This window comes from Pseudophryne corroboree, chromosome 6 (genome assembly GCF_028390025.1).
Source record: "Pseudophryne corroboree isolate aPseCor3 chromosome 6, aPseCor3.hap2, whole genome shotgun sequence".
Classification (NCBI taxonomy): domain Eukaryota; kingdom Metazoa; phylum Chordata; class Amphibia; order Anura; family Myobatrachidae; genus Pseudophryne; species Pseudophryne corroboree.
The window spans coordinates 53,529,555-53,673,733 of record NC_086449.1 but is presented as its reverse complement, the minus strand read 5'-3'; the positions used below and the strand labels follow the sequence as shown (position 1 = coordinate 53,673,733).

Genomic DNA, 144,179 nt, shown 5'->3' with positions numbered 1-144,179 from the left:
CATGTCCCCATTTACCCTCCTCACCAGGAGTACCTCAGATTTGTGGTACAGGACTGTCATTACCAATTCCAGACGTTGCCGTTTGGTCTGTCCACGGCACCAAGGGTATTTACCAAGGTAATGGCCAAAATGATGATACTCCTTCGGAAAAAGGGAGTTATAGTTATCCCGTACTTGGACGATCTCCTGATAAAGGCGAGGTCCAGGGAACAGTGGTTGATCGGAGTAGCACTAGCTCGGGAAGTGCTACAGCAGCACCGTTGGATCCTGAATATTCCAAAGTCGCAGCTGGTTCCTACAACGCGTCTACTGTTCCTGGGAATGGTTCTGGACACAGAACAGAAAAAGGTATTTCTCCCGGAGGAGAAGGCCAAGGAGTTGTCATCTCTAGTCAGAGACATCCTAAAACCAAAACAGGTGTCGGTGCACCACTGCACGTGAGTCCTGGGAAAGATGGTAGCTTCTTACGAAGCAATTCCATTTGGAAGGTTTCATGCAAGGATCTTTCAGTGGGATCTGTTGGACAAGTGGTCCGGATCGCATCTTCAGATGCATCGGCTGATAACCCTGTCTGCAAGGACCAGGGTGTCTCTACTGTGGTGGCTGCAGAGTGCTCATCTTCTGGAGGGTCGCAGATTCGGCATACAGGACTGGGTCCTGGTGACCACGGATGCCAGCCTTCGAGGCTGGGGGGCAGTCACACAGGGAAGAAACTTCCAAGGACTCTGGTCAAGCCAGGAGATTTCCCTACACATAAATTCTGGAACTAAGGGCCATTTACAATGACCTAAGTCAGGCAAGACCCCTGCTTTAAAACCAGCCGGTACTGATCCAGTCAGACAACATCACGGCGGTCGCCCATGTAAACCGACAGGGCGGCACAAGAAGCAGGATGGCGATGGCAGAAGCCACAAGGATTCTCCAATGGGCGGAAAATCACGTGTTAGCACTGTCAGTAGTGTTCATTCCGGGAGTGGACAACTGGGAAGCAGACTTACTCAGCAGGCACGACCTCCACCCTGGAGAGTGGGGACTTCATCCAGAAGTCTTCCAGCTGATTACAAACCGTTGGGAAAGGCCACAGGTGGACATGATGGCGTTCCACCTCAACAAAAAGCTAGAAAAATATTGTGCCAGGTCAAGGGACCCTCAGGCGATAGCTGTGGACGCTCTAGTGACACCGTGGGTGTACCAGTCGGTTTGTGTTCCCTCCTCTTCCTCTCATACCCAAGGTACTGAGGATAATAAGATGGAGAAAAGTAAGAACTATACACATTGTTCCGGATTGGCCAAGAAGAGCTTGGTACCCAGAACTTCAAGAAATGATCTCAGAGGACCCATGGCCTCTACCGCTCAGACAAGACCTGCTGCAGCAGGGGCCCTGTCTATTCCAAGACTTACCGCGGCTGCGTTTGACGGCATGGCGGTTGAACACCGGATCCTAAAGGAAAAGGGCATTCCGGAGGAAGTCATTCCTACGCTGATCAAAGCCAGGAAAGATGTGACCGCAAAACATTATCAACGCATATGGCGAAAATATGTTGCTTGTTGTGAGGCCAGGAAGGCCCCAACGGAGGAATTTCAGCTGGGTCAATTCTTGCACTTCCTACAGTCAGGGGTGACTATGGGCCTCAAATTGGGTTACATTAAGGTCCAGATTTCGGCTCTGTCGAATTTCTTCCAAAAAGAACTGGCTTCACTGCCTGAAGTTCAGACATTTGCATATTCAGCCCCCTTTTGTGCCTCCAGTGGCACCTTGGGATCTCAACGTGGTGTTGGATTTCCTAAAGTCACATTGGTTTGAGCCACTTAAAACCGTGGAGCTAAAGTATCTCACGTGGAAAGTGGTCATGCTGTTGGCCTTGGCTTCGGCCAGGCGTGTGTCAGAATCGGCGGCTTTGTCATGTAAAAGCCCTTATCTGATTTTCCATATGGATAGGGCGGAATTGAGGACTCGTTCCCAATTCCTTCCTAAGGTGGTGTCAGCTTTTCATTTGAACCAACCTATTGTGGTGCCTGCGGCTACTAAGGACTTGGAGGATTCCAAGTTGCTGGACGTAGTCAGGGCCCTAAAAATTTATGTTTCCAGGAAACAGTGTCAGAAAAACTGACTCACTATTTATCCTGTATGCACCCAACAAGCTGGGTGCTCCTGCTTCAAAGCAGACTATTGCTCGCTGGATCTGTAGCACGATTCAGCTTGCACATTCTGCGGCTGGACTGCCGCATACTAGATCAGTGAAAGCCCACTCCACGAGGAAGGTGGGCTCTTCTTGGGCGGCTGCCCGAGGGGTCTCGGCTTTACAACTTTGCAGAGCAGCTACTTGGTCGGGGTCAAACACATTTGCAAAATTCTACAAGTTTGATACCCTGGCTGAGGAGGACCTAGAGTTGGCTCATTTGGTGCTGCAGAGTCATCCTTACTCTCCTGCCCGTTTGGGAGCTTTGGTATAATCCCCATGGCCCTTACGGAGTCCCCAGCATCCACTTAGGATGTTAGAGAAAATAAGATTTTACTCACCGGTAAATCTATTTCTCGTAGTCCGTAGTGGATGCTGGGCGCCTATCCCAAGTACGGATTATCTGCAATACTTGTATATAGTTATTGTTTAACTAAAGTGTTATTGTTGAGAGCCATCTGTTGAGAGGCTCAGTTATTTTTCATACTGTTAACTGGGTATAGTATCACGAGATATACGGTGTGATTGGTGTGGCTGGTATGAGTCTTACCCGGGATTCCAAAATCCTTTCCTTATTGTGTCAGCTCTTCCGCGCACAGTATCCTATCTGAGGTCTGGAGGAGGGGCATAGAGGGAGGAGCCAGTGCACACCAGGTAGTCCTAAATCTTTCTTAGTTGTGCCCAGTCTCCTGCGGAGCTGCTATTCCCCATGGTCCTTACGGAGTCCCCAGCATCCACTACGGACTACGAGAAATAGATTTACCGGTGAGTAAAATCTTATTATTTTTTTTTGTAATTTGACCAGGCATGTCAATGGCCATATTCGTCCCACGGACAACAGGTGTCTCCTCGGGTGCCTGACTTAAACAAACCACCTCACCATCAGAATCCTCCTTGTCAATTTCCGTCTCAGCGCCAGCAACACCCATATCCTCATCCTGGTGTACTTCAACAGTGACATCTTCAATTTGACTATCAGGAACTGGACTGCGGGTGCTCCTTCCAGCAATTGCAGGGAACGTGCAGATGGTGGAAGGCGCAACCTCTTCCCGTCCAGTGTTGGGAAGGTCAGGCATCGCAACCGACACAATTGGACTCTCCTTGTGGATTTGTGATTTAGAAGAACGCACAGTTCTTTGCTGTGCTTTTGCCATATTACCTCTTTTAAGTTTTCTAGCAGAAGGATGAGTGCTTCCATCCTCAGGTGAAGCTGAACCACTAGCCTTGAACATAGGCCAGGGCCTCAGCCGTTCCTTGCCACTCTGTGTCGTAAATGGCACATTGGCAAGTTTAAGCTTCTCTTCAGACGATTTTAATTTAGATTTTTGGGTAATTTTACTGAGCTTTATTTTTTTGGATTTTACATGCTCTCTTCTATGACATTGGGCATCGGCCTTGACAGATGACGTTGATGGCATTTCATCGTCTCAGCCATTACTAGTGGCAGCAACTTCAGCACGAAGTGGAAGTGTATCTTGATCTTTCCCTATTTCACCCTCCACATTTTTGTTCTCCATTTTTTAATGTGTGGAATTATATGCCAGTAATATATCAATAGCAATGGCCTACTACTATATAAACTGCGCACAACTGAAATGCACCACAGGTATGGATGGATAGTATACTTGATGAAACAGAGGTAGGTAGAGCAGTGGCCTACTGTACCGTACTGCTATATAGTATATACTGGTGGTCCGCAAACTGTGCAAAACTGAAATGCACCACAGGTATGGATGGATAGTATACTTGACGACACAGAGGTAGGTAGAGCAGTGGCCTACTGTACCGTACTTCTATATATTATATACTGGTGGACAGCAAACTGTGCAAAAGTGAAATGCACCACAGGTATGGATGGATAGTATACTTGATGACACAGAAGTAGGTAGAGCAGTGGCCTACTGTACCGTACTGCTATATAGTATATACTGGTGGTCCGCAAACTGTGCAAAACTGAAATGCACCACAGGTATGGATGGATAGTATACTTGACGACACAGAGGTAGGTAGAGCAGTGGCCTACTGTACCGTACTTCTATATATTATATACTGGTGGACAGCAAACTGTGCAAAAGTGAAATGCACCACAGGTATGGATGGATAGTATACTTGATGACACAGAAGTAGGTAGAGCAGTGGCCTACTGTACCGTACTGCTATATAGTATATACTGGTGGTCAGCAAACGGTGCAAAACTGAAATGCACCACTGGTATCAATGGATAGTATACTTGACGACACAGAGGTAGGTAAAGCAGTGGCCTACTGTACCGTACTACTATATATTATATACTGGTGGACAGCAAACTGTGCAAAACTGAAATGCACCACAGGTATGGATGGATAGTATACTTGATGACACAGAGGTAGGTAGAGCAGTGGCCTACTGTACCATACTGCTATATATTATATACTGGTGGACAGCAAACTGTGCAAAACTGAAATGCACCACAGGAATGGATGGATAGTATACTTGACGACACATAGGTAGGTAGAGCAGTGGCCTACTGTACCGTACTACTATATATTATATACTGGTCGACAGCAAACTGTGCAAAACTGAAATGCACCACAGGTATGGATGGATAGTATATTTGACGACACAGAGGTAGGTAGAGCAGTGGCCTTCTGTACCGTACTGCTGTATATTATATACTGGTGGTCAGCAAACTGTGCAAAACTGAAATGCACCACAGGTATGGATGGATAGTATGCTTGATGACACAGAGGTAGGTAGAGTAGTGGACTACTGTACCGTACTGCTATATATATGGTTATACTGGTGGTTAGCAAAATTCTGCACTGTCCTCCTACTATACACTACAATACAGCACAGATATGGAGCGTTTTTCAGGCAGAGAACGTATAATACTGGTGGTCACTGGTCAGCAAAACTCTGCACTGTCCTCCTACTATATAATACTGCTTGTCCCTAGTCCCCACAATAAAGCAATTAGCACACTGAGCACAGATATTTGCAGCACACTGAGCACAGTCAGATATGGAGCGTTTTTCAGGCAGAGAACGTAGATACTTGCACTTGCAGCACACTTAGCACAGATATTTGCAGCACACTGAACACAGATATTTGAAACACAATTTGCAGCCCACTGAACATAGAAACTGAGAGGACGCCAGCCACGTCCTCTCACGATCATCTCCAATGCATGAGTGAAAAATGGCGGCGACGTTATATAGAATACGAATCTCGCGAGAATCCGACCGCGGGATGATGACGTTCGGGCGCTCTCGGGTTAACCGAGCAAGGCGGGAGGATCCGAGTCTGCCTCAGACCCGTGTAAAATGGGTGAAGTTCGGGGGGGTTCGGATCCCGAGGATCCGAACCCGCTCATCACTAGTTATAAACAGTTCAGCACACTTCTGTAATCCAATTCCACACGATAATTTCCACCACAATCTCCTGACAGAACAGTGCTTCTTAGTCTTGGAGCAGAGAATCTCACTCTCATCTCCTTGGGTAGCTCTACTTATACCCCAGAAGCTTCATATTGCAGGTGTGTGTGTGTGTGTGTGTGTGTGTGTGTGTGTGTGTGTGTGTGTGTGTGTGTGTGTGTGTGTGTGACTTCTTTGTCTTAGGATCTTACAGCATTGGAATACAATACATATTCTAATCAAGGTGATTACATCAGCCAGAGAGCCACCATGTCTGGCCAGCTCACTGTTGGACAAAAGGGAGTAAACAAAAAGGGACAATGGTACCTTATATGACTTATCCTTTGAGTGTCCACTGTGGTGTTTGAAAACAATAGGAAACTAGGTGTAACATAAATACATTATCTAAAGGGTAACAGATAACATAACACAATTGCATATAATAACAATATTAAGGTTGATTTAAACACAGTATTGGGTGAGCAGCAATGGATATGTTATGGAGAATGAACAAACAGACGAGTTGAATGTGTACTGATATTGGTATAAAAAGTACATATTTGACATGGGAAATGAGACATAGCTATATTAATTGTCACAGACCTCATTTCATCACACATTCCTCTCCCACTTTTTAGACCCAATGTCTAAGCAAGTTCTAGGTACAGTTCTCAATGTCCAAGAGAGTCTGTTGGGATAATCCAGTAAATTTTTGGGTTTGGTGAGAGGGTGATCAGTAGTTCCTCCCCCACTTTTAGTCTGTGTTCTCAGCAGAGAGGGGGACTGACTGGATAAATCTCTGGGTGCATCAAGGTTTGGGGTCTAGTTCTTGTTGGCAAGACAAATCATCTGCATTTCCGTGGTCTCTACACTTTTTGTGAGAAATAGAGAAGTTCTAAGTTTGCAATGCCACGCTCCACATTATCAACCGTCCATTGTGGGTCATTCCGACCCATTCGCACGCAGCGGTTCTTCGCTGCGGTGAGAATGGGTCGGAAACTGCACTTGCAAGGCGCCCGCAATTCACACGCACGTCATTGCCCAGTGGCAGCCGTCGCTGGGCAACGATTAGAATAGAGAAAAAAGTGATCGATAGCGCGATCTCAAGAAGATTGACAGTGGGAAGGCGTTCCAGGGCTGATACTATTTTCCGGGCATAGAGATCTGACTGCAGGCGTGTCCAGGCGTTTGGAGGGTGGATGTCTGATGTCAATCCCGGGACCTTCGTCGCTGGATCTGTCACACAGGCTAAGTAGGTCTGACCCTGGACTTGTTTTGCTTGAAACTTTTTTGGCATAACAGGGCTGCACAAGCGATCGCAGCCCTGCTATGCTAAAATACACTCTCCCATAGGCGGTATCAAGTTGATCACATGAGCAGCAAAAATGTGCTACGTGTAATAAACTCGGAATGACCCCCATTGTCTCCTGAAGTTCACTGCAACCAACTGAGGGGATTATGGTCTGTGATGACCGAGATCTCGCGCCCATACAAATATGGCTGGAGTTTCTTAAGTGCCCAAACTATGGCTAGGCACTCTTTCTCAATGGTGGCATAGGCTATCTTGTGGTCAACTAGTTTCTGAGAGAGATAGTTCACAGGGTGTTCAGCACCATCCTCCCCTACCTGGCTCAGCACAGCTCCGATTCCACAACCTGAGGCATCAGTTTGCACAATGAACCGCCATCAGAAGTCAGGGGCGGCTAACACTGGGGACTGGGAGAGAATGTTTTTTCAATTGAGCAAATGCTTGCTCACACTCTAGTGTCCAGTCAATCTGTCTAGTGTACTTCTTGGTCATCAGGTCGGTCAGTGGTTTAGCAATACTAGTGTACTGGGGCACAAACTTGTGATAGTACCCGACGGTCTCAAGGAAAGCTTGCACTTGTCGCTTATCGGTGGGTTGAGGCCAATGCTGGATGGCGTCAATTTTAGCTGGTTCTGGCTGAATGCTACCCCCACCAACTCGGTGCCCAAGGTATAGTACCTCTGCCATTCCCATCTGACACTTGTCCGGTCTAATGGTCAGTCCTGCTGAACAAATGAGTGCTAGCACCTGTGCAACATGTTGGAGATGTTCCTCCCATGTTTTGCCGAATATGGCTATATCATCCAGGTATGCCTGGGAAAACTCTTGACACCCTGTCAGAAGGCAATCCACATCAAAGGTGGCTGGGGTATTCTTCATTCCGAAGGGCATGGCAGTGAACTCAAACTGCCCAAATGGAATGCTGAATGTGGATCGTTCTTGTGTTTCCCTGGTAAGGGGTATCTGCCAATATCCTTTACTCAGATCCAGCGTGGACACCTAGCGAGCTGTCCCCAACCTTTCTAATAGCTGATCCACTCGGGGCATGGGATAATCATCTGTCACTGTCACCTCATTTAACTTACGGTAGTCCACGCAAAAGTGGGTACTCCCATCCTTCTTGGGCACTAGCACTATACTGGCTGCCCATGTACTGTTAGATGGCACCATGACCCCAAGCTCCAGTATCTCATCAACCTCTCTCTTGATCATGCCAAGTACCTCAGGACTCACCCAGTACGTGGGTTGCCTAATGGGCTGAGCCATGCCAGTATCGATTTGATGGGACACCAGAAGGTTGTGCCCAGGCATGTTGGTAAAGTTGTACTGATGTACCCCCAACATCTGTTTGGTCTGGGTGTCCATCAAGTGGGCTCCTATAGGTAATTTGCCTACCCCTAATTCCTTCTTGGACGAGTCTAGCATGTCGGAATGGGATCTGTCTTGGAGTCATCCATGGGTGGACAGCAGATGGCCACCGCCCCAATCTTTCGGTCTACATTGGCCTTCAGCCGATTAATGTGAAAGGTACTGGTCCTATTCCCAGATCGGTCCAAAGCTACTAAGTAGTCTACCTCCCCTCTCCATTCTACCACTGAGTAAGGTCCAGCCTATGTTGACTGCAACTTGTGCTTCCTGGCTGGTACCAGAACCATCACTCTCTGACCTACTGTCAGTTCACATTTACATTCCTGTTGATCATAGTACTGGTGCTGCCTCTCTTGTGCACCCTTAGTGTGGTCATGTGCAAGTCTCTATCCTTTAAAGACTCTCAGCGCTGTCTCTTTTAATGAAGCTGTCAGAAACTCAGTTTCTTCCAATCAATATATCACACTGTATCCCCAATTCATAAAAACAAAGTCTCTTTTATTCATAAAAAGTCTCTATAGGCATTAATAAGCATTTCGGTTCACAGCGTTCTTTTGGTTATGCACAGTTAACAGCGGTCACACAAAGGAGTTATGTCACCGGATTCCCTGGACGTTCTCTTATTAAGCAGTTCTGTTTCTCCACCTCAGGTCGTTTGTACTCGGTGCTGTCGGCTCGCACCTGACCTCTCAGCTATGACTGCAGACTGCTATCCAGAACCTCCCACTCCACCTGTGTTATCTGGTGTCCATGGTACGGTTTCTCCGCTAGACGCCTCTCTGTGTTTCTCTCTCCCCGCTGCCTTTACTGCTGTCCTGTGCCGCTCCTCCCGCTGTGCTACCAGAAGCACATTGTTACCACACTGTGACTATAGTGACCAAATTCACCATCAGCCGGCTGATGGTGGATTTGGTCAGATTGGAAGAAACAGAGTTTCTGACAGCTTCATTTAAAGAGACAGCGCTGAGAGTCTTTAAAGGATATTTGCTTGTGTTTGGTTATATTCCAGCTGATGGGCTGATCAGCTGTTTCCAATAAAAGACACAGCTGCAGTCTCAAATAAGAGTGCTTTTGGATGAGTTTCCATATATTCTTGCATTCCATGTGTAAGTCTCATTAACCGCTGCAGCCTATCTCGCATTTTGGCCACATAGTCGAGAACTGGAATCTCAGGTCCCTGGAATGTCCCTTCCCAGCTTTCCCGGAGTAAGTCAAGTGGTCCTCGTACCCAGGGCCGGTGCAAGGTTTCTTGGCACCCTAGGCAAAACTTCTGCCTACTGCCCCTTCCCCCTATCTGCCCTCCAGGTGAAAGACATGCTGCTGCTCTCCCCCACTGTTGCATGGCTGCTCTCTTCTCCCCATCTACCCAGTATGTGTGGGTGCCTGCTGCTCTCACCCCCCCACTCTGTTAAATGTCTGCTGTTCTATCTCCCTCACCATCTGTGTGTGTGCTGCTGCTCATCCCCGCCAGACAGTGTGCGTGCCTGCTGCTTATCTCCGCCCCCTCCCCCTCCTCCCCAGAGTGCTGCTCTTCCCCTCTTTCCTTATCAAATGCAGAGGGTGCACTGTGCAGCCATCTTACCTGCAGGCTGTGATGCAGAGTTGGGACTGAGTAATCTGCGAAAGAGTCTGGAATGAAGAGCAGCGCCGCATGTCACCCCCAGCCAGGACTCCAGGAGCTGTCCAAGTTACTGCCTGTGCCAGGTGGAGGCGGAGCTGGAGGCTGCAATATGGGAGCTTGCCAGTCGCGACTACTGTAAGATATAAGTGCCGGGGGGGGGGGATATTGCGACTACTGTGAGGTAGGACCATGCTACCTTTTTCAGGCAGCTGTAGCCAGCCGCCCACCCCCCCGCCCCCCAGGATCCGGCGCCCCTAGGCGGCTGCCTAAAGCTGCCTAATGGAAGCTCCGGCCCTGCTCGTACCCTTCGGGCGTACAGTAAATCAAATGGTGAAAACCCGGTGGAGTCCTGTGGCACTTTGAGTTATGCGAACAACCGCTGCTTCAAGGATTTCTCCCAGTCTCTCCCTTCCGATTCAGCATATGCATGCAGCAAATGCTTCACGGTTGCAGTGAATCTCTTACATAGCCCATTGGTCTGGGGATGGTAAGCAGTGGTTTTGAAAGGGTGTAACCCAAATTTGTCCCATAAGGTCTAGAGCACCTCTCCCTGAAATTGGGTTCCTTGGTCACTCACTACTTCTCGGGGAAAATCTACATGGCTAAAAATATCCATCAGGGCCTGGGCAACATGCTCGGCATCTATGAATGCAAGTGCCACTGCCTCTGGATATCTAGTCGCGTAGTCCACTGCCATTAAAATAAATCTTTTCCCAGTATGGTTAGGCTTTTTTGAATGGACCAACAATGTCCATGGATACTCTGTAGAAGGTGTCATTGATTATGGGCATGGGTTGGAGGGGTGCCTGGCGTGGGGTTCCCCCAAGGCATTGGCATACTGTACATGATGACCATTAATGCTTAACATCCTGATTTATACCTGACCAGAAGAAATTACGTGAAAGCCGCCTCGAGTCTTACGGACACCTAGATGTCCTGCAAGGGGGATATCATGAGCTAGGGACAATAATTTGGCCCGATACTCCTGGGGAACAAGTAGCTATTTCCTGACAACATTCGGCTCTACCTCATCTGCTTTTGCTGGTGCCCAGTCTTTCCTTTCTGCGGCACTGCGGAAACTAGCTAGTGAGGGGTCTGTACATTGGGCTTCCCTGAACTATGCCCTATCAACCTCCCCCAAGTTTACATCTCTGTCACTTAGGTCAGAGTCAGTAAACTTCACTAGTGGCAGTTCAGGGATTGCGGTGGTTGATCCATCTGTGGCACAGGTTGCTGTGATGGAAGCATTGGAGGGTCCTGCTTCTGTAGCCCGGGTTTGACTACGTGTGACCGCTCCCATGAAATAACTAGCCAGTCCTTGGCCCAAACCATTCCCCAGAATCACAGAGGTTGGCAATCCATCTAGTAAGCCCATATTCCCTTCCCCCTCCCCCTGACCCCAATCTTAATGAACCTGTGCCATGGGGATAACAGTAATATGGCCTTCCTGCCATCACAATTTTTATTTTTTGGTTCTTTAGCGACTGGTTAGGTGGAACTAAGTTAGGCCATATCCCGTGTCTTGGAGCCCCTGCAGCTCTTGACCATTAACTTTTACAGGAATACAATAGGATGTGTCTGTGCGCTTCAGTGACTCCAAATACAGCGATGAAAAGTGAGTATTTGCCTTTACTAAAAAACCAAGAGACTTGTTAAATTCTATTCTTTTACTAGAAACAAATCACATTACACTTAAATAAATACATTTGTTAAAACATACAATAAAATGTATCAGCTCAATTGCTAGTATATTTCAACCGGAATGCATTCCTTATTTAATAGAATATTATAATGTAAAGCCGCTTTAACTTAATTAATTAAACCCGTATTTCTTACAAAGGTAACCAATTAGTAAGAAACATTGATCATCTGTTTAGTTTGCCGTTAGTGCCACATTTTTCTCATCACTATATGCCAGTTTATAAATATATAGATGATAGTATAAAGGTCTCCACTTAACTTGTCACTGGCGTCCCAGTGCAGGATTAGTTCTTCCTGATGTGTTTTGCCCGTTTTGTCCATTAACTTTTACAGGTTGCATGTGTCCCTTCATATTTTCAGGGGTAGCCCAATCACGGGTGGCATTCTGTATGCCGGCGGTCGGGCTCCCGGCGCTCAGTATACCGGCGCCGGGAGCCCGACCGCCGGCATACCGACACTTATTTTCCCTCGTGGGGGTCCATGACCCCCATAGAGGGAGAATAAAATAGTGTGGCGCGCGTAGCGCGCCACCGTGCCCGTAGCGTGGCGAGCGCAGCGAGCCCGCAAGGGGCTCATTTGCGCTCGCCACACCGCCGGCCAGCCGTAGTGAACCCCCCAATCACCACTACCACCTCCACCTGGTAGACTACTTCTTCTGCCTCTGGCACATCAGGATAGTAGTATCCATCCCCACTCTCCATTGATGTCTCCTGACATACTGCTACTCAGGGCATGGCTGGTCTTGCTCCTGACAATGGCCCTCTTCCTCGTGGGCACTCGGGCGAACTGCTGGTGTTCGGAGCAGCATGGGGCGTGCTGCAGCCAGTGGTGTTTCTCGAACAGGTGGTGCCCTTTGGATCGGTGCCAATTCTTCTCTGCTAGTCCCCTTCCATCAGGGCCGGACTGGCCATCTGGCACTTCTGGCAGATGCCAGAAGGGCCGATGGCCACGTGGGCCGGTCCAGCGGTCACTGAGACGCGCTGCCGCTCAGTACGGCGGCAGCGCGTCTCAGCTGTCAGGCTTGGAGTTGGAGAGCTGTGAGGGACAGGGGTGAGAGCGTCGGGCGCCCGCCAGCACGGCTGTGTCTGGCGCGGCGCGTATAGCGGACTTCAAAGCAGCCGCCGGTTCGTGAGCCAATCAGAAGCCGCCGGTCCGCGAGCTCTGATTGGCTCACGAACCGGCGGCTGGTTTGAACGCTATACGCTGCCGCGCCAGACACAGCCGTGCTGGCGGGCGCCCGGCGTTCTCACCCCCGTCCCTCACAGCCTGGAGGAGGAGGAGCAGCAACAGCAGCAGTGCAGCAGCAGTAAGCAGCTGCAGCACTGGCTGCTGTGGGGGCAATTGGCTGGCACTGTGGGGCAATTGGCTGGCACTGTGGGGCAATTGTATACCTGGCACTGTGGGGGCAATTGGCTGGCACTGTGGGGCAATTGTATATCTGGCACTGTGGGGGCAATTGGCTGGCACTGTGGGGCATTTGTATACCTGGCAGGGTGGGGCATTTGTATACCTGGCACTGTGGGGCAATTGTTTACCTGGGAATGTTGGGGCATCTGTATACATGGCACTGTGGGGGCATCTGTATACATGGCACTGTGGGGGCATTTGTATACCTTGCACTGTGGGGGCATTTGTATACCTTGCACTGTGGGGGCATTTGTATACCTGGCACTGTGGGGGCATTTGTGGATCTGGCACTGTGGGGGCATTTGTATACCTGGCACTGTGGGGGCATTTGTGGATCTGGCACTGTGGGGGCAATTGTTTACCTGGCACTGTGGGGGCAATTGTTTACCTGGCACTGTGGGATCAATTGTTTACCTGGCACTGTGGGGGCATCTGTATACCTGGCACTGTGGGGGCAATTGTTTACCTGGCACTGTGGGGGCAATTGGCTGGCACTGTGGGGGCAATTGGCTGGCACTGTGGGGCAATTGTATACCTGGCACTGTGGGGGCAATTGGCTGGCACTGTGGGGCAATTGTATATCTGGCACTGTGGGGGCAATTGGCTGGCACTGTGGGGCATTTGTATACCTGGCAGGGTGGGGCATTTGTATACCTGGCACTGTGGGGCAATTGTTTACCTGGGAATGTTGGGGCATCTGTATACATGGCACTGTGGGGGCATCTGTATACATGGCACTGTGGGGGCATTTGTATACCTTGCACTGTGGGGGCATTTGTATACCTTGCACTGTGGGGGCATTTGTATACCTGGCACTGTGGGGGCATTTGTATACCTGGCACTGTGGGGGCATTTGTGGATCTGGCACTGTGGGGGCATTTGTATACCTGGCACTGTGGGGGCATTTGTGGATCTGGCACTGTGGGGGCAATTGTTTACCTGGCACTGTGGGGGCAATTGTTTACCTGGCACTGTGGGATCAATTGTTTACCTGGCACTGTGGGGGCATCTGTATACCTGGCACTGTGGGGGCAATTGTTTACCTGGCACTGTGGGGGCATCTGTATACCTGGCACTGTGGGGGCATTTGTATACCTGGCACTGTGGGGGCAATTGTTTACCTGGCACTGTGGGGGCATTTGTATACCTGGCACTGTGGGGGCATCTGTATACCTGGCACTGCACTATCGGGGGCATATAATGTAAATTTCGGCTCATACCGGGTGCTGTAATGTGAATTTTGGCTCATACTGTGTGGTATAATGTGAAAGGGGCAGCAGTACTAGATAGTATAAGGGGTCCTACTATTGTGGTGCATAATGCGTATAAGGGGTGTATGGTGTGGTAAATTACACTGAAGACCACACCCCCTTTTGAGTGACCACGCCCCCTTTGAGTAGCCACGCCCCCTTTTCCAGAGCGCGCGCGCCTTCGGCGTGCGCTTAATTACAAGCCTCACATTTTCATACCCCCACTTAAACATTTCCACTTCGACCACTGGTTGTGTATATTTTAATAGAGAACGATGTACACCTGTATGTTGTTAGATTATTAATTATATTTGTAAGAACATAGACTAATAAGTGGGAGGAGTCAGGAATAGTAAGGGGAGGAGTCACAGAGGTGGGCCTGTGTGCTTCAAAAATGCCAGGGCCTATTTTTAGTCCCAGTCCGGCCCTGCCTTCCATAGTGGATGGTTAGCCAGAAATTCATCCGCCAATGCTGCTGCTGCTTCTGGGTCAATGGGGTTTCTGTCCACTACCCACTCTCAGACTTCTGGAGCCATTTTATACATTAGTTACTCCAATATGAAGAGATTTTTGATGTCCTTTGCAGTTGTGGTTTGCTTCTCTTCTAGCCACCGATCACAGTTCCTTCGCAGTAAACTACTAAATTCCATGTACGAAGAATCTCCACTTTTTGCCATGGATCAGAACTTAGGGCCTAATTCAGATCTGATCACTTGCTAGGGTTTTTTTTGCACTGCTGTGAGCAAATAGTCGCCGCCCATAGGGGAGTGTATTTTGCTTTGCAAGTGTGCACGTGCATTCAGGCGGTGCAAAAAATATTTGTGCAGTTTCTGAGTTGCTTAGAACTTACTCAGCCCTTGTGATCACTTCAGCCTGTCCGGTCCCGGAATTGACGTCAGACACCCGCCCTGCAAATGATTGGACACAACTGCGGTTTTCCAACCACTCTCAAAAAATGGTCAGTTGCCACCCACAAATGCCTTCTTCCTGTCAATCTCCTTGCGATCAGCTGTACAAATGGATTCTTCATAAAACCCATTGCACAGCAACGATCCGCTTTGTACCAGTGCAATGTGCCTGCGCATTGCGGTGACCTGATTGCAGCGCTGTGAAAAAACCTAGTGTGCGATCAGGTCTGAATAACCCCCTTACTGTGGTAAGATTCGGGGGTAACTGCATACTGAGCCAACAACACTCTCCGAATCTCCTGGTAGTCTCTTCCTTGCTCTGGGCTCAGGGCATGGTATGCTTCTTGAGCTCAACCGATCAAACTAGGCACTAAATATTTTGACCACTCCCTCCTCTTTGAGGATTCAGTTATATCAGGTATAAGACTGGCGTATAGCGGAAGTAGTGCCTATATTCAAAAAGGGAAGTATAGCTGAACCAGGTAATTATAGACCAGTTAGTCTTACATCTATAGTGGGGAAAGTATTGGAAGGTATTCTAAGAGATAGTATTCAGAAGTTCCTTGAAACCAATAAGGTCATTAAAAGGAATCAACATGGGTTTATGAAGGACAGATCCTGTCAAACCAACTTACTTGGATTTTATGAAACAGTAAGCGCAAACCTAGATCAGGGTAAAGACGTGGATGTAATCTTTTTAGACTTTGCCAAAGCGTTCGATACTGTACCACACATGAGACTTATATACAAGCTACAAGAATCAGGGCTAGGAAGCACAATATGCACTTGGGTCAAAAACTGGTTAGATAATAGGAAGCAGCGCGTTGTGGTTAATGGATCTTTTTCAACTTGGACTGAAGTGCTAAGTGGTGTGCCGCAAGGCTCAGTATTAGGACCGCTATTGTTCAATATTTTCATTAACGACCTAACAGAAGGTCTAGAGAGCATGGTGTCAATTTTTGCAGATGATACCAAATTGTGTAAGGCTATAAATACAGAGGAGGATGCCGAGTCTCTTCAGAACGACTTAGTTAAATTAGAAGCATGGGCAGCCAAATGGAGAATGTGCTTCAACACAGACAAGTGTAAGGTAATGCACTGTGGTAACAAGAACAAAAATTACACCTACCTACTAAATGGGGTAAAATTAGGGGATTCTGTACTGGAAAAGGACTTAGGTGTCCTCATAGATAGCAAGCTAAGCAGTAGTACCCAAAGTAGGACTGCAGCAAAGAAGGCTAATAAGATATTAGCATGCATAAAATGGGGTATTGATGCTAGGGACGAGAGTATTATACTCCCGTTATATAAATCACTAGTGAGGCCACACCTTGAATACTGTGTACAGTTCTGGGCACCGTACTACAAAAAGGATATCCTGGAGCTTGAAAAGGTACAGAGGAGGGCGACCAAACTAATTAAGGGCATGGAGACGATGGAATACAAGGAAAGGCTTGAAAGACTAGGCATGTTTACATTGGAAAAGCGGAGACTAAGAGGGGATATGATCAACATCTACAAATATATAAGGGGACAATACACAGAGTTTGCGCGGGACCTGTTTTTGGTTAGATCAACACAGAGGACTCGTGGACACTCGCTCAGGTTAGAGGAGAGGAGATTCCGCACAATACGGCGTAAAGGCTTTTTCACGGTAAGGACAATACGTGTTTGGAATTCCCTGCCCGAGGGAGTTGTAATGGCGGAATCTGTCAACACCTTTAAAAATGGGTTAGATAAATTCCTATCTGATAAGGATATCCAGGGGTATGGTGCATAGTCATGCATTATAGTTACTATAAATAGGGATAAAATGTAACGGCTGACAGCAGCATCAGTCAGACATTTTAGTCAAATCATCATGCATAGGACACCACAAATAGGTTGAACTCGATGGACAATTGTCTTTTTTCAACCTCAGATACTATGTTACTATGTTACTATATCATGCATATTCATTGTGGACTCAAATACCTGAAGGTGCGTGTCAATATCCGTGGATGATTCCAAAAATCACGGTACACCTTTGTAGCCCAGTCGCGGCATTTGTCTTTTGTCCGATATTTGTGCTGATGCCATCAATGCAGAGGCGGAACTACCGGCAGTGCAAGCAGTGCGTTGCACTGGGGCCCGCCTCTGTTCAGGGGCCCAAGCATGTAATGAGTCAAACTGACTCATTACATGCCGCTGTGCGCTGCGGGCAACCGCTGCCCGCAGCGCACAGCCGCCCGAAGAGAGAGGAGAGGAGCGGCGCGCACTGCAGCGGTACGGGGTAAGGTGGAGGACGGAGGTGAAGGAGGGAGCTGCAGCAGCGCTTTGTTACTGGTGGAGGCGCTGCTGCTGCTGCTCCTCTGCTTCACTATAGGCTGTCTCTGAGAACAGCCTATAGTGAAGCAGAGGGGCAGCAGCAGCAGCGCTTCCACCAATAACACAGCGCTGCTGCGGCTCCCTCCTCCGGCTCCCTCCTCCTTCTTCTCTACTGCCCGGGAAGCTGCACAAGGAGCCAACAGAGAGAGTAAGTATAATTTTTCTTTCTGTCTGTCTGTCTGTCTCTTTCTTTTTTTATTTGTTGGGACTGCCTGCCGCAATGTGTAAAAAGGGGGGACTGCCTGCCGCTATGTATAAAAATGGGGAATCTGCCTGCCGCTATGTATAAAAATGGGGAATCTGCCTGCCGCAATGTGTGAAAAGGGGGAATCAGCCTGCCGCAATGTGTAAAAATGGGGAATCTGCCTGCCGCAATGTGTAAAAATGGGGAATCTGCCTGCCGCTATGTAAAAATGGGGAATCTGCCTGCCGCAATGTGTAAAAAGGGGGAATCAGCCTGCTGCAATGTGTAAAAATGGGGAATCTGCCTGCCGCTATGTGTAAAAAGGTAGAATCTGCCTGCCGTAATGTGTAAAAAGGGCACGCTGTCTGCCGTTATGTGTAAAAAGTGTATGCTGACTGACGTAATGTGTAAAATGGGGATGCTGTCTGCCGTTATGTGTAAAAAGTATATGCTGTCTGCCGTAATGTGTAAAATGGGGACGCTGTCTGCCGTAATGTGTAAAAAGTGCACGCTGTCTGCCGCTATGTGTAACGAGGGCACGCTGTCTGCCATTATGTGTAAAAAGTGTATGCTGTCTGCCGTAATGCGTAAAAAGGGTATGCTGTCTGCCGCTATGTGTAACGAGGGCACGCTGTCTGCCATTATGTGTAAAAAGTGTATGCTGTCTGCCGTTATGTGTAAAAAGGGGAATCTGTTCGCTGTAAGGTGTAAAAAGTGCATGCTGTCTGCCGCTATGTGTAACGAGGGCACGCTGTCTGCCGTTATGTGTAAAAAGTGCACGCTGTCTGCCGTTATGTGTAAAAAGGGGAATCTGTTCGCTGTAAGGTGTAAAAGGGTCTCTACCTGGTGTAGTGGTGCTACTGTGCGGCGTAATTTGAAGAATGAAGACTACTGTGCACCGTTTTATGAATCGGTATTATTTTGTGGACACACCCCTTCCCCACGAAGCCACGCCACTATGTATATTTACGGCGCGCACTGCCCATGGGGTGGACTTGGATGGGATGGGGGGGGGGCCCAAAGCATTTTGTCGCACCTGGGCCCACCGCTTGCTTGTTCCGCCACTGCATCGATGGTTCTATGACAGATCTCCCCAGTGCCTCTCCCAATACTGCTGCCCTCTCATGTACGGCAGCTCCTGGTTTCAGGATGTCAAACTAAATCTTCTGCAGCTGCAGGGGTGGCTATTGATCTGGTTCCATTAGTAGTCCCCTCCACCGGGTCCTGGACCACATCTTCCTCTTCCTCCTCTCCAGCAGGGCGTTCTAAGTCCCACTGCACCAATTTTTTGATTAGAGCCTCCTTGGTATCCACTGCGTTGATTACAATTTTTCTTGCATGACACTGTTCTTGCAGGGCTCCCTTCTTGTTGTGTTTGTAAGATTGTGCTGCTGCCTCCGTTCTGCTGTAATATCTTGCGTCTGTCCTTATAACCTGAGTGATCCCTCTGCTTGCCACCAAATGTGAAGATATTGGGTTCCAAATCACTCAGGCATGGTGGTGGATGGAAAACCAACAGTGGTTTATTGAACAGAGTGGGTTATAAACAGTTCAGCACACTTCTGTAATCCAATTCCACATGACAATTCCCACCACAAACTCCTGACAGAACATTACTTCTTATATGCCCTACACACATGCCAATTTGTTTGAAATCCCCCGATCTCATCAATATTTGCCTGCACTTCAATGGAGCCGCGTGATGGGGGGAGTGAAGAAACTTCACTTCCCCCGTCACTTCTCCCCCGCCGCCGGGTCGCCTGTCGGCCGTATCCGCCGTCGGGCAGCTCGGCAGCGGATCGGCATGTCTGTAGAGGCCTTTAGTCTTGGAGCAGTGAATCTCACTCTCAGCTCCCTTGTTAGCTCTACTTATATCCCCAGAAGCTTCATATTGCAGGGAGGGGTGGGGTGTGTGTGTGTGTGTGTCTGTGTGTGTGTGTGTGTGTGTGTGTGTGTGTGTGTGTGTGTGTGTGTGTGTGTGTGTGTCAGCCAGAGAGCCACCATGTCTGGCCAGCGCACTGTTGGTAAAAAGGGAGAAAAACAAAAAGGGACCTTATATGACTTAACCTTTGAGTGTCCACTGTGGTGTTTGAAAACAATAGGAAACTAGGTCTAACATAAATACATTATCTAAAGGGTAACAGATAACATAACACAATTGCATATAATAACAATATTAAGGTTGATTTAAACACAGTATTGGGTGAGCAGCAATGGACATGTTATGGAGAATGAACAAACAGATGAATTGAATGTGTACGGATATGGGCATAAAAAGTACATATTTGACATGGGAAATGAGGCGTAGCTACAATATATTAATTGTCATAGACCTCATTTCCTCACACATTCCCTCAGTGCTCTCTATGCCTGTGGCTATGTCTCTACATTGTTTTGGTCTAGCTTCTTTCTGTAGTGTATTGTCTGTGTGTGTACTATGGGGGTAATTCTGAGTTGATCGCAGCAGCAAGTTTGTTAGCAATTGGGCGAAACCATGTGCACTGCAGGGGGGGCAGATATAACATTTGCAGAAAGAGTTAAGGGCCCTACACATTGGCCGATCCGCCGCCGAGTTGCCCGATGGCGTATACGGCCGACGGGCGACCCGGCGGGGGGGGGTGCCCCCCGTCAGAAGGCTCCATAGAACTGCAGGCAAATATGGACGAGATCGTCCATATTGGCCTGCATGCACAGCCGACGGGGCACCCGCGATGAACGAGCACGGGGCAGCGCATCGTTCATCGCTGGTGCCTCCACACTGCACGATATGAACGTTATCTCATTCATCAATGAACAAGATCGTTCATATCGTGCAGAGAAGTCAGCCAGTGTGTAGGGCCTATTAGATTTGGGTGGATTATTTTGTTTCTGTGCAGGGTAAATATTGGCTGCTTTATTTTTACACTGCAATTTAGATTTCAGTTTGAATACACCCCACCCAAATCTAACTCTCTCTGCACATGTTATATCTGCCTCCCCTGCAGTGCACATGGTTTTGCCCAACTGCTAACAAAATTGCTGCTGCGATCAACTCAGAATTAGACCCTTTATGTTATATCCTTACCCAAAAACTGTCCAGAGTTTGGGCTAGAGTTCTGTGTTTAACCACTTGCATGGCATGGTCGCATCAGATGCGACCATGCCTGCAAGTGCTCTATCTGACCTGGTCGCACGGGATGTGACCAGTCAGATAGAGAGTGTTAGCAGCGGCAGGGAAGAGAAACTTCCCTCCACTGCTGCTGTCAGAAGGACCGGAAGGTCCCTCTGCACTCTCCCCCTGTGTCTGCCGTGCTGCTGATCACTGCTGATCGATCAGCACAGCAGGATCTGTCCCCTCCAGCGGCTGCAGACAACGGCAGCCGCTGGGGAGTGTAAATAAACCCTTCCTAGCTGCCTGCAGACCCCCCCTGAATACCTCGAGGCTGTCTCGGATTTCAAAATGAAAGCCACGATGTTCCCGATGTTCTGATGGTCGCGATGTTCGCGATCGATGTTTCAATGTTTGGGGAAACATTTTATTTTTTACAAAAAAATGTAAAAAAAAAAAAAATTTCCTTTTTTTTTTTTAGCTAAAATCATTTGGGATAGGGTTAAATTCATGTTCTTCACCTAATTCACTCATAAAAAAAACCCCGACAATTTTGGAGCGTTTTTTGGCTAAATAAATCTTTAGTTAAGTGGTTAAGTGATTCTTTTAGTAGTTCTCCAGTCTCTTGTCTTAGAGTAGCTCCTATCCTCTCAGACCATCATTCCATCAGCTTTGATTCAGGTCACTCAGGGATTGAGCTCATATTACTGCCAGTGGTGCAAGTCCTGGTGAGCACGCCAGTACCAGTAGACGCATTAAAGTCTTCCGGGAAAAGCGGCTCTTATGGGCAAAGAGACTTTCTAAGTGCGTTCTATAAAACTCAACCCTGGGTGTACAGTGGTCACTGCCAAAAGACCTGCAAGCAACACCGAATCTTTGAGGAAGAAGTCCATTCCATTGTAACAGTTGCCCGGGCCAGGCCACTGGTCTTGACCCGGTTTGGGTCCCCCATGGATAAGTGGCACTGTATTGGAGAAAAAAATCTGTTATTCACATTCCAATACTATACAATTACTATTGTACTGTAGGTACATTATTATTGTTGTTAATCAGTATTTAAAGTATAGTTCTGCATTAGCAGTCATGACATATAAATAAGCTTCAGTGTGGCAAAAACCAAGGGTTACTGTACTATAGGTGGTGTTGTAGGGAGTACTATAAATTAGAGATGAGCGGGTTCGGATCCCTAAGATCCGAACCCTACCGAACCTCCCTACCCGAGTCCGAATCTGAGTCGGGCTCGGATTTTCCCACCTGACTCGAATACCAGAACGAGGCAAAACGTCATCATCCCGCTGTCGGATTCTCACGGGATTTGGATTCCATATAAGTACCGGCACGTTGCTGCCATTTTCACTTCAGTCTCGGAGAGTGCAGTGAGAGGATGTGCCTCCGTCCTCAGTGTCTGTGTGGGTGGGAAAGTGGGGTGGCAATTCCAGTGCGGTCATGTGCTGCTCAGTCCAGTGTAGTGTCTTATGCTGTATCAGTCCAGCCAGTCACAGGGGTGGTGTCTCTGTGTTGTCATGCATTAGACCAGGGGTAGTGTTTCGTGCAGCACAAGTCCAGTGACCATTCACAGTGGTTGTGTCCTCTGCTGCCATATATCCAGTGTTACTGCCGTATAATTCCCGTGTGATTGGCGTATATTAACTGTGATACTGGCATATACTTCCTGTGATACTGCCGTATAATTCCCGTGATTCTGGCGAATAAGTCAGTGATACTGCTGTATAATTCCCGTGATACTGGTGTATAATTCCCGTGACTCTGGCGTATAATTCCAGTGATATTGCAGAATAATTCCTGTGATACAGCCATATAATTCCAGTGATATTGCTGTATAATTAGTGTGATACTGTCGTATAATGCCCGTAATACTGCCATATAACTCCAGTGATATTGCCGTATAATTTCTGTGATACTGGCATATAATTTCCGTGATACTGCGGGATAATTCCAGTGATACTGGCATATAATTCCAGTGATATTGCCATATAATTTCTTTGATACTTACGTATAATTCCTGTGATACTGCCATATAATTCCTGTGATACTGCCATATAATTCCTGTGATAATGGCATATAATTCCTGTGATACTGCCATATAATTCCTGTGATAATGGCATATAATTCACGTGCTATTGCCGTATAATTCCAGTGATACCGCCGTATAATTCCAGTGATACTGCCGTATAATTCCAGTGGTATTGCCGTATAATTCCTGTGATACTGGCGTATAATTCCCGTGATGCTGCTGTATAATTTTAGTGATATTGCCATATAATTCCCGTGATACTGGCGTATAATTTATTTATATTGCCATATAATTCCCAAGATACTGGTGTATAATTCCTGTGATATTATCGTATAATTTCTGTGATACTAGCGTATAATTCAGTGATACTGGCGTATAATTCAGTGATATTGCCTTATAATTCCTGTGATATTGCTGTATAATTCCCGTGATACTGCTGTATAATTCCTGTGATACTGCTGTATAATTCCTGTGATACTGCTGTATAATTCCAGTGATATTGCTGTATAATTCCTTTGATACCTACGTATAATTCCTGTGATACTGGCGTATAATTCCTGTGATACTGGTGTATAATTCCAGTGTTATTGCCGTATAATTCCTGTGATACTGGCGTAAAATTCCCGTAATACTGCTGTATAATTCCAGTGATACTGCCGTATAATTCCTGTGATACTAGCATATAATTCCCGTGATGCTGCCGTATAATTCCAGTGATATTGCCGTATAATTCCTGTGATACTGGCGTATAATTCAGTGATAGTGGTGTTTAATTCCAGTGATACTGGTGTATAATTCGTGAGATACTGGTGTATAATTCCCGTAATAATGCCGTATAATTCCAATGCTATTGCTGTATAATTCCTGTGATACTGATTTATAATTCCTGTGATATTGCCGTATAATTCCTGCGATACTGGCGTAACAAGGTGCCGTTTCCTTGGGGTAAATGGCAGCAAGCAGCAGCTGAGGAATCACACAAGTCCAGAGTGTGGTGCAACTGGCTATGACCAGTTTTATTAAGCAGAAAATAAAACAAACATCAAAAGAAAATATCTTGCCTGTCCGGCACTAACTAAACACAGGATGTTCCTAACTATCACTAAACAAAAACACAAAGTTTTCCAGTCAACACTGTATGGCTCACTTGTATAAGGAAGCATGTTTCTTTCTTCAGAGATCCTGCAGTCTCCTCAGGCAGTCTGCACACACTGATCAGGCCAGCAGCCCTATAAAACTCTTGCACAGCTGAAACCCCTGATTAGCCTTCTGTGAGGCCCAAGACCCGAACTGGGCCCAATGTCTGGAACTTGCCCTATCTCTCTTTCAGGGCCCTTAGCCTGCTTTTCCAATAAACTGAAAAGGTTCTGACAAAACAAAACATTTTCCTAGAAGTTTTCATTTTTCTAATACATGTAAGACAAGAACCTGGGACAAACATACCTGCCCTCAAACACTATATATATATACACTGCTCAAAAAAATAAAGGGACCACTAAAATAACACATCCTAGATCTGAGTTAATGAAATATTCTTATTAAATACTTTGTTCTTTACATAGTTGAATGTGCTGACAACAAAATTACACAAAAATTATCAATGGAAATAACATTTATTAAACCATGGAGATCTGGATTTGGAGTCACCCTCAAAATTAAAGTGGAAAAACACACTACTGTCAGGAATCGACTCACCAAGCCGACATCCGTCCGCCGCTGCGGACTCCGTCCTGGCTCCCTGCGGTCACCTGTCATCTGTGTCTCTGCCATGGGACGCCATCACGGGCCTGGGAACACTCCTGTGACAGCGGGCGTGTAGCGCGCCGCGTTCCCGCTAGGCCGCGGCATGGGCGCCGCCATGACAGTCTACAAACAGCCAGCATACAGCGGCCAATCCGGTGCTTGGCCGCACCCACTTTCTCTCACTCACCCAATCCCTGTGCACCAAGGGGTATATAAGAGACTGCAGGATCAGTCTGCAGGCATCCTGGACTTTGTGTCACTCCTGCGACCCATGTGTAAGGATCTGTTCCGTTACTCCTGTGTTCCTGGCCCTCTGGCTAAAGACCTGTACTCCTGGTTATCTGCACAAGCTCCGTGGAACTTCAAGGCCCAGCAATACCTGCAAACAGGCTTCACACTCATCACCACCTTGTGTGCTTCAGCCTGCAGTTGAGACTGACTCCAGGTGTGTCTCATTCCAAACACCTGTGATACAGCTTGCTGCTGCCAGTGCTTCAATACCTGCACTGTGAAGTCAGACTCCTGCCTCTGCTACCAGGTTTGCCATTTAACACCTTGCTGCCTAAAGTTTCCTGTTTTATATCTGCACTGGTTTCCAAACCAGAACCACTTTACAAGCACCCGTTCTTCTGTTTATTACATTTCCGGTTATTATTTCTACAGTCATCTGCCATCCAGTTGCCATAGACTTTTCAGCTATTACGCTGTGTGATTGACATTTTACATCTGTGATTATTATTTCTGCTGCCATTTCTGTTATTATCATCTGCAAATAAATATCATTGCGCTGATGCGCTGAAACAACATCCAGCCTCCTCGTTTCCTCCCTTATACCTCCACTGACCCACTAGCGCCCCCTCTGGGGACACAGACAAGTCCAGACCTGACAGTAAGTCCAGGATCGATGGACTCAGATGGTGGACGGAGTGTGGGGTCAGAGGCCTTGCAAAACCTGGTCTCCCGTCTGGATGGTCAAGAGGCTGCGCAGCAGCAGATGTATCAATTTCTGCAAGGGATGTCCTCCCAGATAGATACACTACAGCAATCCCTGCCTAGTGTACTCACTCCTATTGTTCCTGTTACTCCAGCACCTGCCAGTGCTGTGAGTTCCTCTATGCCGACTGCATCAGCTCCAGTGTCACGTCTGCACCTGCCCGTGCCGAGCAAGTATGATGGCAGTCCAGAGTTATGTCGCGGGTTTCTCAACCAATGTGAAATCCAGTTTGAGTTGTTGCCACATAATTTCCCCACGCCAAGGTCCAAGGTTGCCTACATCATCTCCTTACTTTCTGGATCTGCTCTGAACTGGGTGTCTCCTCTGTGGGAACGTGCTGACCCTCTGATTAACAACTACACAGACTTCGTGTCAACTTTCAGACGGATCTTTGACGAGCCTGGTCGTGCAACATCAGCTTCCGCTGACCTGATTCAACTCTGCCAAGGTACCCGTAGTATGGGACAATATGTTATTCAGTTCCAGACGTTGGCCGCAGAGGTTCAGTGGGATAATCAGGCCCTGGTAGCAGCCTTCTGGCATGGACTTTCTGACCGGATCAAGGATGAACTGGCGACCCGCGACCTTCCTGTTCTATTGTCTGACCTGATCTTCTTGTGCATTAAGTTGGACTCTCGCATCCGTGAACGCAATAATGAACGCGCTCGGAGTGAGCCACGCAGATCAAGGATAATACCTTCTGTACAGTTCCAGTCTCCCTCTTCTGACGAGCCTATGCAGATAAATAGGTCCCGCCTATCTCCTGAGGAGCGGGCAAGAAGAATGCGTGAGAGACTCTGTCTGTACTGTGCGGCTGCGGGCCACCAGATTAACTCCTGCACAGTGCGTTCGGGGAAACGCCAGATCCTGACCTATAAAGGAGGAGTCAAGTTGGGATCTTTTTGTCAAGCTCCTTCCAATCAAGACCTTATCCTTCCTGTGACGTTGGAGACTTCAGTTGGGCTCCAGTCCGCATCAGCATTGGTGGACTGTGGAGCTGCAGGAAATTTCATCACCCAAGCTGCGGTAAATAAATTTTGTTTATCTACATGTGAACTTTCCTGTCCAGTTTATATTACCGCTGTGGATGGAAGTCGAATTTCCAAGGGGAATATTTCCCATCAAACTGCCCCAGTGGTCCTGGGAGTTGGATTCTTACACTCTGAACTGATCAAGTTCTTAGTTATCCCTCAAGCCACCCAGGAGATCGTCTTGGGCATGCCCTGGCTCCAGCTACATAATCCACAGTTTGACTGGTCAACATTGCAGCTTACTTCATGGGGTTCACAGTGTCATCAATCCTGTCTAGCCCAAGTGTGTCCCATAAAGTCTACCGAAGTTAAGACACAGTCAAGTCTCCCAGCAGCCTATCAAGATTTCTCAGACGTCTTCTGTGAAAAGGCCGCTGATGTCCTGCCGCCCCATAGGGAATGGGATTGTCCCATCGATCTCCTTCCTGGCAAGAAGCCACCTAGGGGGCGCACCTACCCGTTGTCTGTTCCTGAAACTGAGGCGATGAGTGTTTACATCAGAGAGAATCTTCAGAAGGGATTCATCCGTCCGTCATCATCACCCGCTGGCGCAGGTTTCTTCTTTGTTAAAAAGAAGGATGGAGGACTGCGTCCATGCATTGACTACCGGGGTCTCAATGACATTACCATCAAAAACAGTTATCCATTACCACTCATTACCGAATTATTTGACAGAGTTAAAGGAGCCCGCATCTTCACCAAGTTAGATCTCCGCGGTGCCTACAATCTCATCAGAATCCGGAGTGGTGACGAGTGGAAAACAGCTTTTAACACTCGAGATGGCCATTACGAATACCTAGTAATGCCATTTGGATTGAGTAATGCTCCAGCAGTGTTCCAACACTTTGTGAACGAAATTTTTCGTGATGTCCTGTATAAGCACCTCGTTGTTTACTTGGATGATATCCTCATCTTCTCCCAAGACCTTCCATCTCATCGTCTACAAGTCCGAGAAGTTCTCCGACGTCTTCGTGAGAACCGTCTTTACGGAAAACTATCTAAATGCACCTTTGAAGTACCCTCTATACCCTTCCTGGGTTATATAATTTCCGGATCGGATTTTCAGATGGACCCGACAAAATTGGAAGCTATTGCCAATTGGTCCATTCCAAATTCTCTCAAGTCTATCCAGCGGTTCCTGGGTTTTGCCAACTACTATAGGAAATTTATTCGGGGATTCTCCACTCTCATCGCTCCTATTACCAACCTGACTCGGAAAGGGGCAAACCATTCCAACTGGTCAGAAGAAGCCTTAGCAGCCTTCCAGAAGATCAAGCTGGCCTTTATGTCTGCCCCAGTTCTGTCTCAGCCAGATGTTAACAAACCGTTCGAGTTGGAGGTGGATGCCTCTACAGTTGGGGTTGGAGCTGTTCTCTCCCAGAAGGGAACCGATGGGAAAGTCCACCCTTGTGGGTTTTATTCTCGCAAATTCCTTCCTGCAGAAGCTAACTACTCCGTTGGAGACCAAGAACTACTGGCGATCAAGCTGGCTCTCGAGGAATGGAGATACCTCCTAGAAGGGGCCAAACATCCGTTCAATATCTACACGGATCATAAAAACCTGCTATACTTAAAGGCAGCTCAGTGCCTTAATCCTCGCCAGTCCAGGTGGGCTATGTTTTTCTCACGTTTTAATTTTAAGCTTCATTTCCGCCCAGGTTCGCAGAATGTTAAAGCTGACGCTCTATCCCGATCCATGGAATCCGAAGAGGAAACACCTGACTCAGTGCCTCATTCCATCCTGAGTCCAGTGGTATTCGCTGCATCCCAAGTCTCCCCGGCTCCTCCTCCTGGTAAGACTTTTGTTTCCCCAGAGCTCCGTCCCAAGTTGCTATCTTGGGCTCATCAATCCAAGTTCACCGGTCATCCTGGTGTTCTGAAGACCTTCAAGTTTCTCTCTGAGACGTACTGGTGGCCAAAGATGAAGGCTGACATCAAGGATTTCGTGGCATCCTGTCCTAAGTGTGTGCAGCATAAGACTCCTCGTCAGTCTCCAGCAGGTCAGTTACAACCATTGTCTGTTCCTAGTCGTCCCTGGTCACACCTGTCCATGGATTTTATCACCGACCTTCCTCCTTCCCAAGGATATAATACCATCTGGGTTGTAGTGGACAGATTTACCAAGATGGCTCATTTTGTCCCTCTCCAGGGTCTCCCGTCTGCCCCGAAACTTGCCCAAATCTTCCTACGGGAGATTTTCCGCTTACATGGTCTACCCTCAGAAATAATATCTGATCGGGAGGTACAGTTTGTAGCGAGGTTTTGGAGGGCCCTCTGTGCTGCCATGCAGGTCAAACTGAAGTTTTCGTCATCATACCATCCTCAGACGAATGGGCAGACAGAGAGAGTTAATCAAGATCTAGAGACGTTTTTAAGATTATATGTTTCATCTTCCCAGGATGACTGGTTCGATCTGCTCCCATGGGCCGAGTTTGCCCACAACTTCCGATACCATACTGCTACTGAAACAACACCATTCTTTGCAGTATATGGGCAACATCCCCGTGTTCCTGACTTCCAAGAACTCCCTCATATGGATGTTCCTGCTGCCACTACTGCTCTGTCTCAGTTTTCATCAATTTGGAAAAAGATTCATGTATCTCTCAAAAAGGCCTCCAGCCGGTACAAATTCTTTGCTGACCGCAAGAGACGTGCGGTTCCTCACCTGAAACCTGGGGACAAGGTTTGGCTATCAACCCGTAACCTCCGTCTTAGGGTTCCGTCCATGAAGTTTGCACCCCGTTTCATTGGTCCTTTCCCTGTTGAAAGAGTCATCAACCCTGTGGCCTATAAACTGAAGTTACCACCTTCTCTGCGTATACCTAACGCTTTTCATGTTTCTCTCCTTAGACCTCTAGTCCTGAACCGTTTTCAGAGTTCTCTTCCAGTTGGCCCCAAAATTCGAACTCAGCGGGGCGTGGAATTCGAGATCGGCAAAATCCTGGACTCTCGTTGCCGGTATGGACGTCTCCAGTACCTGGTCGATTGGTCCGGTTATGGCCCAGAGGAGAGGAGTTGGGTAAACTCATCTGATGTCCATGCTCCAAGGTTGGTCCGTGTCTTCCACAGCACTCATCCATCCAAGCCACGTGGGTGTTCGGTGTCCACCCTTAAAGGGGGGGGTACTGTCAGGAATCGACTCACCAAGCCGACATCCGTCCGCCGCTGCGGACTCCGTCCTGGCTCCCTGCGGTCACCTGTCATCTGTGTCTCTGCCATGGGACGCCATCACGGGCCTGGGAACACTCCTGTGACAGCGGGCGTGTAGCGCGCCGCGTTCCCGCTAGGCCACGGCATGGGCGCCGCCATGACAGTCTACAAACAGCCAGCATACAGCGGCCAATCCGGTGCTTGGCCGCACCCACTTTCTCTCACTCACCCAATCCCTGTGCACCAAGGGGTATATAAGAGACTGCAGGATCAGTCTGCAGGCATCCTGGACTTTGTGTCACTCCTGCGACCCATGTGTAAGGATCTGTTCCGTTACTCCTGTGTTCCTGGCCCTCTGGCTAAAGACCTGTACTCCTGGTTATCTGCACAAGCTCCGTGGAACTTCAAGGCCCAGCAATACCTGCAAACAGGCTTCACACTCATCACCACCTTGTGTGCTTCAGCCTGCAGTTGAGACTGACTCCAGGTGTGTCTCATTCCAAACACCTGTGATACAGCTTGCTGCTGCCAGTGCTTCAATACCTGCACTATGAAGTCAGACTCCTGCCTCTGCTACCAGGTTTGCCATTTAACACCTTGCTGCCTAAAGTTTCCTGTTTTATATCTGCACTGGTTTCCAAACCAGAACCACTTTACAAGCACCCGTTCTTCTGTTTATTACATTTCCGGTTATTATTTCTACAGTCATCTGCCATCCAGTTGCCATAGACTTTTCAGCTATTACGCTGTGTGATTGACATTTTACATCTGTGATTATTATTTCTGCTGCCATTTCTGTTATTATCATCTGCAAATAAATATCATTGCGCTGATGCGCTGAAACAACATCCAGCCTCCTCGTTTCCTCCCTTATACCTCCACTGACCCACTAGCGCCCCCTCTGGGGACACAGACAAGTCCAGACCTGACAACTACAAGCTGATCCGACTTTGATGTAATGTCCTTAAAACAAATCAAAATGAGGCTCAGTAGTGTGTGTGGCCTCCACGTGCCTGTATGACCTCTCTACAACCCACACAAGTGGCTCAGGTAGTGCAGCTCATCCAGGATGGCACATCAATGTGAGCTGTGGCAAGAAGGTTTGCTGTGTCTGTCAGCGTAGTGTCCAGAGCATGGAGGCGCTACCAGGAGACAGGCCAGTACATCAGGAGATGTGGAGGAGGCTGTAGGAGGGCAACAACCCAGCAGCAGGACCGCTACCTCCACCTTTGTGCAAGGAGGAACAGGAGGAGCACAGCCAGAGCCCTGCAAAATGACCTCCAGCAAGCTACAAATGTGCATGTATCTACTCAAATGATCAGAAACAGACTCCATGGGGGTGGTATGAGGGCCCGACGTCCACAGGTGGGGATTGTGCTTACAGCCCAACACCATGCAGGACGTTTGGCATTTGCCAGAGAACACCAAGATTGGAAAATTTGCCACTGGCATCCTGTGCTTTTCATAGATGAAAGCAGGTTCTCACTGAGCACATGTGACAGACATGATAGAGTCTGGAGACGCCAAGGAGAACGTTCTGCTGCCTGCAACATCCTCCAGCATGACCGGTTTGGCAGTGGGTCAGTAATGGTGTGGGGTGACATTTCTTTGAGGGGCCGCACAGCCCTCCATGTGCTCACCAGAGGTAGCCTGACTGCCATTAGGTAACGAGATAAGATCCTCAGACCCCTTGTGAGACCATATGCTGGTGTGGTTGGCCCTGGGTTCCTCCTAATGCAAGACAATGCTAGACCTCATGTGGCTGGAGTGTGTCAGCAGTTCCTGCAAGACGAAGGCATTGATGCTATGGACTGGCCCGCCCGTTCCCCAGACTTGATCCAATTGAGCACATCTGGGACATCATGTCTCGCTCCATCCACCAACGTGTTCAAGGTTGCACGACAGACTGTCCAGGAGTTGGCGGATGCTTTAGTCCAGGTCTGAGAGGAGATCCCTCAGGAGACCATCCGCCACCTCATCAGGAGCATGCCCAGGCATTGTAGGGAGGTCATACAGGCACGTGGATGCCACACACAGTACTGAGCCTCATTTTGATTTGTTTTAAGGACATTACATCAAAGTTGGATCAGCCTGTAGTGTGTTTTTCCACTTTAATTTTGAGGGTGACTCCAAATGCAGACATCCATGGGTTAATAAATTTGATTTCCATTGATAATTTCTCTGGCTGGGTCCACAGGATTATCCACAGGATAAAATCGGGATATTGTCGAGCGATAGCGAAAATGGCACCAACACGGTCACGAGCTTTCTGGCCTCCCAGGATGCATTGGGGCCTCCACTATATAGTCTTGCCCACTGACTCGGTCAGACCAGTTTTTTGCTTGGTGCGGCAGGAAGCCGCATGGTCACAGGGCTGCTGTGAAAGCAGCCTCAAGTTTTTGTTATTTTATTTTTATAGACTTACATATTGTTTTTTAGAGCGACTTTTCTTAACAGCGTCTTAAACATACTAGAAAGAGTCGCTCCAACAACTCCCCACCGGGTCGCAACAACACTTACCTTCGGGTATCAGTGCTGTCTCGATGGGCGTCTGTGTCGGATGTTCTAGCAGGTCCAGCAGACGTAACCAGGCTGTGGCCGGAGCATGGGGAGACTGTGAGTCTATGGACTTTCTCTTACTAAAGGGGTCAGGACACAACTACACTGATTTGGTGGAGACTACAAACAGTGTGTTGATGCGCCGAACATCTCGAGTGTGACAGCGCTACGCTCCGGGGATCATAGGCGCCAGGAAGTCCTGGAAGTTTAAGTCAACAGGGGGATTCAGACGCTCTCCTGGCCGCCACTCCTCCGAGTTCATGGCCAGTTCCCGCGTGTCTCTCGTTTCATGAACTAAATGACCTCACTTCCGGCTCAGACGCTACCACGAGGGTACTCGGTCGCAGCTTAGACGCTGCGGTTGTGTACACTGGATATAAACCCGCCCAGACCGAGTCGCAGGCCTTAGCGTCTGCATACACGTGGAAGTCTCTCAGCGTCCGTGTCCGTTGGGGAGCGTCCGTGTCCGTTATCAGTTATCAAGAGCGGCAGTGTACACCAGTAGCGTCTGAGTCCACTCAGCGTCTTACTAGTGCATTTGCTTGGATATAGAAGTGTGGTGAGTCTCCCTGTATCCCACTCTCCGGAGGCAGGGTATACAGTACTAAAAATTCTCTCTACTTCTTAGTATGCATTGTTAATTTTTAGTATCTATTGCATATGAGACCTGTATATTACGGTGTTTTCTGCATGCTATGTTGAAAAAAAGAGCCAGTTAAAACAGAAGTACAATTTTCCTACTTATGTATAAGTTGTTATGGAGGTTGTATTCTCATATGACAATGTCTAATGCTTTAACATGTGACTGGCTGCTAGTATGTGTGCTGACTTTTCTGTGTAATGTCAGTCCTGTTCTGACCCTCAAATCAGGTGCACTGTGGTCAGATTGATCTCACCTCTATGGCCCTCATTCCGGGTTGTTCGCTCGCAAGCTGCTTTTAGCAGCTTTGCACACGCTAAGCCGCCGCCTACTGGGACTGAATCTTAGCATAGTAGAATTGCGAACAAAAGATTAGCAGAATTGCGATTAGAAACTGCTTAGCAGTTTCTGAGTAGCTCGAGACTTACTCCTACACTGCGATCAGTTCAGTCTGTTTCGTTCCTGGTTTGACGTCACAAACACTCCCAGCGTTCACCGAGACACTCCCCCGTTTCTTCAGACACTCCCGCGTTTTTCCCAGAAATGGCAGCGTTATTTCGAACACACCCATAAAACGGCCAGTTTCCGCCCAGAAACACCCACTTCCTGTCAATCACATTACGATCACCAGAACGAAGAAAAAACCTTGTAATGCCGTGAGTAAAATACCTAACTTAATAGCAAATTTACTTGGCGCAGTCGCACTGTGGACATTGCGCATGCGCATTAGCGACTAATCGCTCCGTTACGGGAAAAAATAACAACCGATCAACTCGGAATGACCCCCTATATACTGACATATAGGGTGTTTTTCAGTCACAAAATTGTGTAGTCAAAAACAGATTATTACCATGTCTGTGAGAGGCAAAAATGATGAGGAGAATTTATCAAGCACTCCTACAGCCCTAACATGCTTATCTTGTAAGTCAGGGGTAATTGATATGAATCAATTGGTCACTTATGAGGGTTTGTGTGCAAACTGTTTCGCTTTTCAGCGAAGTAAATAACAGGAGGTGGTTCAACCACCAACAGAGCCACCATGGAATTCTGTTCGCAAAGACTCTATCTTCTATAGCGGACAAGTTAACTACAGTAGCACCACCTCAAGGGTTAGGTTACACTATGAACCCATACATGCAGCTCCCTTCCTATGGCTTGGTTCCAGTAGCCTCTACAAGCAACCAAGAGACAGTTTAGACTAAGACAGATACGTCTATGTGGCAGACTACACAAGATGACACATCGGACGATGAGACAATAGATTCGACTCCGTATGATGATCAGTCGCAGAGTTTTAGTTCAGATGGTGTAGCTGAACTTATTAATGCTGTGAAGGCTGTTCTCTCATTGGAAGAGCCAGCCAAGACCGTATTAAAATCTAAAGCACCTGTATTTAAACGAACAAAGTCAGTGAAAGCTGAATTCCCAGCATCAGATGAGCTGACGGAAATGAAGGATGAGTCTTGGGTGGCGCCCAGTAAAAAGTTTAAGATTCCTAAAAGATGGGATTCTTATTATCCGCTTCCAGCTGCGGATTGTTCGAAAAGGGAAGTTATTCCAAAAGTAGATGCACATGTTCTGCGACTCATGAATAAATCTGCTTTACCAATGTCATCTACCTCATTGAATGATGTCACAGACAGAAGGGTAGAGAGCCTGTTGAAAAATATTTTTTCTCTAGTAGGAGCAGTGGTAAAACCTGCTATGGCTACGGCCTGGGTAGCAAAGGCAATGGGCGAATGGATAGAGGAACTAGAGAATAGTATCCCTTCTCCTACTGGGGAGCAAGAGGATCGGTTTTTCCGTTTAAGACAATCTGCCCAGTATTTGGAAGAATCAGCAATTGACGTAGGTACAGTTGCTTCTAAAGCTTCAGCCTTGACAGTAGTCGCTCGCAGAGCAATTTGGCTACGTACCTGGAAGGCAGATGCGGAATCCAAGAAAGAATTGGAAGCATTGCCTTTTGTGGGTAATATATTATTTGGAAAACCTTTATCGGATATCCTAGAATCAGAGGCTGAATCGAAAAGGTCAGATTTCCAGCTACCTATAATCCTAAATCCAACGGTTTAAAATGTTGTTCTTTTCGTTGGCAAAGCAAAGCGAAAGCAAAAGAGGAGCCTAAACAACCCCAGTTTAAATCCAGGGGTAGGAAGCAGTGGGCTAGCAAAAAGCCAGCTTCCAAACCTGAACAGAAACCTTCAGCCTGAAGAGATGGGCCTCCGCCTGGAGGATTCCAGGGTTGGGGGCCGACTCCTTCATTTTGGACACATATGGCAGCAATCAACAGCAGATGCTTGGGTGCAGAAGGTAGTATCTCAGGGGTATGGGTACCCATTCAGGAGGCAGCCTCCTCAAAGATTTTTTTTGCACCAGCCCGTCTCGTATAGAGTCGAAGGCCAATGCCCTGCAAGAAGCAGTCCAAAAATTACTGCAGTCAGGTGTGATTGTCCCAGTACCTCCATCACAAAGGGGACAGGGGTTTTACTCCAATCTATTTCTAATCCAGAAGCCAAATGGGTCATATCGACCAATTCTAAATCTGAAAATGCTGAACAGATACATATGGATCCCGAAGATCCACATGGAGATGTTACGCTCCATAATGTTGGCTATGGAACCGGGAGATTACATGGTATCTCTGGATGTACGGGATGCTTACCTGCATGTGCCTATAGCACTGTCGCATCAGTGTTACCTCAGGTTTGCCATCCTCCAGGAAAATTTCCAGTTCCAAGCTCTGCCTTTCAGGCTAGCTACAGCACCCAGGGTGTTTACCAAGATCATGGTGGTTATGGCAGCTTGTCTGCGCAAACAGGGGATAAGAATATTCACATACCTAGACGACCTGTTAATCTTAGCACAGTCGCAAGATTTACTGTTGAGCCATCTTCAACAGATGATAGTTTGTTTACAGAGACACGGGTGGCTCATAAATTGGGAAAAGTCGTCCCTGAATCCGTCACAGCGGATGTTTCATTTGGGAGCCATATTGGATTCAGACCTACAGAAAGTTCTCTTACCAGAGAAGAAGATAGTCAAGGTGCAGGTCATGGCTCAGGAAGCATTGCAGGCCCAGACAATGTCAGTCCATGCAGTAATGCGACTGTTGGGTCTGATGGTATCAACCTTCGACATGGTGCAATATGCGCAATTCCACTCCAGACCGTTGCAGCACCTTATTCTGACCAAATGGAACGGAAATCATAAGACGATAAAGAAGCAGATGATAAAGATTCCAGTAAACGTGAAAAGGTCTCTAGCGTGGTGGCTACAGACAGACCATTTAAACAAGGGAAGACCCTTTTGGATAAAAGAGTGGCAAGTCCTGACAACAGATGCCAGCCTGCAAGGCTGGGGGGCGGCACTCAGAAGCCTATGGTTCCAGGGAAAATGAACCGCAAGGTAAAGTCGCCTGCTGATAAATCTGTTAGAAATAAGGGCCATTTAGTTGGCTCTGGTTCAGGCAAAGGACAATCTACAAGGAAGACCAGTCCAGATCCGCTCAGACAATGCGATGGCAGTAGCAGGAACTCACAGCAAGAGATTGATGGAGGAAGTAACTCCCATTCTAAAATGGGCAGAACTCCATCTCCCGGTATTGTCAGCAGTATTTGTCCCGGGTGTACTAAACTGGGAAGCGGATTTTCACAGTCGGCACACCATTCAGGAAACCGAATGGGTACTACACCCAGAAGTGTTTCAGACACTGGTGAACAGATGGGGTCTACCGGAGATAGACCTTATGACGTCTCATCTAAACAACAAAGTTCCGAGGTACGGATCAAGAAAGAGGGACCCAGGAGCGTTCCTGGTAGATGCACTGTCAGTAGAATGGAGGTTTCAGCTGGCATATCTTTTCCCTCCAATATCTCTGTTACCCAGAGTAGTGAGAAAGATAAAACAGGCAAACGGAGCAATCATTCTAATAGCTCCAGCTTGGCCAAGAAGGCATTGGTACACAGATCTGTTGAGAATGTCCGTGGAAGCACCGATGTTGCTCCCTCAACGTCCAGATCTGCTAATGCAGGGTCCTTGTTGTCACAGTCATCTGGATCGCCCATCTTTGACGGCGTGGCTGTTGAAACCTCTATCCTAGAGGCTAAAGGTTTTTTGAAACAAGTAATCCAAACTATGCTTAGAGCAAGAAAGCCTTCTTCGGCCCGTGTGTATTATAGAATATGGCAAGCCTATATTCATTGGTGTACTGGAAAAAATGTCACTCCGAGATCTTTTAAAGTAGCCAGGATTTTGGATTTACTTCAGGCAGGATTCGATAAGGGGTTTAAAGCTGCTTCCTTGAGGGTTCAAGTTTCAGCGTTAACTGTATGGTTTCAGCAGAAGATTGCTGATTTACAGGATGTACGTACATTTTTTCAAGGAGTAGTACATATTCAACCTCCATTTGTTCCTCCTGCAGCTCCCTGGGATTTGAATTTAGTTCTTAAATTTCTCCAGGGTCCTCTGTTTGAACCACTTGAGAGAGCAGATCTTAAGTGGTTAACGGTTAAAGTTCTTTTTTACTGGCAATGGCATCAGCCAGAAGAGTGTCAGATTTAGGAGCATTGTCACAACTGAGGGTTTAGGCTGACGGGAGGAAGCCTCAGTTGTAGGGGCTGAGATTAAATTAAACCTGGGAGGTTTAATCAGACCCCTGGACATGTAAGTGCAGAATAATTACCCAAAGGTGTGACCATGACAACCAAGTTAAAATTCAAAATAAAAGTTTATTAATAGACTCCGTGATACAACAAGCAGCATTCAAGGTTAGCTGTTGACAGTGGCAAATAACACAGTTCCTGGAACACGTAACCGTAGAAGGTATTGCAGAGTACTGGTAGGTTAGAACAGATGTTAAAAGTCCTTTGATAGAAATCCTTACCAGGCCTGGTTGTAGTAGTGGAGATAGCCGAGGAATTGTAGTTGTAACAGGTGAATCTGGTAATTTGAGTAAGCTGCTGTATCAGCTGGATGGAACCAGCCAGGTGGTAAAACACGGAGTGGATGCTGAATAGAATCAGCCAGGTACTAAAGTCACGGAGTGGGTGCTGGATGGAACCAGCCAGGTGATGAAATACAGAGTGGATGATGTGAGATGCTAGTGAGCGTAGAAACAAAATAGCTGATAGATGATTACCGGTGGTAGGGGATGCTGCTGGTAAGATAGGATCCACTGGATCAGCACCGGTATGGAATCTGTTTGAAAGCTGGCTGCTGGAAGCAGATAGTAGATAGCTGGAAACTGGACAGCCACAGAGGACTGTAAAGTCAGGCTGCACCGCAGGATGGAAAGCAGGTGCGGGTCTCTTTGTGGATGCTGGAGACAGGAACTGGAACCTGGAGAAACAAGCCACAGGTGAGAGAGACTGGAACAAGGTATGACATTCAAAGCACTGACATCTATCTGGCCTAGACACAGGATACTTATACCTGCTGCTATGCAGGCATTGGCTAGGCAATTCTGCAGATTCCAGAGATGGTGGATTGGAGGAATTGGAGCATGTGATCAAATCCAACATGGCTGCGCCCATGCTGGAACCTGGAGGGAAAACTGGTTTGAAATGAAATGTGCAAACATAGTGATAATGGCGGCGCCGGCCGCGGAGGACAGGAGACGCCAGATGACAGCTATATGCTGAGACACTTGGAGGGCAGCAGAGGCCGCGGCAGGCATGATACACTATTCTGTGAACCTGCAGCAATAACACAGGACCGGCGGCGGAGGCCGCGGAGGACGGGAGACGCCATGTTGGATTCAAACATGGCGCCGCTGTGGTAGTGTCTCAGAACGACAGGAGGTATGTGCAGAGTGTTGACACAGATGAGATCCGGACTTGGAACGCTGGGCCAGTCTCAGAAGACACCTGAACGGCAGGTAATGGCGTCCAGATACCCGGATCGTGACAAGCATTATGTAAGTCTCCTTTCCTAAGTTTTTTTTCCAGACAGAGCAGTTCTCAGAACAAGATCTAGCTATCTTCCAAAGGTGGTATCAAAGTTTCACCTGAATGAAATGATTGTAGTCCCAGCTTTTCAGGTATGCGGGAGAAGCGCCGCTGGACGTGGTCCGGGTTTTTAAAATCTACATAGATCGTACTAGTGCCATCAGGAAAACCCGTGGTCCGGGTTTTTAAAATCTACATAGATCGTACTAGTGCCATCAGGAAAACAGATTCTCTCTTCATCCTCTACGGATTCCATGGAAGAGGATGGCCTGCTAGTAAACAGATGCTGGCGAGATGGCTCCGAATGGTAATATCAGAAGCTTATTCTCATGCAGATCTCCCTATTCCGGCTAATGTCTCTGCACACTCTACACGTAAGGTAGGTCCTTCTTGGGCAGCACAACAGGGTGCTTCAGCAGAACAGATATGTAAGGCAGCCACATGGTCTTCCATAAACACATTCATTAGAAATGATGCCTTGGATACTTTTGTCTCTCATGACGCAGACTTCGGGCGAAAGGTCCTCCTGTGCAATCAGGAGCGTCCCCACCACTAAAATGGCTTTGGGAATCCAAATGTTATCCTGTGTATAATCCTGTGGACCCAGCCAGAGAAATATACGTTATGGTAAGAACTTACAGTTGATAACGTGATTTCTCTTATGTCCACAGGTATCCACAGGGATCCCACCCTGACGCACCTGATTTGAGGATCTAGACAATCACTAAACCTCTTCCTTCTTGTATGGAAGGGTGTGCATGCGTGTTCTTATCGCCTGTACAGGCAGAGCCGTCTTAACAGCAGTGTGGGCCCCTGGGCACAACAATGCATTGGGCCCCCTATCCATGCTCCAGCGGTAGGGGTGGGAGGAGCTATCAGCAACAGCTTTGATGTCCCGCGGGCAGTAGGGGGTGTTCTATCTTCTACTCAGCATGTAGGACCAGAAGCAGTGATTTCTGCTAATTACTCCTTTACTGCACAGATGGGCTAAACTGTAGAAGGGGTCATTGTGCTGAATGAAGAAGCCCTGGTACATGACTTCTAGGGTGGTAGCGGGTGTTTAATACGTAGGGGAGGGGTGGCTAGTGGAGTGGGCTTAAAATCATTTTACGGTGGGAGGGCAGCTTGCTTGACTGCAGATATCTCAAGTTCCTGAAAATATATTTCTTAGCTTTGAATGGAATAAAATACTAGAGAGTTCCACCTTTCAGAAGGTTCTGGGGACTTGGGGATCAGAGTTCAGGAGCCAGAGCAATTCACCAACGAAAATCTAAAATTGCATATTAGGCGTGTGGAGCTGGAGCTGGAGCAGGGACCAGCTGCTTGAAGGCTGATATCTCTGGTTCTGGGCATAGTAGAAACAAGCTGCCAGTGTCCACTAAAAGTGGAGAGTCCCAGCTTTTGGCTTATACCCTTAGAAATACTCAAAGTCAGACAGAACCCGAAATATCTGACTGGGAAGAGCAATTAACAGGCTTGGATGGGGACCACTGCTTTCAAGTCAGATATCTCTGGTTCCCCAGGGCCGATTTTCAAAAATCTGGTACCCCTGGAAAGAGGGGACCCTCAGCTATCAGCCTAGGGCCCTTATTCTCTTGGGGCCCTTGGGCAAGAGCCCATTGAGCCCATACGAAAAGACGGCCCTGTGTACAGGTCTCTACATGATGTTCCTGCCTAAAATCGCTGTGGAAAGAACTGATTTGAGTCAGTGGGCGGGACTATATGGTGAAGCCCCGATGCATCCTGGGAGGCCAGAAAGCTCGTGACCATGTTGGTGCCATTTCCGCTGTCGCTAAACCATATCCCAATGTTATGCTGTGGATACCTGTGGACATAAGAGAAATCATGTTATCAACGGTAAGTTCTTACCATAACGTATATATTAGATGGTTTGTCACAGAAATGGAGATTATAATTGTATACGTATATATATATACAAGGGAGATGAATTTGCCTATGCAGTCGAATAAGACTAAGAATATTAGAGTATAAATTACTAGCTACATGAGCTATTCAGACACTGCGAGTAGAGTTGTTCAGAGAGAAAGAGACACTGATGCTAGTGCCGTAACTAGGTATTTTAGCGCTGTGTGCAAGAAACGGCATTGGTGCCCCCCACGCAAGACAGGAGCAGTGCGCGCCTCAGGCGCGCAAAATATATATAGAGGTGTGGCTTAATGAGGAAGGGGCGTGGCCACAAAATAATACCAATTAATACTACGGTGCATAGTAGTCTCCATTATTCAAATTACGCTGCACAGTAGAGCCACTACACCAGGTAGAGCCCCTTTTTACACATTACGGCAGACGGCGTGCCTTTTTACACATTATGGCAGACAGCGTCCCCCTTTTTACACATTACGGCAGACAGCGTCCCCTTTTTACACATTACGGCAGACAGTCCCCCTTATTACACATTATGGCAGATGGCATCCCCTTTTTTACACATTACGGCAGACAATGTCCCCCTTATTACACATTACGGCAGACAGCGTCTCCCTTATTACACATTACGGCAGACAGCATCCCCCTTTTTACACATTACAGCAGACAGTCCCCCTTATTACACATTACGGCAGACGGCGTGCCTTTTTACACATTACGGCAGACAGCGTCCCCCTTATTACACATTACGGCAGACAGCGTCCCCCTTATTACACATTACGGCAGACAGCGTCCCCCTTATTACACATTACGGCAGACAGCGTCCCCTTTTTGTACACATTATGGCAGACAGTGTCCCCCTTTTTACACATTACGGCAGCCAGTCCCCCTTTTTACACATTGCAGCAGCCAGCCCCCCTTTTTACATATTGCGGCAGACAGACACCAGAGAGAGAGAGAAAGAGAGAGAGAGAGACAGAAAGAGAGAGAGAGAGAGATATATACTTACCATCTCTCAGGCTCCTCGTGCTGGCAGAGATCCCGGGCAGCCGCAGTGGAGAAGGAGGAGGAGGGAGGGGGACTTGAGCTGCAGCAGCGCTATGTCATTCGTAGCGGCGCCACTGCAGCACTCCCCTCTCCTTCCGTATTGGCTGGCCGCTGCTGAGAATGCTGGGATGAGGGAACCGCATCCCAGCATTCACAGCAGCGCCGGGCAGCCAGTACAGAAGGAGAGGGGAGTGCTGCAGCGGCGCTGCTATCAATTACATAGCGCTGATGCGCAGTGCCAGATTAAGGTCCACATGGGCCTGGAGCTGAAATTTATGAAGGGCCTATTTTCTGAGCCACTGTGATCAGTGCTGCAGGGGTGTTACTAGTGAAATAGGGGTTGTGACCAATGTTGTGGAGGTATGGTCGGCATAGGGGGTGCAGTGTGTGCTGTAGGGTGTGACTATAACCTGCCTTCAAAAGCCTCAATCCCCCCAATTTGTCCATTCTGTATTATGTGGAAATTGCAGTTTCATCTTATTTTAAGATAAGCTTTCATATATTTTATCTCCTGTATGTTTGTTACCTGCATTTTATATTGTAGATATTGGTGGTCATTCCGAGTTGTTCGCTCGCTAGCAGTTTTTAGCAGTCGTGCAAATGCTATGCCGCCTCCCACTGGGAGTGTATTTTAGCTTAGCAGAAATGCGCACGAAGGGATCGCAGAGCAGCTACAAAATAATTTTGTGCAGTTTCAGAGTAGCTTCAGACCTACTCCTAGCTTGTGATCACTTCAGACTATTCAATTCCTGTTTTGACGTCACGAACACGCCCTGCGTTCGGCCAGCCATGCCTCCGTTTCCCCAGCCACGCCACATTGTAATAGTACGACGCGCGTGCGCATTGCACCGCATGCGCAGACGTGCCGATTTTTTGCCTGATCGCTGCGCTGCGTCCGAAATCTGCTAGCGAACAACTCGGAATGACCCCCATTGTTAAATAAAATGGTGTATAAAAATCGAAAAAAAATATTGGAGTTGTATATGTATTTGTGGAACTCGCCGTAGCTCCTAACTCCAACTAGCACAGTATTTTATTAGATATGCCTATTTTTTAATTTCATGTATCATGAATCATTATTGGTCAACTGACCGAGCCGATTGCTAATGCCAACCATTATTTTTTTTTTTACCTTGATTGTTGATTCTTTAACACTATAAGGCACTTGGGAAGGGATGTAGTTACAATGCCACCAGACTGGAACCCAGCGGTCGAAATACCGATGCCAGAATCCCGAATGGAGACATTATGCTGGCATCAAAATCCAGACGGAGCTCAGGATCCTGGCGTCAAAATACTGCTGCCTGGAATCCCGAACGTTCTTTTAGCAGGATGTGCTCGTGTCCCACCCCGGAAGATGGAAGATTAGTTTTAGGCATTAGAAGGGGGGTTTGGGTTAGGGTGCATTATTATTGATATGTGCGCTTACTTCTTCACTTGTTTATTAGATAGATAGATAGATAGATAGATAGATAGATAGATAGATAGATAGATAGATAGATAGATAGATAGACATAATAACTGTATTATGGAAGAAAAGCCGATTTCAGTGTGGGAGCAAGTGGTTCTGGACAGAACTGTGATGGGGAATAGGGCGGGAATATTTGCAATGGATGTGCAGGACGACTAAGCTGTTGGCATACCTCCTAACTTTACCTCCACAGAAGGAGGCACAGCAACGAATGCCTTCAGCGCGAGCCTGAATTTAGGGGCGTGACCTCACAGTAAGGGGGCATGGCCTATCAGTTAGGGCGTGGCCTCATGACAAACGCCGCTATTGAAAACCACACAGCCCATTTTTGTCATTATGGAGGCATGCCCCCTGCCCCTCTTTGTCGGGGAATAGATGCTGTACGCATGCACACAGCATCTCTTCACCGCTGCTCTGATCAGAGCAGCGAGTGACGGGGGGGGGGTCTCCCAACTTCCCCCACAAGCGGGACACTGCGACCTGCGGGTGGACCAGCAGCACAGACCGTCAAAAACGGACTGTCCCGCCAAAATGGGGTCAGTTGGGAGGTATGTGTTGGGGGAGTCGGAAAGAAGCTGCAGTGGGAGAGGGATCATAGCCGCACCTGGAGATGGTGGTGGAGGGGGCTATGAAGTAGAGGAAATGGTGCCAGCCAGAGGGAATGCGGTCAAGATCCCGCCGGGAAAATACCGACACCAGAATCCCGACCGGCACAATTCCGACATATTCTCCTTCCGTGGGTGTCCACGACACCCATAGAGGGAGAATATAATAGTGTGCCGAGTGTAGCGAGCCACCGTGCCCGCAAGGGGCTATGTTCCTCTCACCACCCTTGTCGGGATTGTGCTGGTTGGGATTCCGGTGTCAGTATTTTGACCGCCGGGATCCCGTACAGCGGGATTTCGTACTGATCCCAGCCAGAGCAGGGGCGGAGACTGTTAAACTAGTCTGTGTGTGTGTGTGTGTGTGTGTGTGTGTGTGTGTGTAGTAATTTGGCAAAAAATTACAAGCTAGACAGCAATACATTACTAGATGAATAGCTAGATAGATAAATAATATATAGATAATATAATTAGGCACATGTTCAGTCAGTGGCAGTGCATACCTTTTCCAGAGGCACTGCAGGACACTGACATCACTTCTCTGAGTAGCAGCGGCTGCAGCCCATCACCTGTGATCAGCAGCTGCTGGGTAGCTCAGTCACAGCAAATGTCAGGGCCGCCTTCACGGAGCAGAGCTGGGTTGGCTGCTACATACAGTGCACACTTGCACAGCAGTTATTCAAGCGGTAATGGGGCGGCGGCGCGGACGTAGTTACCATTTCACGGCGGGATGTGATGTCCCGACGGGGCGACGGGGCCCTGGATGTGATAGGATCCGGGGGGGGGGGGGGGGGGGAGGAGATGAGAGGAGATGATGCACCGCCGTCATGATGCTGCTGCGCTGGAGTCGGAGAGTCAGATACTGTACGGCGCAGGGAGGGCCTGTGAAGCCTTCCACTGCGCCGCTATTAGCACAATTATTAAGTCCGTCTTTTCAACCCCGGGCAAGAAAAGCAAGGGAAAGGGGTTTGCTGTTTCAGTGGGCAGGGCCTTAGGCTGCTGCTGTAACAGGAAAGAAAAATATTCCTGTGTACAGCAGCGCAATGCAGCAGATGCTGTGGGCCTATTTTGATGGGGCGGCCTGGAGCTGCAGCTCCATCCGCCCCATTGTTAATCCGGCCCTGCTGATGCGGCTCAATTCCCCCTCCCTCCTCCTCCTTCTCAGCCTCTGGCGCTGCTCTCCCTCCAACGCGGCGCACGGCACCCAGCAGAGGCGGCATGTAATGAGTCAATTTGACTCATTACATGCCGCTCGCCGTGCGCCCTCAGTGTAACTGCGCTGTGTGCCTGGCACATAGGTAGTTACGGCGCTGACTGATGCTATAATTTAATGTAGAAAATAATCAAGACAGAAATGAGTCTGTATGAAGAAAAACTGTCACGTTACCCATCTGGATGTTATGAGATCTAGAGTTCTTTGTACTAAGCCAGCGGAGGAGATATACTGGGTCTTTATACTTCATGACATAGGGGGTAATTCCAAGTTGATCGCAGCAGGCGGGGGTGACCCCCGTAAATCGGGAGACTTGCCTGCTCTTCCGGGGGGCCGGGAGGGTCACCCGTTTTTTGGGAGCCTCCCGGCCATTCCGGGAGGGTAGGCAAGTATGATACAGAGTAATGTAACTTTACATTCAGAACAGAGGAATGTCATTTATTTTGGGCTACACTGATAACCAGGATAAAGAATTACATAGTTACACATCTAAGCAGGATTTTCTAAAGTGGCCTCAGACTCAGTAAAGGAACTTTCACACTCTCATATATTTGGAATATAACAGAACATTGTTGTTTATCATCTTTATGGGCCACAACTTGCGCAACTCAGGTTTTTTCAGAGTCCCCGGGTCACTTATTCAGCGCGGTTATCACCAAATATTGTATTGTGTATTGCATGCAATTGTTTTGTATAGGAGAGTGGGGTAGCTAGGAAATGGTTGTATGCATAAACCTACATACCCTTCAACATTTTACACAGAAAAATCAGTGCAAATCCGAAAAAGGGGCGTGGTCGCGGGTAAAGGGGGCGTGGCCACGTCCCTTTTCCTATACTTTCAATGGAAGTTTGGAGAGCCAAAAATTGGTACAGACCATAAAAAAAGGTACGGTACCTATTAAATAGGTACACTTGGAGGGTATGAACCTAGTTACTAGTATATGAATAAGGTGTGTAAAATAATATTACAAATATAATACCAACTATTGTTGCTGGAGGTTGATTGGAAGAGCTGGAAAGAAGAACAGGTATATGGGTAAAATATGATTTATATATACAGTATAACATCAGGGCCGGTTCTGGCGCTCTGAGCGACCCGGGCGGAAATAGGGGGCGTGGCTTCGTACAGGGGGCGTGGTCTTTACGCCCCCTGTACAGACTGATATGATGTGCGGTGCGCGATGACGTCATCGCGCACCGCACAGCAAAGGTCCTCTCCACGAAGGGAAACTAGACGTAGCGTCTAGTTTCCCTTCGTGGAGAGGACCTTTGCTGTGCGGTGCGCGATGACGTCATCGCGCACCGCGCAGTAATGGACCTCTTCAAGAAGGGAAACTAGACGCGTACGCGTCTAGTTTCCCTTCAAAGCAGCAGCGGTGGGCAGCAGGCGTGCAGCGGCAGCGGGGGGCACACAAAGCAGGAGCGGATCTTGCCCTGGTGCGGCGCCCTCCGGATGGCGCCCTGCGCCCTCCGGGAGGCGGAGCCCCGGGCAAAAGTCCTGCTTGCCCGTGGCAAAATCCGCTACTGTATAACATATATGTATAAGATAACAAAACCCACATACAAAGTACAGATAGAAGTCGGGCATCCCAGGCAGTCTGTTATTAGAGCAATAGCTTGGGTGGAGGCACATTATTAGAATTAGTAACCTTGTCAGACATAAGGGAGGGTTACACTGTCGACCTAGTGACTGCCGACCCAAATATTGTCAACCTAGACACTGTCGATCCTATGATCCACACCCTTGCATTGTCCTGCTTTACTATGGGGCTGTCACCACTTCAGGAGCTGAAGGAGTTAATACAATCAGGGAGTGAGAGAGAGGCTCTGTGTGTGAGCTCAGAGTGGAGGACATGGATTAGGGGAAGGAGGGGGGAGGAGAAGTTTCCTGTGTGTGTGGAGAGAGGACGCTGGTGCTGGGCTTGTTTTTCGCACATCAGCTGCTTGTTTTTATTTTAAAGTTAGCAACATTGGACAACATTGGAGAGGAGGTGACGGTGACTGGCAGTGAGGTGAGCGATGTGCCTGGTGTATGAGAGACGTCTGTGGGCACCAGATATGGTATGTGTGACACATGGGACGTAGCCCCTAATTCAGACCTAATCGCAAACACAAAATCTTTCTCTAATGGGAAAAACCATGGGGGTAATTCCAAGTTGATCGCAGCAGGAATTTTGTTAGCAGTTGGGCAAAACCATGTGCACTACAGGGGAGGTAGATTTAACATGTGCAAAGAGTTAGATTTGGGTGTGGTGTGTTCAATCTGCAATCTAATTTGCAGTGTAAAAATAAAGCAGTCTGTATTTACGCTGCACAGAAACAATATAACCCACCCAAATCTAACTCTCTCTACACATGTTATATCTGCCCCCCCTGCAGTGCACATGGTTTTGCCCAACTGCTAACAAAATTCCTGCTGCAATCAACTTGGAATAACCCCCCCATGTGCACTGCAGGTGGGGCAGATGTAACATGTGTAGAGAGAGTTAGATTTGGATGGGTTATACTGTTTCTGTGCAGGGGAAATAATGGCTGCTTTATTTTTACACTGCAATTTAGATTTCAGTTTGAACACACCACACCCAAATCTAACACTCTCTGCACATGTTACATCTGCCTCCCCTGCACTGCAGATGATTTTGCCCATTACAGAAATATTTTGCTGTTGCAGTCAGGTCTGAATTAGGCCCCTTATGCAGTAAGGATTGCAATTTCTGATATAAAGCAGTTTCTGCGATCAAATAGTTGCCGAGCAGCAATTGAGAAATAACGCCCATTGCAGAAACTGTGAATGCATCGCAGTATGCAGCTGATCGCAGAACCATGCGCTATTACCGGAACATGGAAGATTTTTCCTATCTGCGCCAGGTAAGGTCGGCTACAATTCTTGTGACACAAGAGGCTGGAAGTGGTCATCGCTGATGTCAGAGGCCCTCCTTAAAAACTCCTGGGATGCCTGCGTTTTCTCACACACTCCCAGAAAATGGCAGGTTTCCACCCAGTAACGCCAAATTCCTGTCAGTCAAACAGCGTCTGCATTATGATCACGGTGTATACGCATTTTCTGTCGCTATTATTACTCACACGTGCGCAATTCAAACACTGCTCATGCGCAGCCGCTCCATAATAAGCCAGATTGCGATTCACTAATTTTGCAATCCTTATTGAATAAGGTCCTTGGATGGAAGGTGGGCGAGCGGCGGATGGGGGATAGGATGACCCTGCGGTGTAATACACAGCGCTCATTATATTTATACATGTAGCATCATATACTGGCATATATATTGTGTATATTATATATACAGATGTAGCCATGATCATCGTTGTGTATCGCGGCAGCGATGTGGTGATAAGTGTGTCCACTGCGTACGCATGCACACACCATGTTACCCTATGGAGCTAACACCCGCTGCAATCAGTATCACAGCGGCGCGGTCACACTATGCAGCAATGCGTGCGCATGTGGGAATGCATCACGGTATAGATGAGCGTGGCTACATCTGTAGTATAGGTGTATATAGGGAGAGAAAGCTATATCTGTATCCTATCATGTGTATAACCTAGTACAGTATCCCTGCTGTATAATAACACTGCACATTATACATATACAGTATATATAGAGAGAGATGTTATTGGTATATAGTCCCTAGTGTATCATGTGTATAACCTAGGGCAGCGTCCCTGCTGTATAATAACACTACACATTATACATATACAGTATATATATAGAGAGATGTTATTGGTATATAGTCCCTAGTGTATCATGTATATAACCTAGGACAGTGTCCCTGCTGTATAATAACACTGCACATTATACATATACAGTATATATATAGAGAGATGTTATTGGTATATAGTCCCTAGTGTATCATGTATATAACCTAGGACAGTGTCCCTGCTGTATAATAACACTGCACATTATACATATACAGTATATATATAGAGAGATGTTATTGGTATATAGTCCCTAGTGTATCATGTGTATAACCTAGGACAGTATCCCTGCTGTATAATAACACTGCACATTATACATATACAGTATATATAGAGAGATGTTATTGGTATATAGTCCCTAGTGTATCATGTATATAACCTAGGACAGAGTCCCTGCTGTATAATAACACTGCACATTATACATATACAGTATATATAGAGATAGATGTTATTGGTATATAGTCCCTAGTGTATCATGTGTATAACCTAGGACAGAGTCCCGGCTGTATAATAACACTGCATATTATAGATATACAGTATATATATATATATATATATATATATATATATATATATATATATATATATAGAGAGAGATGTTATTGGTATATAGTCCCTAGTGTATCATGTGTATAACCTAGGACATAGTCCCTGCTGTATAATAACACTGCACATTATACATATACAGTATATATAGAGGTAGATGTTATTGGTATATAGTCCCCAGCGTATCATGTGTATAACCGGGTGTAGTATGGTATGCTGGCGGCCGGGCTCCCGGCAACCAGCATACCGGTGCCGGGAGCCCGACCGCCGGCATACAGACAGTGTGACGAGCGCAAGGGAGCCCCATGCGGGCTCGCCACGCTGCGGGCACGGTGCAATTTTATTCTCCCTCCAAGGGGGTCGTGGACCCCCACGAGGGAGAATATATGTCGGTAAGCCGGGTGTCGGGATTCCGGTGCCGGTATACTGTGCGTGAGTATCCCGACATTCGGCATACTGAAGACCACCCGTATAACCTATGGCAGGGTCCCTGCTGTTGACAGATTAATGCTCAGCTACCATATAGGGTTATAATAATGCAAAGACCATTTCTCTATATATGAAATGGGTGTGCGGTGCCTAAATAAGGTCTGGACGTACTGCAAGCCTTACTATATGGAATGTGTAACTGTAAGCTAGAAAACCTACACCCTGGTTTTCAGAAATAGCCAGCAACTTATATTCAACATGTGTTGTCCACAAGGACAGAAAGACAGCTGTATGCAGGTTATAGAGAAAGTTGAGAACACTGAATAGGCTGTTGATAAAGAATGCTGGCAGGGCGGAGAAGAAACTGGGAATGTATGATGTCATTATACTATACTGTACATTGGAAATGTATGATGTCATTATACTGTACTGTACATTGTGCATTGGCTGTTACTAAAATGGAAAGAACATAAGTCACATTGAACAACTGTTGTGTGTGCCCCCTCCGTTGGGGACAGAAATATGAACTGGCCAACGATGGCTAGATGTGTACTGTATGCTTATAAATACGCTTGTTTTGAACACAGTAAACCAGAATGCTTATGAGACATACCCTGTGTGTTTGTCTTATTTGAGTGTTCACCCAATGCATTGGTACCTGGTATCCAGAAGTGACCTGATAATTAGTGACCAGACTGCGCTACCGAGCCTAGCGCTATCACTGTATAAAAACACTGCACATTATACCGTACATATACAGTGTATATAGATGTTATTGGCATATAGCGGGTCATTCAGATCTGATCGCTGCTGTGTGTTTTTGCACAGCGGGCGATCAGGTCATAACTGCACATGCGTATGCTGTGCAATGTGCCCATGCATCGGGCAGCAACAAAGGGCATCGCTGGTAGCGACGGGATAGTGCCAAAAATCCGATCGCACAGGTGTTCACAAGGTGATTGACAGGAGGAAGCTGTTTGCGGGTGGTAACTGACCGTTTACTGGGAGTGTCCAGAAAAACGCAGGCGTGCCCAAGTGTGTCTGACGCTAGCTCCGGCCCCGATCAGCCTGATGTGATGGCACTGTAGGAGTAAGTCCCGGGCTGCGCAGAGACTGCACACAGTGGATATTAGCAGCTCGGCGTACACATAGGATCGCACACTTGTACAGCGAATATACACTCCCCCTGGGGGCGGCGACTATCTGATCGCACACTTGTACAGCGAATATACACGCCCCCTGGGGGCGGCGACTATCTGATCGCACACTTGTACAGCGAATATACACGCCCCCTGGGGGCGGTGACTATCTGATCGCAGGACAGCAAAATTAGCAGCCCAGCCGCCCTGGCAATCAGATCTGAATCAGCCCCATAGTCCCTAGTGCATACCTCTCAACTGTCCCTATTTTTGTGGGACAATCCCAAGTTTCGGGACTGTCCCGCTATACCTCCCATGGGCCACAGTGTCCTGCGGTAGGGGAGGGGGGGGGGCAGTTGGGAGGCTCCTGTCACTCTCTGTTCTGCTTAGATGATGTGCACAGCGTATATTCCTGGGAGGCAAAGGGACTGAGGCATGGCCAGCAGCTCACAGAGGGCCAAATGTACTAAGCCTTGAACAGTGATAAATATCACGGTGATAAAGTACCAGCCAATCGGCTCCTAACTGTCATTTTTCAAACACAGCCTGTAACATGGCAGTTAGGAGTTGATTGGCTGGTACTTTATCACTGTGATATTTATCACTTTTCAGGCTTAGTACATCTCATACTTACCTACTTTGCTGCCTCCCCCTCCGGGAGGAGGCAGGGTTGTAGGTGTCTAGGGGGCGTGGCCGGCAGCAGGAAAGCCGGTTCGGGGGCGTGACCGGCAGTAGAATGGGCGTTCCGGGGCGTGGCTTCGCGCGCGCGTCATCGTGACTCCGCCCCCCGCTGTGCTGTGCCGATAAACGAGGCGCTGCATAGCGGGGGGCGGAGCTACGATGACGCGATTCAGCGCGAATCGCGTCATCGGACCCCCTCGGGCCGCCCGCACGTTCTCTGCTGCGGGCTGCCGAGGGGGAGAGCGGGAGGCTTGCCTACCTTTCCGGGGGGCCGGGAGGGTCACCCGATTTTCGGGAGCCTCCCGGCCATTCCGGGAGGGTAGGTAAGTATGGTACATCTCCCCCAGAGTGTCCTGTTTTGTCTGCTGTGGATGTTGGGAGGTATGCTAGTGTATCATGTATATAACCTAGGACAGTGTCCCTCCTGTATAATAACACTGCACATTATACATATACAGTATATATAGAGATAGATGTTATTGGTATATAGTCCCTAGTGTATCATGTATATAACCTAGGACAGTGTCCCTGCTGTATAATAACACTGCACATTATACATATACAGTATATATAGAGAGAGATGTTATTGGTATATAGTCCCTAGCGTATCATGTGTATAACCTAGGACAGAGTCCCTGCTGTATAATAACACTGCACATTATACATATACAGTATATATAGAGATAGATGTTATTGGTATATAGTCCCTAGTGTATCATGTATATAACCTAGGACAGTGTCCCTCCTGTATAATAACACTGCACATTATACATATACAGTATATATAGAGATAGATGTTATTGGTATATAGTCCCTAGCGTATCATGTGTATAACCTAGGACAGAGTCCCTGCTGTATAATAACACTGCACATTATACATATACAGTATATATAGAGATAGATGTTATTGGTATATAGTCCCATGTGTATAACCTAGGACAGTATCCCTGCTGTATAATAACACTGCACATTATACATATACAGTATATATAGAGATAGATGTTATTGGTATATAGTCCCTAGTGTATCATGTATATAACCTAGGACAGTGTCCCTCCTGTATAATAACACTGCACAGTATACATATACAGTATATATAGAGATAGATGTTATTGGTATATAGTCCCTAGCGTATCATGTGTATAACCTAGGACAGAGTCCCTGCTGTATAATAACACTGCACATTATACATATACAGTATATATAGAGAGATATGTTATTGGTATATAGTCCCTAGCGTATCATGTGTATAACCTAGGACAGAGTCCCTGCTGTATAATAACACTGCACATTATACATATACAGTATATATAGAGATAGATGTTATTGGTATATAGTCCCTAGCGTATCATGTATATAACCTAGGACAGAGTCCCTACTGTATAATAACACTGCACATTATACATATACAGTATATATAGAGAGAGATGTTATTGGTATATAGTCCCTAGCGTATCATGTGTATAACCTAGGACAGAGTCCCTGCTGTATAATAACACTGCACATTATACATATACAGTATATATAGAGATAGATGTTATTGGTATATAGTCCCTAGTGTATCATGTATATAACCTAGGACAGTGTCCCTCCTGTATAATAACACTGCACATTATACATATACAGTATATATAGAGATAGATGTTATTGGTATATAGTCCCTAGCGTATCATGTGTATAACCTAGGACAGAGTCCCTGCTGTATAATAACACTGCACATTATACATATACAGTATATATAGAGATAGATGTTATTGGTATATAGTCCCTAGTGTATCATGTATATAACCTAGGACAGTGTCCCTGCTGTATAATAACACTGCACATTATACATATACAGTATATATAGAGAGAGATGTTATTGGTATATAGTCCCTAGCGTATCATGTGTATAACCTAGGACAGAGTCCCTGCTGTATAATAACACTGCACATTATACATATACAGTATATATAGAGATAGATGTTATTGGTATATAGTCCCTAGTGTATCATGTATATAACCTAGGACAGTGTCCCTCCTGTATAATAACACTGCACATTATACATATACAGTATATATAGAGATAGATGTTATTGGTATATAGTCCCTAGTGTATCATGTATATAACCTAGGACAGTGTCCCTGCTGTATAATAACACTGCACATTATACATATACAGTATATATAGAGAGAGATGTTATTGGTATATAGTCCCTAGCGTATCATGTGTATAACCTAGGACAGAGTCCCTGCTGTATAATAACACTGCACATTATACATATACAGTATATATAGAGATAGATGTTATTGGTATATAGTCCCTAGTGTATCATGTATATAACCTAGGACAGTGTCCCTCCTGTATAATAACACTGCACATTATACATATACAGTATATATAGAGATAGATGTTATTGGTATATAGTCCCTAGCGTATCATGTGTATAACCTAGGACAGAGTCCCTGCTGTATAATAACACTGCACATTATACATATACAGTATATATAGAGATAGATGTTATTGGTATATAGTCCCATGTGTATCATGTGTATAACCTAGGACAGTATCCCTGCTGTATAATAACACTGCACATTATACATATACAGTATATATAGAGATAGATGTTATTGGTATATAGTCCCTAGTGTATCATGTATATAACCTAGGACAGTGTCCCTCCTGTATAATAACACTGCACATTATACATATACAGTATATATAGAGATAGATGTTATTGGTATATAGTCCCTAGCATATCATGTGTATAACCTAGGACAGAGTCCCTGCTGTATAATAACACTGCACATTATACATATACAGTATATATAGAGAGATATGTTATTGGTATATAGTCCCTAGCGTATCATGTGTATAACCTAGGACAGAGTCCCTGCTGTATAATAACACTGCACATTATACATATACAGTATATATAGAGATAGATGTTATTGGTATATAGTCCCTAGCGTATCATGTATATAACCTAGGACAGAGTCCCTACTGTATAATAACACTGCACATTATACATATACAGTATATATAGAGAGAGATGTTATTGGTATATAGTCCCTAGCGTATCATGTGTATAACCTAGGACAGAGTCCCTGCTGTATAATAACACTGCACATTATACATATACAGTATATATAGAGATAGATGTAATTGGTATATAGTCCCTAGTGTATCATGTGTATAACCTAGGACAGAGTCCCTGCTGTATAATAACACTGCACATTATACATATACAGTATATATAGAGATAGATGTTATTGGTATATAGTCCCTAGTGTATCATGTATATAGCCTAGGACAGAGTCCCTGCTGTATAATAACACTACATATTATACATATACAGTATATATAGAGATAGATGTTATTGGTATATAGTCTCTAGTGTATCATGTGTATAACCTAGGTCAGAGTCCCTGCTGTATAATAACACTGCACATTATACATATACAGTATATATAGAGATAGATGTTATTGGTATATAGTCCATAGCGTATCATGTGTATAACCTAGGACAGAGTCCCTGCTGTATAATAACACTGCACATTATGCATATACAGTATATATAGAGAGATATGTTATTGGTATTTCTCTGACGTCCTAGTGGATGCTGGGAACTCCGTAAGGACCATGGGGAATAGCGGGCTCCGAAGGAGACTGGGCACTCTAAGAAAGAATTAGGACTATCTGGTGTGCACTGGCTCCTCCCTCTATGCCCCTCCTCCAGACCTCAGTTAGAATCTGTGCCCGGCTCGAGCTGGTTGCACACTAGGGGCTCTCCTGAGCTCTTAGAAAAGAAAGTATTTGTTAGGTTTTTTATTTTTAGTGAGATCTGCTGGCAACAGACTCACTTCAACGAGGGACTTAGGGGAGAGAAGCGAACCTACCTGCTTGCAGCTAGCTTGGGCTTCTAGGCTACTGGACACCATTAGCTCCAAAGGGATCGAACACAGGCCCAGCCTCGGTCGTCCGGTCCCGGAGCCGCGCCGCCGTCCCCCTTGCAGAGCCAGAAGCAAGAAGATCTTCACGGAAATCGGCGGCTAAAGACTCCGGTCTTCATTAAGGTAGCGCACAGCACTGCAGCTGTGCGCCATTGCTCCCTGTGCTCACCACAGACTCCGGTCAGTGATGGGTGCAGGGCGCTGGGGGGGGAGGGGCGCCCTGGGCAGCAATTACAGTACCTTAAGGTGGCTAATCACACATAATATAGCCCAAAAAAGCTATATATGTGTATTATGCCACATTATTATTATAAGAGCGGGAAAAGTCAGACGAAAACGGGGTGGGGCTATCTCCCTCAGCACACTGGCGCCATTTCCTCTCACAGGCTCAATAGGGTAAAAAAGAGAGAGGGGGGGGGGGCACTAAATTTAGGCGCAATACTGTGTATATAGCTGCTATAGGGAAAATCAATGTTGTAGTGTAAGTCCCTGTTTATATAGCGCTGTGGTGTGTGCTGGCATTCTCTCTCTCTGTCTCCCTGAAGGACTTTGTGGGGTCCTGTCCTCAGTCAGAGCATTCCCTGTGTGTGTGCGGTGTGTCGGTACGGCTGTGTCGACATGTTTGATGAGGAGGCTTATGTGGAGGCGGAGCAGGTGCCGATAAATGTGATGTCACCCCCTGCGGGGTCGACACCTGAATGGATGGATATGTGGAAGGAATTACGTGACAGTGTCAACTCCTTACATAAAAGGTTTGACGACATAGCAGATGTGGGGCAGCCGGCTTATCAGCCGGTGCCTGCCCACGCGTCTCAAAAGCCATCAGGGGCTCTAAAACGCCCGCTGCCTCAGATGGCAGACACAGATGTCGACACTGATACTGACTCCAGTGTCGACGAAGATGAGACTAGTGTACATTCCAATAGAGCCACCCGTTACATGACTACGGCAATGAAAAATGTGTTGCACATTTCTGATATTACCCCAGGTACCACAAAAAAGGGTATTATGTTTGGGGAGGAAAAGCTACCAGTGGTTTTTCCCCCATCTGATGAGTTAAATGAAGTGTGTGAAGAAGCCTGGGCTTCCCCCGATAAGAAACTGGTGGTTTTTAAGAAGTTACTAATGGCGTACCCTTTCCCGCCAGAGGACAGGTTACGTTGGGAGACATCCCCTAGGCTGGATAAAGCGCTCACACGCTTGTCAAAGAAGGTGGTACTACCGTCTCCGGACACGGCCGCCTTAAAGGAGCTTGCTGATAGGAAGCAGGAGGCTATCCTGAAGTCTGTGTATACACACTCAGGTATTATACTGAGACCGGCTATTGCTTCAGCATGGATGTGCAGTGCTGCAGCTGCGTGGTCAGATTCCCTGTCTGAAAATATTGATACCCTAGACAGGGACACTATATTGCTAACCATAGAGCATATTAAAGACGCAGTCTTATACATGAGAGATGCACAGAGGGATATTTGCCAGCTGGCATCTAGAATAAATGCAAAGTCCATTTCTGCCAGGAGAGTATTGTGGACTCTGCAGTGGACAGGTGATGCAGATTCAAAAAGGCACATGGAGGTTTTGCCTTACAAAGGTGAGGAATTGTTTGGGGAGGGTCTCTCGGACCTAGTTTCCACAGCAACAGCTGGGAAGTCGAAATTTTTATCCCATGTTCCCTCACAGCCAAAGAAAGCACCGTATTATGAGGTACAGTCCTTTCGGCCCCAGAAAGGCAAGCGGGTTAGAGGCGCGTCCTTTCTGCCCAGAGGCAGAGGTAGAGGGAAAAAGCTGCAACATACAGACAGTTCCCTGGAACAAAAGTCCTCCTCCGCTTCCTCTAAGTCCACTGCATGACGCTGGGGCTCCACAGGCGGAGCCAGGTGCGGTGGGGGCCCGTCTCAGGAACTTCAGCGACCAGTGGGCTCGCTCACGAGTGGATCCCTGGATTCTACAAGTGGTATCTCATTGGTACAAGCTGGAATTCGAGACGTCTCCCTCTCGCCGTTTCATCAAATCTGCCTTGCCAACAACTCCCCCAGACAGGGAGGCAGTGCTGGTGGCAATTCACAAGCTGTATTCTCAGTAGGTGATAATCAAGGTACCCCTCCTTCAACAAGGACGGGGTTACTATTCCACAATGTTTGTGGTACCGAAACCGGACGGTTCGGTGAGACCCATTTTAAATTTGAAATCCTTGAACACTTATATAAGAAGGTTCAAGTTCAAGATGGAATCGCTCAGGGCGGTTATTGCAAGCCTGGACGAAGGGGATTACATGGCATCACTGGACATCAAGGATGCTTACCTGCATGTCCCCATTTACCCTCCTCACCAGGGGTACCTCAGATTTGTGGTACAGGACTGTCATTACCAATTCCAGACGTTGCCGTTTGATCTGTCCACGGCACCGAGGGTATTTACCAAGGTAATGGCCGAAATGATGATACTCCTTCGGAAAAAGGGATTCTGAATATTCCAAAGTCACAGCTGGTTCCTACGACACGTCTACTGTTCCTGGGGATGGTTCTGGATACAGACCTGAAAAAAGTGTTTCTCCCGGAGGAGAAAGCCAAGGAGCTGTCATCTCTAGTCAGAGACCTCCTAAAACAGAAACAGGTGTCGGTGCATCACTGCACGTGAGTCCTGGGAAAGATGGTAGCTTATTACGAAGCAATTCCATTCGGCAGGTTCCACGCAAGGATCTTTCAGTGGGATCTATTGGACAAGTGGTCCGGATCGCATCTTCAGATGCATCGGCTGATAACTCTGTCTGCAAGGACCAGGGTGTCTCTGCTGTGGTGGCTGCAGAAGGCTCATCTTCTAGAGGGCCACAGATTCGGCATACAGGACTGGGTCCTGGTGACCACGGATGCCAGCCTTCGATGCTGGGGGGCAGTCACACAGGGGAAAAACTTCCAAGGCCTATGGTCAAGCCAGGAGACTTCCCTACACATAAATATTCTTGAACTAAGGGCCATTTACAATGCCCTAAGTCAGGCAAGACCCTGCTTTAAAACCAGCCGGTGCTGATCCAGTCAGACAACAGCATGGCGGTCGCCCATGTAAACCGACAGGGCGGCACAAGAAGCAGGATGGCAATGGCAGAAGCCACAAGGATTCTCTGATGGGCGGAAAATCACGTGTTAGCACTGTCAGCAGTGTTCATTCCGGGAGTGGACAACTGGGAAGCAGACTTCCTCAGCAGGCACGACCTCCACCCGGGAGAGTGGGGACTTCATCCAGAAGTTTTCAAAATGATTGTAAACCGTTGGGAAAGGCCACAGGTGGACATGATGGCATCCCGCCTCAACAAAAAGCTAGAAAGATATTGCGCCAGGTCAAGGGACCCTCAGGCGATAGCTGTGGACGCTCTAGTGACACCGTGGGTATACCAGTCGGTTTATGTGTTCCCTCCTCTTCCTCTCATACCCAAGGTACTGAGGATAATAAGAAGGAGAGGAGTAAGAACTATACTCGTGGTTCCGGATTGGCCAAGAAGAGCTTGGTACCCAGAACTCCAAGAAATGATCTCAGAGGACCCATGGCCTCTGCCGCTCAGACAGGACCTGCTGCAGCAGGGGCCCTGTCTGTTCCAAGACTTACCGCGGCTGCGTTTGACGGCATGGCGGTTGAACACCGGATCCTAAAAGAAAAGGGCATTCCGGAGTAAGTCATTCCTACGCTGATTAAAGCTAGGAAAGATGTGACCGCAAGACATTATCACCGCATATGGCGAAAATATGTTGCTTTGTGTGAGGCCAGGAAGGCCCCAACGGAGGAATTTCTGCTCGGTCGATTTCTGTACTTCCTACAGTCAGGAGTGACTATGGGCCTAAAATTGAGTTCCATTAAGGTCCAGATTTCGGCTCTGTCGATTTTCTTCCAAAAAGAACTGGCTTCACTGCCTGAAGTTAAGACTTTTGTTAAAGGAGTACTGCATATTCAGCCCCCCTTTGTGCCTCCAGTGGCACCTTGGGATCTCAACGTGGTGTTGGATATCCTAAAATCGCATTGGTTTGATCCACTTAAAACCGTGGAGCTAAAATACCTCACGTGGAAAGTGGTCATGCTGTTGGCCTTGGCGTCGGCCAGGCGTGTTTCAGAATTGGCGGCTTTGTCGTGTAAAAGCCCTTATCTGATTTTTCATATGGATAGGGCGGAATTGAGGACTCATTCCCAATTCCTTCCTAAGGTGGTTTCAGCTTTTCATGTAAACCAACCTATTGTGGTGCCTGCGGCTACTCGGGACTTGGAGGATTCCAAGTTGCTGGACGTAGTCAGGGCCCTAAAAATATGTTTCAGGACGGCTGGAGTCAGGAAAACCGACTCGCTATTTATCCTGTATGCGCCCAACAAGCTGGGTGCTCCTGCTTCTAAGCAGACTATTGCTCGCTGGATCTGCTCCACGATTCAACTTGCACATTCTGCGGCTGGACTGCAGCATCCTAAATCTGTAAAAGCCCATTCCACGAGGAAAGTGGGCTCTTCTTGGGCGGCTGCCCGAGGGGTCTCGGCTTTACAACTTTGCCGAGCTGCTACTTGGTCGGGTTCAAACACATTTGCAAAATTCTACAAGTTTGATACCCTGGCTAAGGAGGACCTTGAGTTTGCTCATTCGGTGCTGCAGAGTCATCCGCACTCTCCCGCCCGTTTGGGAGCTTTGGTATAATCCCTATGGTCCTTACGAAGTTCCCAGCATCCACTAGGACGTCAGAGAAAATAAGAATTTTTTCTCACCGGTAATTCTATTTCTCGTAGTCCGTAGTGGATGCTGGGCGCCCATCCCAAGTGCGGATTGTCTGCAATACTTGTATATAGTTATTGCTTAACTAAAGGCTTATTGTTATGAGCCATCTGTTCGTGAGGCTCAGTTGTTGTTCATACTGTTAACTGGATATAGTATCACGAGTTGTACGGTCTGATTGGTGTGGCTGGTATGAGTCTTACCCAGGATTCCAAATCCTTTCCTTATTGTGTCAGCTCTTCCGGGCACAGTTTCCCTAACTGAGGTCTGGAGGAGGCGCATAGAGGGAGGAGCCAGTGCACACCAGGTAGTCCTAATTCTTTCTTAGAGTGCCCCGTCTCCTTCGGAGACCGCTATTCCCCATGGTCCTTACGGAGTTCCCAGCAACCACTACGGACTATGAGAAATAGAATTACCGGTGAGTAAATTCTTATAATTGTCCATAGCGTATCATGTATATAACCTAGGTCAGAGTCCCTGCTGTATAATAACACTGCACGTTATACATATACTGTATATATAGAGAGAGATGTTATTGGTACATAGTCCCTAGTGTATCATGTATATAACCTAGGACAGTATCCTTGCTATATAATAACTCTGCACATTATACATATTCAGTGTATATAGAGAGAGATGTTATTGTTATATAGTCTCTAGTGTATCATGTATATAACCTAGGACAGAGTCCCTGCTGTATAATAACACTGCACATTATACATATACAGTATATATAGAGAGAGATGTTATTGGTGTATAGTCCCTAGTGTATCATGTGTATAACCTAGGACAGTATCCCTGCTGTATAATAACACTGCACATTATACATATACAGTATATATAGAGAGAGATGTTATTGGTGTATAGTCCCTAGTGTATCATGTGTATAACCTAGGACAGTGTCCCTGCTGTATAATAACACTGCACATTATACATATACAGTATATATAGAGATAGATGTTATTGGTATATACTCCCTAGCATAGAAAAAAACGGCAATTCTGCGCATGCGGCGCAGTGCGCAAGCGCAACATACTTTCGCAACGGCCAATGTATTTTCACACAAGGTCTAGCGAAGCTTTTCAGTCGCAATGGCCGCTGCAGAGTGATTTACATGAAGTGGGCGTTTCTGGGTGGCAACTGACCATTTTCAGGGAGTGTTCGGGGAAACGCAGGTATGCCAGGAAAAACGCAGGCGTGGCTGGGAGAAGGCAGGGCGTGTTTGTGACATCAAATCCGGAACTGAATGGTCTGAAGTGATCGCAAGCTCTGAGTAGGTCTGCAGCTACTCAGAAACGGCACAATATTTTTTTGTAGTAGTTCTGCGATGCATTCGTTCGCAGCATTCACAGCGGCGGAGGACAGCCTATGTTGAAGGAGAGGGAGAGCAGCAGCGCTTCCACCAATTACACTGCGCTGCCGCGGGTCCCTCCTCCACCTCCCTTCTCCCCTGCCCGGGATCATTATCCGCCATCAAGCTGCACCGAGGAGCCTGACTGCCAGCGGAGACAGCAAGTATAATCTATCCTGTCTGTCTGTCTGCCTTTAATGTGTAAAGAAGGGGACGCTGTCTGCCTTAATGTGTAAAGAAGGGGACGCTGTCTGCCTTAATGTGTAAAGAAGGGGACGCTGTCTCCCGTAATGTGTAAAGAAGGGGACGCTGTCTCCCGTAATGTGTAAAGAAGGGGACGCTGTCTCCCGTAATGTGTAAAAAGGGGACGCTGTCTCCCGTAATGTGTAAAAAGGGAACGCTGTCTGCCGTTATGTGTAAAAAAGGGGCGCTGTCTGCCGTTATGTGTAAAAAGGGGACGCTGTCTCCCGTATTGTGTAAAAAGGGGCTCTACCTGGTGTAGTGGAGCAACAGTGCGGCGTTATTTGAATAATGGAGACTACTGTGCACCATTATATGAATTGGTATTATTTTGTGGCCACACCCCTTCCCCACGAAGCCACGCCCCTATACTTTTTGCACGGTCTTACGGCCCTTTCTGCCCCTGTTTTACATAGAGGGGGGGGGGGCTCTGAGGGCATTTCTTGCACACAGCGCTAAAATGTCTAGTTACGGCACTGTTGCTAGGTATCCATTTCACTGGCCCTGAGCAGGTCCCCCTCACCAGATACTCTCCAGGGGTGAGGGGGTAGACTTGGATGGGATGGGGGGGGTGACCAAAGCATTTTGTCACACCTAGGCCCACCGCTCACTAGTTCCGCCACTGGTTGACCACTATTGGTCAACAGTAAGTAGGTCGACATGGTTTCTAGGTCAACATGGCAAAAGGTATACATGAATTTTTTTCATTTTTCTCTTACGTCCTAGAGCATGCTGGGGTCCACATTAGTACCATGGGGTATAGACGGGTCCACTAGGAGCCATGGGGACTTTAAGAGATTCATAGTGTGGGCTGCCTCCTCCCTCTATGCCCTTCCTACCAGACTCAGTACATGTGGCCGGAGGAGCCGGTCACAGCTAGGGGAACTCCTACGAGATTTTCTGGTTTTATTGTTTTTCTAAGAGTTAAGGGCCCTACACACTAAAAGATTATCTGTCCAATCTGGCTGATTGGAAAGAAAATCTGGCAATGTCTGGGAGCAAATGACAATTCACTATTTGCTCTCAAACATTGGAAAACAGACAAAATGGACTTTAAGACAAATTGGTTAAGTTTGTTTCATTAAACCAATTTATCTGAACTGTTTTTGTCCATTTTCTTCATTTTGGTAGCAAATTGTTGATTGTCATTTGCTCCCAGCCATTGCCAGATTTTCTTTCCAATCAGCCAGATTGGACAGATAATCTTTAAGTGTGTAGGGCCTTTTAGGTTACAGGAAGGCTGCTGGCAACAGGCTTCGTGGGACTTATAGAGTAGGAACCATCTCTTGAAGTTAATGGTTCTCTATCTCCGCTGATAGGACACTGAGCTCCTGAGGGCGCTGATCGCAAGCCCACGAGGCGACCGCTCACTACCGCAGCACGGCCGCCACCCTCTAACAGAGCCAGAAGAAAGAAGAGTGGTGAGTACAACGCCGGTGGCCCGGGAAACGGGTCACCGGCGGGTATGGCGGCACAAGGGTGGGAACGCAGCTCTGACAGGCTGCACTCCGAAAGGCTCAGCGGCACACTGTGTACGGCGCTGTGAGGGGCGCCCTGGCCCTACACTGGTCAACTAACGCTAACAGGGGCTAATCCCACTGTCAGCAGCACATTACCTCAGGCCAGTATAATCAACTAAGTGTGGGATAATGCGCCATTACAGGGGCGGGACTTCTCCTCAGAGCGGACCCAGCACTCACCAGCGCCATTTTTTCCCTGCAGATCACAGCATCAAAACGCTGACAGGGAGCGCTGCCCTCCACATAACGCCAGCTATCCTCTGCGGTACCAGGGTGTTATAGAAAAGGGAGAGAGTGTTATTATATGAACTGTTTATCCTATTAAGGTTACTCAGTCAGCACCGGCCGTAGTGATGAGCGGGTTCGGTTATACTCGGTTCTCAAAACGGCATCTTATTAGCTATCCAAAACACGTGACATTCGTGAGCCAATAAAATGCTGTTTTGAGAACCGAGTAGAACCGAGTAAAACCGAACCCGCGGCCGTTTGTCATAATAACTGCCTACCGGGGCGCTGTGTGGCTGGCTCCTTATACTCTGTGACTCTATGAAGGTACTATGGGGGAACTGTGTCTGACATTTTCCTGTGTGTGTGTGTGTGTATTTATTACCATGTCTAAGGGCTCTGTGTCCTGTGCTGCAGAGTGTGTATCTTCTCCTGAGGAGTCTATCCCATGTATTCAGGACTGCAATATGCTTTTCCAACCTTCTGAATCCGAACCCCCATGGGTGGATTCTGTAAGGGGAATGATATCCCAGATTTCATCCAGGATGTCACATAATGAGAAGGAAATGCAGTTTTTGAGAAAATCTGTAGAGGGTGTTGCAGCATTCAGCTCCCACTCCCTCATACACCCCACCCACATACCCTAAAAAAGTACACTTGCCCAAATAATGCAAGTTGACACTGATACTGACTCTGACTCAGGGGACAGTGATGGGGATATGCAGGGGGGGATGCCTCCCTTGCAAGGGGGGTGCAGCTGATGATTGAGCCATTAGGGATGCTTTGCATATTACTGAGAAGGTAACTGAGCCGGAAGGGGAATTTATATTATTATTTTTTAAAATATTTTTATTCAAATTTTTCAATAATTAACATAGACATGAAAAGAATCAATCTCCATAGTAATGGCACATATAACGAGGTAGCAATTATCGAAACGGAGATACAATTCAACTTACAGAACTAAAGAATAGTTAAACAACACATTCAAATGACACAACAAAGACAAGGAAGGGGAAAGGGATAAACATGTAATACAGTAGGGTTATACCTTCTTCATCAATCTGACTATAAATTGATCATGCTTCCAATAAAGATCCAAACACATGGAATCTCGGGGGGTAGGAAGAGTACAAATTATATCAATATATATCGTTCCAACTAGGCACCTACTGGGAGGGGTGCAGGGATGAGTGCATATCTCGCAAGGTAGTTCTCTTTACGGAGTCAAAAAATGCAAGGACATGGGTTCTAAGCACCGAGTCTAAAATTTCTATAAACGGTCCCCATTTCTTATAGAATAGGGGGGTATGTGTATCTATATCAGGAAGAGTAGATTGACGGTCATAATACATAGTCGACTTAACCATGGTCAGCAATTGCTCCAATCTAGGGGGGGACCTATGGATTCATTGAATCAAAATCGCTTTCTTAGCTAGTGTGAGGGAAAACGTTGAGAAAAGGGCGTAAGTGGAGGGATTCAGCTGGTATACCCCAGTTAGAAAAGTACAAACCCAAAAGGGCCCTAGGAGAAGGGAGAAGGTGCCAATTGAATTTAGTATTTATGTAGCACAAAACCTTGTTCCAAAACCTTTGTACTTTGGGGCAACTCCAAAAGGCATGCATCGGAGTAGCATGAGGTGCGTGACATTTAAGGCAATGTCCAGAATCTGAGGGCACCATATGACTCCTCTGGCTTGGGGAGATATATGCACGGTTTAGAAATTTGACATGAATTTCCTGAGGAATGTAAGGCTTTAAAAACGTGACCCCTGCAGAGATAGGTTATCTTTCCATTTTTCAAACAGCGGTTTCCACACCTTATCCATATCAATAGGAAGAAGGTCCCAATATAACCATTTAGTCTTATAAGGAACTTTTGTGGTTCGAGCAACTAGGGAAGTGAGTGGATCAGCCCCACCAGGACAGAGCAGAGCCTCAGGTAAAGATTGTACATAATGGGGTAAATTTACTAAGATGGGAGTTCTATTTAAGATGGGATGTTGCCCATAGCAACCAATCAGATTCTACTTCTCATTTATCTAGCACCTTCTAGAAGATAATACCTGGAATCTGATTGGTTGCTATGGGCAACATCCCATCTTAAATAGAACTCCCATCTTAGTAAATTTACCCCAATGTCTAACTTGGAGATACATAAAAAATTCTGATCTAAGTACACCATACCTCTCTACTAGACCAGAGAAGGAATACAATAAACCTCCCGGATCAAACACATCTCTGATGCTACTGATTCCCTTGAATCGCCACGTTGTAAATTTAGAATTCTCCAAAGGAGGGGTAAAACAGGGATTTCCACATAGAGGAATAAAATCAGAATGGTCAAAATTCCTATGCATTGCTTTATTAATCGCTTTCCAAGCTAGATAGGAATCCCAAAACAACAAATTATTCTTTACTTGCGGAGGCAATAAGGGGGTAGGAGTATGTAACAGGGCCCTCAGGTCATGAGAGAATATCAAAGCTTGTTCAATATGATAATTCGTGCATGTGTTTTTTCCCAGAAGCCAGTCATTGATATATCTAAAGGCCACCGCCCTAGAAAATCTAAGAAGATCCGGGATTGCAAGACCTCCCTCCTCCCTCTTCAACTTAAGTTTAGCCAGCGCTATTCTTGTTTTTTTTTTATTAGCCCACAAAAATCTCGTGAACAACCTGTCATAAAGGACAGAGTCAGCTCTTGAAAGCTTCAACGGCAATAACTGGACTGAGTAAGACATTTTTGGAAAGATGATGCTCTTTAGGACCGCCATGCGGCCAGGTAATGATAATGGAAGCGCTGACCAGGAACGGAGTTGAAGGGAGACAGCCTTCAGTATAGGTGTATAATTTACCCTATAGAGATCAGATAAGATAGCCAGAATGTAAACCCCTAGATATTTCAATTTGGTGGTATTAAAGACAAAACGGGAAAGAAAAGGGGAAGAGGACAAATTAGATGCTGCCATAGTAAGGGGAAGCAATTCAGATTTTAAAGAATTAATCCTATAACCAGCAAATAGACCAAACACTCTAATTATTTCCATTATAGCTGGGATGGACTCTTCGGGACGAGAGATGAAAAGCAGCATGTCATCAGCAAAGAGGCTTATTTTAAGTTCCTGGTCTAATATTGTAATCCCTGAAAAAGAACAAAGACCCCGCAGCACCAAAGCCAAGGGTTCTATAGCGAGCGCAAATAATAAAGGAGACAGCGGGCATCCCTGTCTAGTTCCCCGTCCCAATCTCACTGGCTCTGAGAGGTAACCATTGCAGAGGATACGTGAACTTGAATTAAAGTATAAAGCCTGCATCACACTGGCCAGGCCCCCCCGGGAACCCGAACCTCGCCAAAGTGGTATATAAATGGTCCCAACTCACTAGGTCAAAAGCCTTTTCGGCATCTAACGAAAAATGGAAATGTGGGTCCGGGTCTCCCGTGTGGCCCAACCAGAGCGCCGCAGCCAGTATCCTGCGAATATTACTAGTGGAGCTTACCATTGCAGCTCCATAGATGTTGTGAGGATAATTGAGCTTATTTTGGTGAGTGCAGTACTTTTTGTTCCTATATTTTTGAGTAGGTGGCCATGGGCTACATGCACCCCACCCTATTAGTGGCGAGTGCGGATACTATACCCCACTTCTGGGGTGGCGAGTGCTGTGGTTTTCTATATGCTGGTATATTTTAGGGTTAACTCATTAACTGTGGCCACAAACTCTGTTCATGCACCCCAATTATCTTAAACCTGTGTCAGCTGCCCTTTAGTAAATGATTAGCCAGTGTCAGATGATTTGTGTACCTTTTAAAAGCCATGCAGTTCATGGCAGGTGTACCTTACACCAAGTGGGCATTTTTGCAGTTGTGTTATGAGATACAGTTGCCAGGTTTTAATTTAGATGATTTGGTGATAGTGTAGGACCTGCATGAAGGTGGGGTACCGTGGAGCGGTATGCAGGCTTCCATGCATTGGCCAATTCACTAACTAAACCCCCATCGTTTATTCATTTATCCATAGATGTTGTGAGGATAATTGAGCTTATTTTGGTGAGTGCTGTACTTTTTGTTTCTATATTTTTGAGTAGGTGGCCATGGGCTACATGCACCCCACCCTATTAGTGGCGAGTGCGGATACTGCACCCCACTTCTGGGGTGGCGAGTGCTGTGGTTTTCTATATGCTGGTATATATGTATATGTATATATGTATATGTGTATATATATATGAGTCCAAAGACGGCGGCACTCACGAGGACTTGTAAATGCAGAGAAATAACGAGGCAAACACCCCTACTTTGCTGTTAACGTTTCAGTTGTTTAAAACTTTCGTCAGAACAATATATATATAATATATGTAACAAACTCTAGTGACGGATTTGTTTCCTTTCATGAACAAGTGTGCAACTGTAGCTGTTCAGTTCTATAGTAAATTCCATAGAGAGCTGGTAGAATTTACATTAAGCAGCTGTGTGACTTTAGCAAAGCCGTATTCATTCTTCTATATTCCTCCCGGGTTTGGGTGTTAGCTGTCACTTAAAGGCTGTCCTTGTTAGATACAATATCTGAAATGCCTTCACACTCTCCTCAATTGAATTCTTTGTATGTGTGGCTGATTAATAGAACACCGTGTAAATGACACACGGCATGTAACACAGCTGAATTACAGAGCAGTGAGCCTTATATGCACTGGGACTATTTCCTCGCTGGTAGCAGACTATAAGCTTATCTGCCGTCACTGTTCTATAATGGTGCTTAATGTCTTTGTCTCTGCTCCGTTTCATGAGCATAAATATACCCATTGTATATATATTAGTTCCTGGCATTTAGGACTACTCCTTACTGCTGCATAAAAGTCACTATTTCTGCAGCAGGTGATAGAGTTGATAATTAGCCACTATATTGGGTTATAATAATCAAATGCTTTTTATATAAGAAAGTTGTGTTTAAGCAAGGTTTGGACATCTTTCAGACTATTTGATATATAGAATATTGGAACTATAAGTTAGAAGCCTACACCCTAGTTTCTAGAGGAAGTAGCTAGCATCCTGTGCTCTCTACAGAAACAGAAATACGTCTAAATGCAGTTCTCAGAGGAAGTTGAGAACAATGAATAGGCGGATGTGAAAGGATGTTGGCAGGGCGTAGTGGAACTAGGAATGTATGACGTTATTATGCTATACATTTACTGGAAATTATGTATTGAATGTTACAAAATGGAAGGGACGTAGTTTTCGTTGAACCAATGTTTTAGACTATACCCCCTCCTTTGGGGAGGAGATGTGGGCTGGCCAACTATGGCTGGATGTAAATGTATGTGTATAAATATGCTTGTTTGGCAAAGTAAAGATCAGAATACGTGTGAGACATATCCTGTGTGGTTGTTTCATTTGAGTGTTCTCCCAACGCGTTGGCCCCTGCTGCAAAGAGGTGATAATTGAAGGATTTTTTCTTTAGTGACCAGACGGAGCTGATGAGGCCAGCTCTATCACAGGGTACACTGGGATTCCACAGGGAATACATCAGGGGGGTAGCGTTGGATCTTGATCCGAGGCACCAAAAGGCTAAAGTTTGACTGTTCCCAGGATGCATTGCACCGCCTCCTCTATAACCCTGCCTCCAGGCGCTGGAGCTCAGTTTGTAAAATGGTGCCTGCAGCGTAGGTCACTAATGGGGGCTGCGCTAGACAGCCCTGGAAAGAGCTTTTAAGAATACTTCAAGGGCCGCAGCACTGTGGATGTCATTCTGACATTCTGTGCAGTGGCTCCATCACCTCCCCCAGCAGCGCTGCATACTCCCGTGGCCGGGTTCCCGGGTACTTGCAGCGGAAGCGCACCGGTCATCAGGCTCACCACCGCTGACGCTCTCCAGGTTCGCGAGGCTGCACATCAGGGAGGAGGTAAGAGGGTCCTCCAGGTGGGACCCACCGGTAAATAGCGGTCCGGTCATGGTCCCAGGAGACGTGGACCCTGTACTGCACAGGGACCCCACTATATCCACCAGGACAGGGAGCACAGGTCGGTTTTACTAAAATCCATTTACAATAGGCTCCACAGAACCCGGTGGTGAAGCCCAGCACAGGGGATAAGGTGCTCACCTGTAGCCCCTCCCCCAGCTCCGGGTGCCATCCACTGCTGGTGTTCCTGCCCTAGAGCTGCATCTCTCTCCCTCACTCCCTGACAGAGATTTTGGTGGCATCTCTACTACTAGCTGCAGTGGCAAATGCAGGATTTGCATGGGGGGGGTTTCCAGAACTGGGTGGAGCTAAGCACAGGGGTGGGGACTGAGGTGACCCAGTATATGCTGGGTCCGTAAAACTAGTGCGTGTGTGTAATAAATATATATATATATATATATATATATACATACATACATACATACATATACATGGCATATTATATATATATATATATACACACAGTACACGTATATATACACGTGTATATATCATATGTGTGTGTGTTTATATGTGTATGTATATATACATGCACATGGATATATATGTACTATGATTAAAATAAGAATTTATTCACCGGTAATTCTATTTCTCGTAGTCCGTAGTGGATGCTGGGAACTCCGAAAGGACCATGGGGAATAGCGGGCTCCGAAGGAGGCTGGGCACTCTAGAAAGATTTATGACTACCTCGTGTGCACTGGCTCCTCCCACTATGACCCTCCTCTAAGCCTCAGTTAGGACACTGTGCCCGGACGAGCTGACATAATAAGGAAGGATTTTGAATCCCGGGTAAGACTCATACCAGCCACACCAACCACACCGTACAACTCGTGATACTCTATCCAGTTTGACAGTATGAAAACAACGGAGTCTCTCAACAGATGACTCAACAATAACCCGATTTAGTTAACAATAACTATGTACAAGTATTGCAGATAAACCGCACTTGGGATGGGCGCCCAGCATCCACTACGGACTACGAGAAATAGAATTACCGGTGAGTAAATTCTTATTTTCTCTGACGTCCTAGTGGATGCTGGGAACTCATGGGGATTATACAAAAGCTCCCAAACGGGCGGGAGAGTGCGGATGACTCTGCAGCACCGAATGAGAGAACTCCAGGTCCTCCTCAGCCAGGGTATCAAATTTGTAGAATTTTGCAAACGTGTTTGCCCCTGACCAAGTGGCTGATCGGCAAAGTTGTAAAGCCGAGACCCCTCGGGCAGCCGCCCAAGATGAGCCCACCTTCCTTGTGGAATGGGCATTGACAGATTTTGGCTGTGGCAGGCCTGCCACAGAATGTGCAAGCTGAATTGTACTACAAGTCCAACAAGCAATAGTCTGCTTAGAAGCAGGAACACCCAGCTTGTTGGGTGCATACAGAACAAACAGCCCTGACAACGTCTAGCAACTTGGAGTCCTCCAAGTCCTTAGTAGCCGCAGGCACCACAATAGGCTGGTTCAGGTGAAACGCTGATACCACCTTAGGGAGAAACTGGGGACGAGTCCTCAATTCTGCCCTATCCATATGGAAAATCAGATAAGGGCTTTTACATGATACTCGCCTGGCCGAAGCCAAGGCCAATAACATGACCACTTTCCACGTGAGATATTTCAGATCCACGGTTTTTAGTGGCTCAAACCAATGTGATTTCAAGAAACTCAACACCACGTTGAGATCCCAAGGTGCCACAGGAGGCACAAACAGGGGGCTGAATATGCAGCACTCCTTTTACAAATGTCTGAACTTCAGGTACTGAAGCTAATTCTTTTTGAAAGAAAATCGACAGAGCCTAGATCTGTACTTTAATGGATCCCAGTTTTAGGCCCATATTCACTCCTGCTTGCAGGAAGTGCAGAAATCGACCTAGTTGAAATTCCTCTGTTGGGGCCTTTTCGGCCTCACACCATGCAACATATTTCCGCCATATGCGGTGATAATGATTTGCTGTAACCTCTTTCCTGGCTTTAATAAGCGTAGGAATGACTTCCTCCGGAATGGCCTTTTCCTTCAGGATCCGGCGTTCAACCGCCATGCCGTCAAACGCAGCCGCGGTAAGTCTTGGAACAGACAGGGCCCCTGCTGTAGCAGGTCTTGTCTGAGCGGCAGAGGCCACGGGTCCTCTGAGATCATCTCTTGAAGTTCCGGGTACCACGCTCGTCTTGGCCAATCCGGAACCACTAGAATTGTGTTTACTCCACGCTTTCTTATTATTCTCAATACCTTTGGTATGAGAGGCAGAGGAGGGAACACATAAACTGACTGGTACACCCACGGTGTCACTAGAGCGTCCACAGCTATCGCCTGAGGGTCTCTTGACCTGGCGCAATACCTCTCTAGTTTTTTGTTTAGGTGGGACGCCATCATGTCCACCTCTGGACGATCCCACTGATTTACAATCATTTGGAAGACTTCTGGATGAAGTCCCCACTCTCCCGGGTGGAGGTCGTGCCTGCTGAGAAAGTCTGCTTCCCAGTTGTCCACTCCCGGAATGAACACTGCTGACAGTGCTAGTACATGATTTTCCGCCCAACTGAGAATTCTTGTGGCTTCTGCCATTGCCATCCTGCTTCTTGTGCCGCCCTGTCGATTTACATGGGCGACTGCCGTGATGTTGTCTGACTGGATCAGCACCGGCTGGTGTAGGAGCAGGTATTTTGCTTGACTTAGGGCATTGTACATGGCCCTTAGTTCCAGAATATTTATGTGAAGGGAAGTCTCCTGACTTGACCATAGTCCTTGGAAGTTTCTTCCCCTTGTGACTGCCCCCCAGCCTCGAAGGCTGGCATCCGTGGTCACCAGGACCCAGTCCTGTATGCCGAATCTGTGGCCCTCCAGAAGATGAGCACTGTGCAGCCACCACAGAAGAGACACCCTGGTTCTTGGAGACAGGGTTATTAAGCGATGCATCTGAAGATGCGATCCGGACCATTTGTCCAACAGGTCCCACTGAAAGATTCTGGCATGGAACCTGCCGAATGGAATTGCCTCGTAAGAGGCTACCATCTTTCCCAGGACCCGCGTGCAGTGATGCACAGATACCCGTTTTGGTTTCAGGAGGTCTCTGACTAGAGAAGACAACTCCCTGGCTTTCTCCTCTGGGAGAAACACTTTTTTCTGGACTGTGTCCAGAATCATACCCAGGAACAGTAGACGTGTAGTCGGAACCAGCTGTGACTTTGGGATATTCAGAATCCAGCCGTGCTGGCGCAGCACTTCCTGAGATAGTGCTACTCCCACCAACAACTGTTCCTTGGACCGTGCCTTTATTAGGAGATCGTCCAAGTATGGGATAATTAAAACTCCCTTTTTTCGAAGGAGTATCATCATTTCTGTCATAACCTTGGTAAATACCCTCGGTGCCGTGGAGAGTCCAAACGGCAGCGTCTGGAATTGGTAATGGCAATCCTGTACCACAAATCTGAGGTACTCCTGGTGAGGATGGTAAATGGGGACATGCAAGTACGCATCCTTGATGTCCAGGGATACCATGTAATCCCCCTCGTCCAGGCTTGCAATAACCGCCCTGAGCGATTCCATCTTGAACTTGAATTTTTTTATGTATGTGTTCAAGGATTTCAAATTTAAAATGGGTCTCACCGAACCGTCCGGTTTCGGCACCACAAATAGTGTGGAATAGTAACCCCGGCCTTGTTGAAGTAGGGGTACCTTGACTATCACCTGCTGGGAATACAGCTTGTGAATTGCCGCAAGCACCGCCTCCCTGTCTGAGGGAGCAATCGGTAAGGCAGATTTTAGGAACCGGTGGGGTGGAGACGCTTCGAATTCCAGTTTGTACCCCTGAGATACTATTTGAAGGATCCAGGGATCCACCTGTGAGCGAGCCCACTGATCGCTGAAATTCTTGAGACGGCCCCTCACCGTACCTGGCTCCGCCTGTGGAGCCCCACCGTCATGCGACGGACTTGGAAGAAGAAGCGGGGGAGGACTTTTGCTCTTGGGAACCTGCTGTTTGTTGCAGCCTTTTTCCCCTACCTCTGCCTCTAGACAGAAAAGACCCGCCTTTTTACACGCTTGTTTTTCTGGGTCCGAAAGGACTGAACCTGATAAAATGGCGCCTTCTTAGGCTGTGAGGGGACATGGGGTAAAAATGCTGACTTCCCAGATGTTGCTGTGGAAACTAGGTCCGAGAGACCATCCCCAAATAATCCTCACCCTTATAAGGCAAAACTTCCATGTGCCTTTTGGAATCTGCATCTCCTGTCCACTGGCGAGTCCATAAACCTCTCCTAGCAGAAATGGACAATGCACTTACTTTAGATGCCAGCCGGCAGATTTCCCTCTGTGCATCTCTCATATATAAGACTGAGTCTTTGATATGGTCAATTGTTAGCAGAATCGTGTCTTTCTAATGTGTCAATATTTTCTGACAGTTTATCTGACCACGCAGCGGCAGCACTGCACATCCATGCTGACGCAATAGCTGGTCTAAGTATAATGCCTGAGTGTGTATATACAGACTTCAGGATCATCTCCTGCTTTCTATCAGCAGGCTCCTTAAGGGCGGCCGTATCCTGAGACGGTAGTGCCACCTTTTTAGACAAACGTGTGAGCGCTTTATCCACCCTAGGAGGTGTTTCCCAACGTGACCTATCCTCTGGCGGGAAAGGGAACGCCATTAGTACCTTCTTAGGAATTACCAATTTTTGATCAGGGGAAGCCCACGCTTCTTCACACACTTCATTTAATTCATCTGACGGGGGAAAAACTACGGGTAGTTTTTTCTCCCCAAACATAATACCCTTTTTTGTGGTACCTGGATGTAAATCAGAAATGTTTAACACCTTTCATTGCCTCAATCATGCAGTGAATGGCCTTAATGGGCATTAGATTCGACTCATCGTCGTCGACACTGGTATCAGTATCAGTGTCGACAACTGCGTCTGTGATCTGAGGTAGCGGGCGTTTTAGAGCCCCTGACGACCTTTGAGACACCTGGACAGGCACGAGCTGAGAACCCGGCTGTCCCACATTTGGCATGTCGTCAAATTTCTTATGTAAGGAGTCTATACGTGCACTCATTTCTTTCCATAAGCTCATCCACTTAGGTGTCTGCCCCCAGGGGGTGACATCCCTTCTAAAGGCATCTGCTCCGCCTCCACATCATTATCCTCATCAAACATGTCGACACAGCCGTACCGACACACCGCACACACACAGGGAATGCTCTAATAGAGGACAGGACCCACAAAAGCCCTTTGGGGGGACAGAGTGAGAGTATGCCAGCACACACCAGAGCGCTATATAATGCAGGGACTAACTGAGTTATGTCCCCTATAGCTGCTTTTTCTATATAAATATATATACTGCGCCTAAATTTAATGCCCCCCCTCTCTTTTTTACCCTTTTCTGTAGTGTAGTCTGCAGGGGAGAGCCAGGGAGCTTCCTTCCAGCGGAGCTGTGAGGGAGAAATGGCGCCAGTGTGCTGAAGGAGATAGCCCCGCCCCTTTTCCGCTGACTATTCTCCCGCTTTTTTCAGGATTCTGGCAGGGGTATTTACCACATATATAGCCTCTGGGGCTATATATTGTGGTATTTTTGCCAGCCAAGGTGTTTTTATTGCTGCTCAGGGCGCCCCCCCCCCCCAGCGCCCTGCACCCTCAGTGACCGGAGTGTGAAGTGTGTATGAGGAGCAATGGCGCACACCTTGGTGAAGACAGAAGTCTTCATGCCGCCGATTTTCCGGACCTCCTCTTGCTTCTGGCTCTGTAAGGGGGACGGCGGCGCGGCTTCGGGACCGAACATCAAGGCTGGGCCTGCGGTCGATCCCTCTGGAGCTAATGGTGTCCAGTAGCCTAAGAAGTCCAATCCGGCTGCAAGCAGGCGAGTACGCTTCTTCTCCCCTTAGTCCCTCGCTGCAGTGAGCCTGTTGCCAGCAGGTCTCACTGAAAATAAAAAACCTAAGTCTATACTTTCTAAGGGCTCAGGAGAGCCCCTAGTGTGCATCCAACCTCGGGCGGGCACAAAATCTAACTGAGGCTTGGAGGAGGGTCATAGTGGGAGGAGCCAGTGCACACCAGGTAGTCATAAATCTTTCTAGAGTGCCCAGCCTCCTTCGGAGCCCGCTATTCCCCATGGTCCTTTCGGAGTTCCCAGCATCCACTAGGACGTCAGAGAAAATAAAGTAAACTTTTATTATGCACTTATAAGTGCCACCAGGAAGACAGCAGGCTAGACAACCATTAATAATACTCAGGCAGCAAAAAATAAATAAAATAAATAAGTAAATATATATATATATATATATATATATATATATATATATATATATATATATATATATATATATATATAATATCTCTAGAACGAAATGAGAGGCACTCAGCGGTCTTGTATAAACGAAGAAGCAGACACCACAAATGGCAATGCAACGTTTCGGATTTTACTCCTTTTTCAAGCGACAAACATACAACAAGGCATACACAATGTTCTTACCTAAATACCCTCTGGAGAATCATCTCCACACGTGCGTCTCCCGTTCCTGGATCTGGGCCGCCCGCACTTCCGGTGAACGTCACTTCCGGCCAGCGTCTCCGCAAGCGTTCCAGTGACGTCACGCAGCGTCCTTCAACTCTCCGGCGGCATGTAACTTAGCAACCAAGCCCCAAGAAGTGATGGAGCATGTCGCCGCCTACCTTTTCCGGAAAATGTTGTCTGCTGCTTGTCGGGGCGTTGACATGGTAACCAGAATACACAGGAAGTAGGATGCACTGTAGGAGATGAAAAAACAAACTACATATAAGTGTTATATAAAAATCATATAAATGCAGCACAAACCGGAGTCACAAGAAAAAACCAAGTTAATAAAGATATGTAATATAACAAATACCTAAGTCTTTATGGTTATTCAATTTAACTTTCGATCAAATGACAAATAGAGCTAAATGGTATAATGATTTACAGGAAAGAACTGAATGTTAAATGTTCATTAAGACCACTAGGTTTGACAGTATCCAGTTTAAATATCCACTGTGCTTCAAGACACAACAAACGTTTCCCTCTATCTCCACCACGGAGATCGTCCGGAACGTGATCAATGATCACATATCTTAATGTAGATATGTTGTGTTTTTCTTGAGCAAAGTGTCTTGCTACCGGTTGATCATTTTCCAGAAACGTTTGTTGTGTCTTGAAGCACAGTGGATATTTAAACTGGATACTGTCAAACCTAGTGGTCTTAATGAACATTTAACATTCAGTTCTTTCCTGTAAATCATTATACCATTTAGCTCTATTTGTCATTTGATCGAAAGTTTAATTGAATAACCATAAAGACTTAGGTATTTGTTATATTACATATCTTTATTAACTTGGTTTTTTCTTGTGACTCCGGTTTGTGCTGCATTTATATGTTTTTTATATAACACTTATATGTAGTTTGTTTTTTCATCTCCTACAGTGCATCCTACTTCCTGTGTATTCTGGTTACCATGTCAACGCCCCCGACAAGCAGCAGACAACATTTTCCGAAAAAGGTAGGCGGCGACATGCTCCATCACTTCTTGGGGCTTGGTTGCTAAGTTACATGCCGCTGGAGAGTGGAAGGACGCTGCGTGACGTCACTGGAACGCTTGCGGAGACGCTGGCCGGAAGTGACGTTCACCGGAAGTGCGGGCGGCCCAGATCCAGGAACGGGAGACGCACGTGTGGAGATGATTCTCCAGAGGGTATTTAGGTAAGAACGTTGTGTATGCCTTGTTGTATGTTTGTCGCTTGAAAAAGGAGTAAAATCCGAAACTTTGCATTGCCATTTGTGGTGTCTGCTTCTTCGTTTATACAAGACCGCTGAGTGCCTCTCATTTCGTTCCTTACATTTTCTTTGGAGCTGAGCACCTGCGGCAGTTGACTTCGGGAAAGTAGAGTGCCAGTCTTTATTTATTTTTATAAATATATATATATATATATATATATAATCTCTATCCAAATATTCCGAAATACAGAATATTCCGAAATACGGACTTTTTTGAGTGAGATAGTGAAACCTTTGTTTTTTGATGTCTCAATGTACACAAACTTTGTTTAATACACAAAGTTATTAAAATATTGTATTAAATGACCTTCAGGCTGTGTGTATAAGGTGTATATGAAACCTAAATGAATTGTGTGAATGTAGACACACTTTGTTTAATGCACAAAGTTATAAAAAATATTGGGTAAAATGACCTTCAGGCTGTGTGTACAAGGTGTACAGTATATGTGACAAATGCATTCTGTGCTTAGACTTAGGTCCCATCACCATGATATCTCATTATGGTATGCACTTATTCCAAAATACGGAAAAATCCCATATCCAAAATACCTCTGGTCCCAAGCATTTTGGATAAGGGATACTCAACCTGTGTGTGTGTCTATAATATAATATAATATATTTTTTATTTTTTTTAATAATTTTTATTTTTTTTGGTGGACGGGGTTTCTGGGTGCTCGGAGACCCCCCTGCGCCACTGAGCTGGGCTGATCTCCGGAATTGCAGGGCTCTATCTCCTCTGTAAAGCCACCTGTCTCATCAGCGCTGTGCATTCACAGGCACTTAAGTATTCTACATGTCATTTTAGACAGCGTTAGTTAAGAACAAGTGTACTGCTACCTGAATATTTAGTACAAGTAATCTGTGATATACGTCCAGTAGTTACTGTGCATTGTTATATCTATCTTCATACATATTTATATGTAGTTTTACTAGTTCAGTGCAGTTTTATTGTTTATATGTAATAACTACTGCATTGTATCTGTGACTGAGTGTGCCTGTAGCTGTTGTGTGGATTTCATCTCCTGTATCACACATATTGCTCTCACTATATTCTGTACCCTGGGGGCTGGGTGCGTCAGGGTCTCGTGTATATATAGTACTACACAGTATATACTGTTCTGTTTTTTTTACTGTGTATTTCAGTCAGAGGCAGATTTACCGCTAGGCAACCTAAACGGTTGCCTAGGGCCAAACGCGTCCCAAGGGGCCCGAAGCGGGCCCCCCCCTCTTGTATCAGTGAGACGACAACGCTCAGTCCGGCGGCAGCGTGTCTGAGCTGTCAGGACAGGGAGGAGAGCGCGGCTATATCGGGCGGTGGCGGCGGCGTGTAGGATTTCAAACCAGTCGACGGTTCGTGAGCCAATCTGAGCTCGCGGACCGGCAGCCAATCAGGAGCCGCCGCTGCCGGTCCGCGAGCTCTGATTGGCTCACGGACCGTCGGCTGGTTTGAAGTCCTACACGCCGCCGCCCGACATAGCCGCACTCTTCCTGTTCTGACCCCCTGACAGCCGAGACATGCTGCCGGACGTAGGAGCAGCAGCAGCAGTGGTAAGCAGCACTGTGGGGGCATTTGTATACCTGGCACTGTGGGGGCAATTGTGGATCTGGCACTGTGGGGGCAATTGTGGATCTGGCACTGTGGGGGCAATTGTGGATCTGGCACTGCACTATTGGTGGCATATGTGTATCACGTCCCATTTTAATTGGCCACACCCATAAGGGGCACTCTCTGTCTGATTGGTCGCCGCTTAGCCCTGCCGGGAGTGCACACGGACGCTCTCATTCTAGTGAATGGGGCGCATGCATGTCACGGACGCGGTGATAGGCCCGGGCACAGACGGAACTCCATCTGTATTGTAAGGGGGCATAAGTCGGAACAAAAATATAGTGCTATGGATTGTTTGAGGTAGGGGGGCCCCAAATCTGTATTTCGCTTAGGGCCCCATGAGGTCTAAATCCGCCTGTTTTAAGTCACCTCTTACTGCTTAAATCAGCCATGGCCAACGCGTGGCTCTTGAGCTGCATGCGGCTCTTTCTTTATTCAAATGTGGCTCCCAACACTCAGTCACCTGACCACAACAGATCCTGGAAACCGGTGCACTCCAGCCAGACACACAGCAGCACTACGGCGACTGAAACCTGAGGGAGCCAGATACTGGGCTGTAATGACGTATGAGGGTGGGCTGGAGTGACACAAGGGGGAGCTGGCCGGAGTGACACAGTAAGGATCCTTGCAGGAGAGACATGATGGGGGAGCTGACTGGAGTGTTAAAGGAGGGTGCTGGCTGGAGTGACACATGGGGGAGCTGGCTGGAGTGACACATGGGGGAGCTGGCTGGAGTGACACATGGGGGAGCTGGCTGGAGTGACACATGGAGGAGCTGGCTGGAGTGACACATGGAGGAGCTGGCTGGAGTGACACATGGGGGAGCTGGCTGGAGTGACACAGGCGGGTACTAACAGGAGTGAAACATTCACGCATGGGCTGGCTGGAGTCACACATGGATGAGCTGAAGTGTATTATGTGGATCTGGTATTTTCATTGTATTTTATACCAGGGCTGTGGCCTAGCAGGAACAAGGCCACACCCCATTTTTTGCACACACGCCTTCGGCTTGATATCGGCTCTTTAACGTACCTAACAAGATGTTTTGACTCTTTGTCTCTGACTGGTTGGCCACCCCTGTTCTCTGCCTTTGATATTTCAGCATACCAGGATGCTTCCTTTGGACGCCGGGTTCTCATACCCGCTAAGGCACGTCCCCTCCCTTGAGGAACTGCTTTAGGACATCCATGATGTATACCTGTGGAACACAGTGTACCCCACTGCAGAAAAGGAGAGCTATGGTAGACTTACCATGGTTAACTCTTTCTGCGAGGTACACTGGGTTCCACCCTTACACACCAAGCTTTATGGGTTTGTATCATGCTTACCGACATTTGGGTTGCTCTCTACGGGAGAGAGCATCCAGGTCGGCTCAGAGGGCGGGCAGGGGAGGCTGTGACGTAGAAGAGGAGGCGGGACGGGGGCGGTGCAAGGGTGGGACATGGGCAGGGTCACTGTGACGCCTCCTTTAAGCCACACCCCCACTCTGTAATGCCGCGATCACCGGCATTACACTGCAGGGGGTGTGGCTATGATGACGCGATTCAGCAAGAATCGCGTCATTAACTTCCCGGACCGCCCACTTTACACACTGGACGGGCAGGGGGGACCCCACAAATCGGGAGACTTGCCTGCTCTTCCGGGGGGCCGGGAGGGTCACCCGATTTTTGGGAGCCTCCCGGCCATTCCGGGAGAGTAGGCAAGTATGGTTTGTATAGCATTAGCCGCTGGTCACTTCTCCTGTCATGAGAATGTGGTTCTATGTGACTAACATCTGCTTCTCGCTTACCTGCTCCTACATTGGACTGGTTAACGAAACTGAGCTCAGTGTCTGGAGGCGGGGTTACAGAGGAGGCCCCAATGCATCCTGGAACAGCCTAAAGCTTTAGCCTGTTGGTGCCTCTGGGTTAAGATCCACTCTACACCCCAATGTTTTCCTGTGGAAGGCAGTGTACCTCGCAATAGAGAGTTAACAATGGTAAGTTTACCATAACTCTCCTTTTCCTATTTATCCTTTATAAGATGGTGTCTCAGGTGACAATGATTCCTGATTCCTCTGCACACATCACACTGAGCTGAGAGACTGTGAGATGGTCACATTACCCCCATTCCCATGGTGTGTGCAGAGAATGGTGACATCCTGGTGCATCAGCTGACAGTAGGGTGTGACAGGATTGGTAGCATGTTTTACCCATCTATGGTCAGTGCAGGGGGTGAGTAATGTATGATCTGCACATTCTGAGGTCAGAGGATGAGGATTATACAATTTTCAAAGAAACCTTTATAACCCATGTGTGTATTATAGTAAGTATTGGTGCCTGCTGCCGGAGGGTAGAGGTCTCTGTGCTGCACATCTGACTGGAAATGGGGATAAAGCAAATTGACAACATAAATATAAAAACAATGATTAGTGACTTGGTACTATTTGTTATTGTATCGAAATATAAATATACTGTACATCATGTTCCTTTTACAATATAATTTCTCATGCGTCCTAGAGGATGCTGGGGACACCATTAGAACCATGGGGTGTAGACGGGATCCGCAGGAGACATGGGCACTTTAAGACTTTGAAAGGGTGTGAACTGGCTCCTCCCTCTATGCCCCTCCTCCAGATTCCAGTTTTAGAATTGTGCCCAGTGAGACTGGACGCACTAAGGGAAGCTCTACTGAGTTCCTCTGTAAAGACTTTTTTGTTAGGTTTTTTATTTTCATGGAGGCTGCTGGCAACAGTCTCCCTGCTTCGTGGGACTTAGGGGAGAGAAGTATGACCCACTTCCAGTGAGTTCAAGGGCTCTGCTTCTGGCTACAGGACACCATTAGATCCTGAGGGTTTGATCGCTGGGTACGCTCAGCTGCTCGCTCCCACAGCCTGCCGTCACCCCTTTTCAGAGCCAGAAGTCAGAAGACAGGTGAGTAACCGAAGAAAAGAAGACTTCTCTTCATTGACTGCATTTACATGAGGTACCGCGCAACGGGCAGACGCTGAGCGCCAAGCTCCCACTCACACAGCACTGCAGGGTGCAGGGCGCAGGGGGGGCCGGGGGGGGGGGGGGGGGGGTCACCCTGGGCAGCTGAAAACAATCCTCATTAATCCCACTGGCAAGAGGAGACATTAGTGCCACGGCACTGTCCCGACCCCTGCCAGTATAAATATTGAAAAAAGCGGGACAGAAGTGTGCCATTAAGGGGGCGGAGCTTCTTCCTCACAGCTCACTGCGCCATTTCCTCTCCACAAGCTGCAGAGATGCTGGTCCTCCACACACACTGACAAGTACAGGGGTGCAAAACAGAGGGGGGAGCATATCATTGGTGCAATATAATATGTGATAAAAGCGCTATAGGTCTTGGCAATTTCAGACCCGTTTTTTCAGCGCAAGGTTGTGAGCTGGTAAATCCCCTCTGTGTCTCTCTGACAGACTTTACTGTGGGTCTGTCCCCTATATGCCCGGTGTGTCTGTGGGTGTTTGGTGCACGAGTGTTGACATGTCTGAGGCTGAAGGCTCTTCCCAGGAGGAGGCTGTATTAGGGACGCAGACGGCTGCGGGGGTGACCCTGTCGGCACTGCCGACACCTTATTGGGTAAATTGTGTTGAACGCCTTGAATGCTAATGTGGCTCTTATTAGTAAGAGGTTAGATAAGTCTGAGTCGCAGACCCAGGCATAGAAGAAATCTGTGGAAGATGCAGTATGTTATTCCAAAATCAGGTCCCCTCAGGGACATTGATACCGACACGGACAGCGATTCCAGGTTAGACCCAAAATTGGCAAAAAGCATTCAGTACATGATTGTGGAGGTTAAAGATGTGTTAAATATCACTGAGGACCCAGCTATCCCTGATAAAAGGGTCTGTATGCATAAGGAAAGGAAACCTGAGATAACATTTCCTCCCTCTCATGAACTGAACACGCTATTTGAAAAAGTTTGGAAAGGTCCTGACAGAAAGTTTCAGATTCCCAAAAGAATTATGGCAGCTTATCAGTTTCCCTCGATGGATACGGAAAAGTGGGAGTCACCCCCCACCGTGGACAAGGGCTTGTCTCGTTTGTCTAAAAAGGTGGCTCTCCGGTCACCGGACACGGCAGCCCTTAAGGATCCTTCGGATCGTAAACAAGAAACTACGTTGAAGTCCATTTATGTGACCACGGGTACACTACTCCGACCTGTCATTGCGTCTGCGTGGGTAAGTAGTGCTATCGAAAAGTGGGCAGATAACTTGTCATCTGATATAGATACCCTAGATAGGGATAGCATCCTCTTGATGCTGGGTTATATCAAGGACGCTGCAGCATACCTTAAGGAAGCTGCGAGAGATATTGGTCTTTGGGATCAAAGGCCAATGCAATGGCTCTCTCAGCTAGGTGTGCGTTGTGGATTCACCAATGGAATGCTGATGCTGACTCCAAGAAAAGTATGGAATCTCTACCATATAAAGGTAAGGCCTTATTTGGTATCTACGGCTACCGCGGGTAAGTCATCCTTTTTACCTTATGTTCCTCCACATCAAAAGAAAACGCACCATTATCAGATGCAGTCCTTTCGGCCCAATAAATTCAGAAAGGGCCGGGGTTCTTCCTTCCTTGCTACTAGAGGAAGGGGAAGAGGTAAACTTTCTACAGCCTTGTCAGGCCCCCAGGAGCAGAAGTCCTCCCAGGCTTCTGCCAATTCCAATGCATGACGTTGGGGCTCCTATGCGGGAGTCCGCACCAGTGGGGGCCCATCTCAAACTCTTCAGTCAGTTTTGGGTTCGTTCGAACCTAGACCCTTGGATTTTACAAATAGTATCCCAATGGTACAAGCTGGAGTTTCAAGACGTCCCCCCTCGCCGTTTTTTCAAATCGGCCTTACCAGCTTCTCTTCCCGACAGGGAGGTAGTTTGCGACGCAATACAAAACTTGTGTCAAAATCAAGGAATCGTCAAGGTTTCCCAGTCACAACAGGGAGAAGGTTTTTATTCGAGCCTGCTTGTGGTCCCGAAGCCGGACGGCTCGGTCAGACCAATCCTAAACCTGCAATCCCTGAATTTCTACCTAAAGAGATTCAAATTCAAGATGGAGTCTCTCCGAGCAGTGATCTCCAGTCTGGAGGAAGGTGATTTTATAGTGTCGGTGGACATAAAAGATGCCTACTTACATGTTCCCATTTATCCTCCGCATCGGGCGTACCTGAGATTTGCAATTCAGGATTGTCATTACCAATTTCAAACGTTGCCTTTTTGTCTATCCACAGCTCCGAGGATTTTCACCAAAGTGATGGCGGAGATGATGGTTCTCCTTCGCAAGCAAGGAGTCACAATTATCCCATACTTGGATGATCTCCTGATAAAGGCGAGATCCAGGGACCAGTTGGTCCAAAACGTTGCACTCTCCATGACAGTTCAACACCATTGTTGGCTCCTAAACTTTCCAAAATAACAGTTGATTCCGATGACGCGGTTGTCGTTTTTGGGAATGATATTGGACACAGAACTACAGAAAGTCTTTCTTCCTGTGGAAAAGGCTCTGGAACTTTAGAGTCTGGTCAAACAAATTCTGAAACCAGCAAGAGTGTCAATACATCAATGCATTCAGTTGCTGGGGAAGATGGTTGCGGCCTACGAGGCCATTCAGTTTGGCTGGTTCCATGCCAGAGTGTTCCAGTGGGACCTGTTGGACAAGTGTTCCGGGTCCCATCTACACATGCACCAGAGGTTAATCCTGTCTTCCAAGACCAGGGTATCACTCCTGTGGTGGCTGCACAGCTCTCATCTCCTAGAGGGGCGCAGGTTCGGGATACAGGACTGGATCCTAGTGACCACGGATGCAAGCCTCCGAGGCTGGGGGCAGTCACAATGAGAGAAAACTTCCAAGGAAGATGATCAAGTCAGGAAACTTGTCTCCACATAAATGTTCTGTAGCTAAGGGCCATTTACAATGGCCTCCTACAAGCGGAACATCTTCTTCAAGATCTGCCTGTACTGATCCAGTTGGACAATGTAACAGCAGTAGCGTACATAAACCGACAAGGCGGAACGAAAAGCAGAGCAGCGATGGCAGAAGCCACAAGGATTTTCCGCTGGGCGGAAAAGTATACAAGCGCTCTGTCAGCAATCTTCATTCCAGAAGTGGACAACTGGGAAGCACACTTCCTCAGCAGACACGATCTCCATCCAGGAGAGTGGGGCCTCCACCAAGAAGTCTTTGCAGAGGTGACAAGTCATTGGGGAACTCCTCAAGTAGACATGATGGCTTCTCGTCTCCACAAGAAGCTTCAGAGATATTGTTCCAGGTCAAGGGACCTCTCAAGCGATTACAGTGGATGCTCTCGTGACACCGTGGGTGTTTCAGTCGGTGTATGTATTCCCTCCACTTCCTCTCATTCCAAAAGTTCTAAAGATCATAAGAAGAACAAAGATCCGAGCGATCCTCACTGTTCCAGGCTGGCCAAGGAGGGCTTGGTATCCAGATCTTCAGGACTTACTCATCGGAGATCCCTGGCTTCTTCCTCTGCACGAGTACCTGTTACAACAGGTGCCATGCGTGTACCAGGACTTACCGTGGCTACATTTGATGGCGTGGCAGTTGAACGCAAAATCCTAGCCCATATGGTATTCCCAGTGAAGTCATTCCCACACTTATTCAGGCAAGAAAAGAGGTAACGTCTATACATTACCACAGTATTTGGAGAAAATGTGTCTTGGTGTGAATCCAAGAAAGTTCCTATGGAAGAGTTTCAACTAGGACGGTTTCTCCATTTTCTACAAGCAGGTGTGGATGCGGGCCTAAAATTGGGCTCAACCAAGGTTCAGATTTCAGCCTTATCGATTTTCTTTCAGAAACAATTGGCCTCCCTTCCAGAAGTTCAGACTTTCGTGAAGGCCATATTACACATCCAACTTCCATTTGTGCCTCCAGTGGCACCATGGGATCTTAATGTGGTGTTGCAATTCCTTCAATCACATTGGTTTGAACCTTTACGGAAGGTGGAGTTGAAATTCCTGTGGTCATCCTGTTGGCCTTGGCATCTGCAAGGCAGGTGTCTGAGTTAGCGGCCTTGTCTCACGAGCCCTTATTTGATCTTCCATGAAGATAGAGCTGAATTGAGGAAACGTCAGCAATTTTTACCGAAGGTGGTTTCCTCTTTCCACATAAACCAACCTATCGTGGTACCTGTGGCTACTGACTCCTTCGTTGAGTTAAAATCTCTGGATGTGGTCAGAGCTTTGAAGATTTATGTTGCCAGAACGGCTCAGATTAGGAAAACAGAAGCTCTGTGTGTCCTGTATGCTCCCAACAAGGTTGGGTGTCCTTCTTCCAAGCAGACCATTGTGCGCTGGATCTGTAATACGATTCAGCAGGCCCATTCTATGGCTGGATTGCCATTACCGGAATCAGTGAAGGCCCATTCCACTAGGAAGGTGGGCACCCACTGGGCGGCTGCCGTGGGGGTCTCTGCATTGCAACTTTGCCGAGCAGCTACTTGGTCGGGGTCAAACACTTTTGCAAAATTCTGCAAGTTTGACACCTTGGCCGATGAAGACCTTAAGTTCGGTCAATCGGTGCTGCAGAGTTGTCCGCACTCTCCTGCCCGTTCTATTGCTTTGGTATAACCCCATGGTTCTAATGGTGTCCCTAGCATCTTCTAGGACGTATGAGAAAATAGGATTTTAATACCTACTGGTAAATCCTTTTCTTAGTCTGTAGAGAATTCTGGGCGCCCATCGCGGTGCGTACTGCATCTGCAGTTCATAGTTCTGGTTACACAACTGTTGTGTTACGTTTATTGTCAGCCTGTTGCTGCAATTGTTCATGCCATTGGCCTGTGTTCTGTTGAATGCCATGTTCTGCGGCATGGTTGAGGTGTGAGTTGGTATGAATCTCACCTTAGTTTAACAATAAATCCTTTCCTCTAAATGTCCGTCTCCCTGGGCACAGTTCCTATAACTGGAGTCTGGAGGAGGGGCATAGAGGGAGGAGCCAGTTCACACCCTTTCAAAGTCTTAAAGTGCCCATGTCTCCTGCGGATCCCATCTATACCCCATGGTTCTAATGATGTCCCCAGCATCCTCTACGGACTAAGAGAAAAAGATTCACCGGTAGGTATTAAAATCCTATTATTTCTACCATTAATGTAGGGTTCCGTCTGTAACTTTAATGCTTTGACACTACTTTCTTTCAGGACAATTGAGAAGGATTCCCACTAAGAATAATAGAAGACATTGTGGAAAAGGACATTGTTCTCTGATCAAGCCAACTACAGACGCCATTTCTTCTTACACCTCTGGGGGATTCACAAAAGCTATTCTCATTATCTGGATAGAAAAAAACATTAAACAGCTAATTTGTTTCTCCTCCAATACATGATGAGTCTCACAGGAGAGAAACGATATCTGTGCTCTGAGTGTGACAAAAGCTTTACATATAAATCTCATTTTCTCAGACATCAGATGAGTCACACAGGAGAGAAACCATATTTGTGCTCTGAGTGTGACAGAAGATTTACACATAAATCAGAGTTTCTCATACATCAGAGGAGTCACACAGGAGAGAAACCATATCTGTGCTCTGAGTGTGACAAAAGTTTTACATGTAAATCACAACTTCATATACATCATAGGAGTCACACAGGAGAGAAACCACATCTGTGCTCTGAGTGTGACAGAAGATTTACACACAAATCACAGCTTCTGAGACATCAGAGGAGTCACACAGGAGAGAGACCATATTTGTGTTCTGAGTGTGACAGAAGCTTTACATGTAGATCACATCTTCGCCAACATCTCAAGATCCACACAGGAGAAAGACCACATCTGTGCTCTGAGTGTAACAAAAGCTTTATATGTAACTCACAGCTTCTCATACATCAGAGGAGTCACACGGGAGAGAAACCGTATCTGTGCTCTGAATGCAGCAAGTGTTTTACTTGGAAGTCGAATCTTGTTAGACACCAGAGGAGTCACACAGAAGAGAAATATAAATGTTCTGAATGCAGCAAGTGTTTTACTCGAAAGTCAACTCTTGTTATGCATCAGAGGAGTCACACAGGAGAGAAACCATTTAAATGTTCTGAATGCAGCAAGTGTTTTTCCCAGAAGGCAGTGCTTGTTAACCATCAGAGGAGTCACACAGGAGATAAACCATTTAAATGTTCTGAATGCAGCAAGCGGTTTTTCCAGAAGGCAAATCTTGTTAGACATCAAATAGTTCACACAGGAGAGAAACCATTTAAATGTTCTGAATGTAGCAAGCATTTTTCCCTGAAGGAAAAGCTCGTTGGACATCAGATGGTTCACACAGGAGAAAAAACAATTAAATGTTCTGAATGCAGCAAATGTTTTTCCCAGAAGGCAACGCTTGTTAGACATCAGAGGAGTCACACAGGAGAGAAACCATTTAAATGTTCTGAATGCAGCAAGTGTTTTTCCCAGAAGTCAAATCTTATTATGCATCAGAGGAGTCACACAGGAGAGAAACCATTTAAATGTCCTGAATGCAGCAAGTGTTTTCCCCTTAAGGCAGAGCTTGTTATGCATCAGAGGAGTCACACAGGAGAGAAACCATTTAAATGTTCTGAATGTAGCAAGTGTTTTTCCCAGAAGTCAAATCTTGTTATGCATCAGAGGAGTCACACAGGAGAGAAACCATTTAAATGTTCTGAATGCAGCAAGAGTTTTTCCCTTAAGGCAAAGCTTGTTAGACATCAGAGGCGTCACACAGGAGAGAAACCGTTTAAATGTTCTGAATGCAGCAAGCGTTTTTCCCAAAAGGCAGATCTTGTTAAACATCAGAGGAGTCACACAGGAGAGAAACCATTTAAATGTTCTGAATGCAGCAAGGGTTTTTCCCAGAAGGGAGATCTTGTTATACATCAGAGGAGTCACACAGGAGAGAAACCATTTAAGTGTTCTGAATGTAGCAAGTGTTTTTCCCGTAAGGCAGAGCTTGTTATGCATCAGAGGAGTCACACAGGAGAGAAACCATTTAAGTGTTCTGAATGCAGCAAGTGTTTTTCCCGTAAGAGAGATCTTGTTATACATCAGAGGAGTCACACAGGAGAGAAACCATTTAAGTGTTCTGAATGCGGCAAGTGTTTTTCCCGTAAGGCAGATCTTGTTATACATCAGAGGAGTCACACAGGAGAGAAACCATTTAAGTGTTCTGAATGCAGCAAGTGTTTTTCCCGTAAGGCAGAGCTTGTTATTCATCAGAGGAGTCACACAGGAGAGAAACCATTTAAATGTTCTGAATGCAGCAAGTGTTTTTCCCGTAAGGCAGAGCTTGTTATTCATCAGAGGAGTCACACAGGAGAGAAACCATTTAAATGTTCTGAATGCAACAAGTGTTTTTCCCGTAAGAAAACACTTGTAAATCACGTGTGGAGTCACTGTGAGGGCCTGAATGCAGCATGTGTTTCATAAGTAAGGGAACTCTTAGCACTACAATATGCAATGAAGGGAGCAAATTTTTATTTTCGGATTGTGGCAAGTTTTATATAAGAAGAAGGAAAGGTAACTGTGTCAGGCGCTATAGATAAATTTAATTTTCACCTGGATACTGTATATAGTCCAGTACTAATTAATACATTAATAAATGGCTGCCTTCACACTATGGACTTGGTAGTCCACCAAAATATGGAAAATCAATAAATATGTAGAGTGAAGGCGCACAAGAATATTAAACAACAGCTGCTGACTTGATACAATTAGATCACAATTTATTAAAATTTTAAACACGTTTAATCAACATTTAAAACACAGGTTAGTATATAACACATGCACAGCAGGAAAACACAGGTGTTAATATGCTTTCCAATGCAAGACTTAGTGTTGAGAATCAGTTCTCTTTTAGCTGGGTTACTTATTATGCATCCAAAATAAATGCTGAGTTAGTTTTTATGCATGTAAATAATGATATACATTTTTTAGATATTGCAAATCTGTCCAGGGCGATTACTATAGAAACAGCTACTTTTTTTAAGCCTGTGGATGCAAACAATTTCTTTAAATATGGCAGTAGTCATTTACAGGTATGGAAAAAGAATATCCCCAAAAGCAGTTTCGGACTGGGGCATAAAGGGCCCATCGGGGAATGCAGTTGTAGGGCCCATGTTTAAGGGTGTGGTCAGTTTCTGAAGACGGTGTGGCCAGCTGATACATTGGATTGCCTAACCATTAATGGGTGCGTGGGCTGGGCTCCTTGACAAATATATAAATACTGCTAGTGCGTGCATGATAATGTACCAGATAAATATTGGCAATGCACTGTAGAGAATACATCATAGTCCTGTGCAGTATAAGGTAGCATATTTATAATGTATAATTCAAGAACACAGTCTGGAACCTGATCGCTAGAGGAGGAGAAGTGCCCCCAGGCAGTGGGGCCTACCGGTGGTTTCCCTCGTACCCCTGTGGGCCAGTCTGACCCTGCCCAAAAGCCAGTTTTACAGAATTAAAAGGAATTGTTCCAGGCAAGAGGTTTATCAATAACAGGTTAAGAAAGTTTACCGGGCTTTTGAAGAACAGGGATACCCATATTTTGGATAATGCACTGGAAGCTACCAATAAGAAAGAAATAAATCTGCTATTGAATAAAAGCCTAAAAATACAGAATAATTAGTTGAATGAAACTTTGGATTTTATAACCCAATATAATACACATGCTTCAGATATTAAATGGATAATTCTTAAAAATTCTTCCATTCTTAAAATTGACCCTCTATTGAATCCTACATCCACCACTAATGTAAAGGTGATTTATAGAAATCTGATGCATTACAACGTAAGCTTGCCCCCAGTATGTTTAAACATAAAAAACCTAAAACATGTGATAATACGAAGAATATACATGATCCTTCTGAATGTATAAGAGAGAAACCTAACGGATTTTACAAATGCATGAGAAGTAGATGTCTTACATGCAATAATGTAGAATCAAGAACAAAGAATTTCCAGTCCACTAATACAGGAGAGAGATTCTCTTTTAATGAGTTTGTGAATTGTGAATCTTCATATGTTGTGTATCTCATAGTTTGTTTGCGGCCGACAGTATGTGGGACGCACCATTGGGAAATTTAAAGCACGCTTTTTAGAGCACAGAATAAATATTTTAAAGAACAGTTCTCTTCACAGTCTATCCAGACACACAAATCAATGTGGACAAGGGAAACTAACAGATATTAGAACTTGTATTATTGAGCAGATCAAGTCAACAGAAAGAGGAGGAGACCGTTTTAATTTGCTCTGTAAGAGAGAAGCATACTGGATTTTTAGGTTGAAGACTTTAAAACCATTGGTGCTTAATGAAAGTATTAAATTAAATAATTTTTAAGACAATTGTTTGAATAAGTGTTCTAATAATAAAAAAAATGTTAAACTTTTTTTGGCTATTTGATTATACATATGTATTTTTTAATATTTTTTTTTAATTTTTGTATTTTGTATTTTTTAGTCATTGAGTCCCACAAATATACTTAGAATTTGTTTCTCCTTGCTTATGGAACATTAGTATTATGTAACATCCTGAATTGGTAATTATTCATAAGTGTGCAGACAAATGGGGTCCAGTTGTGTAGTTTCTTTATATATACACAACTGGGACACCATTTAGTGTTAATCTACATATGGAATGATATCAGCGTTATATATTGATTCAATTTCTCAGATTTTTCTAAATACCTCTGTAACTAAAGATATAGTCTCTTCTTAATTAATTGTCAGAGTCAATGAATGTTCTAATTTATATATAGTGTCCATAATCAAGAGATATTATATATATATATATATATATATATATATATATATATATATATTATATCTCCAACTCTGGCACTCCACTGACATTACATGGTGTACTGCACCCGGTGCCTTCCACATTACAGCCTCCACGGCTGCACGCAATATACTCCTCCACTGGCGGCACTCAAAAGCTTTTAAAGACTCGTGTAATTCTTTAAAAGCTTTTGAGTGACGCCAGTGGAGGAGTATATATATTAGTGATGTGCACAGGAAATTTTTCGGGTTTTGGATTCGGTTCCGCGGCCGTGTTTTGGATTCAGACGCGTTTTGGCAAAACCTTCCTAAAAAATTTTTTGCCGGATTCGGGTGTGTTTTGGATTCGGGTGTTTTTTTACAAAAACCCATCAAAAACAGCTTAAATCATAGAATTTGGGGGTCATTTTGATCCCATAGTATTATTAACCTCAATAACCATAATTTGCACTCATTTCCAGTCTATTCTGAACACCTCGCAATATTATTTTTTGTCCTAAAATTTGCACCGAGGTTGCTGGATGACTAAGCTAAGCGACACAAGTGGCCGACACAAACACCTGGCCCATCTAGGAGTGGCACTGCAGTGTCAGACAGGATGGCCGATTTAAAAAATAGTCCCCAAACAGCACATGATGCAAAGAAAAAAAGAGGTGCACCAAGGTCGCTGGATGGCTAAGCTAAGCGACCCAAGTGGCCGACACAAACACCTGGCCCATCTAGGAATGGCACTGCAGTTTTCTAGCGAGAGGATGAGTGCTTCCATCCTCATGTGAATCTGAACCACTAGCCATGAACATAGGCCAGGGCCTCAGCCATTCCTTGCCACTCCGTGTCGTAAATGGCATATTGGCAAGTTTACGCTTGTCATCAGATGCTTTTAATTTTGATTTTTGGGTCATTTTACGGAACTTTTGTTTTTTTGATTTTACATGCTCTTTACTATGACATTGGGCATCGGCCTTGGCAGACGACGTTGATGGCATTTCATCGTCTCGGCCATGACTAGTGGCAGCAGCTTCAGCACGAGGTGGAAGTGGATCTTGATCTTTCCCTATTTTACCCTCCACATTTTTGTTCTCCATTTTTTAATGTGTGGAATTATATGCCAGTAATATATCAATAGTAATGGCCTACTGTACCGTACTGCTATATATTATATACTGGTGGTCAGCAAAATTCTGCACTGTCCTTCTACTATATATACTGCGCACAACTAAAATGCACCACAGGTATGGATGGATAGTATACTTGACGACACAGAGGTAGGTAGAGCAGTGGCCTACTGTACCGTACTGCTATATAATACTGGTGGTCACTAGTCAGTAAAATTCTGCACTGTCCTCCTACTATATACTACAATGCAGCACAGATATGGAGCATTTTTCAGGCAGAGAACTTAGATATTTGCAGCACACTGAGCACAGATATTTGCAGCACACTGAGCACAGATATTTGCAGCACACTGAGCACAGATATTTGCAGCACACTGAACACAGAAACTGAGAGAACACTGCACGTCTCTCCCTATCATCTCCAATGCACGAGTTTGGCGGCGACGCGCGGCTCCTTATATAGAATACGAATCTTGCGAGAATCCGACAGCGGGATGATGACGTTCGTGTACGCTCGGGTTAAACGAGCAAGGCGGGAGGATCCGAGTCTGCCTCGGAACCGTGTAAAATGGGTGAAGTTTGGGGGGGTTCAGATTCCGAGAAACCGAACCCGCTCATCACTAATAAATTATATATATATATATATATATATATATATATATATATATATATATATATATATAACAAACTGGAACAGCCCGGCACTCCACTCCAATATTAAGCAACTGCTGCGGTGCCCTCCCGATGGGGGATACTAGGTCCCAGATAGGCAAGCAAGGTGGTGAGGGCGGCACTCAAAACAGACTTCTCAGCATGTGGGAAATTACTTTATTCGGCCAACATGTTTCGGGGACCAAACCCCGTCCTCAGGGCCAGACAAGGCTCAATATCTTAACACAAACACTTATATAGACAGATACAAAACAGACATTAGTGCAAATCGTACTCACCTGCTCTACGGCGCTGCCGCCCGCCAGTCCGTCCGGCCACGCTGACACGTCACCGAGCGATGACGTCACAGAGCGCCATCCAGCAGGAGAGTAACCCAGGCAACCAAACGGAACCACCGCTCGGTCACCTGAAAGAATGCAGAGTGTACATAATATAAAAAAAACCAACGCATATAAATACAGTAACCATAAAAACACGGGCTACATACTGTAATTAGGAATCTGGGGCAACTAAGATAATGGCCATATAGTGCACTAAACCCATTAATGCGCAATACTAAAGAACACACAAATATAACAAGCATTAGGCATATGAACCATAATCATATATGCCGGGGAGTATGTTAAACATATGTTAAGAAAGGTAACCAAAGTAATAAAGGAATAATAATGAGGTAATATAGTTGATAAGCAGGGCCTAGAGTATCAGCTATTTAAAGGAAACATTGTAGCCCAAGGTTCTCATTGAGCCCCCAGGTGCCAAGGTCCCCAATTTATGAATCCACCTGGATTCCTTTTGTAAAAGTGCTCTGTCTCTATTACCTCCCCTAAGTTTACGAGGGGCGTGATCTATAAGAATGGCCCTAATGCTGGCTACCCCATGTCCCATAAGCATACAATGCCGGGCAAAGGGTTGTTCACTTTCTTTTTTCTCAAGTGCCTTTTTTATTGCGCTCCTGTGTAGTGCCATTCTCTCACGGAACTGCCTAATGGTCTTGCCCACATAGGCTAGACCACATGGGCACGTGAGGAGGTACACCACATGTGTGGTAGTGCAGGTTAAACGATATTTAATGGGAATTTTACGGCCAGTCGAAGGGTGATTAAAGGAAGTGCCCACCAGTAAGGTATTGCACGTGGCACATCCCAAACAACGATAACACCCGTTTTTGGCTTGTAAAAAATGTGTTGCCCCACTGGTAGCCATATCGGTGATGTCTAATTTTATGATATGATCTCCAATATTCCTCCCTCTGGTGTGGCTTGGCAGTAACCTGGTGTTAGCTAATGAGGACATGGCTGCATCCGTTTGTATTATGGGCCACATTTGTTTAGCTTTTTTAACTATTTGTGTACTCTTAGTGGTGTATTTATTAACCCATGGGAAAACTTCCCTCCTATGCTCAGGCTGAGCATGGTTGGGCTCCAAAGCTTCTTGGCGAGTCATATCCAAAACATGTTTTTTAGACACTTCCAAATCCTTTAACGGATATCCCCTTTCGCCAAATTTATGCTTCATGACATCCAATGCCCTGTGTGTCTCACTTGGGTCTGATGTAATCCTCCGCACTCGCAAAAATTGCGAGTACGGCAGGCCTCTGCGTAAGGGGGCAGGGTGGAAACTCTGATAATTCAATGTGGTATTCCTATCAGTAGCCTTAACATACAAAGATGTATTCAGTTGACCATTTTTGTTGGTTATGGTCACATCTAAATAATTAATGGCATCATCATGTATGTTGTAGGTAAACTGTACTGGGTGACTAGTTTCATTATGGTTATCCAAAAGAGACACAAGATTATCCCTGGATCCCTGCCACAAGATGAGCAAGTCATCTATATAACGCTTATAATAAAAAATTTGTGAGGATACTTCAGGGACTAAGGAAAACATCTGTGTCTCAAGTTGGTACATAAACGCATTTGCATACAACGGGGCCACTGGGGACCCCATCGCACACCCAGACAGTTGTAACCAAAACTTACCATTAAACACGAAATAGTTTCGTCTCAATATTTTGTCCAAAAGGGACAGAAAGAAAACCACCTCTGGCCCATGATAGGCAGGATTATCCACAATTAATGACCTCACCGCCTCCATACCTGATTCATGGGAAATACAGGTATAGAGGCTAGTGACGTCAGCACTACACAAAAACAACTCACTAGGTAAAGGACCTAGGTCCTGGAGTTGAAGTAATAGAGACGTCGTGTCTTTAAGGTATGACGGGATGGATTGCACACAAGGATTAAGGTATGCATCAAGGTAAATGGAGATGGGATGATACAAGGATCCCCTGGCCGACACTATTGGGCGTCCAGGTGGGTCCTGCATGTTTTGTGGACCTTAGCACCACTGTTTTATACAGTCCCTATGGGGGATTCCACCGTAAGAGCCTTAAGAATTTGTAAATCAATAGTCCCTTGTGCATTGGCTTCTTTCAGCAAAGCGTCCAGCTCCTTCTTGAAATCCGAGGTAGGATCTTTAATCAATTTTTTGTATACCACCGGGTCATTAAGTTGACGGTCACATTCCTTGATGTAGTCACCCAGATCTTGCACTACTGTAGCCCCCCCTTTATCGGCTTTGCGGATTACTATGTCGTTCCTATTGGACAGATCTTTCAGTGCAAGTTTCTCAGGTTTAGACATGTTGGAACGTCCAGGGTTCATGACATCCGTGGTACCCTCCTTCTCCACCATGCGTGCAAAAGTCCTGATTGATGGGTTGAGGCTAGGTGGGTCAAAATATGACCGGGGAGTAACTGCTTGAAGTTGTATTGGGATATGCTCAGAAGAAGGACCCGATGGTCTATTATTGAAGAATTCTCTTCGTCTAAGAGATCTATTCAGGCGAAGCATCTCAACCTTCCATTCCAATTCATCGGGTGTATTAGTGGGGATAAAAGAAAGGCCTTTAGCCAACACTTGATGTTCAACATCTGTAAGGGGAGTAGAGGATAAATTGAAGACAGTCGCCTTCATGGCCTCGGAGGCTTTTGCCCTGATGTCCCTTTGGTTCTGCCCCGACCTCCTCGTCCTCTGCCGCGTCCTGGCGGGGGCACGCGATTGGAACGAGTGTGTATGATCCGGGGGCCCTGCCCTAAAGGGGGCTGGGAATCTGATGTGGACACTACCTCAGAGGTATATTCAGAATCACTAGCCGATGTGCTGGCTCCCTGTTGTTGTTCTCTTCGTCGACGTGACTGGTGTCGACGATTAGGGTATTGTCGTTCTTGTCCTGGTCTAGTACTTCCTAACCAGGGGTAGACCTGCCTCTGTTGATAGTCCCTCTGCACGGTGAGGAGTTTGTCTTTCTTAAAGCGTATAAGTTCTTGTCGGTATAATTCCAACTGGGTAGCAAGTTTCGCAGGCCAATCTGTTTGAGTGTCAGATGACAGGATCGTCTTGTGTTCAACCTCAAACGCCTGTATCTGTTCCTTTACTAAATTCAGCTCCCTTGTAGACTCCTCCACTACCAGCAGGATCAGATCCATAGAACATTTGTTCAGGATCGCAACCCACCTTCGGCAAAACGTAGGATTATACCGACCTATTGTGGGTGAGTTGCGAACCCTGAATCCTCTGGGTATTAAATTGCTCCGATAATAATCGGACAGTGTGATTCCGTGATACAGGTAATCAATCTCTCTTTGTTTTAATTTAGTCCATTTTCTGAACAGATCCTCATTAGTACTTGTGGACGGTTCATCCTCCAACCGTCTGGTTACAAGAATGGCACTTGCTTCAACGTCAGAAAAGCTGAGACGCTCCCGTGCATCACGGTGTATCAGGTCCAAGGCTGCCTCTAGCTCGGGGTTAATTTCAGCCATGTTGATGTGCTGTATGTTGGATAAAGTGACTCACTGTGCCCCAGTGTCCCATACAGCATGTAGACCAAATATTATTAAAACCGCAGTCTGCAAACCTGCAAAAATGTCCTGGTCCTGTGCTCAGGGATAAGAAATATAGATGAGGGGTGCCTTGGTAAGGGATGAGGCTTCTTGGTCACTGGAACCTGCTAGCTTCACTCCCAATACAAACAAACTGGAACAGCCCGGCACTCCACTCCAATATTAAGCAACTGCTGCGGTGCCCTCCCAATGGGGGATACTAGGTCCCAGATAGGCAAGCAAGGTGGTGAGGGCGGCACTCAAAACAGACTTCTCAGCATGTGGGAAATTACTTTATTCGGCCAACATGTTTCGGGGACCAAACCCCGTCCTCAGGGCCAGACAAGGCTCAATATCTTAACACAAACACTTATATAGACAGATACAAAACAGACATTAGTGCAAATCGTACTCACCTGCTCCACGGCGCTGCCGCCCGCCAGTCCGTCCGGCCACGCTGACACGTCGCCGAGCGATGACGTCACAGAGCGCCGTCCAGCAGGAGAGTAACCCAGGCAACCAAACGCAACCACCGCTCGGTCACCTGAAAGAATGCAGAGTGTACATAATATAAAAAAAACCAACGCATATAAATACAGTAACCATAAAAACACGGGCTACATACTGTAATTAGGAATCTGGGGCAACTAAGATAATGGCCATATAGTGCACTAAACCCATTAATGCGCAATACTAAAGAACACACAAATATAACAAGCATTAGGCATATGAACCATAATCATATATGCCGGGGAGTATGTTAAACATATGTTAAGAAAGGTAACCAAAGTAATAAAGGAATAATGATGAGGTAATATAGTTGATAAGCAGGGCCTAGAGTATATATATAAAGGAAAACAGGTAAGGCACTCCATATAAACAGACAAATTGTCGGTGCCTCCGTGAAATATAATAGATGTATCCAAGCTTTTTCCCATCTGAGCATTCCTAATACTAGGGAGACACCCAGTTTCTTAGCCTCCGGGCTTCTCTGTTCACTTTGTGTTTATTTTGTTACCCTATCACCTTCTGTGTACGTAATGTCATATTACCCAGTCTGAACGGAGAGGGATGCAAAACAAATGAACTCACAGACAGACACCAGTACATTCCTGCAGGCACTGGTGTGCATAACATATTCAGCAGCCAAATACTCCTGTTGAAATTTTGTGGGAATATGGAGCATACCCCTCAAAATACGTTGCAACAGGTGGTCGATCAGGTGCAGGTCCTGACTCGACAATGTAATGATTTGTCCATTAAAATGCACACCTCCCAGGCCGCTGGCGGAGCTCCCGCAGCAGCAGCACCTTCAGGGGTTAAGGAGCCGAAAGTAAATCTTCCGGATTGTTTTTCTGGAGAACGCTCACAGTTCTTTTGTTTCAAGGAGAGCTGCAAGCTATATTTCCAGCTTAGGCCTCAGTCTTCTGGGTCGGAGATTCAGCGGGTGGGCATAGTGATTTCCTTGCTACAAGGAGACCCACAGGTCTGGGCATATGGGTTGCAGCCTGACTGTCCATCGCTTAAAAGTGTTGATGCTTTTTTTACGGCACTGGGCATGTTGTATGATGACCCTGACAAGACGGCCTCAGCCGAGGCTCAGATTTCGATCCTTAAGCAAGGGCGAAGGCCAGTTGAGGTTTACTGTACGGAGTTTCGGAGGTTGGCCCATTATACCCAGTGGAATGACCGAGCCCTGAGACACCAGTACCGAAGAGGTCTTTCTAACCAGATAAAAGACCAACTGGTACAATATCCTTTGCCTGATAGCTTGGATCAGCTCATGCAGTTATCCATCCGGGTGGATAGACGGCTGAGAGAGCGTAGGCATGAAAGGGAGACCGAGGTTTCCTTCTTTCCCAAGGGAACCTCAGACTCTGAGGAATTTTCCGAGGAGCCTATGCAGATTGGGGCTACCCGCCTCTCCTCGCGTGAGAAGACGCGGAGGAGACAGCAGGGGTTGTGTTTGTACTGTGGGAATAAAGGTCATGTGGTAGTATCATGCCCAGAAAAGCCGGAAAACTTCAGGGCCTGAGGGTAATGGGAAATATCCTGTCAGGCCAGAAGTCAGAATTTCCCAAGAAGACTTTTATCATTCCGGTGACCTTGAAGATCCTCGGTCAAACTGTCAAGACTGAGGCCTTTGTGGACAGTGGGGCCGACGGGGTTTTTATGGACCGCCAATTCGCCCTGAAACACTCTGTTCCCTTAGTACCCTTGGCATCGGAAATTGAGATTTGTGGGTTAAATGGGGAACCATTATCCCAAGGTAAAATTACCTCTTGCACTAGCCAGATTTCTTTGTTTATTGGAGCCACACACTCTGAAAAATTGTCCTTTTATGTGACTGTCTGTACTTTTGCCCCATTGGTGTTGGGGTTACCCTGGTTAAGGGCCCACAATCCTCAATTTGACTGGGTCTCTGGGGAGATTCTTAGTTGGGGTACTGATTGTTTCAGGAGTTGCTTGAGCCTTCCAGTCAGGCTCTCGCAGCTAAGTTTGCCAGGATTGCCAGGGTGTTATGCAGATTTTGCGGACGTGTTCTCCAAAAAAGTTGCAGAGGTACTACCTCCCCATCGCCCCTATGACTGTGCCATTGATTTGTTGCCAAATGCTAAGCTTCCCAAGAGCAGGTTGTACTCCCTGTCACGTCCTGAGACTCAGGCTATGGCAGAGTACATTCAGGAGAACTTGGCTAAGGGATTTATCAGACCTTCACAGTCTCCAGTTGGGTCGGGGTTCTTCTTCGTGGATAAAAAGGACGGCTCGTTGCGACCCTGCATCGACTTCAGGGAATTGAACCGTATCACGATTAAAAACTCATACCCACTGCCTCTCATTTTGGTCTTGTTTGACCAGCTTCGTACTGCCACCATTTTTTCTAAGATTGACCTACGCGGGGCGTACAATCTAATCCGAATAAGAGAGGGGGATGAATGGAAGACTGCCTTTAATACCCACTCAGGGCATTATGAATATTTGGTGATGCCTTTTGGGCTCTGTAATGCCCCGGCAGTCTTCCAGGATTTCATGAACGATGTACTCAGGGAATATTTGGATAGATTCTTAGTTGTATACTTAGATGACATCCTAATCTTTTCCCATTCCCTGGAGGAACATCGAAAGCATGTACGCTTAGTCCTCCAGAAACTCAGAGACCACCGGCTTGGGGCGAAACTGGAGAAGTGCGAATTTGAAGTTCAGCAAATTGCATTTCTAGGATACATTATCTCCCCAGAAGGTTTCCAAATGGAGGGTTCCAAGGTACAGGCAGTCCTGGATTGGGTGCAGCCCACTAGTTTGAAGGCGCTTCAGCGTTTCCTGGGCTTTGCGAATTTTTATAGACGATTTATCGCTGGATTTTCATCTATAGTGGCGCCCTTGGTGGCACTCACTAAGAAAGGGGCGGATGTTGCTCACTGGTCTTGTGAGGCTAAAGCGGCTTTTGCCCGTCTCAAAAGGGCATTTGTCTTGGCCAAGGTGCTGCGACACCCAGATCCAGAGCGTCCTTTTGTGGTGGAGGTGGATGCCTCTGAGATGGGTATTGGGGCAGTGCTCTCTCAGATGGGAGTGTCTGATAATCGCCTTCATCCCTGTGCTTACTTTTCCCGTAAATTTTCGCCTGCCGAGATTAATTATGACGTGGGTAACCGAGAATTGTTGGCTATTAAGGATGCACTCGAGGAGTGGAGACACTGGCTTGAGGGGGCTAAGTTTGTGGTCTCAATTCTCACCAACCATAAGAATCTGGCATATTTAGAGTCAGCAAAGCGTCTCAATGCCAGGCAGGCACGCTGGGCTTTGTTTTTTGCTCGCTTTAATTTTTTGATAACATATCGCCCTGGGTCAAAAAACATCAAGGCTGATGCGCTCTCGCAGAGTTTTGCTCCAATCCAGGAGACCACCGAGGAGCCGTTGCCCATTGTGTCCCCATCATGTATTAAAGTGGGCATTACCCAGGACCTCTTGTCATTAGTCCTTAGAGCACAGGAGCAGGCTCCTCCAGACCTTCCGGTAGGTCTTTTGTTTGTGCCTCCTAGGTTAAGACAGCAAGTGTTCCTGGAATTCCATGCCATGAAGTCAACAGGTCACCCGGGTATTGCCAGAACTCGGGAGTTGCTATCTAGGGCGGTGTGGTGGCCCTCGGTGGCTAAGGATGTGGATCAGTGGGTTCGGGCATGTGACATCTGTGCCCGAAATAAGACTCCTAGAGGGGTTCCTGTTGGCCCATTACATCCACTCTCTATCCCATCTAAGCCATGGACCCACATTTCAATGGATTTTGTGGTGGACTTGCCCAAATCCTCGGGGATGACAGCCATCTGGGTTGTCGTTGACAGGTTTTCGAAGATGGCGCACTTCGTTCCACTGGTTGGGCTGCCATCGGCAAGACGCCTGTCTGAATTATTTATGCTGCATGTTGTGCGTCTCCACGGGTTGCCACTTGATGTGGTCTCTGACTGCGGATCCCAGTTTGTGGCCAAATTCTGGAGGGCATTTTGTTCCGATCTCCAGATTTCTGTCAGCTTGTCGTCAGGCTACCATCCGCAGTCTAATGGGCAGACTGAAAGGGTGAACCAGTCCTTGGAGCAGTTCCTCAGGTGTTATGTCTCCAAGTGTCAGACTGACTGGGTTGCTCATCTGTCCATGGCGGAGTTTGCCTATAACAACACGGCTCACTCTGCTACAGGGATCTCTCCCTTCCTTTGTGTGTATGGGCATCATCCTAAGGCCAATTCTTTTGACCCCCTGGACTCCACGCCTGGTGGTTCCTCTGTGGTTTCTGTCCTTAGAGGTATTTGGAGGAAAGTGAAGAAAGCCCTTGTGTCTGTGTCATTGGTGACCAAAAGGGTTTTTGATAAGCGGAAAAGAACCTGCAGCTTCAAATTAGGAGACTTCGTCTGGTTTTCTACCAAGAATTTGAAGTTGAGACAGCCATCTCATAAGTTAGGCCCCTGGTTCATCGGCCCTTATAAGATCACCAGGGTAATCAATCCGGTGGCATTTCAGTTAGACCTGCCCCGTTCTTTGGGTATCAATAAAACATTTCATTGTTCCCTTTTAAAATGGGCGATTAGTAATCCTTCTTCCAGTGGAAGACCTTCTCCTCTTCTGATACGTGGCCAGAAGGAGTTTGTTGTTGAAAGGATTCTTGACTCCAAGATGGTTCGGGTTCGGCTGTCATTTTTGGTGCACTGGAAGGGGTATGGCCCGGAGGAGCAGTCGTGGGTGCGCAGTTGTGATCTTCATGCCCCCAGACTGATACGCTCTTTCTTCTCGCAGTTCCCCGATAAACCCGGTGGTAGGGGTTCTTTGACCCCTCGTCAGAGGGGGTGTACTGTTAGGGTCTCCTGCCCTGTGCTGCCACGTCGTCATGGCAACCGGGAGACAAGTGCTAGCGGAGTAACCTGAGCGCAGCTGATACTCCGGTTCGGGTCTTTTGCTGTGCAGTGGTTACAGGCTCTGTGCACGGCCGGGGATCCGGTGCTGGTTTTTGTGCTCACAGTCTGTGAGGTCTGAGTGGGGCGTGGACAGCACCTGCTTTATAAGGCCTCTTCTCAGGTTAAGCAGATGCTGCTGAATCTTTGTTGGTTAGTCAGTTCCTGAAAGTTAGCCAGTACTGTGTAGCTTTGGGGATTTGGTACTAAACTCTGCCAATCCAGACCTAGCAGTAAGACTGGAGTCAGTCGTTTAACCTGCTGGGGTTCTTTTGCTACTCTGTGAACTTAGCAGGTTTGCGGCTGTATTCTCAGAGTGCCTGCCTAAATCCTGTCTCACTGTGCAAGGTGTTCAGGTATTCAGTTTAGTGGCAGTAAGCTGAACCTGTGCACTGCAAGTGAGGATTAGGATTGTGGAGACTCTCCTTGTGTCTATCATTCCATCTCTGGCCAAGGAGTTTACTGCCACACCCGTTGGTAACCCTTTAGGGTTTTGCTGTTGCCCTTAGCAACAGCATTTCGGGTTCTCTACGTATTAAAACACAACATCTTGCTTTTTTTATCTGAGCATTCCTAATAATAGGGAGACACCCAGTTTCTTAGCCTCTGGGCTTCTCTGTTCACTTTGTGTTTATTTTGTTACCCTATCACCTTCTGTGTACGTAATGTCATATTCCCCAGTCTGTCTGTGAGTTCATTTGTTTTTGCATCCCTATCCGTTCAGACACCATTACATTCCTGCAGGCACTGGTGTGCATAACAGTTCAGACACCAGTACATTCCTGCAGGCACTGGTGTGCATAACAAGGTTATATGCTTTGCTGATATTACTGATGTACATATTTTTATACACAGTTTAATATGTTTTGAAATTTGCATAAGCTTTGTTTATGTGTATGCCATTGAAACTGGCTATTAGACTGTTGTAATTCATACTTTGCACTCCACGTGTATCCTGAATGAACTCATTATGCCCGTATGATTCTGTTTACTGTTTAGTGATGTCACCTTGACTACCGGTAGTGGGTAGTGACGTCATTGTTGAGCGCCGACGGACCAGGCGTATGTCTGGGATCCGTAAGTGCGGTCATTGTGTTCTGCACACACAGTATATAGGTAAGCACTGTAATTGAAACGTTGTCACTACTTCAAATGTAAGTGTTCTGATCATTTCATCGCATGGAGTGCCGCACCCGTTTATTGGTTGCATTTGATGTCTGTGGAGGCACCCAGCGCTATTGTACCCACTATTGGGAGAGCCGGACCCGCATGTTGTTTACATACATACATACATACATATACATATTGTGACAAGGATCACATACACTGGGTAAAATTCAAACAGCAGGATTATTCTTTCTCCAGAAGTTAGATCACTCACAAGGGTGTAACAGCAGTTCACAGCAGGTTACAGGTCGCAGCATCACATTCTGACAATCAAAAATGGTACAATATTGTCAAAGTCAAAAATATTACATAAAGAGAACATACAAACTACACACATTTAAGTCGCTATACTTGCAAATATGCGCAGCGAGCACAGCAATATATGGTAACACAGGCATTTACACGGACATGCCACAGAGATGGATTCGACACTTATTTCATACCGTACATAATTATAATAATATCAAGCACCAGACATCATGGTGATTTAAAATTACCTAATTAATTAATGTCATGAATGGAACCAGATACACCTGTCATGTTTACTATTAAAACAAGCAGATTGGTGTGTAGATTAATTTGATACTTGTTGTGAAGTTGTGGGACATTGCAGCAGATAGTTATGATTATATGTATAAAAGCTAAAATCACTTTGTTAGAACAATGAATGATACAGTGAACAGGGAACTCAAGCCAACCCTTTTGGCAGTTTTCAGGGCTGAACCTGATCAGCATATACAAAGAGAATAGTAACTCAATCATGAAGGAGAGACCCCTCCCCCAGGAACTAGTCACACATGAAAGTAGTTCCTGTCTAGGGTGGGCTCGGGTTCAGTTGTTTGTGGTCTCAGAGGGAGATGGAGGTCTTGCATGATTTTACAGAGGAAAGAGAGAAAGACAGAGTCATATGGGGGGACAAACTTATATGAGAAAGATCTGGTAATTGTATCGCTGGCATTTAACTGTAACTATATGTAACTGTGTTTTAACTATGTTCTAACTGTTTTCTGTGGAGTGTAACCATGTAACTAAAGGTATACTGTACTTTGTAATATATATTGTATCCATATCCTTTTAACAAGAAATATATACTTCATTGGGCTTTGGAACTCAGATAATGTGTGGGTGTATCGTTTTCTCTTATGGGATGCTGTGGTATGCTTATGAGGTGTTGTGCGATGTAAGCGCACATTTATGGGATTTGGTAATAAGATGTGCAGGCATTTACAAAATATAAATATATATATATTAGAGCGGGCATCTTAAATATTTGTGAGAAATCTAAAAATGGCATTCATAATGAATTCTAGCATATCCCCAGATCCACAGCCTATTGCCTGGCCACCTTGTATAGCATGAGGAGCCTTATCCCTGGGTATAGTCAGTATTCTTAAAGGCAGCTGGCAGGTGCTACTAATAAACATGGCAGCAGTTCATTCCTGACTTTAAAGAAACCTGGACGAGATCCATGTCCAACTACTGTTACACACACACACACACCAACGTCAAGGTTACATGTGTTATATACAATTTTCACCATTGATACACAGGGGCCTTTATTTATTTATTTATTTATTTATTAACAGTTTCTTATATAGCGCAGCAAATTCCGTTGCGCTTTACAATTTGAAATAACAATAAGCTGGGTGATAACAGTCATAGAGGTAGGAAGGCCCTGCTCACAAGCTTACAATCTTTACAAACTTTTTACCTTTGGATCTACATTATACTGTACCTAGTAATGCCCCTGGACCTACTCATTGTAATTTGTAAAATTCACTGGATGGTACTGTAATGTGGCATAATATGCACTGGGCATTGTAATGTTATACAATATGAAGTGGAGGCACTATATTGTGGCATAATATGCAGAGTGGTCTCTGTAATGTGGCATAATATGCACTGAGATTCTGTATTGGGGCACAATATGAAATGGAAACACTATAATGTGATATAATATGAACAGGGATCACTGTAATGTGAATAATACAAACTGGGGACATTACGGGGGTAATTCAGAGTTGATCGCAGTTGTTAACATTTGTTAACAGTTGGGCAAAACCATGTGCACTGCAGGGGGGCAGATATAACATTTGGAGAGAGTGAGATTTGGGTGGGTTATTTTGTTTCTGTGCAGGGTAAATACTGGCTGCTTTATTTTTACACTGCAATTTAGATTTCAGTTTGAACACACCCTACCCAAATCAAAAGGGGGACATACATGGAGCGATGTTCAGCTGATTTCTAAGCAATCTGACTAGATTGCTTAGAAATTGGCTGAGCATCGCTCCGTGTGTAGGGGTGCCGGCGATAGCGATGCGCGGTCCCACGCATCGCTATCGCAGGTGCTAGATTGGCCTGCATGCAGGCCCACCCCCCGCACGGTCCAGCCACGCCTGCGTTGGCCGGACCGCGACCCCAAACCGGTGACAAAACTCCGACATGCCACCCCCTCCCACCGAGCGACCGCCTCTGCATATTAATTAGGCATAAGCGATCGCTAGGGACAGACGGCTTTCGGCCTTCCAGCATGCGCCGGCGCAGTTCCAACCCGATCGCTGTGCTGCGATAAACTGCAGCGAGCGATCGGGTCGGAATGAACCCCTATGTCAATGTGAATTGGGAGTACTGTGTTGCATAGTACAATGTACTACAATGTCAAGTAATGGAACCAGTGCACTACTATGGAGCATAGCAATAACTGAGGCACTGCTATGGCGCAGAGAACAAACTAGGGCACTATTAGGGGGGCATAACATTAACAACTGCTGCAGAGAGGATTTGGAACTGGAGGATTCCAAAAGGCCGTCCCCTAACCATGAATCCTGATGGCTGGAGATTAATTTTTCTTTTAGTATGACTTTCTTTAACTTCTCTGATCTTCCCTATTTCCTAGCACCAAACCTACCGACATCTCTTGTATAGACATTTCCTATTTATCTTTTAAAAGATGGTGTCTCAGGTGACAATGAATCCTGTTTCCTCTGCACACATCACACTGAGCTGAGAGACTGTGACATGGTCACATTACCCCCATTCCCATGGTGTGTGCAGGAAATGGCGGCATCCTGGTGCATCAGCTGACAGTAGGTGTGACAGGATTGGTAGCATGTGTTACCCATCTATGGTCAGTGCAGGGGGTGAGTAATGTATGATCTGCTCATTCTGAGGTCAGAGGATGAGGATTATACAATTATCAAAGAAGCATTAATAACCCATGTGTGTATTATATTAAGTATTGGTGCCTGCTGCCGGAGGGTAGAGGTCTCTGTGCTGCACATCTGACTGGAAATGGCGTCTTAGCAATATGACAACATAAATATAAAAGCAATGATCAGTGAGTTGGTACTATTTGTTCTTGTACAGAAATATACATCATGTTCCTTATACAATATAATATGTCTACCATTAATTTAAAGTTACCCCAGTAACCTTTATTTTTTTACATAACTTTATTTTAGGACAGTTGAGCAGGATCCCATTAAGAATAATAGAAGACATTGAGGAAAGAGACATTGTTCTCTGGTCAAGCCAACTACAGACGCCATTTTTTCTTACAACTCTGGGGGATTCACAAAAGCTATTCTCATTATCTGGATAGAAAAACATTAAACCACTAATTTGTTTCTCATCTAATACATGATGAGTCTCACAGGAGAGAAACCACATCTGTGTTCTGAGTGTGACAGAAGCTTTACATATAAATCACAGCTTATCACACATCAGAGGAGTCACACAGGAGAGAGACCATTTACATGTTCTGAGTGTGACAGAAGCTTTACACATAAATCACAGCTTCTCACACATCAGAGGAGTCACACAGGAGAGAGACCACATCTGTGCTCTGAGTGTGACAAAAGATTTACATGTCAATCGCATCTTCTCAGACATCAGAGGAGTCACACAGAAGAGAGACCATTTACCTGTTCTGAATGCAGCAAATGTTTTTCTCGGAAGTCATCTCTTGTTACACATCAGGGGATTCACACAGGAGAGAAACTATTTAAATGTTCAGAATGCAGCAAGTGTTATACTGAAAAGCGAGAACTTGTTACACATCAGAGGAGTCACACAGGAGAGAAACCATTTCCATGTTCTGAATGCAGCAAATGTTTTTCTCGGAAGTCATCTCTTGTTATACATCAGAGGAGACACAAAGGAGAGAAGCCATTTAAATGTTCAGAATGCAGCAAGTGTTATGTAATAAAACGAGAACTTGTTATACATCAGAGGAGTCACACAGGAGAGAAGCCATTTAAATGTTCGGAATGCAGCAATTGTTTTCCCATCAAGTCACAGCTTGTTACACATCAGAGAAGTCACACAGGAGAGAAACCATTTACATGTCCTGAATACAGCAAGTGTTTCCCCCAGAAAGCAGAGTTTGTTATACATCAGAGGATTCACACAAGAGAGATGCCATTTAAATGTTCGGAATGCAGGAAGTGTTTCCCCCAGAAAGCAGAGCTTGTTATTCATCAGAGGATTCACACAAGAGAGAAGCCATTTAAATGTTCTGAATGCAGCAATTGTTTTTTTTCCCTGAAGTCACAGCTTGTTACACATCAGAGAAGTCACACAGGAGAGAAACCATTTACATGTTCTGAATGCAGCAAATGTTTTTCTTGGAAGTCATCTCTTGTTATACATCAGAGGAGTCACACAGGAGAGAAGCCATTTAAATGTTCGGAATGCAGGAAGTGTTTTCCCCAGAAGGCACATCTTCTTAGTCATCAGTGGATTCACACAGGAGAGAAACCATTTAAATGTTCTGAATGCAGCAATTGTTTTCCGAGGAAGTCACAGCTTGTTACACATCAGAGAAGTCACACAGGAGAGAAACCATTTACATGTTCTGAATGCAGCAAGTGTTTTTCTTGGAAGTCAGCTCTTGTTCTACATCAGAGGATTCACACAGGAGAGAAGCCATTTAAATGTTCTGAATGCAACAATTGTTTTCCCAGAAAGTCACAGCTTGTTAGTCATCAGTGGATTCACACAGGAGAGAAACCATTTACATGTTCGGAATGCAGCAAGAGTTTTTCCCAGAAGGCAGTGCTTGATAGACATCAAAGGATTCACTCAGAGGAAAAACCATTTAAATGTTTTGAATGCAGCAAGTGTTTTTCCGAAAATAAAAATCTTGTTAGACATCTGAGGATTCACACAGGAGAAAAACCATTTACATGTTCATAATGCAGCAAGTGTTTTTTTTTTAAGAAGAAAAGTCACTGAGGGCCTGAATGCAGCATGTGTTTCATACAGTGCATCTGGAAAGTATTCACAGCGCTTAACTTTTTCCACATTTTGTTATGTTACAGCCTTAATCCAAAATGGAATAAATTAATTTTTCCCTCAAAATTCTACACCCAATGCCCCATAATGACAACACAAAAAACATTTTTTGCAATATTTGCAAATTTATTAAAAATATAAAAGTAAGAAATCGTATGTACATAAGTATTCACAGCCTTCGCTCAATACTTTGTTGATGCACCTTTGGCAGCAATTGCAGCCTTAAGTAATTTTGAATATGATGCCACAAGCTTGGCACACCTATCTTAGGGCACTTTTGCCCATTCCTCTTTGCAGCACCTCTTAAGCTCCATCAGGTTTGATGGGAAGCGTCCGTGCACAGCCAATTTCAGATCTCTCCAGAGATGTTCAATCGGATTCAAGTCTGGGCTCTGGCTGGGCCACTCAAGGACATTCACAGAGTTGTCCTGAAGCCACTCCTTTGATATCTTGGCTGTGTGCTTAGGGTCGTTGTCCTGCTGAAATATGAACCGTTGCCCCGGTATGAGGTCAAGAGAGCTCTGCAGCAGGTTTTCATCCAGGGTGTCTCTGTACATTGCTGCATTCATCTTCCCCTCTATCCTGACTAGTCTTCCAGTTCCTGCCGCTGAAAAACATCCCCACTGTATGATGCTGCCACCACCATGCTTCACTGTAGGGATGGTATTGGCCTGGTGATGAGCGGTGCCTGGTTTCCTCCAAACATGAGGCCTGGCATTCACGCCAAAGACTTCAATCATTGTCTCATCAGACCAGAGAATTTTGTTTCTCATGGTCTGAGAGTCCTTCAGGTGCATTTTGGCAAACTCCAGGTGGGCTGCCGTGTGCTTTTTACTAGGGAGTGGCTTCCCTCTGACCACTCTACCATACCGGCCTGATTGGTGGATTGCTGCAGAGATGGTTGTCCATCTGGAAGGTTCTCTTCTCTCCACAGAGGAATGCTGTAGCTCTGACAGAGTGACCATCGGGTACTTGGTCGCCTATCTGACTAAGGCCCTTCTCCCCTGATCGCTCAGTTTAGATGGTTGGCCAGCTCTAGCAAGAGTCTTGATGGTTCCTAACTTCTTCCATTTATGGATGATGGAGGCCACTGTGCTCATTAGGACCTTCAAAGCAGCAGATATTTTTCTATACCTTTCCCAGATTGTCTCGGAAGTCTACAGACAGTTCCTTTGACTTCATGCTTAGTTTGTGCTCAGACATGCACTGTCAAGTGTGGGACCTAAATAGACAGGTGTGTCCCTTTCCAAACCATGTCCAATCAACTGAATTTACCACATGTGGACTCTAATTAAGCTGCAGGAATATCTCAAGGGTGATTAGTGGAAACAGGATGCACCTGAGCTCAATTGTGAGTTTCATGGCAAAGACTGTGAATACTTATATACATGTGTTTTCTTAGTTTTTTATTTTTAATAAGTTTGCAAAAAATCTCAAAAGTACTTTTTTCACATAGTCATTATGGGGTATTGTGTGTACAATTTTGAGGGGAAAAATGAATTTATTGCATTTTGGAATAAGGCTGTAACATAACAAAATGTGGAAAAAGTGAATCGCTGTTAATACTTTCCGGATGCACTGTATATACTGCTGCACCTGAGTATAATGCACACATGTATTTATACTGCTGCACCTGTGTATAATGCCCACATGTATATATACTGCTTCACCTGTGTATAATGCACACATGTGTATACTGCTGCACCTCTGTATAATGCCCACATGTATATACTGCTGCACCTGTGTGTAATGCACACATGTATTTATACTGCTGCACCTGTGTGTAATGCACACATGTATTTATACTGCTGCACCTGTGTATAATGCCCACATGTGTATACTGCTGCACCTGTGTATAATGCCCACATGTATATACTGCTGCACCTGTGTATAATGTCCACATGTATATACTGCTGCACCTGTGTGTAATGCACACATGTATTTATACTGCTGCACCTGTGTGTAATGCACACATGTATTTATACTGCTGCACCTGTGTGTAATGCACACATGTGTATACTGCTGCACCTGTGTGTAATGCACACATGTGTATACTGCTGCACCTGTGTATAATGCCCACATGTTTATACTGCTGAACCTGTGTATAATGCCCACATGTGTATACTGCTGCACCTGTGTATAATGCCCACATGTGTATACTGCTGCACCTGTGTATAATGCCCACATGTATATACTGCTGCACTTGTGTATAATGCCCACATGTATATATATTGCTGCACCACTGTATAATGCCCGCATGTACTGTATATACTGCTGCACCTGTGTATAATGCCCGCATGTACATACGGCTGCACCTGTGTATAAGGCCCGCATGTATATACTGCTGCACCTGTGTATAATGCCCACATGAAGCTTTTGGCTCATATACTGTGTGTAAGTCTGGCTCTGGAGCTAGCCAGTGCCTCCTGAGCCATTTACCTCACCGCACGTCCCTGAGGTGCTGGGAGTAGTAGAGAGTTCCAGCAGCTCCTCTCAGTACTGGGATTCCCTCTATGACTGGCAGAGCTATGAATACTGGGTATTTCTACAGGATCCCTGCATGCTGACCTGCATCATTCTACAGGTCTCCTCTGCTCTGTCTTATGCTGGGTACACAGTAGACGATATTTCAAATGAATTTTAATGATAATGACCAATCAGCAAATCAGTAAGGATCCAGTGTGTACCCACTAGATCATTAGCGATACGTGCTTCCATAGGTCACTAGTGACAGCCCCTGTGCACTGTACATGACGCTCAGTCTGGGGATGTCACTAGCGATGCTATGTACTGAACACAGAATGTCCCTCCTCCTCCTCCTCCCCCCTCTTCTGCTCCATTGCTGCCGACATTGATGTCAGCACCTGGCTGGGTCACGTCACTAGTGAGGTTACCAGGTACACACATTGTTTAGTGTGTCCCCAGAATTACACCTCCTCATTCTTTCCCTCCTTTCTATTGCTTCCTTCCCTCCCTTTATTTTGAATACTATGTAATATTGTGTAAAATGTTGTAATGAAGACGCTGGTCACCTGTCTCCCATAGTAACTAATCATTACAGCTTTGCTAACACTATATAGCGGATAGTGGATATCTGGTTGCTATGGGTTACAGCACATCCTTGCTTTTCCTACCTTTTAAATAAGAACCAAGGAGAACACATTGTGTACCAGGATAATGATAAAGATCCTTCATAATAAAAAAATTTTAAACTAAAACACGACATTATGACATAGTACATACCCATCTAACTTAGATCTCTCCTGCATGTATACTGATGAACCGTGTTATAATATTATCTGTAATAACCTTTTATGTAACAAGCAGCGTCCCCATAACACTTGTTGAATAAAAACTGATCTGGATAAATGTGTCTGTTTTTGAACTATAGAACTAAATAATTTTTTTTACTTATAAGTAACTTTGTACATTTTCTGCATTTTAGTAGATTGAACCAGGAGAAATACTTACAGTAGGTTTTCATGTATTGATGGTAATCTGGCAAATAGTAATAAAAATACAAGGGTTTGTGACTTCCGGTTCTGTCTGTGATGTAACTAGCAGCGTGAGGGAGAAGCTCCACTGCCACCCGCCGGGACACTCCATTAACAAGGCTATTAGCCTCTATACTTGTCCTGCACCTTCTCCCCCTCCTGCACCGGCTGACCTGCTAGCTACATGGAGCACTATTTGGTGCCCGCCATGCCAAATAAGAAGGAGCAGAAAAAAGAGAAGGAGAGGTGCCGCACGGAGCTGGATGTCGGTGCTCCGGATGTGGCTCCCTCCTCCTCCTCCACCTTACTGCACCTCATAGCAGCAGCTCAATTGAACTCAGATTCGGACATAGTGGTGCTCTTGCTCCACTCCCCAGTGACCAGGTGCTGTTTACTCCGACTGTTCCTGTAACATACAATGACATGGTGGCTGCTATATGTTTGGCATTGGACTCTTACTGCAAGCTCAGACAGCAGATATTAATAAACAGATAGCCCAGCTCTCACACCAGGTGCTGCAGATCAACGGGCTTGGGAAATGTTTCAGGATGCATCTGTGCTTAAGCAGGTCATGGCACATGTAACTAAGGGCCTAATTCAGAGTTGATCGCAGCAGCATATATGTTAGCAGTTGGGTAAAACCATGTGCACTGCAGGGGAGGCAGATATAACTTGTGCAGAGAGAGTTAGATTTGGGTGTGGTGAGTTCAAACTAAAATCTAAATTGCAGTGTAAAAATAAAGCAGCCAGTATTTACCCTGCACAGAAACAAAATAACCCACCCAAATCTAACTCTCTCTGCACATGTTATATCTGACCCCCCTGCAGTGCACATGGTTTTGCCCAACTGCTAACAAATTTACTGCTGCGATCAACTCTGAATTACCCCCATAGTCCCATCATCAGATTTGGAGCAAGTTAGATGACTTTGAGAACAGGTTGTACAGATAGAATTTACGTGTCATTGGCCTCCCTGAAACTCTCAAAGGTCTTGCGTTGTACTCTTTCTTACGTGTTACTTTACCTGATATTCTTAACATAACCGAAGCTCCTGCATAAGGAAGAAATATGGAAATCCTCCCGTAAACTGTAATATCTCCTGGGACTCTCATAAAATCTTCATATTTCAGGATTATTCAGTGGAGCTCTCTAAAGCGAGAAAGGCGTTCTCCCCAGTCTTCTCACAACTTATTCAGCGCAACAGAAAATTCTCACTATTGTACCCTGCGCACCTGCACATATACTCAGGCACCTCATTTACTAACTTCCTATCCATGGCGGATGCGGAAGCCTTCCTAAAAGAAGACGATGGCAAATATACTCACCCTGCTGATGACACTAATAATAATTGATATAGCTATAGTCACTCAGTCATTTTGACTGTTTTGCTGCTTTAGATTGATGAAGTACTCAGGATGTATCGCTCTCTATTTTTCATTGCAGCTTAGCATAAACCTGACTATATCCTGGCCCACAGTTTACGCGTATTCTGTTTATTCTGATTACTGTTGCGACTGTTCACTTTTCCTACTTCATGTTTCTGTTCCGTGGACGTATCCCTCACCCGGTTAAGGGATTTATCAGTTAACCTCAAATTAATGAAGGGCGTAACTTTTTATTTGATGTCCGGTGGGGTTGGCGAGGACATATTCCCCCCTCCTCGTGGATTTCCCAACTATTATGGTATACTCCGGAGGTTGCGGTTATTTCTTAATGTTGTGTTTAATATGAGTTTTATTTTGCATACAGGTTCGGAGTGCCATGCTGCCAGTCGGATGGCATCTACTGATTCCTACATGGTACCCCTTGGTTGGTACAGATAATTACACCTGTACCCTTTCTTTCACTCTCTCCTCATCTCTCCCTTCCCCCTCTCTCTTTCTTTCAATTGATTTTACTGTATAAGTATAAGTGTCTACACCCCTTGATAAGCATGTATGACTTATTAGGTCAGATGGCCATACTTCACATACACTTTGCCTACAATGATAAATGTCTACTGTTAAGCTAGGCTCATGGAATATCGTCGGGATAAACTACCCACAAAAAAGGAAAAAAATCTTACTATACCTGAACAAATTGAAGGTTTTATATCATGTTCCTGCAGGAAACGCATTTAGTGGCTCCTGAAATGCTTAAACTTAATGCCTTTAAAATGGAGGGTGCTCGCATCTTCCCCTTTTACGTCCAAGGCCAGGGAAGTGGCGATCATAGTTAAAACCACGTCCCCATTGAGATTACATCCACGATTGTGGATCCTGAAGGTAGATATGTGTTAGGTAATGTGTTATTAGACCGTCAACCATATTTGCTTTGTAATGTGTATGCTCCAAATACTAATGTACATTCTTTTTTACAAAAATTATTACACGTTCTGTCACCACTTACTGGTGTGCCGTTCATAATTGGTGGCGACTTTAATATTGTCTCTTCCCTGCAACTAGATAGACAGGCCTCTCATGCTGGGTGAGGTTGCCCGCCTAATGGAGGTGTTCCATGGTTTGCACAAGCTTTGTGCCTGCTAGATATATGGAGAAAAGACAAGGTGGACGCGGAGATGCGTCCCAATTAAACTCTCTCAAATGGGGCACTCAAAATATACATTCAATCGCTTTAGTGGATATTCAAAATAGTAACATTGAATCTAAAACTTAACTTTTATTCATGTACTTGGTAAAAATTGAGTATCTCGATTCTCCTAAAGATGGTCTAAAAAGGCAAAATATGACTATACATAACACAAATAAACAAAACAAATAAAATTATACACAGGTTGTTAACACATTGTTGGCCTCAGCCAATTGCTTGTGCATCACTTTGCATCTGGTCTGTTGATCTGTGAACTGGAAGATAGGGAAGGCTATTGTATAGTTTTCCAGAGTCTGCTGTCCCGCATTTGCCTTGGCATTGAATACGGGGTGAGAGATCCCTACTCACTTAAGCCTATGGAAGAGCAGGAGGATACCTGGGCTGTAGAAGGTGTCTTCGTTTCTACTTTCAGCTAATGGCTAGTAAGCCAGCGCTGCTGATGAGATGACTACTGGCACCTGAGGAACCCAGATATGGAAATAGAGAGAAGTACAGAACATCAAACATACATGTCTCTCAGGATGTAATGTTATGTGGTTACATAAGCTCTGACATACACCCTATTACTGTGATACATACAGAGACAGTGTGGCTAGAGGATAGAATGTATCAGACTGTATTAGTTACTACTGTAGCTCCGTATGTCTTTTCCCCACAGCTCAGTAGACTATAATCACCACACCTCTGTATCTGACTCATAATCACATAACTAATCTCTCATCCATTCGTGTGTAAATATTAATAGCCACAAATTGCCTGTGTTTTAGCAACAATAATAATACCAATCTCGGCACAAATAAACCTGCTAATAAAGACACTTATGTAGCAAAATAATCAGCAATGGAAGATAAAACATGTGATAATAACAAATGCTGCTGTAATCCTATTACAAAATAAACAAAAAGGATGTTCAGAGACGGCACTTAGTGTGTTCGTCACCCTGTATAGGTATTGCAGTTACCCGCTATGTATCCTATCCTGCTCCAGTCAATCTCAAGTGTGGCACCACATAAAATGTTACCACATGTCTAGCAGCTCGTACAGACCACCGTGCAGGAGCCGTGTTCAGGGCATCCTGCCGTGTGCAGCAGCAGAGACGCCGGTAGCTCCTCTGACGTATGTTTCGCCTGGTGGGGGGCTTGGTCACAACTCACAAAGGAGGGAATAGCTCTCTACCCGTGTCCATAATCAGTGCTTGTTATACTGCAGATTGCAATTACGTTCAGGAGGGGGCGTCTCCCTCATCTCTCCTGTGTGGAAAATGCATCTCTAATTGGCCCAGGGGTGTTAGTGTGTTTCTTTAACACTAAATTAAGTGACACCTAGTTTTCAACATACCTATACCAGTGCAGTCCTTACATTTCTCCTTTATAAGATATATGGAGAACTTTGAACCCTGCTGAGAAGGAATGCACTTGCCTTTCAGCCGCACATGGGACATTGTCTAGAATAGATTATATATTAATTTCTGATGACCTGCTGCCCAAAGTTGTTAAAGCGATGATAGAACCTATCACATTATTGGATCATACCGTTATATGGCTGGAATTGAAAACACATACTAACAGGAGCTCCTTTTGCTCTTGGAGGCAGAGGCGTAACTAGGGTTTTCGGAGCCCAGGGCAAGATGGAAAATGGCGCCCCCCCCCCTTGAAAAAAAAACACAAAAAGAAAAAAAAAATGGGCGTGGCCACACACCAGAAGGGGTGTGGCTACGCTCCAGAAGGGGTGTGGCCACTGAAAATAGCCCACAGTGCCAGTTACATTGCCCTACTCAGTGCCCGATACATTGCCCCACTCAGTGCCAGATACATTGCCCCACGGTGCCGGATACAATGCCCCGCGGTGCCAGATACATGCCCCACGGTGCCAGATACATGCCCCACGGTGCCAGTTACATGCCCCACAGTGACAGATACATGCCCCACAGTGACAGATACATGCCCCACAGTGCCAGATACATGCCCCACAGTGCCAGTTACATTGCCCCACAGTGCCAGTTACAGTGCCCCACAGTGCTCTTTAAAATGCCCCACAGTGCTGGATACAATGCCCCACAGTGCCAGTTACATGCCACACAGTGCCAGATACATTCACCACAGTGCCAGTTGCATGCCCCACAGTGCCAGATACACGCCCCACAGTGCCAGATACACGCCCCACAGTGCCAGTTACACGCCCCACAGTGCCAAATACATGCCCCACAGTGCCAGATACATGCCCCACAGTGCCAGTTACATTGCCCCACAGTGCCAGTTACAGTGCCCCACAGTGCTGGATAAAATGCCCCACAGTGCTGGATACAATGCCCCACAGTGCCAGATACATGCCCCACAGTGCTGGATAAAATGCCCCACAGTGCTGGATAAAATGCCCCACAGTGCTGGATACAATGCCCCACAGTGCCAGTTACAGTGCCAGTTACAGTGCCCCACAGTGCTAGTTACAGTGCCCCACAGTGCTGGATACAATGCCCCACAGTGCCTGTTACATGCCCCACAGTGCCAGGCCCCCCGTGCCGCCGCCGGACCCCAGTCACTATTACTAACCTCTTGTGAGGGGAGGAGAGCGCAGCGCAGCGCCTCTCCTTCCCCTTGCTGCTCCAGGTCTCCGGGCGCCGGTTCGCTAGCCAATCAGAGCTCGCGGACCGGCAGCCAATCAGGAGCCGGTCCGCAAGCCCTGATTGGCTAGTGCCGGAGACCGGACACAGCAGCGCTGCTAGTGCTCCCAGCGGCGGTGAGGGGAGGGAGAGACGCTGCGCTCTCTCCTCCCCTCACATTTAGGGATAACGGGGCGAGTGGGGCATGATGCCCTGGATGCCGGCGGCGCCCCCCTCTCCTGGGCCTGCCAGGGCGCCCAGGGCACGTGCCCCACTCGCCCTACCCTAGTTACGCCTCTGCTTGGAGGTTCCCCTCCTCCCTATCCCTTGATTTCAGGTACAAGTTGGAAGCTGCTCGGGTGACCTATTATGATCATAATGCAGAAACATTATCTGCTTCACCAAAGTTATTTTGGCAGGCCTCTAATGCAGTACTTAGTGGTGGAATTATATCCCATACCTCTCAGGCTGATAAAACTTTACAATCAGATTATATCCAAGCACGACAACTGTTAACAGAGGCATACCAGTCCTATAAATCTGATCCGTCCACTGCTAATAGAGAGCATTACTCCACAGCCAAAATGGTTTTGATGGTTTGTTTGCCAAACTGGAGTCAAGATATTCATTCAAAAAAGATGCTAGATTCCATCAGTTTGGGAACAAGTCTGGCAAATTGCTTTCGAACCTATTATACAGCCAACACTCTCTGATGCTAGTGCACCCACTTAAGAATTCAGAGGTATCACTTATGACCACTAGTGAACAGATTACCCATATTATGCACTCCTTCTATTCCACATTATACTCTGATCCCCCAGTCTCACCCCCTGATTCTTTGGAATTTTGGGATGATTTACCTATACCACAACTGACGGCAGAACTTAGTGCGCCCCTGCTAGCTGACATCACAGATGAATAATTATCACAAGCTATTGCACATGTTAAGAATGGCAAAGCCCCTGACCCGGATGGCATCACCTCAGAATTTTACAAATTGTTGGCTCCTAAATTGACTCCTATACTGACTCGAGTATTTAATGATATTCTATCCACTGGGGACATAACTCTTTATTTTAACTTGGCCGTAATAAATGTTTTACCTAAACCTAGGAGGGATTTATCTGATCCTGGGTCTTATAGGCCTATCTCGCTGCTTAACTTAGACTATAAGTTACTCACTAAGATACTTGCACAACGGCTTAAACAGGATCTGCCATCCATCATTCATTGTGATCAGACGGGATTTATCATGGGTCGATCCTCAGTGGTGAATATCAGAAAGGTGTTGGCAGCCATAGGTGTGTCCCAGTGCGCCATATCTAAGGTACCTGCGGCAATATTATCACTGGATGCAGAAAAAGCGTTTGGCATGGTGCACTGGGACCACCTGTTAGATACAATGTCTAGATTTGGCATTCCTTCACAATTTATTGATTATTTATGAATTTTATACAAGAACCCTGGTTCACAAATTCTGGGTAATGGATTTTTATCATCACCTTTCACTATTAAATGGGGCATTAGACAGGGATGTCCTCTCTCCCCACTTTTGTTTCACATTGGCACTGGAACCACTGGCTATGTCTATCAGGCAATCCCCGATATACCATGGGATACAGGTAGGTGAGGTTGATCTACGTTTGTCATTATTTGCAGATGACATGTTGCTGCTCATGTCCCATCCCCAAATAACTCTACCAGCAGTGTTTGACCTGATCTCTAGATTTAGTTCATTCTCTGGGTATAAAATTAATATACATAAATCCGAACTTCTCCCACTAAATGGTGCTTCCAGTTATCTGGACACACCGGGCTCACTTCATACTATCAAAGTGGCTACTAAGACCATAAAGTATATAGGGGTACAAATTCCAGCATGTTTACAAAATATCTACCGCCTCACCTACACTCAGCTTATTAATTCAATATCGCAAAAAAAAAAATCATAATTGGGCCTCCCTACCATTATCTGTGTTGGGAAGGAATGCTTTGAATAAATCTGTACTTTTTACCCAGTTATCTTACCTGATCCAGATGTTGCCTTTGCGTTTATCACCAGCAGATATTAAAGCAGTAGAAAAAATGTAAATTCCTATGGAAGGGTGGTAAGACCAGGATCTGTAGCAGACAATTGAAATTACAGCATAGTAAAGGTGGAATAGGGTTGCCAGACATCTTACACTTCTCACAGTCCGTGCTATTTCGATATGACCTTGACTGGATATACAAGCGAAGCACGTACGCTCTTTATGATTTGGATTGTGCTCTCTTTGCCTCCTTTCTCCTGGAGCTTTGTTACATAATCCCAGGTCTAAAATACCAGACGCTATAAGTACACATTTACTTTTTTGGAAACATATCAATGATGGTGGGCGATTAACAGAAAAGTATCCAGGAATCCACTACACTTACACATGATATCATTTTGGGTAAACCCACTTTTCACACCTGGCCTAGAAGATGCATTTTTTTACTGCTTAAAATTGAAAGGTATAAGAAAAATTGCAGATGTTTTTGACCCAGCCCAGGTGGTAAAATAATTTATTTTGCAACTTTGCAGGAGCGTTTTGGATTGCGTAACACCTGCTTCTACGCATACTTACAAATGAAACATTATATAGCCTCCTTACCACCGGCAGTGAGTAATATGTCCATGTCTATTAATCACTAATCAGACAGGTTATCTTGACTCATGTTACTTGCAGCCTTTCAGTGTTACTTTAGGTCAAGAAGCAACAGATTTGGTATCTACAAGATAATATTGGTTCCACTAACTGGACTGTGAGATTGATTGCCCCTTGGATTGGAATTTATGGTGTGCATAAAAACTGTGAATTATTGGTTATTTCTGTACTGTTTATTATTATGGTACATTAATAACATCTCCAAAGAGTTCGAATCTGTAAAATATTCTAACCAAAGCTAAGCAAGCTAGACAAAGGCGATTAATAGAAAGCAACTTGACTAAAAGTTACTTGTCTGCAGAGGAACATTGTACCCCTTACAGATCGCCAGCTTTTAACATGGGTTATTGCATATGAGCGCACATAACCCATGTTGCTGTGTGGTCTGAAAGGGCCCAGTTGAAATAATCCGGGTTGAGCGACCCGGTACTCCAACTCGGGTAGTGAACAGGGTTGAACGCGTGTCTAACTCTGTTAGCTGTGCTGTGTTATCGGGAAAGCTAGGTCGATGTGACCCATTTCCCATTCACAGTATACAGTATGTACGGGCTGCGCTTGGAAAAAATCTGATCTCCAAATGCCACCACCGCCCACGTCAGCTCTGACATCACCAACAAGGTAAGGAACAGCGGCTGTGAAGGGTCTTTGGTGGGTCGCATCCCGGTAGCACCTGTGTATGGCTAATGGGTGGGACCTGCCATTGGCGTTCTGAAAGGGGTATAATTGAGTCATTTATTCCAACAGCACTTGAGACTGTGTTTATACCACGTATACCCCTTATCCCAAACAGTTTTTATTTTCAATTTAAGTGCCTGCAGTTTCCTGTAAGAATCTGCTTCACTATGATGAACAATAAGTTGCAGGGACAAATGCTCAGGGCTGGAGGCATAGATCCCAGGACCAGCCGCTTCTCCTATTGGCAGCTTTATGTGGATTGCTCTCAAATTAGTAGCCCCAAAAATCTTGTGTTAATCCCTGAAGAAAAAAATCAGCAAATGTTGTTTACAAAGACATTTTGTGATCAATGTCTACAATATAAAATATACATCACAGTATTAGATGCCACTACTGTCATCCACATGAGCAAAGCCATGGTCAAAAGCTAGTACTTAATAAAACAAATTAAGGCAAAAAATATAACCATGCCTTCATACATAATTGAATGGTAATATCCATATATTTCTCATGGTATAAAAGGCATCACAAGGGCGGTGGTCCCAAAATATTAATCAAACCTCTTAATGAACTGGTCCCAAATAGATTGATATCTATATTTGATAAGCAGAGTGCATATGTAAACTCCACACAGATTAGTAAATCCTGGATTTTCATTATATAGGTAAATACACTCAAGCATATAGTAAACTTTTGTTAACTTTCAAACGCATGCTTCTAGCCATTTTAGGACTTTTTACACAATTGTACATATAAACTCTACATGGCTTTATAGGTCATGAACTGTCATTAAACAGCTTATTGCAAACAATTTAGCATAAAATGGTTCATGGACATTGTTCAGTGATAGTATGAACAAATTTAATGGTCTGGTCCCAAAAATGGATTACTGTCTATTCTTGATAGTCATCTTGAACACAGATTGATGAATCCTGGTCTATCATAACATTGGTCAATACACTCAATATTAGCATCTGGAGCACTTTAGCTGATGTACAACAGCATGCTTTCAGCCATTCTGTGGGTTTTTTTTAATCACAATTTAACATATAAATGCTACACATATTGATAGGCTATGAACTGTAATTGCACAGGTTAATTCAACCAATTTGGCATATAGTAGTTCGCGGATAGTACTCAGCTATAGTATATATATATATTCTAGATGGGTAAAATTATTTGATGTTCACATGCGTAAGGGCTGCACATATAAACTCCACACACATCCATAAATTACCTCTCTGATGATTTGTTCTGCATACAGGTTGAACAGATTTGGTGAAAGGATGCAGCCTACTAGATACCATTGTTATTTTACATGGGTAATAGAACAGCCTCATGGGGTGAGTCATGTCCTTGTAGACAGACTCCTGACAACTGAAAAGACATAATGGAGCTGTACCAGCAGGGGGCGGTATCCACAAAGAGATATAAGGTAGGCTGTACTAGCAGGGGTTGTACACAAAGAGACATAAGGGACTGTTGTAGCAGGGGGGGCATACACAAAGAGATATAAGGGAGATGTACTAGTGGGGGGCATACACAAAGAGACGTGTTCTAAGAATGCATTGTGGCTTTCTGTATTGAGCATAGGTAAATATATTTGTTACATATTCTCAGTTTTCATGATCTGCAAAATTAAGTTCAGAGACTGATACGGCATTAGGTGCCCTTAGTATAAGTGATGTACATGGGATCTACAGTAATTGTATATCTTCCAGAATGGGTGTTACTGTCATCATAATCATATCGGTATCTGGTTGATAGATCTACAGTAAAAAGACAATAGGTGGACATGTAAAAGGTAGAAAGGGCTCAAGGTTGGTAGGTTCAACAGGTCAACATGACAATGGCTTTGCAAATAAAGGGGCAGATGTATTAACCTGGAGAAGGCATAAGGAAGTGATAAACCAGTGATATGTGCAACGTGATAAATGCACCAGCCAATCAGCTCCAATATGTAAATTAACAGTTAGGATCTGATTGGCTGGTGCCTTTATCACTTCCTTATGCCTTCTCCAGATTAATACATCTGCCCCACTATCCTTAGTGAATTAGGCCCTAAGTCTGGCATTGAAAGATGTCTCCACAGTTCCTGCAATGTTTATTACATCTGTATAATTTATTGTGGGAATGTGAAGAAACCTATTAAACCCATCCGTGTGTTCTTACGCTATCAGTGCAATATAAAAGGTGATATCACCATGCGCTAAATCTGGAGGGTACAGAGAGGTGTAATGTCAAATATACCAAGTTCACATTACTAGTCTCCTCGGCTTTATCCTCAGTCTGCAAAGCTGGGCGAACTCCTCCAGTGTACATGTAAGAGAGGAAACGCAAATTCGCTCCAATGTGTAGGACTATATAATTCAATAAAACGTCTTGGTGTATCAGAATTAAAGAAGGTGAGTAAGTCCTCCACTCCGTGACATCAAAAAGGCGTAGTATGGGATCACCCAAAGTGTACAATGACCAAAAGATGAAGCTCACTTGCAAGCTTACATTAAAATACGAGATCCATGCTCATAAAAGTATCTTTCAATACTTTCTAACAGATTGCTGTCACGATCCGGGTATCTGAACGCCATTACTTACCCTTCAGATGCCTCCTAAGGCTGGCTCAGCGTTCCAGGACCGGATCCCGCTGTTCCTGAGTTTCCACAGGCAGAATGTCAGAGTGGTGATTTCATCAGCCGCGGCCTCCGCTGTGCCCGCGTGGTTTGGATGTGCATTCATCAGTCTGGCGTCTCCTGTGGCAGGCGCCGCCATTGCTGCTTCAATTCTCACATGGATTACAAACCAAACTTCCCTCCAAGTGTCTGCATGGGCGCAGCCATCTTGGATTTTGTCATCTGATCATTTCCACCAATCTGCTGTCTGTATTGTTGATTTGCATAATTGCCTAGCCAACCCCTTCCTTGCTGCAGGTATAAGTAAGCTGTGCCTGAGCAAGGAAGGCGTCAGTGCTTTGGTTGTCTAACCTAGTTCCAGTTTGTCTCTCTCCTGTGGTTGTCTTCCAGGTTCCAGCTCCTGTCTCCAGACTTCTGCTATAGAGACCCGCACCAGCATTCCATCTGCGGTGTAGCCTGACTCTCCGATCCATTCTGGACTCACCTGTTTCCAGCTACAACAATCACCTGCTCCCAGCCCAGCTTCCAGAAGTGTACAGCTTCTCTTAAAGGGCCGGTGTCCTTTCTGCAGTTTACCACTCTCCACCGGTATTATTATTTCATCGCTCTCAAATTCGTTTATTATCAATCACCTGCTTCCAGCCCAGCTTCCAGCAGTGTACAGCTTCTCTTAAAGGGCCGGTGTCCTTTCTGCAGTTTACCACTCTCCACCGGTATTATTATTTCATCGCTCTCAAGTTCGTTTATTATTTAACTGGTTCCAGCCAGTATCCACTCCGTACCAACAACAGTCTGGTTCCAGCCAGTATCCACAGCAGCCGTTTTATCTTCAGCAGCCCAGCCTTTCCTGGAACACCAGCTGGTACGATCCTGGGTTCTCTCCATTGCTACAGTCAGGCCTGGTAAGGACTTTCCAACTAGAAGATTATAGAACTGTCTCACACTACCAGTGCCTGTGGCCCTTGCCACCCTGTAGTACCCAGGAATTGTATTCATTCTCTGTTGACTTTTACGTTTTCTTATTTGCTGCTGTGTTACGGAGTTTGTCATAATAAACATCATTGACTTTTATCCTGGTTGTCGTGGTCACGCCTTCGGGCAGTTATTCTACATGTTACTTACATGTCTAGGGGTCTGATACAACCTCCCAGGTTCCGTTACATCTCAGCCCCTACAACTGAGGCTGCCTCCCGTCAGCTCAGGCCCTCAGTTGTGACAGTAAGCACTGACCTGATGACTCCAGCCGGAGACCAGGATCAAGCGGCCAGGCCGATGCAAGAACTGGCAGCCCGACTTGAACAGCAGGAGGCTGCACAGGGCCACATCATCCGCTGTCTCCAGGATCTCTCTACACGGCTGGATGGGATTCAAACGACCCTCCGTGGACCTGGCACATCCGGTGCGTCCACTACAGTGACACCAGCTGTAACCCCACCCACCTTACCCATTTCCAGCCCACATCTTCATCTTCCAACTCCATCAAAATTTGATGGATCTCCAAGGTTCTGCAGGGGATTTCTCAATCAATGTGAAATCCACTTTGAGCTTCTACCTGGCAATTTCTTCAGTGACCGTACCAAAATTGCCTATATCATCTCCCTTCTCAGTGGCTCAGCCCTTGACTGGGCATCACCTTTATGGGAGAAGTCTGATCCCCTGCTATCCTCCTATACTGACTTTGTAGCTACATTCAGGCGCATCTTCGACGAGCCAGGCCGGATAACATCTGCTTCATCTGAGATTCTTCGTTTACGCCAGGGAACACGTACTGTGGGACAGTATCTTATACAGTTTAAAATCCTGGCATCCGAACTGGCATGGAACGACGAGGCCCTGTATGCTGCATTCTGGCATGGCTTATCAGAACGCATCAAGGATGAGTTAGCTACCAGAGACTTGCCCTCTAAGTTGGATGAGCTAATTTCTCTTTGCACGAAGGTTGATCTACGTTTTAGAGAGAGAGCAACCGAGCGAGGAAGATCATCTACTCCTAAATCTTCTGCTCCTCCTCCTCGTCAACCATCTCCATCCAAGGATGAGCCTATGCAAATTAGTCGTTCCCGTCTATCTCCCGCTGAGCGCCGAAGACGTCTCTCTGAGTCTCTCTGTCTCTACTGTGCAGCTCCGTCGCACACTATCAATGCCTGTCCCAAACGTCCGGGAAACTCCAGATCCTAGCTCGCCAAGGAGAGGGCCGGCTAGGAGTAATGATCTCCTCTCCATCTCCTCATGACTGTAACCTCCCAGTGTCGCTCCAAATTGCTCAACGTTACAGGAACGTCATTGCCCTCCTTGATTCCGGAGCAGCTGGGAATTTCATAACCGAAGCTTATGTTAAACGGTGGTCCCTACCCACCGAGAGACTGTCCCCGTCCATCTCTTTGACTGCCGTGGATGGCAGCAAGATTTTTGACGCAGTCATTTCCTTAAGGACTCTTCCAGTTCGTCTGAGAGTGGGAGTTCTTCATTCTGAGTGTATTTCTTTTTTAGTGATTCCAAGAGCCACACATCCAGTGGTTTTAGGCCTTCCATGGCTCCGTCTCCACAACCCATCAATTGACTGGACGACTACGCAAATACTGGCATGGGGTCCCTCCTGTGCTGAGACTTGTTTAGCCAAAGTTCTTCCTGTTTGTTCTTCCTTCCCCAGGTCAACTGATGTTCAGCCTCCTCCATATCAAGACTTCACGGATGTGTTCAGTAAAGCCTCTGCTGATATCCTTCCTCCTCATAGAGAATGGGACTGCCCAATCGACCTCATTCCAGGGAAGGTTCCACCGCGAGGCCGAACTTATCCGTTGTCTCTGCCCGAGACACACTCCATGGAAGAGTACATCAAAGAGAACCTGGCGAAGGGTTTCATCCGACCATCTTCTTCTCCAGCCGGCGCAGGCTTCTTCTTCGTTAAGAAGAAAGACGGTGGTCTGCGTCCGTGCATCGACTACAGAGGTCTGAACGACATTACCGTCAAGAACCGATACCCTTTACCCCTGATCACTGAGCTCTTTGATAGAGTTAGTGGTGCAACCATTTTCACAAAGCTGGACTTGAGGGGTGCCTACAATCTCATCCGAATCCGTGAGGGTGACGAGTGGAAGACCGCCTTTAACACCCGTGACGGACATTATGAGTACCTCGTCATGCCCTTCGGATTGAGCAACGCTCCAGCAGTCTTCCAGCACTTCGTGAATGAGATCTTCAGGGACATCTTGTACCGCCATGTCGTGGTTTATCTAGACGACATCCTCATCTTTGCTAATAATCTCGAAGATCATCGTTTCTGGGTAAAAGAGGTTCTTTCCCGTCTCCGTGTCAATCACCTCTATTGTAAATTGGAGAAGTGTGTGTTTGAAGTTAAAACCATTCCGTTTCTAGGTTACATTGTGTCCGGTTCCGGACTAGAGATGGATCCTGAGAAACTCCAAGCAATCCAGAATTGGCCTATACCCTTAAACCTCAAAGGGGTCCAGAGGTTCTTAGGGTTCGCCAATTATTATAGAAAATTTATACGAGACTTTTCCACCATTGTGGCGCCTATCACTGCATTAACCAAGAAAGGTGCTAATCCATCCAAGTGGTCCGAGGAAGCTACACAGGCCTTTCACCTTCTGAAGCAACGGTTCATCTCTGCACCAGTTCTGAAACAGCCTGACACCGACTCTCCTTTTATCTTAGAGGTAGATGCCTCCTCCGTTGGAGTAGGAGCAGTGTTATCCCAGAGGGCCAAAGATGGACATCTACATCCTTGCAGTTTCTTCTCCCGGAAGTTCTCCCCAGCTGAGCGCAACTATGCCATTGGCGATCAGGAGTTGCTAGCCATCAAGCTCGCTCTGGAGGAGTGGAGATACCTGTTGGAGGGAGCTTCCCACTCAATCACCATACTTACCGACCACAAAAATCTTTTATATCTCAAAGGCGCACAATGTCTGAATCCTCGTCAGGCCAGATGGGCACTTTTCTTCTCTAGGTTTGACTTTAAACTCCAGTTCTGTCCGGGTTCTCAGAATCGTAAGGCCGATGCCCTTTCCCGCTCATGGGAGCAAGAAAATGAGTCCGAGTCTGCAGACAAGCATCCTATTATTAATCCGTTGGCATTCTCCACGGTAGGGATGGACTCTACGCCTCCACCAGGGAAAAGTTTTGTTAAGCCAGTTCTAAGGAAGAAGCTCATGCATTGGGCCGAGTTCAGCCACAACAATCAATACCATTCCTCATCTTCTTCTACACCATTCTTCATTAATTATGGATTCCACCCTAAAGTCCCAGAATTCCAGCCGCTTCCCGCAACTTCTGTTCCAGCAATGGATGTCACCTTGCGTCAGTTTTCAAATAACTGGAGGAACGTCCGCGCAGCCCTGCTTAAAGCCTCATTCAGGTATAAGAAGTTTGCCGATAGGAAGCGTAGAGCGGTTCCTGCTCTCATGGTGGGTGATCGTGTGTGGTTGTCCACGAAGAATTTGAGGTTGAGAGTTCCCAGCATGAAATTTGCACCTCGCTACATCGGACCCTTCAAGATTGAACAAGTCATCAATCCTGTTGCCTACAGGTTACAGTTACCATCCTTCTTGAAAATACCCAGGACATTTCATGTTTCTTTGTTGAAACCGCTGATCCTGAATCGGTTTCATTCCGCACTTCCTCCAGCTCCCAAAGTTCAGACTCAACGGGGAGTCGAGTACGAGGTGGCCAAGATTTTGGACTCACGTTTCCGTTACGGTCAGTTACAATACCTCATTGACTGGAAGGGCTATGGTCCTGAAGAACGCTCTTGGACCAATGCCTCAGACGTCCATGCTCCTGCCTTGGTCCGAAATTTCCATGCAAAGTTTCCTTTAAAGCCTAAGAAGTGTCCTGGGGCCACTCCTAAAGGGGGGGGTGCTGTCACGATCCGGGTATCTGAACGCCATTACTTACCCTTCAGATGCCTCCTAAGGCTGGCTCAGCGTTCCAGGACCGGATCACGCTGTTCCTGAGTTTCCACAGGCAGAATGTCAGAGTGGTGATTTCATCAGCCGCGACCTCCGCTGTGCCCGCGTGGTTTGGATGTGCATTCATCAGTCTGGCGTCTCCTGTCTCCTGTGGCAGGCGCCGCCATTGCTGCTTCAATTCTCACATGGATTACAAACCAAACTTCCCTCCAAGTGTCTGCATGGGCGCAGCCATCTTGGATTTTGTCATCTGATCATTTCCACCAATCTGCTGTCTGTATTGTTGATTTGCATAATTGCCTAGCCAACCCCTTCCTTGCTGCAGGTATAAGTAAGCTGTGCCTGAGCAAGGAAGGCGTCAGTGCTTTGGTTGTCTAACCTAGTTCCAGTTTGTCTCTCTCCTGTGGTTGTCTTCCAGGTTCCAGCTCCTGTCTCCAGACTTCTGCTATAGAGACCCGCACCAGCATTCCATCTGCGATGTAGCCTGACTCTCCGATCCATTCTGGACTCACCTGTTTCCAGCTACAACAATCACCTGCTCCCAGCCCAGCTTCCAGCAGTGTACAGCTTCTCTTAAAGGGCCGGTGTCCTTTCTGCAGTTTACCACTCTCCACCGGTATTATTATTTCATCGCTCTCAAGTTCGTTTATTATCAATCACCTGCTTCCAGCCCAGCTTCCAGCAGTGTACAGCTTCTCTTAAAGGGCCGGTGTCCTTTCTGCAGTTTACCACTCTCCACCGGTATTATTATTTCATCGCTCTCAAGTTCGTTTATTATTTAACTGGTTCCAGCCAGTATCCACTCCGTACCAACAACAGTCTGGTTCCAGCCAGTATCCACAGCAGCCGTTTTATCTTCAGCAGCCCAGCCTTTCCTGGAACACCAGCTGGTACGATCCTGGGTTCTCTCCATTGCTACAGTCAGGCCTGGTAAGGACTTTCCAACTAGAAGATTATAGAACTGTCTCACACTACCAGTGCCTGTGGCCCTTGCCACCCTGTAGTACCCAGGAATTGTATTCATTCTCTGTTGACTTTTACGTTTTCTTATTTGCTGCTGTGTTACGGAGTTTGTCATAATAAACATCATTGACTTTTATCCTGGTTGTCGTGGTCACGCCTTCGGGCAGTTATTCTACATGTTACTTACATGTCTAGGGGTCTGATACAACCTCCCAGGTTCCGTTACATCTCAGCCCCTACAACTGAGGCTGCCTCCCGTCAGCTCAGGCCCTCAGTTGTGACAATTGCCATCTGGCAAAACTGTGCGCGCTCCTCAAACGGAATGTACATGTAAGAAAAGAAACACAGATTCGCTCCAATGTGTAGAACTATTTTGATCGGTAAAAGGTTGGAAGGAATAGAGGTTAAAGCAGATAAGTAGATCCTCCACTCCGTGAGATCAAAAGACGTGGTATGGGATCATCCAAAGTGCACAATGACCGCAAAATTGATGCTCACTTTCAAGCTTACATTCAATTATGGTGTCCGTGATCATAAAGGTATTTTTAAATACTTTGTAACAGGTAATCAGGTAATCAAATCTTACATGTATGCTTACTTGGAGCATGTGTTGTAGAATTCAGTAACGGTTTCTTTTCCTCCCCTCATGTGTCATAAAATTACAAAAAGGCAAAAAAAAAAAAAACATTTATAAGTAAAAACAGACTTTAATATAGAAAAATAATAACATTGCAAATACAGATACAATAACCTTGAGTAGGTGGATGTTAACTTTTTCCACAGTGGGGTATGGTCATACTTGCCTACCTGACCCTCTCCATGAGGGAGAAAATGCTCTGTTCCTGGACTTTCCTGGTAATGTATAATTGCCATTACCTGTGGTGAGCTAGTTAATTGATAAGAAAGGTGTTTCACCCCAGGTGATGGCAATCATACATTACCAGGAAAGTCCAGGAACAGAGCATTATCTCCCTCATGGAGAGGGTCAGGTAGGCAAGTATGGGTATGGTAAGTAACAAATATAGGGCCCAAATTGTTCTTACAACTCCACTGGGTTTCACAGGTTCAGATCCATACAATAAAAAATCACCAATGCATTTTAACTACTTCTGTCTTCCTCAGGGTGTGCTGGGGATCCCAGAGTGATCTATTTAAGCTCTGTACAGTCCTGCCCCTTCATTACAGTAATATAGGGCATTATTCGATTTATATTACAAATAATATGGGGATATTCATATAATGCAGACAAATGGCCTCCGTGTGTGTGTGTGTGTGTGTGTGTGTGTGTGTGTGTGTGTGTGTATGTATATATATAAGAAAAAAGGAGAAGAAAGAATTTGAAATGCCCTATGGTGGTGCACACAATCTTGTATTAAGATATAACTTTTATTGAATTATATGTTAAAACCAGCGAATATTAAAAGGAAAGTAGAATCGTGTAAATAGAAAAGAAATAGTGTTTAAAATAAAAGTGCTGCGCACTAGATGTCACCGGATTCGCTCATGTATTGCTAGCAAAATCTATAGATGGTCACGAGTGAGTCAAAAATATTCCATGTCTATGTGTGTTATATTACACTTTTTAGATAGCTGAGAAAGCTGCAAGAATAAATGTCCCACAAATGAATTGTATTCCTTCCCAGGATTCCAGATGTGGGATCGTTGAAACCAAATTCCAGATATCACCTTGTGTGGTGCTAATGATCTACTATATATTTTGCTGAATTGTCTCTCAATAAACTGATCAGAATGCTAAATGTGTACTGTGTCTCTCTGTATCTCAGAGTTAATATACACGCTCAGTCATAAGGTCTCAGTAATGTCTGTATTCTAGCTCCATGAGCAGTGTTGTATCCACTGAGAAAGGAGCATATGAAACATTCAGAAACAAATGTATCCACTAAAGGGAAACAGTTATTAAGCTCTGACAGTATCCAATCTTTTACTTGTCACAAGATTTTATCATAGCTTCGCTATGGCTCATAGAGAGCTGTGACAATTAATGATAATAAATGATCAGAAATCTTTTTAACCAGATATTGTTGTACATCATATTTGTTCCCTTGGGATCCTTATATTCAAATAGATGTTTAGTGATCTAATTCGGATCATAAGAGTGGTTTATTCCTCTGTGTTATAATAGGGATGTTAAGGGCTCAACACACTTTTATTTGGATGTAGGCTCAAAGTATCAATATGAACATGGGCCCTCATTCCGAGTCGTTCGCTCGTTCTTTTTTCATCGCATCGCAATGAAAATCCGCTTAGTGCGCATGCGCAATGTTCGCACTGCGACTGCGCCAAGTAATTTTGCTATGAAGAAAGGATTTTTACTCACGGCTTTTTCTTCGCTCCGGCGATCATAGTGTGATTGACAGGAAATGGGTGTTACTGGGCGGAAACACAGCGTTTTATGGGCGTGTGGTTGAAAACGCTACAGTTTCTGGAAAAAACGCAGGAGTGGCTGGAGAAACGGGGGAGTGTCTGAGCGAACGCTGGGTGTGTTTGTGACGTCAAACCAGGAACGACAAGCACTGAACTGATCGCACAGGCAGAGTAAGTGTGGAGCTACTCTAAAACTGCTAAGTAGTTTGTGATCGCAATATTGCGAATACTTCGGTCGCAATTTTAAGATGCTAAGAGTCACTCCCAGTAGGCGGCGGCTTAGCGTGTGTAACTCTGCTAAATTCGCCTTGCGACCGATCAACTCGGAATGAGGACCATGGTTCGTTAATGTATCATGTTAAGCCTTCAAGGTGTGTATATGATAGTGAGTCTTACACCAGGTGCCTAAGTATATTAGGCGCCCTCTGCTGCCCTTTTATTTGGGAGGATTATATATACAGTGAGTATATAGCACTTGCTGTGAATGGGTCTGCGATCACTATAGAGTTAATGTGAGTGTAAAATGTGTCATTAATATCCTGACACACATCCAGCTTTTTATTAAATAATTTTTGATGTGGATGTTATATACACATTAAACATCTTTTGGTGTGCGTATCAGGGCTTTATTATTCAGCTTTGTTAACACCATTTAATACCATTCATAATACACAGTGTTATTTCGGCATGGTGAATTATTATCATCAGCATCTAGTTGTGCAATTTCCTCCCTGTAACTCCCACACTTTGCCTGAACTGAAACACTTGCAAAATCAATTATTTCTGATATAGATACATATGCACATTAAATGTCTATTGACCATATGGATTAGAACCTTAGTTTACTACCTTAGTATAGGGTTCAGTGTGGTTCATTACACATGGTAATTACTTGCACAGCAGCATCTAGTTGTGCATAAGGAATGTGAACAAGTGTAGGGTGGTATTTGACCAACGAATGTATCTTATTCGTTGGATTAGGTGAATAACAGATTATCATTTTTATTTAATCCCTCGCATCACAGAAAATCTGTGATATATGAAAAATAAATAAAATTGATAAAATTGAAAGAGCTGCTCTCCTGTTGGGGAGCAGAGTGAGGTGAATAATATTCGAGAACCATATCTCATATCTTAGTGACAATTATGACTATTTAGTGAAAATCATGTGCATGAATAAAAATAATTATTATTTTATTTAAATAACGTGAATAACAAAGGTGACCAAATAAAATAAAATAAATGTGTAGGGTGAAAAAGTCAAACAAAAATAAAACTAATAATGAGTATACAATTAAATTTGATAGAGTATAAGGCTACTCAAGTGCCTACAGTTTTGAAGTCATCCTGGGCATATGTCTGTTTACTCTGAATGGAGAAAAAGAAAGTAACACCTATATGTAGCTTGGAGAGAAATATTTGGGTATATCTTTAATAATAATTTCTAAGATCCCACATGTATGTATGCCCATGATAAAAATTATCCTGGGTATGATTGGGTCATCCCGGGCAGGTGTAAATTATGTATTAAGAGCAAAATAGTTCAGGGATCATAAAAAGGATGTGTAGTTGTTTTCTTCATTCAATCCTTTCGGTGTCAGAGTATCCATTAGGAAAATCAACCTCGTCTCTTGTTTGAGGAGCTCCCGATCGATACCTCCACCTTTAATATTCAAGGTGATTTTCTTCATACCAAAGGCTGTGTCAGGCCTCTAGAATTGCCTTGATGATGCTTTAAGAAATGTCGGGCCACAGGTGTGAGTGTCTTCATCATTTCTTTGTCCATCCTCGCATTCCTTATGTTAGGCGCCGTGGTCCACGATGTCCTCGCGGCCCGGCACCTAGCAACTAGGGACGCCGAGCATGCTAGCCGCCGGGTCCCTAGCAACGCTGGGACGCCGTGCGCGCTTAGCCGCCGGATCCCTAGCAACGCTGGACGCCGGGCGCGCTCAGCCGCCTGGACCCTAGCAATGGTGGCGCCACGGGCGGACCGCGCTCCCCGTTGCAGGGTCAATCAAGTTAACCACACACACACTGGTCTTCTGGTCGTGCAGCAAGGCAGCTGCACGGAATTTATGCTAATCAGGCTCTGAACATTTGATTGGAGGACTCCCTGCTAAATACCTTCTCAGTGCTTCACACAGACGCCGGTAATACCTTCCTGCATGCTGCTTAGGTTTGCTGAACGTCTGTTCCAGTCCTGCTGTGTCCGGTCATTCCTGTCCTCAGAGTTCCTGAATCTTGGAGTTGTCATCTCTTTCCAAGGAGTCTTCTGGTCCTCTATTGCCCGCAACAGTCGCCAGAGAATCTCCTGTGGTTTTCGTGAGTTGCGGCTCTGCCGTGTGCTGCGGAGCATTTGCGGAGGTTTCCGCTTCCACAAGTCCTCTCCGGAACTCGGCAGTGCCGGGTAGGAGAGTGGACAAGTGGGTATTTTGGTTGTCCTTTTCCCTGGCGGTCTTTCCGCACATATTCTAGTTTTAGGTTAGTTTGTAGCCCCTGGCTTTGTTGTTTAGTTAGAGGGCCCCTTGTTATCACCCTGTCTCGGATTTCTCTTTGTCTCCCATTAAGACCTGAGGGGGCATCGGAGTTGGGCAGACGTAATCCGCCCTTCAAACGCGGCTGCCATGGGCTCAAGCAACCATAGTCTCACAAGAGATTTCTGACAGCACAGGCGAGACAACGGAGTTAGGGCACCAGGGGCTATTTCCATTCCCGCTCCCTTTCCCAGCATTATGTTCCAGTGCTCAGGTCCTTGCTATAAGATCTCCTCAGACCAGAGTGCTGGAATCATAACATTATTACCGGCCTTACCAAAACTTAAAATTAAACGGGGTTTAATTTCTTCTCATTCTGTTTTTTGTGAGAGTTTATCGGCCTCATGAATCCGACAGGTTTAGGGCCAAATCCCGGTCAGCTCTTAGTCAACCAGATTCAAGAACTTACTCAGATGGATCAGGATCTTTCTCTTCGGGTGAGATCGCAGGAAGATCTTTTGCGAGCCTCCCCGAAGGTAGTCCCTGAACCAAAGATGCATTTGCCCGACCGTTTTTCCGGTGACAGAAAATATTTTTTTAATTTTAAAGAAGCCTGTAAGCTTTATTTTCGTTTAAGACCTACATCCTCTAGTACTGAATCTCAGCGGGTCGGGATTATTATTTCTTTACTCCAGGAGGATCCTCAGACCTGGGCATTTGGTTTAAAAGCTGAGGATCCTGCGTTGTTATCTGTAGATGCCTTTTTTAAGTCTTTAGGGCTCTTGTATGATGACCCAGATAGAGAGGCGTCAGCTGAAAGTCATCTGCGCGGTCTCAAACAAGGTAGAAATCCAGCGGAGGTTTATTGTACCGAGTTTCGCCGTTGGTCGAACGACTGTGGCTGGAATGACCCGGCCCTGCGCAGTCAGTTTCGCCTCGGTTTATCTGAATTTATTAAATACAGTCTCCTCCAGTACCCCGCTCCTGAGACTCTCGATAAACTCATGGAGCTTGCTATAAAGATTGATCGTCGTCTCCGAGAGTGGAGGGCTGAAAGAGGAACAACTGTAAGGTCTAGTCCTTGTGTATATACCTTCCCAGAGGACGTCGAGGAGCCCATGCAGATGGGTCTCTCCCGGCTGTCTCCTGAGGAAAGAACCAGAAGACAAAAATCCGGTCTTTGTTTGTACTGTGGGGATAAGGGACATTTTGCTCGTAACTGCCCGAACAAGTCGGGAAACGCTCTGACCAGGTGAATTGTGAGGGGGTTCACTTAGGTCTGCAGCTTATCTCCTCAAACAACTCTCTTTTAGTCCCTGTTAAGGTTTCCTTTGGCAGCCTCAGTTCTTTGGTTTCGGCTTTTGTCGACAGTGGAGCTGCAGGAAACTTTATGGATTTAACTTGGGCTAAGGCCTTAGGCATTCCGCATTTACCATTAGATAGATGTATCACCATGCACGGCTTAGATGGGGGTCCGCTTTCCAATGGGGTAATTACTCACCGTACACCTCCAGTAGTACTTACAGTAAGAGCTTTACATTCCGAAGATATTGAATTTTACCTTACACATTGCCCGGCAGTTCCTGTTGTTTTGGGTCACCCTTGGCTTGCCTTTCATAATCCCACCATTGATTGGCGGTCCGGGGAGATTTCCCAATGGGGTACTTTTTGTGCCAAAGAATGTATTTCGTATCCAGTCAGAGTTGCAGCAGTCGTCCCAGAATTCATTCCTGTGGAATACCAGGAGTTTGCCGATGTCTTCTCCAAAGGCAGTGCGGACATTTTGCCTCCCCATTGGCCCTATGATTGTGCAATTGAGCTAGTTCCAGGTGCCACTTTGCCTAAGGGGAGATTATATGCCTTGTCCGGGCCAGAAACTACGGCCATGAATAATTATATTCAGGAAAGCCTAAAGAAGGGATTTATTAGACCATCAAAATCTCCTTTAAGTGCTGGTTTTTTCTTTGTGGAGAAAAAAGATGGCTCGCTTAGACCATGCATTGATTTTAGGGCCCTGAATAAGATCTCCGTTAAAAAACACCTATTCTTTGCCGTTAATTTCTGTGCTTTTTGATCAGTTACGTTCCGCCCGTGATTTTTTCTAAAATTGACCTAAGGGGAGCTTACAAACTCATCCGAATTAAATCTGGGGATAAGTGGAAGACGGCTTTCAGCACTCAGTCGGGTCACTATGAATACCTGGTGATGTCGTTCGGCTCCGGCAGTTTTTCAAGACCTCATTAACGATGTTCTCCGTGACTTCCTAGGGAAATTTGTGGTCGTTTATTTAGACGACATCTTGATTTATTCTGAATCGATGGAACAACATGTTACCCAGGTGCGTCTGGTTCTTCAAAAGTTACGTGAGAATCATTTATATGCCAAGCTGGAGAAGTGTGATTTTCACATCACAGAAGTATCTTTTTTAGGGTACATAATTTCTCCCCAGGGATTTTCCATGGAACCAAAGAAGCTCCAGGCCATCCTTAATTGGGCGCAACCCACTAATTTAAAAGCAATTCAGTGCTTTTTAGGGTTTGCAAATTATTATAGGCAGTTCAATCATTCTTTTTCTGACCTGGTTGCTCCCATAGTAGCTCTTACTAAAAAAGGAGCGGATCCTTCCAATTGGTCGCATGAAGCTGAGTTGTCCTGCCAGGCCTTGAAGCAAGCCTTTGTCTCGGCTCCAGTCCTCAGACATCCTAATCCGGAATTGCCCTTTATTGTGGAGCTTGATGCCTCAGAGGTTGGAGTGGGAGCTGTCCTTTCTCAGGAAGATCCGGAGTCTCTGGAGTTACATCCTTGTGCCTTTATGTCCAGGAAATTCTCCACCACTGAATCCAACTATGACGTTGGTAATCGGGTGTTATTGGCAGTAAAATGGGCTTTCGAGGAGTGGAGGCATTGGCTGGAGGGAGCTAGACATACTATTTCAGTTTTGACTGACCATAAGAACCTGCAATATATTGAATCAGCTAAACGGCTTAATGCTCGGCAGGCACGTTGGGCATTATTTTTTACTCGTTTCAGGTTTATAATCACTTTCAGGCCTGGTTCCAAGAATACGAAAGCTGATGCCCTGTCACGTAGCTTTCTTCCAGTTCACAATAGCAATCCTGTTGTTACCCCCATAGTTCCATCTTCGGTCATCCGGGCAGGCCTCACACAGGATTTATTTACCCAGTTAAACCAGCTTCAACACCAAGCTCCTAGACTTACTCCTGCTGGTCATCTTTATGTCCCTGAATTTTTGAGAGCCACTGTTTTAACTGAATTTCATGACAACAAAGTCTCAGGGTATCCGGGAATCACTAAGACATTGGAGTTAGTCTCTCGCTCAGTGTGGTGGCCTAGTCTTTCTAAAGACGTTAAGGAATTCGTCCATTCCTGTCAGGTTTGTGCACAGCATAAGGTTCCTCGTTCGTTGCCTATCGGGCAACTCATGCCTTTAACTGTTCCTCTCAGGCCATGGTCTCATATTTCCATGGATTTCGTGGTTGACCTTCCCCTTTCAGCCGGATTCCGAGTCATTTGGGTGGTAGTGGACCGTTTTAGTAAAATGGCTCAATTAATTGCTCTTCCCCGATTGCCTTCTGCTCAAGGGTTGGCAGTTTTGTTCCTCCGCCATGTGTTCAGGCTTCATGGTTTGCCCACTGATATTGTTTCTGATCGGGGTCCACAATTCATTGCACAATTCTGGAAACGTTTCTGTGCCTCATTGAAGATGAAACTGTCTTTAACATCTGGTTACCACCCACAGTCTAACGGGCAAACCGAACGAGTCAACCAGTCATTAAAACAATATTTACGTTTGTATTCAGCCAAACTCCAGAATGATTGGTCCGAGTTTCTCCCTTTGGCTGAATTTGCTTACAATTACTCTTGTCATTCCTCCACCAAAGAGTCTCCATTCTTTTCAGTTTATGGTTTTCACCCCAGAGCCAATTCTTTTTTTCATCATTCTCCAGTCTCCTCGCTGACCTTAACCTCCCATCTCAGAGCAATTTGGAGAAAAGTGCACCTTGCTCTCAGAAAAGCGGCCTTCCGAGAGAAGAAATTTTCTGACAGGCTCCGACGTCCTTGCACTTTTAAGGTGGGAGATAAGGTGTGGTTGTCAACTCGCAACATCAAGCTTCGACAATCCTTGGCTAGACTGGGACCCAAATTTATTGGACCGTTTTTTATTATTAAGAAGGTCAACCCAGTTGCCTTTCAGCTACGTTTACCAAGATCTCTCAGAATTGGAAATACTTTTCACTGTTCCCTGTTGAAACAATATGTTTCTTCCAGTAGATTTCCTCAGAGGATCTCTCAGGGTAGATCTCCAGTGGATGTGCAGGGACAACAGGAGTTCTTGGTGAAGAAAGTTTTTGATTCTAAAAAGTCCCGGGGTCGGCTTTATTTTTTGATTCACTGGAAGGGCTATGGTCCGGAGGAAAGGTCTTGGGTTCTGGATAAGGATCTTCATGCCCCTAAACTCAAGAGAGCATTTTTTCTGGAATTTCCTCAGAAACCTGGCTTTAGGGGTTCGTTGACCCCTCCTCAAGGGGGGGTACTGTTAGGCGCCGTGGTCCGCGATGTCCTCGCAGCCCAGCGCCTAGCAACTAGGGACGCCGAGCGTGCTAGCCGCCGGGCCCCTAGCAACGCTGGGACGCCGTGCGCGCTTAGCCGCCGGCTCCCTAGCAACGCTGGACGCTGGGCGCGCTGAGCCACCTGGACCCTAGCAACGGGGACGCCACGGGCGGACCGCGCTCCCCGTTGCAGGGTCAATCAAGTTAACCACACACACACTGATCTTCTGGTCGTGCAGCAAAGCAGCTATACAGCATTTATGCTAATCAGGCTCTGAACATCTGATTGGAGGACTCCCTGCTAAATACCTTCTCAGTGCTTCACACAGACGCCGGTAATAGCTTCCTGCATGCTGCTTAGGTTTGCTGAACGTCTGTTCCAGTCTTGCTGTGTCCGGTCATTCCTGTCCTCAGAGTTCCTGAATCTTGGAGTTGTCATCTCTTCCCAAGGAGTCTTCTGGTCCTCTATCGCCCGCAACAGTCGCCAAAGAATCTCATGTGGTTTTCGTGAGTTGCGGCTCTGCCGTGTGCTGCATCTCAGCCCGCTTTATTTTGTATTCTGTTTCCGAGCATTTGCGGAGGTTTCCGCTTCCACAAGTCCTCTCCGGAACTCGGCGGTGCCGGGTAGGAGAGTGGACAAGTGGATATTTTGGTTGTCCTTTTCCCTGGTGGTCTTTCCGCACATATTCTAGTTTTAGGTTAGTTTGTAGCCCCTGGCTTTGTTGTTTAGTTAGAGGGCCCCTTGTTATCACCCTGTCTCGGATTTCTCTTTGTCTCCCATTAAGACCTGAGGGGGCATCGGAGTTGGGCAGACGTAATCCGCCCTTCAAACGCGGCTGCCACGGGCTCAAGCAACCATAGTCTCACAAGAGATTTCTGACAGCACGGGCGAGACAACGGAGTTAGGGCGCCAGGGGCTATTTCTGTTCCCGCTCCCTTTCCCAGCATTACGTTCCAGTGCTCAGGTCCTTGCTATAAGATCTCCTCTGACCAGAGTGCTGGAATCATAACACCTTATGCTTCCCAAGTGTTCAAGTAGTCTCTTCTTCAGGGGTCTTTTAGTTTCCCTATATAATTTTTGTTGCATGGGCATCTTAAATTATATATCACAGCAGGGGTTTCACAATTGATATATTCTCCAATTTGCCAGATCCTGTGGAATTTATCAGTGTATTCTGTTGTGTTAACCATCATGGAGCATGCTTTGCATGTGCCACATTTACTGGATCCTTTCTTATTATATAGAGGTTTTTTGATGGTTTCCAGGTGACTTTGGACTAGTATGTCGCTGAGATTTTTGGACCTTCTCCAATTAACAATGATATTCTCCTCCAAGATTATGTCCAAATCCGGGTCAGTACGGAGAATTTCATAATGTTTCTGCAGGATCTCCCGGACATCCTGCCACTCCTGGCAGAATGTGCCAATGAATCTAACTTTTTCCTCTTCCTTCTTCTTGACCTTAGGTATAAGCAGTTGGTCTCTTGTATATGTCTTAGTTTCCTGTTAGGCTCGTTTAGTAGATCTTCCACTATATCCCCGGGACCTAAGTCTCTTACTCAACTGTTGAGCCCTCATTTGGAAGGTGTCCTTTTCGGAACAATTCCTCTTTATACATAGGAACTCTCCTTTCGGCAGTCCTTTAATCACTGACGGGTGGTGAGAGCTTTCATGGTGAAGTATACTGTTTGTTGCAGTTTTCTTGCGGAATAGGTCTAAGGAGATATGGCCATCCTCTTCCAGGGTCAGTGTGACATCAAGAAAGTTGATCTTCTTCTCATCCATCTCATGTGTCAGCTTCAAATTGAATTTGTTTGAATTCAGCTTTTTCATGAACCTCTCGAATGTCTGTTTATCACCTCCCCAGATTATGAGGAGATCATCTATATATCTCATCCACATATGAATGTGGACAGTATATGAGTCATTCTCCTCACAAAAGACGACCTCCCTCTCCCACCACCCCAGGTACAGGTTAGCATACGTGGGGCACATGTAGTTCCCATCGCAGTCCCCTGTACCTGTAGGTAGAAGTCGTCATTACAGAAAAAGTAATTTTTGGTCAAAACAAATCTTAGAAGTGTGACCAAAAAATTGTTGAAATCACTAGTCTGATTCATGTTCAGAAAGTATTGGACCTCCTGAATCCCGAACTCATGCTTGATGCTTGTATCCTTGTATATAAGCTTTCAACATCACAAGTTATCAGCCATGTTGTATCTTGAATCTTACTAAGAACATCGAGAGTGTCTCTAGTGTATGAGGGTAATCCGATGACATATTCTCTCAGGTGTGAGTCTAGATATTGACTTGCATTCTCCGAGAGACTGCCTATTCCTGACATGATGGGTCTACCTGGTGGGTTGACCTCATCTTTGTGAATCTTCGGAAGAAGGTATAGGGTGGGTATCCTGGGATTATCAGTTTGTAAAAAATCAAAATCTCTCTTGGAAATAGTGCCACCATCTTTTGCCCTCTGGATCATCTTGTTATAGAACTCTTGGTAGTCTTGTGTTGGATTGAAGGTAAGTTTCTTGTAGCAGAGTCTATCCCCTAGTTGTCTCTGAATCTCTTGTGTATATTTTTGACGTGGCCAAAGTACAACATTGCCCCCTTTATCAGAGGGCTTAATGATCGTATCCTTCCATTGCTGTATTTCTCTGAGAGCCTTTCTCTGTTCGATGTTGAGATTTTGTTGGTATTTTCTCTTTTCTTTAGAATCTTCCAATCTCTCTAGATCCCGACTAACCAGGTCCACAAATACTTTCACCGGTGGACAGATATGGAAGTCTGGGGAAAAGGAGGATTTTTTCTTCAGAGTGATCTCTGGTCTGCTTGGTATAGTTTCTATTTTAAGACTCTGTTGCGTCGACATTCCTGCACAAGATTGAGTTCCTTCAAGTTCTTCAAGAATGGACAATGCTTCAGAATCTTCATGGGTTAATTCCTGAGGGATGACTCCCAATTCGCTATATTCTGATTTTTTTGAAAATTTTTTTTTTAACAATAACTTCCGGGCAAAAAGATTGAGATCCTTCTCCATGTTAAACCTATCAAAGGATTGGGTGGGAGAAAATGAAAGACCCTTGTTAAGTACCTCTATTTGTGATGGAGTGAGTATCCTTTCTGTTAAATTAACAATCCTAAGGGAATCTGCAGTGTCTACCTCCTGTATCGTCTGGAGTCTCTGTAATCTTCCTTCCATTCTTTGGGTCCCTTCTTTCTTTTTCTTTCCCATTCTGAGCCTCTTGAACCTTGTCCTATAGTTTCCCTGATTTCTCTGGGTGTAGCCCCTAAAAAATCCCTGTGTTGTCTTCTGGGAAGCAATTGATCTTGTGGGGATTCATTATCTGATGACTCTACCTCTGATGTTGTGTAGCCCGTATTTTTTTCTGTCATGGTTTTTTTCCTCATACACACATACATATACACACACAACATAAACAAAATAAAAATGTTTTAAAGTGTTAATAGATATAATATTTAACTTCCGGTATCCAGGTTGTCATGGCAACCCTCGGCTGGACCAATGGTAATCATCCACATAGACTACATAGGGATGAGACGGTAACACTCTAATGAGTGCTGTCCCTGTGATTTACGGTAATCTGGTTACCATAACAACCCGTGGATGGACCAATAGTTTCCCCCACATACATAATTACTCTGTGGTAGGATAATGGTGCTCTGGTGAGCACTGTATGTGCGTTCCAGGGCCTCACAATGTGTGCCGCCTTAAACCCGGAAGTGCCAATGACTTACTTCCGTTTTAATGCATTCTACCGGCCGTTGTGTACAGAAGTATGCATTCCAAAAGCTGGGGACACAAGAAGCTGGTGTGTTCTGAGTAATTACCATATTACTGATAATAATCTTACAGTACATTATAAAAATAATGAAGAATAAATACATTCAGTAACTATTACCATAAAATACGGCATATGAGAAGTCCCAAGATATTTAACCCTCTAGGGTGGGAGAATAGTAATACTAATTACATTTCTTTGTTCTCTTTTAGTTCTTATTGGTTTGGGTTATAAAAACCATTTTAGTTCAAATTCTGCATTTAAACCCAAAGGTATCAGAGTTTTCATGTCGTGTGTGTGCTTCATTTCTGTCTGTGCCAGGAGTGTACTAGTGTCTTTCTTCCTCCAATTGCCAATTATTTTTTTAATACCAATGACTAGGGAGATCGATATCAATGAACATTCATGTTTTTCCTTAAAATGGTTCAATAAGTTGTGTTGTCTCAAATCCTTTTTTGATATTACGTGTATATTCACCTCATCTTTCCCGGAGCATGCGAGATGTATGTCCAACATACTGTAGATTGCAACTACATTGAATGAGATATACACAATTCTTACTATTGCATGTAATGAACTCCTTTATAGGATATTTCTACCCACTTCCAATTGCCATAAATTCAGTAACCTTCATTGGGGTATTGCTATGGTTTTTGCACATAATGCAATTGTCACATCTATGAAACCTAACTGTTTTAATTCTCCCCATTTTTTTCTCTTGGAGAGCGCTTTTTACTAAACACGATCTTACATTTTTTGCTTTCTTATAGACAAAATCTGTCTTTTCCGGAATAATTTCTTTCAGGAGTGGATCCCCTCTAAGGATGTGCCAATGCCTTTTAATTGTTTTTTCTATTTCTCGGTATTGAGTATTATATTGGGTAATAAAAGGAACTTTTATAGTTTTCATTACAGTTTAATCCTTGTATTTAAGTAATGTTGTTCGCTCTTTGTTGTATCTTTTATTTCTTCCTTATTATACCTGTTTTCCTCAAATCTCACCTTCAAATCCGATGCTTGTTTATCAAATACCTGCACATTTGTAAAATTTCTTCTTATCCTTTGTATCTGGCTCCTAGAGATTCCTTTAAGCCATGTTGGGTGATGGTTACTTGTTC

General features: G+C 45.8%; 2 protein-coding genes across 2 annotated transcripts; both read left to right on the top strand.

Annotated features, from left to right (window-relative positions):
• Positions 1 to 46,935: 46,935 nt before the first annotated feature.
• LOC134936097 (zinc finger protein 268-like) lies at positions 46,936 to 91,290 on the top strand. The gene is made up of 2 exons (XM_063931010.1): positions 46,936 to 47,101; positions 87,094 to 91,290. The coding sequence occupies exon 2, from the start codon at positions 87,275 to 87,277 to the stop codon at positions 89,330 to 89,332; it is 2,058 nt and encodes a 685-aa protein (XP_063787080.1). The 5' UTR covers positions 46,936 to 47,101; positions 87,094 to 87,274; the 3' UTR covers positions 89,333 to 91,290.
• A 16,317-nt stretch (positions 91,291 to 107,607) lies between these two features.
• On the top strand, positions 107,608 to 109,161 carry LOC134934236 (oocyte zinc finger protein XlCOF7.1-like). Its single transcript, XM_063929718.1, has one exon. It carries the CDS (start codon positions 107,608 to 107,610, stop codon positions 109,159 to 109,161), a length of 1,554 nt encoding a protein of 517 aa, XP_063785788.1.
• The last annotated feature ends 35,018 nt before the right edge of the window (positions 109,162 to 144,179 follow it).

What these genes read in the sequence shown, in the direction of transcription:
- LOC134936097 (XM_063931010.1), top strand. Translation starts at nt 87,275, where the DNA reads ATGATGAGTCTCACAGGAGAGAAACGATATCTGTGCTCTGAGTGTGAC.
- LOC134934236 (XM_063929718.1), top strand. Translation starts at nt 107,608, where the DNA reads ATGAGTCTCACAGGAGAGAAACCACATCTGTGTTCTGAGTGTGACAGA.